Consider the following 117734-nt stretch of genomic DNA (forward strand, 5'->3'; position numbering starts at 1 on the left):
GTATCAGTGTAACTATAGATCGTGACGTCTACAGTCTTGATTTAGCACTACAGTAAATCCTACTGTTCATTCATATAAGGCAAAATGATGATTGTGATGATTTTATTCAAGACAGCAAACCTTACATATTTACATCACTGTATCGTTGTCCTGTAGTTGCCACTTCTGGCCTCAGTGACCACTGTTCTGCAAAAGTTAAATTGGCCACGTTCACACGTTTACGCGCCTTAATGCACAATTCAGATTTTTTTAGTCAGACCTGATGTTTTTGTGTCGGTGGGTCACATTCATGTTAGTAAGTGACATGTAGGTGCTAAACTCCCAGGCATGCACAGATTTAACTGAAATGTGAGCCGCATGCGTACAAGAAACACAACAGCATTTTTGTGATAGTCAACTCATAAACATGGATGACACGACTGCGCTAGCATCCAGTTACGAGATGTTCCTTCCAATTTGGATTTAATAGCAGGATATCTATAAATGTCTTGTTGATCTTGTTGCTCTCCACCATGTTTATTATTGCCCATATTCATGTCATATGTGCATGCATATTTAACCCTTCCATGCATGAATTATGATAACCTCAGTCAGTGTTTTTATTCTCCTTTAGGCATGAAAATAAATATTTGAACTTCATTTTTTTTAAAGAAGCATTTTTGAAGGAGTTTTTCACATGTCCGCTCAGGTGGACAGCATGCGTTTGAGTTTTCAATTGAAGGAATATGTATTTAACAAACCAATGAATAAAAAGATATATTATTTGAAAACTATAAAATAATCTATATTTTCAAAGCTGTTAAACTAATGTTTAATATATTAATATATATTTTAATACTGTTCAATGCAAAAACACTGAACCTTGTTCCTGACTCCTCAGCCTCTTCCCTCTGTCTTACTGCATTTATTAGCACATGAGCTACACATGACTTGAAATGCAGAAGATCCTTCTTTTCTAATCCAGACATTCTTTTGAGGTGCCAGGCGTTCCCTCAGCATCCTCAGCCCCCCCCCCCCCCCCCCCCCCCCAACCTCAGCATCCTCAGGATCCTCAAAACTGCAAGTTACATTCTAATAACATAAATCAATTGATATAGTCAGCGATGCATGATGTCCAACTTAGTGGACAGATGATTCATCGTCATTTTCTCCAGCATATAATCAATACTTGGAAATTTTAACAGTTGTATTACTCCTTAGTTGTTACTTGATGTTACAGTTTTTTATTTACCTGTAAGGGTCTACTACCATAGAAGGACTGACGAGATATTCCTGAGCTGCTGAGTGTTTCCGGCCGGCCGGCGGCCATCTTGGTTTTGAGTAATTTGTGTTGCACTTACAAAGGCCGGCCAATGGATGGCAGCGTATGGGACGACACACTAGCGTCCACTGTGGTGGCTGATGTGCAACTATACCATCAAAACCCCATGCATATATAAGAAAATGGCTTTTGAATAGCTGTCCACTGTAGTGACCGCTATGCATGAAAGGGTTAATGGGTTCTGATAGCGGTCGCATAGCCAGAGATCTGATATGAACCAGATCTAGGTCCACACATGCAAGTGGCCCAGATCTGATATGAAAAAAACAGATTTGGTTTGTTCACATTTCCATGAAAGAATCAGATCTGGGTCACTTGGAGGCAAAAAAATCGGATTTAGGCCCCTTCAGTGTGTAATGTTACTGTAGCTATAGTCTCGCTTCAAACCAAGATGTACACTACTGTTACAGTAAATATATCACAACACTTCCTTCTTTTTCCTTCTTTTTCTTTTTTGCAATATATGGAAGTAATGAAGTAATTTCACAATTTAAGTTGCAGTGCAGCTTATCTGGATAATGAAATGCAAACACATGACTGATTCAGTGATATTTACACTTGATAATAAGCATCGAAACTGGTGTTAATAAGAGGTGACTATATTCTGAGGGTGAACATGATTTAGTGTATGTAAGGACAGCATTTTATACGTAAAGGTTAGAATTAATTGAGTCAGTTTGGCACTTTGCTTTAAGAGAAAGCAGAACTCAGAGTCAGAGAGTCGTAGAGCTGATTGGAAGGATGTGGTTTGATTTGACATGACTTGATTTGTTCCCGAGCAATCACATGCTGACCTGTGATTACGGCCACCTGATGAAGGGCTTAGGAAGAACTGGGTCAGGTTGACGAGGTGTAGCAGAGCACTATCACTGTTGATAGCAGATTGGATGATACTTTTTGCAGCGTGTAGCTTTGTCACTAAGACTAGATGTAGGGCATCATATGACTCACTGACATGACTTATTTTCTATAGAGACCCAGACTGAGGCAAATATCTCCTCAGCAGTTGTCGGGAGAAAGTCTGAAGTTTGAGGAGATGAACAGTCCAAACTCACAGATCCACACATTGACTGCAGCAGCTGGCCAGAGCTGCCACACTGTTTATGCAGAAAATACTGATTTAATCTTTGTTAGTGGCCTTTTTTTTTTGCAAATGATTCTTTATCTCTTAGCACTCTTCCTCCTCCTCTCCTCAGAGCTTGTGTGTCATCCATTTTTAACGTAAAACAAAGCGGGTCACACAGGTAAGTAGGTCATTGCACAGCTGAAGCTGTGAATCCCTCTGGTTTCAGCACATGGTTATGTACTGTACATGTTGCCACTCTGTTCTCCTTAGACATCGGGCATGTGGAGACAAGGCACGTTTCCCTGCAGGAAACTCAATCAATGTGCCAAGTGACCTGTTCCTCCAACACAATGAGGAGCTGTTATAATGGAATTGTCACTTGAAAGAAAAAAGATATATATATATTTCTCTATATTTTCCTTTGCATCCCTTAATCATTGGTAATTAACTGTTATTGTATTACTTATATTAGTCTGGTCTAAGACTCTTCACAGGTAGCCTGTAACAATGTGCAAGAATATTACATTTTTCTTTCTTTTTTTTCTTTCTTAGAGTTTTAATGACAGAATATTCACATATAAAGTGCCTCAGTTTGTATTTCTGAAGGAGCATGAATGTTTCCCCTCTGAATTAAAGGTACCCTGCGGAGGTTTCCTGCAAACAAACATAAAAGTTTACATGTTTAGAAGTGCTGTGTGTATCCTTTACTTCTCTAACAAAAATGTTGAATGCATGTTTTTTAAAGTATTTTAAACCCTGCATGGTTTGCATGTTTACTAGCTTGGAGTCTTCTTATCTGTGCACGTGCACAAGATAAACAAGTTTGTCCCCCAGTTGCAAATAGTGCAACTGGGGGACAAAAACTCCAACTTCTTCTCAGCGTGCACTGTATGTGATAAGATGGACCGCATGACAAGTTGTTTTTCATGTTCCAATCACATTTCAAACATTCCTAAATTGAAGTTACACGACAGTTGACTCTCACTATTAAAACACTACGACAACAGCATAAAGAATAATGAATGCACACTGTCTTACTTTGTTTTGGACTCTGTTTTGACTTTGGTTTTGAAATTGGACCCCACTGTCATGTTTTTATCGTCCCTCCTTTGCTCTCTATGCTCACTTGAGGCCACACAGCTCATTATAAATTGCTTTTCTACATTGGAGCTTTGCAAGGAAGGAAGTCTGAATTCATCCTCCACAGATGAGTCATGAGTTACTTAAAAATATATATACTGCACATGGCAAATACAGATTGTCAAACTAGTATATCAGTGCAAACACAATACCCCATCAAAGAGCATATGCAGTGATGTTTCTGCCTGAAATTGTATTCATTTTAGTTGATTTTTCTGCATTCTGTCCATACTCTGGCATCTTTTCAGTCTGTCCAGCAGGATGTCAGCTACACACATATCTCCAGTGACAAATGTGATAAACGTTGATTGTGTATGTCATATGAAATGCCTCATCTAATCAGGACTGCAGAGATAAGACAGGTTGTCACTGACTCAGCATGCGGCACTTAGATCTTTGACAAGTCACACTCTGCAGAATTTCTCACTTAGACACTCGTGTTTCTGTCTCCACTGACTAATAAGACTGTATGTTGTACATCACAGTCAAATAAGTTCAAATCAATCTTTATAGTTTGATAATGCAATTATATTGGTACATGTTACTGGTAAATAGTCAGACTGAGTCATGTTGCTGTCATTAGTCTGTTGTTATATGTTACATCTAGTTCAGTCGCAGATATAAGTACATTTTAAGTGTTTATTAATGCACATTATTTGTTAACAAGTACAACTTCTCCTGTGAAGACATATTTTATATTATTACAACTGTGTTTTACTATATTGTCATTCATTATCTGTTTAAATACAGGCAGCTTATCATGACCGCCCACATTAGGAGTACTAGTGCAGTGCCCGTTCAGAACAGGCCCGTTCAAAACAGGCCTGTTCAGAACAGGCCAGTTTCTCAGTACCTAGAGAGGCAGTGCCTGTCCCCTAACTGTCTGTCATGGAGACTATCGGTAGACACGACAATTTACCAATATTCCCTAAACGTCTCACACAAAGGCTATCAGTAGACGCTATAATTGACCCATGTTCTCTAAACACCTCACATGCAGGCTATCAGTAGACGCTACAATTTAGCAATGCTCCCTAAACTCCCTAAATGGCAGAGTAGTGCTGTCCGTATTTCCACTCGTTGAATCTACGTGCAGAACAAGAAGCAGAAGCAACATTGCGTTTATGAGGTTTTTATATATTTCTGAATGTGCCTGAGACATTGAGCACTAAGTCCAAGTTTCATTCACAGTAACGTTACACAGAGCTTAAATTGCTTTTTCAAGTCATTAACACTATGGATGTAATACCACCTCCGACCACAGTGTGGGTTGCAATGGCAGAGTGGTGCTGTTCGTATTTCCATTCGTTGACTCCACTGGCAGAGGAAGAATCAAATCAATGTTATTTATGAGGTATTTTTTTTATATATTTCTCGAGAACTGCCCATCGAAACAACTTCACACATTGACATTGCACTTCCTCGTTTCCCCAGCAACCCACCTGCCAGGTATGAAGTAGATTGGATGAACAGTTTTTGAGATATGCGAAGGACAAACATACATGCAGACAGACAGACAGACGGACAGACAGAGATTCCTTGCCTTATATAGAGAGATTATTACATTTATAAGCTCTTATATCTGCTAACAACTACATTATGATGTTTTATAAACCATTTAATACATGTTTATATACTGCTCATAAATGCTAAATGAAATAGTAAAGTGTTACTGGTATAACTGTGGTCCCACTCAATGGCTGATAAAACATTGCCTAGCAAAACATTTTACAGAGAGCAATGAAGTTAAGTGGTTGGAGCCACTACAATAAATATGAAGACAAATACACACAGAGAATGACATTAATAGCATGTAATGTAGAACCCACAATGTTTACTAAAAATAACATAAAGATGCTGCTGGTTTGAAAAAGCTCACTCACAAGCTGATACAAGAAATATACAGCAAACTATTTAACAGATGGCTGAGAGTAACTGAATGATTGGAGCAGCCACTATAAATATATAGTACATACTGTATGTATCGGTTACCTGAAGTAGTCTCAGTTAGAAAGGTAAGCATGACATGCATGCACCTGGCGCGGGGCTTCTTGTCTCTAGACATTTCAGGGCCTGTAATTAAACCCTGCTGAATGAGATAAAGCACACAGTGGTTACACATGTCTGTGACATCAGATGGCTTGTCGGATCAGAGTGAAAGTGAGAAGCCAAAATGAGTTTCCTTTATGGAGACCATGATGAGCGTTCATAAACACGAGGGCTGAATGGGGCTGCTGGACAGACACACTCTTAACCTGTGACCAGTACAGAGGATTATCTATGCTGACAATGGTTAGGCTGGTGTACCAGGCCAATACTGGCCTTGAATTATATCATACAATTGCTTAATTTGGCCGTTTTGATTCCTCTCCCCCTCCATACAAAAGTGTGCCATGATTATGAGTCTATCTAAGAGAGGACTGAATGTTCAGAATTGATGTGCTGGAAAAATGTATAAGTTAATGCTCAGTAAAACAGTTTGCTAAAACCACAAATCAGTGTATTAAGTCACTCTTTACAGTCATTCTAGCAGCTCTGTGAGGCTGTATTTAGACACCATTCTTTGAGCCTGAACATGCTCACAATACAGTACTGCTAACATGTTTTGTAGCCATGTATACTGTTTGCCATGTTCTAACTTTTGCTAATTAGCACAAAAGTACAACTGAGGCTAATGTGTATACCATTAGTTTTGCAGTTTAATTAAACCAAAGACACACAAAACATGCTCAAAGAGGTGAAAGGCAGAAAGGACAATGTGGACCAAGGAATGGATCCTCTCATTGACACAAACTACATTTTTGACCTGATGATGGCACTAGTTGAAATATTTTAACGTCATTCTTGACATCTCAGATTTTATTTTCTAGCAGTGGCCTTCGTACAAACAAACAAACAAACAAACAAACAAACAAACAAAAAAACAAGATATTTTTATTAGGACTTGAAGGCACTGTCTTAAAGATTGTAGGTTCACATTTTTTCAGTTCACTCACATGCCCATTCGGTCATTAGCTTATCATAAATACTGAAAGCATGGCTGTTTCCAAAGCAAATAGGCGTATTTCATATGTCAAGCTATCCCTTTAAGATCAAATCCGTGTGTATAAATCTTTTGTAAACAAGGCCCATAACTGAAAATATCCATTTTCATCAGCTCAAATGATGACAAATTAGAATTGGCTTGAAAACCAAAGGCTTATTTATAACCCTGTACAACTCAGGCTGATAGTAGCAACAGAACAGTACAATATTCCTATGTGGATCCATTGGAGAGAACATTGAGAGCTCTGTCTTGATGCTACAACACCACAGACATACAGTGCTTCTTGAAAGTTTGTGAACCCTTTCGAATTTGCTCTATTTCTGCATAAATATGAGCTAAAACACAAACAGATTTCCATGCAAGTCCTAAAACTAGATAAAGAGACACCAAATAAAGAAATGAGACAATAACCTTACACTTGTTCATTTATTGTGTGTGGCAAAAGTATGTTAACCTCTAGGATTATCAATTCATTTGAAGGGGAAATTAGAGTTAGGTGTTTCAATCAATGGGATGACAATCAAGTGTGAGTCTGGGATGCCCTGCCTTAAATAAAGAGGAGGAATCTGGGTCTTCATTATCAAAGTCTGAGCTTCACAACAGGTTTGTGGAAGAGTTGTCAGTGCTCATCAGTTTGGAAAGGGTTACAAAACCATTTCTAGAGAGTTTGGACTCCACCAGTCGACTGTCAAGCAGATCATGTACAAACTGAAGACATCCAACACCATTGTTACCCTCCCCAGGAGTGGCCAAACAACAAAGATCACACCAAGAGCAGGTGTGAATTAGTTCAGGAGGCCACAAGGGACCCCAGGGTAACATCTAGGAAACTAAAGGCCTCTCTTGCAGTGGCTACAGTCGATGTTCATGAGTCCACCTTCAGAGGAACATTGAACATCAATGGTGTGCATGGCAGAGTTACAAGGAGAAAGCCACTACTCTTTAAAAAGAACACTGCTGCAGTCTACAGTTTGCTCAGAGCCATGTGGATAAGCCAGAAGGCAATTAGAAAAATGGATGGATGAGACCAAAATCAAACTTTTCAGCTTGAATGAGAGGCAATGAGCAAACTCCGTATTCCAGCATAAGAACCTTAACCCATCTATGAAACATGATAGCGGCAGTATGGTAAAATGTGAAGGTATCTGTCTATGAACTCAACAGAAAGTGGGTCTTGCAGTGAGACAACAACCCTAAACACACAAGTCGTTCTACCAAAGAACGGTTAGAGCAGAGGAAAGATAACGTTTTGGTCCAGACCTTAATCCTATAGAAATGCTGTTGGATGACCTGAAGCAGGCAGTTCATGCAGGAAGCCCGCTAATATCCCTGAGTTGAGACTGTTCTGTAAGGAGGAACGGGCTAAAATTCCTCCAAACTGATGTGCAGGGATGATAAACAGTTACCACAAAGGTTGGGTTGAAGTTATTGCTGCAAAAGGGGGTCACACCAGTTACTGAAGGCAAGGGTTCACATATTTTTACCTCCCACAAATATGAAAGACTGGATCATTTTCCTCAATAAATAAATGAAAAAGTTTAATGTTTTTGTCTCATTTGTTTAATTGGGTTCACTTTACTAGTTTTAGGGCTTGTGTAGAAATCGGATCACGTTATTCATGCAGGGAAAAATAGAGAAAATTTTAAAGGGTTCACAAACTTTCAAGCAGAGAGATAATATATTGCAAAGGCAGCAGTGGGATATTAAGGTCTGTTATTGGTTGCAGGTTCCAACTGGACAGTACTGATGGGAGTATATGGTAATTTGGATGGATTTACATAGTAATGGGCCAACTCACTCTCTAGACCCAGCGACACTTTAGCCAAGTTCTCACTTGATTGACAGATGGATACAAAACAGCACAAAGTAAACAGTTCAAAAGTTTTCCTGTTAGCGCTTCTTGCCCTTGATGAACTTTGTTGTGGATCTAAATCAGATCAAGCATCTGTCTTTGAAACCTGACAATATTTGGGACACTGCTCAAACTCTATCTAGGGCAAATGATGATGTGGGAAATTCAAGTTTTAACATGAATAATCCCTCTGCTAATTACCAATAAATTATGCATAATTAATGTGCAGCCTTCACGTGGCAGATTCACATTCTGTTTGAAGTTTTGACCCAAACGGTAGAAAAGACAGAAAGCCTGACCTACAACTAAACGAAGGTACATGTAGTTTTCAAAACGTAGCTGATTGGATTTAATGGAACAGAATCACGCATGTTGCATTATCCATTATACACATTTCTATCTGATCCCATATACACTATGCATGTATCATCTTGTGTTTCATTTTATCCATGTTGGTATAATTCTGCATTTCTTTATTTGATATGGCATTAATTTACCACTTCAGTTATGTCATGGCTGGGTCCATGACCTCCAATTCATTATGTTTTAACAGTTGTTCACAGAATAGTGTGTATTCAAACATAAAGAAAAAAAAGACAGTGGGAAATGTGTGTCTTTGAAGAAGATAAGAAGATAAATGTGTAGCAACAGACTAATTTGGGTTGTAGGTGGAAGTAAACAAGCTGCCATTACCACAGGGGATTCGACTTTTTATGGGCTTTTGCTAAGAAATGTAACTGAGAGATGCTGTAGCATCTGTTATATGTTAAAATTACAGATTGAGCTGTCTGCCCATTGTTTCTTTTTTAAATTAAAAGATGTATTTCTTATAATTACAATGCAAAAAATCATGGATGGGCAATCTTATGGAACTTAAGCTAGCAGGTCAGGTCAGTCAGCATCAGTCAAACATCTGTGCTTCCACTGGCTTTAAAATAGTCAATAATACTTTAGATTTTACATGTTTGTAAATTTCTCCATGTTTTTAACTTGCTCCACTAGTTCTTTGCATTTGTCCTTACCTGAATTTTGATCCATCATTTCAGGAGGCATCACACCTAAAAGATAAATAAAAGAAACCCATAGAAATACAACAATAGAATCTGAACATTTCATATCACTGATCACTTTGCATTTAACTGGAAAGTTCATTTTGTGTCCACTGATGGTCTAAATCATATTTCAGTTACATTTCCACCAAGAAAAGGATAAACTCCTGTGCAGTGAAATACTGCTATAGTTCAGCTGTATCTGAGAACATACTGTGTCTACAATCACAGCCATGGCCAGAACAGGTTGGTCCTCTGTTGTCTCCTTTCTGCTAATGCTGTCAAGGAAATAAAAGATCTGAACTAAATCAAAGTTATTGGCAGAAATCGCAGCATCTTCACAGATCTGACTCTGCCTATTTTAGTTTAGTGATGCTTGCAGGGTGAGTTGAGGACTTTGGTGGGTTAGGGAGGAGGGGGTGTCTCTTCATGTGCGTCACCCACTCGTCAGACATCTAAAAACAGCAACATGAACACGTGAATGACCCTCATGACCACCGTCACCAAAGACTCCCGGTTTTCACACCTAGTCTATAAACCATGTGGAAAATCTTAATCCTGCAGCAGTCCAGATAATTATGATGGAACACCTTGACTCGCATGTTCAATATTATTGCCAAATCTCACAGAGAAAGCCTTCAGGAGGAAGACAGATAGCTTGTTGCGAGGAATTCTGTCTTGATTCAAGATGATCTGTGTTCCTTCCAACAAGCTTTTGCTGCTTAATGACGGGGATGTTGGACACTTTCATTAATACCATGGTCTGGGTAAATATCCGATTGTGATTGGCTGCAGGGTGTCCATTAATTCCTGATAATGGACATCCTCTAAGTAGTTCCAGTGAAACTGTCTATTGTTCTAAATTAATGTGCTGGCTAAAATGAGTAACCATAGCAACAGGGACACAGTCAAAGCCTCCGTTTACAATTTATTGCAACACATTAACAAGCTAACATCTAATTACCACAATGAGTGACTTCAACATTTTTTTATTCTTTGGAGAATATGACAACTTTGGTGACTGAGATGCAGCTGAAGAAAGAGAAACTGAAAAGAAAAGGGAGAAACAGCACAGGGAGTTAACATGCTGACACCTCCACATCAGAAATAAAGTAAAAGAAAAACATTATCTGATCTTATTTACAACACTGAGCGTAGTCTTTCAGTGCCTCATCCTCTGAACACCACAGAATGACAACTGTAACACACAAGCTGCCCCTCTGAACTTACTGATACTTTAAAGTGATCATCTTATATCCTTATTCGTTGCTCAACTTGCTTACGTTACTTCAGGCTGCAACCGACAGGACACACAGCCTATCATTTGATATTGATTTGAGGACAATGACGTGGCTGGATAGCTCATCTTGTTAAACATACAGTCAAACCAATGAGCTGATTGGACTGGAAATATCTCCGGTTGCCAAGTTGTATCTAAGATTTGTCCTATTTACTAGAGTAGTGAACAACATTTCCATTGCATTAGAACCTTATAGGATGGTAATGATTGTTCTAGGTATTAGTCAAACCCTCAGGTGTTACCAGGGAAACTGAGTTATGGCTTGTGAAAATGCTCCATTATATCCAGCTCGAAAGTATTAAACTGACTCATAGAGGCTCATAGAGTTATTGTAGTTTTGTCCAGTATGGGCTCATGTGCATTAAAGAACATTTATTTTTATGTTAACACTGACTAAAATTCTGTGTAATATAAAAGGGGCTGCTTGAGAATCATCAGCCAACACTACCGCTCTATGGAGCTTATTTGGCAATAATTTAATTTAAAGCTAATTTAGTATTATATTTGTTCAAGTGAAAGGAAGAATTAGTAATATTTAAAAAAAGTTAATATGTTTAGTTAAAGGTAAAATACAGCAGACAGGATGCACAGATAAACAAACTACATTACTCATAAATCTAAAGACTAGGAACGGCAAGTCTGTTGATGTTTAGCATGTGTTCAGGCAGGCGCTGGAGGCCGTGGTGTTAACTTAGCCAGTTCATACTTCATACTTCAAAGCTTTAAAGAGTAACTACACACTATATGAAATAGACCTCGGAGTCTTACCTATTATATCATGATTAGGGATAGAAATAAGCTAATTTTGATGCACAAAAACTTTGTGTTTTTACACACAATATGTGTATTGTTGGAAAAATTACCTGTATCATATGCCAACATAGACCCATGTGATTATGTGTACAGCGTAAAACAAACAATTAAGTGTGTAGTTAAGACAAAGTTACTCAAATTATATTCTTAAGGAGTTGGTAAAGACTAACAGAGCTGGAGTGAATACTGGACTTACCATTATCAGTTGGCCAGAAACTGTTGTGTGTCTGCAGTGTGAAATGTAGCAGCTATTTATTAACACATTAACCATATTATAGCTTAACTTGTTTCCGCTGCCCCAAAATGGTCAAAAACTTCTGCTACTGCAGTTTGCTATCAGATTTGCCAAATTGTGTTCTGTATCTGTCAGCTTGTTGTGATCAAGCAGCAACCTCCGGGGCTGAAAAATGAAGCCAACGTGGAAGTGCCAAAAACTGAAGTTCCTTGAATGGCCCATTGAGGCTCCAAAAGCAAGTCAATCCCCATAGACCCCCATGTTAAAATGCCCAACTTTACAGCAGAAATAAACATATTAACAGCCTGGTACAAAAAACAGTTTTGGTCTCTAATAGATGGCTAATTTCCCCTTTCATGACAACTGTATGGGGGGTGAATTTTTTGTAACTCACCTGTTTAAATTTTATCAAGCCGTAAAGTTACGCATAATTAAGGTTGTGGCCATTTTGAGTGACAGGTTGCTAGCCACTAGGTGACTTGTTTCAGCAACCAGGCTTCATTCAGCCCACCTCAGCTCCACCTCTTTGCCCATTTTGGATTAGCAGGGAGTTAGGCGGAGTCACCCACTTTGAGCTTCAAAACCACTCTTCAGAAACCAACAGGTGACGTCACGGTGGCTATGTCCATATTTTTTAATCTTGTTTTCATATGTTTCCTGCCTCCTGGTGGACAAAAATTGATAGTGCATTCTAAATTTGGGATTTCTGAGACAGAACATCTTACAAACAGTGACATAGACCAGCTGCAAGTCATACCTAAAAATTAACTGTAAGCTGCGTTCAAATTCAATTCCATACCACATTTTAAGCAGATTTGTGTTAGAATGTTGTGTGTTCACACTGGGAAATGGAGGTTCTACACACAGCTGCAAAAATTAAATTACATGTTTCAACCATTCACCCCTGAAATCTCAATCCAGGATCAGAATCAGATCAGAATCTGTTTATTAGCCAAGTATGCAAGCATAAAAGAATGTGTCTTGGCATTTGCTCCCATAAATCCTATGAACAATACACTGCAACTTACAAAAAAAACGCGCAAAAAGACAGAACACAAGCAAATGAAGGAAACATCACAAACCAAATACACAAACACACAGCAAATACAGAAAACACAACAAATTGCACAAGCACACAAATTATATAGGAAACCAAAACCAACTTGGTTTGTGTTTGTGAAACTTGATTGAAAGTGAGACTCTAAAGCCACATTTTGATTGATATCCAGTGGTGCACATATTGTATACTTTCTCTCTGCAAAAACAAGGCACTGCAAAGATCAGTATATTGTATTCACTGTATATATTTGTGTGTAGTATGGAATTGGATCACACTGCAGACACTGAAGGAGTAGCTGAGTGTATGATATTTGTATATAATCTAAAAATTGTGGGTATAAGATCAGTGTAAACAGACTTTCCTACTGTCAGTCAGCTGAGCTCAGTCTGATCTACTGACCTGAAAGTGTTGACAGCTGGAGCTTGCTATATTCTGAGCTGTGCAGTGTTAGCTGTTTGAAAGCAATACTCTTTTTTAAAAACTTTAGAAAACTTTGTAGCAAATTGAGTCCAATAACTGAATTTGCGCTTATATCAAAAGTTTGTGATGAGCCTGCTGTTGAACTTGGTGATTCTTCGTTGGGGTTGGTTGTGTATGGAGTCTCCCAGGAATCATATTCTACTAAAGACGCACAAGTAGGCTCTTATTCAGTGTTTAAATCTGAGTTTTAGCATTTTGTGTAGAGGTAACACTACAGGATGCACCTGCAGGCTATAACATGAAGGGAAATCAGAGACAGCTATTCAGCAGAATAACTTATGAACAGATAACAGATACATCGAGTTCTCAAGAGGTTGTTTAAAATAATTGTGAGAAACTTAGGAAACTGTAGGAGCCAGCTCAAGGACAACACGCACATCATAAACATAAATTGCAGCACAAAATCATTCCTGATTGATGATAAATACACACATTAGTACAAGAGGATCCAAGGTTGGAATTCCCCTTTTAAATCAATGAAGGCCAAACAGATTTCAGTAGCTAAATCATGACCAATAACATTATCGAAAGGCTGAACGTCAAATAATAATGCTAAATAACAACTCTGGTACTTCAATCTCTGACACTTTCAAATGTGACTCTTCATATCCTCTGCAGTTCTCTGGTGATGCACAGAAACAATCTGCGTTTGTTCTTTAAGTGCGATCCAACACTACATACATCAAAAGATTCGTATAGACTCAAATCAGAGTGTTTAGAGGCAGGACTGGAAGGCTAATACATGATTATTCATGTGACATCAGTCCTTCCATAATGGATTCATCCATGTTTCAGGAAACCTTGTTCCTACATTTATAATCAGTTTTTAGTAGTGTTTTTAGTCCAGATAAAGATTTTCAACCAACAAACATGAGGAATCCCAGATTGTATCTGCATTTTCTTGTATATTAAGGGTACCTGAAACTTGATTTAAAATTGCATTTGTTCCATATATATATATGTTGATATATATGTTATCTACTGTGCATTTGAAATGACAAGAAACATCAGATAAACAGTAGGGTAGGTGCTGTTTAATTTAATACTTTGTGAAATTTATATTTACATTCACTGTTTCTCATCTTCCTCTTTTATATTTACATTACATTTGTAGCTGTATATCAGTGGAAGCAGGCAGGAAATTATATTGCTTCACAGCATCCTCATACATGGCCCCAACATCCTGACGAGACATTGCTCTACAACGCTACTTGTGGCCAAAACTCCAAAACGTAGCATTAATATCACACGTATGCCCATGACTGTCCTCTCAAGAAAACAACAGGTCGTAATGTCAGTCAATCAGTCGACCATAGACATAGTTATGGTTGAGTGACCAGTGCCATCTAGCAGCCGTAGTAAACACGACCCGGAGCAGTGGTGCAGTTGAGAGGATGTCTATATATGTCAACAAATTTCCTCATTCAGAGGAGAAGGGATGGATAGAGAAGATAACCCAACGGTGGACCTTGCCACAGGATCAGAACAGTTCATCCCCTAACCTTAACCTCATGGTTATTATTGTAGCCATGACGATGAAGGTTGCCTAACTTTAATGGTGTGTGCAGACCAAATGCAAAACGAGTTTTTCCCATGGCACAATTACATACAAAGTCCATGCAAAGACGCAAATAGATGCAAACATGCATCCATACAAGAAGAAGAAGGACAGAGACTAACACACAGACACACCCCCTCAGGCACAGTCTGTTACTAGCTAGCTTGACAAACATGACAAGGTAACAAATATACATATATATTGCTGTCCTTTAGCAATTAATTTGGGAACGATAGTAAGACTCTACAGCCATGCTACCAGGTCTGTGAGGCACAGCAGGTTTATGTGCTAAATGCTTACATTAGCATGCTAACATGCTCACAACAACAATGCCAACATGCTGATGTTAAATGGGTATAATGTTTACCCTGTTCACCATCTTAATTTAGCATGTAAGTAAGCTAACATTTACTAATTAGCACTAAATCCAAGGTACAGCTGAGGCTGATGGGAATGTCAATCATTTCGTAAGTATTTGGTCATAAATCAAAGTATTGGACAAATAGAAATTTTGATATGGTGATGGGATTAGGTGAAAAGTTAATGGTTCAACCTGAGGGTGCCCTGAATATGTGGACCAAATTCCATGATAATCCATTTGTGGAGACATTTCACTCAAAACCAAAAATTGGGAACATTATGGTGCACCATAATGTCTGGGCACTAGAGGAAAAGTCAAGGGATCACCAGAACCAGCAGGCTTCATCCTCTGGAGACCATGAATGTACAAAATTTCATGGCAATCCACTAGTAGTTGAGGTATTGAGGTATGAGCTCCACAAAATCTCAACAACAGTCTCTGCTGCTCTCTCTGATGGCATATCTAAGAGCTGATAGCAAGACTACAACCATCATTAAATCCCATTTAACCACAAATTCACAACTTTGAGTTTCCTTTACTTTAAAGCTCTCCACTTCTTTTTTGTGATTCACATTTCCCGTCTAAACTAGCATAACAACACACATCAACTCACTCACATCAACCCATTTGATAGAATGTAACTTGCTGATATCAATTTTGATTAAACTAAACAGAAAATGAGGAGAAAGAACTCGAGGAGGTCTGGCAGAGAAAGTCTAGAGTGCTGTGGGAAATACTAGAGGATTGTCTGGCAAGCTTTCATCAGCTGCACTGAAGGTGAGCACAGTGTCTGACTGAGATAGCTGGAGGGCTTGAAATCAATTCTGGTTCTGATCTGTTTTTTTTTTTGTTGTTTTTTTTTTAACTGTGTCTTTCAGTCCAGGTTCTGACACATTCTCTACAAGAACCTGTGGAGTGATTCTTCTATTTTAGGAAGGTTTACAGATAATGACCACAGTAGTTTCATACTGGCCCACCATACAACCTTACACCCATACATGCGACTGTTGAACTTTAGGACACATATAAAACCAGGTCACCCGCCCCCGATCATCAAGAGCTTTGATATCCAGAACAGCAGGTCTATAAAGCCGGTAACTTCTGCTTTCTTTTACATTATTGTGGAACTAAAAAGACTCAAACTGCTTCTTAGACAAAACAATCATGAAAGGGTACAAATATGGATTCAGAGATTTTACTGAGCAATGAGCAACTGTAAAGTCTCAAACGGTGGTTGGTCGAGACCTTTACTTCTCTCAAGCGAAGAGAAAATCAGGCCTTTATGTGATAAAGACTGAGAGTGTCCCTGCTTTTATCATATTTTAGTAAGAAGTCTTCTTGTTTTTATTTACTTCTCATCAGCTCTACTTTGCTCGTCTTTTGACCGGTGTTAAGCCGTTGTCATTGAAACTCTACACTTCCTGCACAGATGTTTCACATTAAAAACGTTGAAGCAGCTCAAAGGGTATAATCGTTCCCTTTACTAGCAGGTATTTAATGTGAACCATCGAGAGGAAATGTTCAGTTTAATTTAATTTGCTGGACACCAGTCAAAAGCACAACGACGTAGAAGTAATTGGAATCAATTAGTGAACAAGAACACAATAAGGGAAGCAGAGTGGTGAGTATGACATAGACTCTGAGTTAGCACTGTGAAAATGTACATTATGGTGAATGTATCATGGGATTTGCTAGTGTTTATTTGTTTGTGCTGGCCACATTTTCAATAATTGTTTCTTGGAAAAAGAAATCTATACATTCTTCATTGTCTTTGTGAGAAAATCAGAAGACAGTATTATGGAATATATGTTGGATATGTAGAATGCCATATTAGCCGGAATATAATATATAAAATACAACACACTTTCACACTCGTCCCACTAGCAATGTTTCCCTGAGTTACTATTTATCTGAGAAGAAAGTTCTCATCCTCAAAGCCTTTTCTCTTAAAAGTGAAATACTTCCTGAACATGAATCCCACATTCGTGTAGCTTCTCTCAGTCGTTGGCTGCTTGATGTGTCTCTGTAGTTCAGACGTTTACAGACGATTTGGACTCATTTTCACTTATCATGAATTTATGTCATCTGTGGCAGGACACACGTTACATGAGCCTTCAGAAATGGAAACTCACTAGTCTAGTAACTTTAGGGTTACCAACAACCCATAATGCAACTCTCAAAAAGAATATCTAATGTTGTGAACATGTAAATGTCCTCAAATATAAGACAAGCACCAGTTTTCAAACTTAATTTTCCAATTTTCCAAAATATGAATTAAAATTACTTCAAAGTGATTACACAGCGAAGCAAAGCTGCTCATTTTGAGGGTCTTGTGCAGCACATACAAGCATGAGACAGAGAATCATTTTGCCATCACTATTTCCAACAAACTTCTTTAAACTTGCATATTTTCTCTGACTGATTATTGATGATATTCAGTGCCCTTCACTTCACCCTCTAGCCATTTTTTCCACCAAGAGTGATCAGATCTGAATGTGATAGTGCATTAAATCCAAGGATAAATAAAATGTCATCTTATCTTTCTTGATACAACTCGTTCAGCCAGTTCCTCTGCCTCTGTTTGCTGGCAGCTATGTTATGGTGGGGGTATTTAGGTCAAGATGATCTAGTGTGTGTCTCTGGAGACAAGCAGAACACTTGCAAATGGGAGTTCTGCCTAATTCTCTTGGCAAACATCAGTCAAAAGGGGGAGACTGACGGAGGAGTGTAGGCACATTGCAAGAAATAACTATAACACGCCAGAAAGTTCAGTTCTTTCTGAGATTTCTCGACCGTTAGATATCATATGTGTGTGTTTGTGTAGAGTCTTGGGTTAACATGCATAGAAGTATGGTAGAAAACAAGTGTTGCCAAGCTGTTGCTGTGCTTAAACTGAAAATACCCAATTTTACCAGTCACAACCCAGATTCAGCCTGGAGCACGAGAGGGAAAGTGAGGAGCTGCGTATGTGAGAAATGCTGCGTGTGTGTGTGAGTGAGTGAGTGTAAGCATAAAAGACAGAGTGTGGAGGAGAGAGGAAAAGCCAATGGGATAAAGAGACAGTGGGATAAAGTGTGTGTGAGAGAGAGAGAGGGAAAAAGAAAGGATGAGTGAAAGCCATACTCAGAACTAATATGCAAGAGAGAGAGAGAGAGAGAGAGAGAGAGAGGTGGATTTGATCGGTGCATTGACATTGATGGCTCACTGACTTCCATGCCTGCCAGAAGGCTTATCCAATTAAACACTTGCACCAATGCAATTATCTAGACTACACTAAACATGATCACTGGTGGGGTGGTGTCCTGCATCTCTGCTGTATCCGCCTGTGCACGTGTCGTTTTCCACGCTCACAACTCCTCTTCTACCATCCCCCAATCGTCCTCCTCGTTTCCTGTCCTCCCCGATCCAATCGCTCGCTGCGGCCGTTAAATGGCGACAAGTGTTGGGAGTGTTGAGGAAGTCAATGGGGCCCAATCCATCACCAAGAGGTGTTGGCTTGGCTGGTGAGGGAGGGAGTTGCATTTAAATGGTTGCTCATAATGTTCACCTCCAAGCAGCTGACTTATGGAGATTGGAATGGACAGCGTATCCTTGAGCAAGGTCAGGATCGTAATGAGCCCGAATATAAAAGCCCCTTTAATGTTCAGATCAAAAGACAGCAGGGCAGTGGTAACGTATCCTTCAGCATGATCTTCTCTCTCACAAGATAAATGGTGTGGCTCGCAGAAAGTACTGGGAGTGGGATCTAATGGCAAGAGTTGATTTGTGACTGGAACGTCTTTCATTCCTACCATTGGATAGAAAAATGTAGTACACGATAATGCACTTTGCATTCCAGGGTAATGGAGTGTGTAGAGAGCCTCTTAAATGATTATAAAGCATGTCTTAAATTGATATTTTATTTGACCGTAAAAAGAGACATTGATAAAATGATAAAATACTGCAGAAATGAAATGAATAAATTAAAAATGAATTAGATCGAATTAACTTTAGTTTAATGATTGGTAGAATAACAAGTGATAACAAAATAAAACAACCATTAACAAGATTAATAAAGAAAAAGATTAATTTGTATTTCAATGCCATTTAAAAAGTCAAAAATCATGAAACTGAGACTTAGGTCTCTATTTTTGTTGCAGCACTACAGGTAGTGAAAGGGGAGCACAGGTGGGAGTTTTATACAAATGAGGCAGCACAAAGCTAGCGGTTGATATTTTGGTTTGAATTTATGTGTGTCTTTCTGGTGCAGCGTCACCAGTGTTGCAAATTAGGTGATTTTTTTCAACAAGGGCAGGATAAATATGTAAAATATGCAGCAATTATGTCATAATGCTGAAAAATGTAAAATATATATAAACTCTCCAATGAGATGCATTAAAATGGCGTTATAAAAATAACATTGAATGTGATTATAGCAGAAACGTTGCTGATTCTACTGTTGTCCTCTGCTTCTTTATACTGCATGACCCCATTTACAGTTATTCACTTCACATCTTCTGGACATATTTGAATAGCTACGGGGTATCCAAAAAGCCAAGTATAAATGCAACCGAGAAGCATTCACGTCAAACTGAAATTCAATACTAGCTACATGTTGAAAAGATGTATGAGATATACATATGATGTATGAAGTCTGGGGGCATCTGGTGGACCGGTAGACAATAGCAAAACCAAGGGAAGAAAGTGTGGTGCTGAAGGATCCCTGATCATTCAACCATTGAATGATCTGTATAGTGAAGATGACAAAACCTTTTTCTTGCGCATAGTTCATAAATACAGTTCATCCATGTGTTTGGGTTTGTTTATGAGCAGTTGTTAGCTACACTGTTACTGTCGTAACTAAACTGCTTAAGTTTACAAGTTATTCCTCTTCTGACATTCTTTGGATGTAACCAAACAACTTAAGCTGCATTACCTCCTACCACTTTCTTTGGGTGGGAGTGGGACTTATACTGATTTACATGGGAATCCCTTACATTACTCATTGCTGAAAAAAGTAATCACATTACTGCAACAAGGTACAAAGTAATAGATTACATCAGTTTTTGTGGGTGACATTTCATGTTTAATTCTTGAAATGCATCACAGTCACAGTACAGTGCCGACTAAGACTGAAATTGCATCTGATTGATGTTGTGTGAGCCTGAGATTTACAACTATAGGTGCTTGCTTCATTACAACAGGGCACATTGTGTCCAAAGCTTTAATTTTAACTCTGGGATTGTTGCCCCTCCTACACCCTAAATCCCCTGTTGGCCAGAGAGATATCAGTATGACAGACAGTTCTACAACTGTCAGTTCTCTTGGGGCTCTCTGTATCCTCACCTCTGTATGACAAGCCCACAGGGATAACATCACCAAATGCAAAATGACAGGGACTTGACTACATGTTAGCAGACAGTGTTACAACAGGACAAAAGGTAACTCAGCCCAGTTTATTAAAATGGAAGTAGATAACCAAGACACAGACTGCTGTTTGCTCAAAGTGTATCAAACAGGTAGCAGGCAAACATCAAACCAATTAAAAGACAGAGATATTGAGGTTGAGGTATTTGTTGTGCAGCTTCAGCTTCACAAATGAACACTTGGTGTCTGTTGTAACTACTCCTCCTACCTACAAGTAAAACACAGCAGGATGCAACAATTATATACCTGAAGCAGGTTGCATCAACACTGCTTACGCCTGTTCTTAAGCTAAGTCAGTCATAACTTGGCGTTCTAAGTCCGATCTAATAGCTCTGCCGGTTGCACCAGCTAGGCTTAAGCCTTCTTCTCACTAAGACTGGGTGTAAATCTTACGCCTAGTCAGAAACAGGCGTAAAGTCAAAATCTAGGCTGTTTCTATGGTAACGCCTTTAAACAACACAACTTGTGACACGATCAACATTGTAATGACAATGTTAAGTATATCAACTTTACAGTGAGCAGGCTTTTAGACGAGAGAGAGTTATTAGGGATAGAAGCAATCCATTGGACATATACGACGATGAGGAGCTGATGGAGAGGTTTATTGAAGAGTTGTCACCGGAATTGCAGTTTGTGTTGGACCACAATGCAACATAGCAGCTGCTAATAGCACTTTGTTTTTATGCAAACATTGCGTTTCAAAACACAGCTGGAGACATGATCAGCGTCCTGTTGGGCCATCTGCAGGGTGTCACTGGTACTGAGCCGCTGCCTCGCGTGGTATGCTTACCTCCCCACTGAAGTGGAGTCGGCAGTGATGAAACAACGATTCTGCCAGGCCTCCAGCTTTCCTGTCATTGTGGGCTGCATCAATGGGACTACTGTCTGGATCCAGGCACCATATGAACTCGAGTATCTTTATGTCAATCGCAAGGGTTACCATTCAATCGATGTTCAGATTGCTTGTGAACGGGCTGCTCCTCAGTGACAGTGGCTACCCATTGAAACGCTGGCTGATGACACAGATAATTGATCCGAGGACTGAGCAAAAACAGTGGTATAACATCATCCATGCCACCACTTGGTCACTTGTTGAGCGATGCATCAGAGTCTTCAAGTGTAGGTAAGCTACATAGTGTGCATATCTTACAAAAAACTTCCCTTGTACAGAAACTATAATTAGCCTATATAATATTCCAATACTCCCACTTAAACTTCAATAATTGCCTTTATTCTGTCTTTATTGTGAATTATTCATTTCATGCCTAAAATTGTCTGCAAAGTTATGCTGAATAACTGAACAAATGTGTAAACATTGAGATACAACTGCTTGTTGTAAACCAAATATAAAGGACCAATAAAGAAAACAAATATAAAGAATGGACAGCAATGTTTATACATAAATATTTTATTGTTTATCTCCAAAGGCTGTCACAAGGTATTCTGGGAAATATGTAAGTGTAGTATATGTAGAAGGTGAGGGAATATGGATCCAAATAAATTGACGTTACACTACTAAATGAAAAAACGTATATCAGAGAGTGAATTTAACTCTCAGTGGAGCTGTGCAAATTAGCAAATATAGTACTGCAAATATATAATATAGAAAGTTTCCTTTCTTGAATAAATACATGTAATAAGGACAAATGTGAGGTGAATAGCCATCTTGTCTTAAATCTGGTTGATCTGCATTTAATAGAGGTGGGTTTATTTTAAGATATAAGCTTTTCAGGCACAATATGTGGTTAAATGACCAGGATGGGAAGCTTCCCTGGTCTTATTTTAGTATGTTCTGCCCTAATTCCCCATATACATTCACAAGCACTTTTCATTACTGTCCCCTGTCCTGTGAGCATTGCATTTTACAGCCCTGTGTACTATCAGCATGGTATATCACAGCTATAAACTATGTTTTATCTTGGCCAGAGAGCATAAGCATGTCATTGCTTACTCCCTCACGCTACACACACTCATAGGCATGTATATTATTATTTTACCCAGGTTGATCCATGGTGTGTTATGGCCTGTGTGGGGGATTTGGGATAGAGCCATTCCCAGTGCTGATGTTATCATGCATTCATGCAATGTCGGCAGAATGGGAAGAACAGGCCAACATCCAACTTTGGAGTATGTATGCATTACACCCTCTGCTAGTCATTTAAATAGCCTTTAGCTACTTTTGTAGTGTTACATATTTTGAGTGGTATCATTACTTTACTGAAGCTCCTTTTAAATAAATTGAGTTGATTGTATTAGTATTAATATTAGATTTTATATCAATGTAACTGCCAGTAATGGAGGCTCTGCATCTATTATGCCAATAGCTTGTTGACACTTCCGTTGTCTTTTCACCAAATGGGAGATATCTTTGGAATCATAAATCCTGATATTGCTGACTTGGAATTACAACTACAAGGCTGATGAACTTGTGAATGTTTTTTTTTTTAAATTATGGACTAAATAACATGGCATAACATGAGACTTTTTGAAAGATTTGAACTATGCAAGTTTTTGACAGTGTGGTAGTGTTACCGATACCATATCCACTTAGCTATAATAGCCAATATTTTGTATCAATGCTCCATATATTTTAAGTGAATCTGTGGCAAGCCAAAATAGATAATGATGACTGATAATATGTAGTGTAACAGAGCCCCACAAAGTAGAGTCATATATTCAGCAAGTGTGAAAGTTTTACAGCAATATCTATCTAAAATTTGCTAGCATTAGCTAGTCATACCAGACGAAACAAGGCTAGCAGCAAAATGCCTGCGTATATTCAACAGAGTAACAGGATGTTTAACCATAAATACAGAAACATAGATACCTCATTGGCCTCTGCTATATGTCGCTGCTATGCATCTGCATGTCCGCCATGTTGGGATGATCAAGATCTACTGGTAAACAAATCTCAATGTGTACTGAGAGATGCAGACTTCACCACAAAATCGACTGTAACTCTCAATTGATTTTCATGAAATCTTGTTTGTTATAAACGTGAGAAACTGAACATGATACTGGTTACTTGTGTTGAATTAAATTCAGTTACTGGTGGTGATTTAATCAGCTCTATGGAATAAGACCAAGCACATCATGCAACACTTTCCCCGGTCTGATAATGATTGTTTCTATTTTAGGGTTACCGTCTCTTAGTAGGTAGCTAGTTTACTTACCCTTTACCCTACTACAACAGTAATGTTCATACACACCCTCATCCATATATATATTTTCTAAGCTGCTGAATCACATTCACCTATAATGAGAATAACAACACCAAAATCTTGAGACTCCTACCTACTCGGGGGCCTGTCAATTGTTCACAGCAGATGATATAACTAGAAAATTTCAGAGAAATTTTGAGTGTACCGCTGCTTGGTGTGGATGTGGTCCTCACAAAGACAGAAATCCTCACACACACAGATCTAAAACTCATATTGGTCCTTTGTGTATGTGTGTATGTGACAGAGTACACACACATACATAAGATTTCCCCTATCAATAGGTTTATAGGCCACACACAGGGAGAGATAACAAATAATTAAGAATTCTAGCTCTCTACCACTATTCACGTTACTCTTTGCCTGAACTAGTGCGCTTCCACATTGCATCTTTTGGTAATCTTACTTGCATTGTACAGTGAAAATATGATTACTTTGTTTAGTGTTGTCAGCTTTGTCACCTTTTACTTGCCAAAATGTTAATAATGGGTAGTACAGCTTGCTCTGTGAAGGGATGCCATAACAACTGGAGGAAGAGAAAAGACTCTTTAAATCAAGAGTTTTTTGAACATCGTTCAAAAAACTCCTTTTGAACAATGTCAGCTTTCAAAAATACCATTCCACTTTCATCTTGTTGGTGTAGGATGATTTAAAGTCAAATAAAGTCTTCAACTGTTTCCTACTGTTGGAGGAAAACCTCCGTTAACATATTGTTAAATTTAATGGAGCCGAGCAGGTAAACATCTACTCCTTCTAAAAGATAATTTAGCATTTCTTACAGCTCATAAACAGACACTAACCCGTTCAGCAACCATTTCACATAATTCTGTATTAATTTTACCCTCATGTAATGTAATGTATTATGATGTGACAATGCTGTGGTTAAGGTCTGGTCAGGTTTAGGCACAAAAACCACTTGGTTAGGATCAGGGAAAGATCACAGTTTGGGTTAAAATGATCACTTACACATCTAGGGAGAGTGTGTATTTTCAGAGCAACGGGTCTCCGGAGCAGTGGGCTTTTGTTTTTGGGAGAATGGACCAATGGCATGGCACCATAGTACTGTAAAACCATTGGATCTCTGCAGTGTAGCTGCTGAATGTTCCCAAATTTCATTCATTGAGGACAATGCCATTAGCTAGCAAACTATGCTAGCGCTAAACTGGAGAAAAGAATACAATTGCATTCGAACCAGAGGAGGAAGAATGGGCGTCGCACCCCTCTTCTGGGTAGCTTCTGTTACACTAACTAACACTTGCTAGCTTACACTTAGTAAACATTATTTCTGAAAAGGTTTTCTGCCCATATATCAACCTAAAAGTGGAGCCTATCTTCTCCTCAGTATAAATGAAGTTCTTTTATATTCTACAGGTTGGCAGTGAGGAGTGGCTCAAACTCTACTTGAGATGCAGTGGAGAGAACAGTCAGCAGGATCCTGCTGATTGTTGGACAGCTGTTGATGTGTACAGTGGACTAGGCATGCAAAACAACTTCAGCAGATTTGTAATGGAGAGTCTTATCAGGTATACACACACACACCACTGTGCAGGACATAAAAGTCCCCCACTGCTTGGGGCTGATAAGGGAAGGCTGTAGGAGAAATTTGGGATATTTTTATTTTGAAAATAAAAAAGCCTCTTACAAGTTGCACTTACTGAGGTTACTGACAAGTTATACCAGTTCAAAAAAATGCAACTTTAAAGCTGCACTGATCAATATTTTTATATTAACAATGGATCAAATTACTATTTTTAATGTGAAAAGTGAAAACCACAGAATTATCACCCGACTCTACAGCTCTAAGAATCTTTTTGGCATCTTTCAATTTCATTATTTTGGTTTTAAGTCTTGAAACCCTACCATCCCAAGTGGATAGCTCCCGGTCCAGTGCACACTGGGATAGATTTTATCCAATTCTATACATGAATAAATTATACTTTGCATTTATACATGTTGGTTAATATATTAATGGTTAATATTGAACTTTAGAGGTTGCTGAAGCATATTTCATAAATGGAACTGTTTGTAAACATTAACTTTGTGAAAAAGAGCTTCTCTTGAAACCAAGTAGGACCAAACACAAATGCACTCCTATAACTATTTGTGAAATGTTTAATTTATAACTAAAAGCTGTGGAGAACTGGGACTTACATTTCAAGGCAAATAGACTGATGGTTTCAAATGAAGAAGCACCTCATAATTTATTGCCACACAGTCTTCTTGGAAGAAACAAGCTCAACAGGGAGTGAATATGTAAGCAATATTACACGAGAGGGTGTCACTGAAGTATCACTGAAGTGCTAACAATAAGGTAAAGCACACCCTTGAGTGTAATATTGCGGTTATACAACATATACCAACAAAATAAAAGATATAAACAAAATTTAGTCATATTGTGAGGCAGTTCCCTCAAAAAATAAAAAAACTTTTTGCTTGTGTTATCTCCGTTTCCATGGAAATACATGGGGTATGACTAATACCTAGAAAACAATCACTCACGTCAGCAGAATCCCATGTAATGAAACCTAGTTTACTACTCCAGCAAGTAGGTCGACCCTTAGTAACAACCTAGCAACAGAGACGATTTCTAGTCCCTGCTGACTCAGCTAGCTAACTTTAGCTAACACTTTCTGGAGATAGCAGCATTTCCTGAACTGAATAAATACCTCACATATAAACACAAAACTGCTTTGCTAGCTCAATCTCGTTGTAACTAAGATATCTGCTGAAAAAAAGAATTTTTCCATGGACAGATTTAGCTACTTTGTCCTCAAACTTCACAGACATTTTTAAGCTAACTAGCAAAAAATGTGAAGTTTGCGCTCCGGGTTTCCCCACAAAACAAAACAAACAAACGACACTAGCAAAGCAACACAGTACATAAAATTAAGCCAACAGAAATGTCAGATAGGTCGGACCACCGTGTTTAACTAAATATCTTTAAATGTTACAGTTACGGCTGAAAATGACAACAGAGAAAAACATGTTTGCCAAGTTCACATATCTCCGCAATTCAAATCAACCACCAGTCGTCTACCCAGAAACGACTTGTTGTTAACGCAACTTCACAGTCTGTAGTTCTAATATTTTTAGTGATGAGGCTTTTTTGATTTGAGCACGGCTAGGTGCGCTGTCATGGTGATTTGAGCACGTTCTAAATGTCTGGTTGACCAATCAGATTGCTTGGTCGGAACTACGTGTTGTATAATTAACTGTACATTGAAATGATAGATTTATTCTAATGTATGTTGATTAATTTCTTATTTATTTTAGTATTTATCTACATTATCTGACTGATTTCACCATAAGGCATGAATATGATTCATATAACAGTGATTTTATTTTTAGGTTTGTGGTTATTTTAGTGTGAGAAACTTCAGACGTGGCAGGCAGAGGCCACTTGAAGACACTGAGGAAACCTGGCTTCAGGCTACACTGGCTTTTTTTCTCTGAACTGAACCTCCCAGGCACAGTTTCCTCTGGGCTGTTTACTGCAACCTCTTATTGAGGTTGAAAGTTTACAGCCTTCCTGGGAGGTTCATCCTCAGGCAAAGCAGCCTCTGGTGCCACATTCTCTCCTCTCCATCCCTGGATATGTTGCATTGCTCTACATAAAGTGTTTGTTGTGCCTGTCTGCCTGCTTCAGTTGCTTCTCCTCATTACTCTTGTCTATCTGCACGTGGGTGGTATGGACTACATCGGTAACAGTTGATTGGCAGTATTACGCTACCATTTATCAACCTTTGCAGAGGTTTTCTCTCACTCACTACACTCATCAGCATTCTCACAAAAAGCATCCCACTTAGATAAGTCTGTCAAGGAAACTGGCACAGCGATGCTTAGATTTCAAAGGTTCACGTTTTGTGCAATCACATGCCTCAGATTAGAGATAGTCCCTGCCTGCTGGTACACCTAACATGCTGGATGGAGTGCAAATGTTTCTGCAGAGTGTGTAGGATTTCAGCTGTAGCTACAACCACACAAGCTAAAACCTTCACTGTCTCTGCATGAGGCACACTCCTATAGCAGCATCGTATGGTATGTGTGTGTGTGTAAGCACGCATACAAACACCTATGTGTGTTTGCGTGTGATTTTGTGCGCCTGGGTAGTGAAGAACTGTCACTGTGGATGGGCGTGAGAGCCACACACTAGCCGCAAAAAAAAAGAAAAAACAGATGGCTGCTTAAATATTCATAGAGACGATTTGTTCACATATTCTGCTCACCATTGCTTGACTGGCCTCACGTGCTGGAAGAGGAGGAGGAGGAGAGAAGAAGAGGGGAGGCGGCGCAAGGAGAGAGCAAAGAGGAGGAAGGAGGCGAGATAATAAAGGGGGAGGGCAGGCGAGTGTGATGGATGGGCATTGTGGGTTGTGGTCTCTTGTATGCATACATCCATGCAAGTGGGGCGTCGTGGTTACCCTGCTCCATGGAGGTCAGGTTGTCTGCTTTGGTGAATTCCTCCTCCTGGGCCGGTTCTGTGCGCCACTCTGGGCTGATTAGGACAGAAATCGTTGATATTTCAGTCATACTTAAGTCTTCAGACTCCACACCAAAGCAAGCCAGCACAGCCAACAGCATGTAGCAGGGCAACTTTGAGGTCCAGTCACAAATAGGTACTTGTGTGTTCTCATCAGTCACCATTTGCATTATTTATATGGGCGCAGAACCTCTCTCCCCAACTGACCTTTGGAGTTTTGGGTCTGAATCTGTATCTTATTTGCTATCCAGTGAATGAGATATGCTGACTCCTGTCTAACCTTTTCAGCTGTGACTGGAAATCTGATGAAGAAAGCTCAGATTTGTGGCGCTGCACTTTAGTGATTTATTGCTCAAACAAAAGTTGGCAGTTTTATGTGCAGCAGCCTGTCAAGGTGGACCAAACCCCTGACACAAAGAAAAGGAAGTGTTCTCAGAATATGAGTATAGCCTTAATTGAACATTCATTTGTTCTACTTTTTAATATAAACATGCCCATGGCTGATTTGTGGAGACCATCATGAAAAGAATGACAGCATTGGTTACATTTATATGATAATCTCTTGTTGTCATGTAAACTGTGACTTTTGTGTCTCAGAAGAAAAGGCAGAAAGTATTGTGTCTTTGTTACAGCCCTGCAAAAATTCTTAACTGTGAAGAAAAGTTGGACATTTTCTACAAAGATTAAATGAATTACCTCTCAAAGAATAATTATGGGATAGATGGTGACACTGACGAGCAACGTGAAAACAGGAAGGAACTGAATGTCGAACAATTTTAACTTTATACAAATGATAGCTCAATATACCTGGAGGCTCCATACAGATTTGCCAAAAAAAAGAAAGAAAGAAAGAAACAAACAAAAAAAACCCAGAAGGTAAAAGTGATGCAGTCGTGGAAAAGGAGGTTTAGCTGAGTTTTGCTAGTTTTGCTAATGAGCAAAATAGTTGCTGAGTATAAAATTTTTTAACTTGAGCAAAAAAATGTGCTTAGCCCAGGGCTGTAAGAACCTACTTTGCTAGCTAGCTATAGCTAACGCCTGTATATTATAAACATTAGCTTCTCTGCAGAAATAAACACAGACTTAATAAACAGTCCAGTGGTGAAATTCATGCAAGGAGGTCAAGGAATACGGTTGAGCCAATAAATTAGACAGTCAACATCAGTTTCTTGTAAGCATGAGCTCAAAGGTACTTTAACCAAGTAACATTTTACCCAAACCATGATGTTTGCCTAACCTGAACCACACCAAACCAAACCTCAACAACACAGGTGGCACAGCATAAAACAGTCATAAGAATTGTTTTTTTTCTGCCACTACAGGCACCAGTCAGAAAACACTTGTATGGTTCTTTTTGAAAGGTAACAACACACAACCTATTTAGTTTGGAGGACTTGTCGGATATGTGTATGTGAGTTTATATGTGAGTCTCTGTGGAAATATTTGAACTGAATCCAGTGTTCACCATTGACTGCAGTGTGGCAGTCTATATAATAGAACGAGAACATACAGTATGTAATGCAAATCATCCGACTGAACTCTTACTCACCATCCACCCCCATCTCCTGTATGTCTGCGATAATGAAGCAGGTATGAAGTCTCTGAAGTCTAATCCAGGGAGACAGATCTTATTTCCATGGCTGTGATGACAGATAGCATGGTACCCTCCATTGTTCTATTCTTATCATACAGTCACTATAGCTTTCTGCTGCTAAAATCAATGGTGGTTTGAGGCAGTTAGTGACTGACGATCTAAAATCCCTGCTAATTATTTTCTTTGTGGTAAGACTGTGACCCCGCCTCACCTCACCCTGGTTTTCTTGCCTTGGTATATATGCTTTTTGGGTTAATTTTTCATGCCAGTTAGTTGTGTTTGTGTGCTGAATTAGTAAGTCATCAAGCAAGAAAATCTTATCATAGACAGAATTTTTCAGTCTTGTCCAGGTCTGCTTTGCCCACACACCTGATTAGCAGAAATATTCTGGGCTTTTTCTCCAGATTAGAGTTCGGGGTTCACAGTCTTGGGCTGGGGTGATTATGGTAGGCGAAGTGTCAGACTGGAGCTGCTTGGCTGTCTTTCTGCACTGATAAGTAGACAGATTCTGTGGGAGTTTTTGAAATATGAAACGTGATGAGCTTTGTGTATACACTGTAGCCTGTACTATGTATGTTACACATGCTTTCATAATAATAATGAGGTTTCCTTATATTGTGACTAAAAGGAAGAATTGCTTTTTTCCTCTTTGATTGAATATTGACGTGGAATTGATTTTGTTTCCCCAGAGAGCAGGAGATATTCTGTATTATTCTCAGGTCAATACTCATCTTGATGGGATTGGAAATGAAAGTCAAATGATCCTCTCCCCGTTTACTGTGCTCTGCTTTTGTTAATCTTCAGTGTGGTCCCTGTGCAATCTGTACTTCCTTTATTGTAATGAGCTACACAGTTCCACAGTTCGCTAAATCTCAAGCAAAATCCTCGCTGCTGGTGCCGTCTGTCATTAGGAGGTGCAAAAAGTAGAATGGATTTAATCATTTTATGGTTACTGGCAAACCAAACAAGCGTGATTGTCTGACATTTGATAATAACTTTTCCTCTGTTTCTAATGAGATCATATTCCACTTGTGAGGGATTACACGTCTATTGCAGAGAGTGATTTTACGTAACAAGGACCTCTCAGTCAAAACAAACCATGTTCATTCAAAGATGGCGCAGACTAGAGTGCTTCTCCAAAAAAAAGATCTTGTTTCAGCAAGTTCCCCAAAACGATATGTTTACATTCAACTTACAGAAGTTATTATCATACATTATCATGTAAGTAGGAGGTGGCGGTAGATGGATGGGTCAACAAAACATCAGAGAGTGAACACTGGGCTTACATTTGGCAGCTGGCCTGAAACACAACTACAAATGAAAAATGTTGCTCCTTAACTGCTTGATGTGTAAATAAGATAGTGTTTGCTAACAAATAACTTAAACATATATATATTCAATGTTACGTTCACAACTGCAGGTTTAACAAAGTACTTATGAGTATTTTAACCCAAACCACTAATCTAACCGAGTGTTTTTATGTGCCTAATTCTAACCAAACCTTAACCATACTGTTGTCGCATCATAAAACCGATTTATTTTTCAACAGCAATTTGTAACAGTTTGTGGAAAGCACAGAATAAAAGACAAAAGCATATTTTGCTGTTGAATTTGGAGGACCTGGACAGGAAGATATGAAAAATGAAAACAAAACAAAAGTAACTTAAAACCAAACTTTTGATTTATGTTCCAGGAGTACATAAGCCTCATTCAAAATCATACTGACACTTAATGTAATAATGTACATTGCAAAAAGTGTAACCGACTTACCACATTCATGCTTCCCAGAGGATGAACCCTTTGCACTTTGGACATTCCTCCAGCACCACCCTCTGGCAAAATGTCAACTGTGCACAAAAGATATAGGAAGGTAATTAAGTTGCTGAGCACGATCATGGTCTCTAACCCCTCAGATCATGACCCACTCACACTCTCATATTGTGTGGTGGAATGAGTAGCAAGCAGGGTTTTCAACTTTTACCAATAGTCTTATATTTCATTGGGCTAGAGCTTAAAAATCGCATTCTGATTTAAACTATTATTATGCACTGACAGTGTGCTGCTTGCCACGTGCCTGATTAACCTCCAGTGTCTCATGACTACCAGTTCATGTCAACAGCTTTAAGAAAAGTTCTGTCTTTAATGTGCTGTGTCACCTGGAAATGTATTTATTAGGCAACACCGATGAATGTCACAGCATCGTCTTGCTTGATAATAAACTGCAAGATTACTTCACACCTCCTCACATCCAGCACACACCCAAATAACGAACATGCGTATTCATCTTCTTCTCCCGTCTTTGCCCACCCCGCACCTGTCCAGGCCGTGCAGGAGACAGGCGGCTGGCTTCCTTTTATGGTCTCAGTTTCCTTCCTGGAAGCTTCAGTTGGATGAGGAGAGGAGAGCAGAGCGCAGCGCAGCAGCGTACTCACTGTATCCTCCAGGAGTGCCGCTGCGCTCCACGCTGAGCCCACAGACCTCTGAACATTCAGCCTTTATATCCAAAGATATTATAATGATAAATATGAATTTATTATAGCGTGACTCGTTGGATACGGATGAGTTTCATTTCTCCGATTAGTGTTTTTCTTTCTTGTTTCTTTCCCTCGCCGATCAGTCAGTGGAATGGTCTGCGTTTTCTCTCCTGGGTCGTCTCCACTTCAGCATGGGAACTGCGGTGTCCAAAAGGAAGAATCTGAGGAGTGATGCGATATCGTCTGTGGCAGCAAAAGTTCGGTGAGTGTGTCCCGGGGGAGGGAGGGGGTTCTGTTGCCGGGGTCTCTGCGCTCTGAAGCCGCACGGAGAGACCCGGCGGAACGCAGATGAGATGCGCCTGTCGGGTTCAAACTACCACAAGGAGATACTTTAAGAGGTTCACACCTTTAGACAAATTACAGCTGGGTGCCAACTTTCAAGAGAAGATTCCACTTACCTTCTATTTGACAGTAAAATAATACATTCTGCAGTCATAACTGCTCCTCTGGTGCTTTTACATTGTTCGTGACTCCATCATCTTTAGGTTCTCTATAGAGAGTGCAGGTAGCTCCTTTTAAAGTTTTACTTTGGCTTATAGCTTGTTAGAGGATATGTCAGTAGATACTTTTAAGTAAACTATGAATAAAAATCACGAATCTTCCCTGATTCGAAAACATATCTTCCTCACATTGCAGACCCCTTTTTTCACATTTCAACAAAGTTTATTGTGATTTATATGTACACAGTGTGGGATAATATCATGTACTTACTTACATGTATTAACTTAACAGGTCAAGTCAATTTCATTTATATGGCCCAAAATCATAAATCACACATTTGCCTCAAAGGGCTTTACAATCTATACAACAAAGACTCCCTCTATTAATGGGCCCTTAACTCAGATCAGGAAAAACCTCTTTGAGGAGGAGAAAAGGGAAGAAATCTCTATTTGTTTTAGACTCATAATTTAAAAAAAAAAAAAAAGGCTATTATTTTCTCAGCACAATGACCTGAAGACAGTGATAACACATTTGAAATACTCTGCACAGTACTCTACACAATCAAGTCAAGACTTATGTTGTTTGTCCTTTGGTTTGCATGCTCTAGAGCCTGGATGTGTGCATTTATTTTATTTTACTGACATGGTCATCTATAAATGTCTAACGTCCAACTGGACTCACTGGACTTGTGACTAATTCTAATCACACTTTAAATGTGTGAGTCACGCCATTAAAGGTCTTTGTGTCAGATCCGTGTGTTCTTGGTCTGAATAAGGCTGTGGGATGACTAATGTTGTATGGTAGAAGATGCGGTCTGTCGCCCACTTACTGACCTCAGGAGCCAGTCTCTTAAAGCCGGCATGCAGTCAGATGAAGCTCTGCTGCTCCTAGTCATGTGTGCATACACCTACTTTCCTTCTGAAATGCATGATCCTGCTGGTCTGCAGTAACACACATGCACATAAACAAACAACCCATGACCTCTCCATCTTCACAGCCACCGCCACACTCCCTGATGCACACGTTTTCCTGTTCTATTTGTCTTCCTTGTGCTGTTTATCTGTTTGTCGCTTCCCTCTCCACTTGGCTCGCTTTTTTTACACCTCACACTTAACTCTTCCATAAATCACTTTCCAATCACAGCCAGCATCCCGGACACACATGTGCACCATGGCCAAGGCGAATGTGCTCGCACATACTTTCAGCCATATCTGCGATCGTGAGATGCACTCTAGTTGACAAGGAGTTTAATGGCTCTTAGCGAACAATAGTGCTTCCCCCGAATCCCAGACGCTTCTCAGTCTGAGCCGAGCCAGGATTAGCGGTGCCTCGATGAATTAGTGGGGGTGAAGCTGTGTCACTTCTCTCTGACAAATCCAATCCCATGTCTTTGTCTTTCAGTGAGTTTGAGTAGCAATACAGTGGAGAGATTATGCTGGAAATCAGCGTGTTTAATCCCCCGGCGCTCTGCTTTTGACCCTATACTTAACACATCTGTCCCTTCAAGTGTCACTTCATTCACTATTTCACTTGAAAATGATGAATAGATCTCTTCCTAAGTAACTGGAAACATACAGTAGATTTAGGTTGACTATGGGTGCTTTGGTCAGGTTTTGGGGGGGTTGGGGTTAATGCCAGTATTTTTAATAATGTCATCAGCAAGTAATGTTCTCAGGTGACCAATTTCAAATTTTTGTTGGCTAGGATTATGATTAATCACCGATTGATAGTCAGAATGTGTCTGAAACAGAAAAGATGGTTTAAAGGTTCATATAAAGTGCCGTTGAACCACATCTGAGGGCAAAAGTGTTCATGGCTGCTTTGAACAGTGAGTGGGGTGAGATAGTCTTTCTTGGAAGGCATTCACTGTGTTGCAATCATATGTGTACATGAAAAGTAATGGAAGTAGTGTGTAAGATGAGAAAATTAAAACCCTGCTAATTGTCTCACATCTGCTTACCTGGCCAACCGCTGCGGAAAGTTGCTGTGATTGTTGGTTTTGGAAAGTTATAGAAATTGTCAGACACAGCCCTATCCAGACATTTAAAAGGTGCTGTGGGGGGGGGGGGGGGGCTGTAGATTTCACAAACTCTACCAAGCATCAAACCTGTGAGCTAACTGGTGAACCGGCGATGTGACAATGCTCAAACAGTTTGGGCTCCTGATGTAAACGGCGCAGATCGTTTGCCCTGCTTGAGATCCTTGTCGCTAGAGGTCATTAACTCCAGCAGATTGGAGATGCGGTATGAGGCGTTTACCTGTTAGCCTCCTGCTAGCAGACTTCACTCTGTCAAGGAGCTGAACTGATACAATGTGCACTGTAGCACAGTACTAACGATCTCTCTGTAAAGGCAGATTGTGGAGACATTTTAATCGTTCACAATCTTATATTGTCATATTGCCCTCCCCTAATATCTACTTTTCAAAGTGTAATTTCCATGAAAGCTGAAATAAAAATTCAGACCTAAAATCAACATACACACTGCTTTTTAACATTATTTGCCCAGATGAAAACTTGTTAGTGTGGTGACTGGAAAATAATTTGTCCCCATAAGAAGTCACGGGTCAGATTTGTCAGAGGGGACGCTCTCTGTCCAGAGAAATCTGGGCTTAAGCCTTGTTAGATTGTTCTCCTCTCTCATCCCTTTGTTGTTCTTTGGTAATCACACACCATGAGCATGCTGTGAAGAGTTTACTGATGACACCTTGCAGGGTTTCTGGGTAATCACCAAGGTAGTTAGGTTCAGAATTTTCAAATATACCTCGGGTTGTTGACAGCATGAGGTGTTGTGTTTAGAAAGGAGCTCATCTGGAATCAGCCATGAATCAGGCAAAATGTTGTCATTAACCTGAAATGAATTAAACATGAAATTAAGTATTCTGAGCACATTCAGGCCATCCAGCTATTTCCCATCCTGTATTTGTTTTGGCTGCATGTGTGGCATCTTGTTGGCAGAGCTGGGTTCATCAGGAGAATGAGGGGAAACATCTTATGTGCATAGAAATGGGATGAGATAGATTGCCAAAATGAATGTGCATTTGAAACTCGGCTGATTTGAAATAGATTGTCTCTTTTGAATTTTGAGTCATTCTAATGCTAATGTATGTACAGTCTTGACTGGCTCTATTTTAATACAAGAAAGAAGAAAGAAGGAAAAGGTCGATGAAAGTCTTGTATGCTTGCAGAGTCTCTGTCTTTTACTGTGCACTTAATCATGTGTTTAACGTCTCTTCAAGGGAATTTGGGGGAAGATGCACTGTGCCTGAAACACTTATAGGCCTTTTCCATACACATGTGCCGGCTTGACTCAGTTTGACTTGGTCATCAGCCCGGCATGGCAGGGACTCGCCTGAAGGTGTGTCTTTAACTGATGACGCTTATCTTGAATAAAAAAGCAGCAGGTTTTTTGTGGCTGTGACTAGTGGTCAAAGTCACGGCTATAAAACAGTGGATAAACACATTTAATTTCCTATAAGTTCTTCATAATAAAAGCCTTCCATTAGTTTATCAGTGAAAGCTTTTAATATGAATCAGCAACAGTGGCAGGAAATGTTTTCATCGGCAGTAACTTAACACGGCTCTGATATGGCTGAAAGCGATCAGGACTCTGAAAGTTCAAACTAAACTTAAAACCTCTTAGGCTTTTAAAAATGTTTTTCTCTCTGGTCTCCAGCTCAGACATGAATTTAGTCTTGCAACACGTGCTTGTTTGAGGAGGAGAAGGGAATCATCACAAGCTTGCTGCGGTCGGGGAGACTTTACTGCAGGCCGCTTGGAGGCGGTTCAGGCACACTTTGGCCCGAGTCCGGAGATGGTCCATCTCAGGCACAACTTGGCACAATTTGGCACGACTTGGCATGTTTAAACTGGTAATGGAAATGCAAATAAACGCGGCATGGTTTGACTTGGCGCAGCCAAAAGTGCCAGTGGAAAAAACCTATAAGGGATGGCTCAACTGCCTCCCTATCCTGTTTATTTGTAGAGCAGCACACAAAAACCAGGCCGTCAGCTTTCATCAACCACCGGATGGGAAAGATCACCAGCACTTTGGAGTGAACATCGCCTTTAATATTTCAAGAATGTTTGAGTCACTTCTGAAAGGAATTGCACAGCACAACAGTTTTCAGACCTTAATAGTCTCCACTTTGGTAAAAATGTGATTTCATGGCCTCCTTCTCACAAGACTGTGTGACTGGCAGCAACCCGGTCTTCATCACTGCACAGATTAGCTGCAGCCACGGTCCAGTGTTGCTATTAGCTATAAAACATCTGGGTCCCCTCTCTAAAATATAGACCTGTCAGAATCACTGGTGCAAAACCATATGAAGTTTGAATTCTCTTCATGACTTTTAAAGGGACACTGCTGATAGATGATATTCAGTATCCTTAATTATGTATCGGCATATAGGCTTCATTATTTTAACACAGTAAAGAGAGGTCAAAGGTCTCATTCTGAACCCATGAATGCAGCAGGCATGGTTAAGTTGAATAAGTGAGGAGGCCAAACCAGCCCAGTATCCCTAGGAATTATGTGCGTCTTGGATGATTCTATATCTAATGATTTATGTCCAGTGCCAACCTTTAGTCCAAATGCAGGAAGTAGTGCGTTCTTCATGTAGATTAACAGAAAGTAAAGAGGAATCCACATTAGGAACGCTTTTGAATGTTTTTTTTACATCTTTCACTCACTAAAATGTAACAATCACATTATAATGGTAAAGTATTTACATCAGCAGCCATTTGAAACACAAATCTCCTGCTGTCTATATGTTGTGAACTATATCTATAATAACTGATCAATGAGCTTGTGTGCAGGGGAAATTACATAGAAACCATAAATAAAAAGAATGCAGTTTTTCCTGTATATTTCCCATGAAGCCTACTTGAAGAATTTTCAGTAAAACAGTTGACTTGGTGAAGACAAGCTGTCAGGTGTCCTCTTCGGTCAGGAGCTTTGCTGCTGACAGGACAGCTGATTCAGAGGGTAGTGATGCTGGAGTCAGTGTGGTTGGAACAGTTAGATGTATCACTGGCACTTCTGCATCGCTGTGTGAATTCCCAGTAAGGGTGTGGAAGTGATGGACAGGTGTGTAGGATGTCACTAGAGTTTGCATCCCATCACACATTTACTCATATTTTTCAGTTTTAATTTTAAAAACATGGCAGTGAAAATTTAACAGGTTTTGCAGAATCGATTAGTCAATCAACAGTAAATTAATCGGCAACCATTGCCAAATATGTGATTATTTCAGGTTTCCTTGTCTAACATTAAAGAAAATTGAATCTCTTTGGGTTTTGGGCCATTAAACAGCCAAAACAAGACATTGTGATTGTGGCAGTTTTATTGACCAAATGAATTAACAAAAAAAGTTATCAGAAGATGAATTGATAATGAAAATCATCTTTAGTCACAGCCCTGTAATCGACCATTATCAACATTCTTATCTGGCAATAAAAGTGGGCCAAATATTCAATATCAGTAAATAGACTCAGGTATTGAATTTTTCCACAGGATTTATGTTTTTGTCAAGGAGAACAGACCCCTATGGCATACTAAAAGTCCCCACTGAAAGAAGACTAACAAAGCTGTTTTATTAGCTATTTTGGTGTGCTGAAACCTAAGGCAACTAGGTTACATTTCAGACTAATGATTAAAATCCTGCTGGTCAAACATTTGATAACAAATAATATGAAAAGCTGGACATTTTACAGAAGAACATCAGAGATGGTGGGCAGTAGTTTGCTCTGGGTCACTAAATCATCTGTGACCTCAGCTGACCTTCAGTATTGACCAGAATGAATTGCAAAAACAATGAAGTTCCTCGACTGTCCCCTTGAGCTGATGGGACCTGGCCTGTAATTGACGTAGTGATTATAGGCACATTTTCACAAGAAATTAGTATTCTGGTCAGTAGAGTAGAGGTCAAACAGAAATGTTCAGTGAGCTGGTGATGCAGTTTCTTTCAGTTTCCTTCAACACTAAGAATTTGAAAATGCCCATAGTGCATGTGTGTGTGTGTGTGTGTGTGTGTGTGTGTGTGTGTGTGTGTGTGTGTGTGTGTGTGTGTGTGTGTGTGTGTGTGTGTGTGTGTGTGTGTGTTCTGTTTAGGGGTTTTGGGATCATCTTGAAACTCTAGTTGGTGACGAGGCTGGGAAGAATGGGATGGAAAGAGAGTTTCAAAAGCCACAAAACTCATAACCTGTCCAACCTCCAGAGAAATATATTATGGTCATTTAGTACTAAATGGCAATAAACCTCTTGCCTAGTTCCCCTTTAATAAAACCCAATATCAGCCCAATATGATAGTAGACCAATAGAGGACTCTCTCCCTCTCTCAACCTGAGGCTGCTCCTCCATCCTCGCTTCCCTTTAGATGAGATACTTTACTTTTTTTTTTTTTACTTTTTTCCCCCTCCAGCAGTCATAGATGAACCCACTTGCAGCCTCTTGGGAGATATGGGTAATTGCCTGACTCATGGCCTTTGTTGTCAGTGGAGTGTAGCGGAGCAAGTGTCTCTTAATGAAGTCATCAGCCTTTTACTAGCCAGCCCTCCCAGTGTGTGCTGAGCAGTGAGATAGGCAGTGATATTGTTGGACAGTGATACAGAGAGATAACAAAAGGGACACAAGTCAGACTAGTGCTGTATAAATCTACAGTATGTCTTTTCCCTTCCTTTTATTTAACCAGTTAATTAAACAACCAACCAAATTTTTTATTTTTGCGTCATTCATATAAGCTAGATTCAGAATGCATAGTGGAAGAGGCCATGGCACTGAAAGAAGTTGAAGTGTTATTCTAAGTGTACGTGCTGAGGAAAGTATCAGTTAATTTGAAATCGTCAAAGTGTAACAAAGTTAAACTGAAAGCAGATAAACTTGGTTAAACAATGAACGCAGCGGAAGTGTCACTTGAAGAGGAAGTGATGAAAGCAGTCAGTGTGTACTGTAAATAGTTAAAGTGTCAGATATAAGTTAGCAGCAAAAGCAGTTAAGATGTCAGTTGTCGTTCCTTCTTTTTCAGGCTTTTGAGACGAGATTAACAAACCTAAACGTATCAACCACCATCCCAGTGTTTGATCATCTGGTCACCTGAGTATTTTAGGGTTTTGTTGAGCCATTTCATGGAAGATGGACACTTTTGAGTCACCATAGTATGTATAATACAAATGAAAATGAGACTTTCTTTCCAACTCTCCCTAATCACACAGCTCAAACTATGGGATCAAATCTACGGTATGAACCCCCATAAAAAAATCATAACTGTATTCTGTATAGAGTCTTCATACATTACACTTTCTGTTATATTTCCTCTCTTCTCCTGCTGCTGTACACCGTTTTACTGATCTCTCCTTTCCTCTTTACAGTTTCTTTTGTTCATCCAGTTCATTGGGCAACATCAGTTGTCTTTAATAACAGATAACTATCTCGTCCTGTTAATGATAGAAGCAGGGAGAGCAGTAAGATGGCCGTCAGTCTCCTCATTGATCTGACTAATTATGATCGGTATCACTGATCACCTCCCAGCGAGCGGATGGAACACGGAGAGCACAGTGGGGTCAAAACTTAAACAAACCTCCTCTGTCAGCTGGAGCTGCACACACAGCCTCACTTTTAAGAAAAGTAGCTGCTGTGTCAGTAACTACAATATATGGTTTTGATGATAGATTTGGACTGATACTGTCTATTGAATATCAGTGCATCAGTGTCATCTACTCCTGGTATGAGTGATGCCTCTGCCTGGCTGTAGCTACAGAGAAGAAACCCTACAGTCAAATTCAGTATACTTTGCACATTTTGGTTACATATTGAACTTCTGAATAATGTTTTTGAAGTAATGCTTCCTTTAAAGGCAGCAGTGTGCCTCAGAGGTTGAACACAGAGCTGTTCCAGGGTGAGAGGCCCTGATCCAACCACAAAGTACATCACACATACAGTAGCAAGGTTAAGTTGCAACAAAAAGGGCACAATTTAATGCAAATGTAGTTTGAGATGCTATATACAAGATAACAAAACACCAAACACCACTACACACACCTTATGCAACATGATGCATGCCTGTAGCATGATCATGCCAACCCTATCACCAGTCAGAAGACTGATTCGCACAACTGACAGAATTGTCTCAGGTCATCACTTGCTGAAATTAAAGCCGAACTAATCAATACGGTTATATCAAGAAGGCGTCAAATGACCAGTTATGCATAATAGGGTTTACAGAAGTGAAATTGATTATTCATGTGCTGTACGCAGGATTTGTGAGGCCACTAGTTTTGTGACCTATCACACCATTTGCACAACCCTTGCAATGGCTCTGCCTGAAAACAGGGATAGATCACTGAAAGACCTGATTATCTATCTTTCACCCTTTCATTTGAACGTTTTCTGGCCTTAAAATGTCAAATTAAAAGGGGAAATAAGAACCTGATGGGTGGCTACGTAGCTCCTCAGTTAGACGTGTTGCTCTGCCTTCGGATTAGCGAATGAACATCCCCATGGTCTTAACGGCATCGCACATTTAATCATCTTAACTTGGCATTGTGTGAGTGAGGATCTTGCCCCACCAAATCCAATACTCTTTCATGTTATGACTCCCTGATGAGGCCACAGCAAGAAGACAGAGATGTTGATCTTCCCTCCTGCATTCCTTCTGTTCTTCCTTCCTTTCCTTCTTTCCTTTCTTCACCACACGGATGTCCAATCAGTGCACCCAACCCCCAAACAAACTCTGGCTCGATGAATATGGCTGAATATCAGAGTAAGCCAAAACACAGTAAAATGTTTCCTCATCCACTGAAAATCCTCTGCATTCATATTTTGGGATGCCATTTTTGCTGTTGGAAACATAGCTAGTTTGCAATACAAGCAAAGAGGACAATGTGACAGGTATCTAGAGCATGCCCCCTGGCTACCCAGAGGCGGATACTAGAAATCCAAGCTGAAACATCCTGTAGCCCCCAACTGCGTCCCTATACACATCAAATGACGCCCCAGAAACACAGAGAACATCAGCAACAACTACAGGCATTTTTCACACTATATCACTTATTCGGATAGCCAGAGATAAGGTTGAAAATTGGCAAAATGGTCCTTTAAGTCACAAGAGAGTCTTCACTGCAAGACCACAGGGACATCCTGTACAGATCCTGAGTGATGCACAACCATTTTTATACTCGTGTTCCAATGGTCAGAAGTGCACACAAAGATATACACTTGAGGCAACAATGTTTCCATGCACTTAAGAAAGCCCATACACACTTACACTCCAACACACACACACACACAAAAGCAAAACCACTCGGATCAGCACAGGACCTTTCCTCCTCTTTGTCATGCTACTAAGGCTCGTCTGTTTGCTCCTCCCGCACTGTGGCTTTCACTACTGTGCCATTAGACGTGAATGTGTCCCTAGGCATCTATACGCTTCACTATACATATGTGCCTCATATATGCAGTCATCCCACTCCCTCACACATAGAGAGGAGGAAGGAGAAGCCTCACATATGACCAGCTCATAAGACCGTAATATCATCCAGTCCAGTGGTTCATCTGTCACCTCTTTGTCCTCCCTCCTCTCGTTATTTAATACTCTTTCTTTACTTATCATGCCTCCCCTCTTCATCCCACTTCCCACTCCCTCCTTACTTTCTATTTTGGTCTTATAAACACATCTCTCTCTTGTCACCATGTTTCTTCTTCTCCCCCCTCCCCCTCCTCATGTCACATGGCTGAAAACATGCAGTAGGGAAAAAAAAAAACTCCAAAAGCGCAGTGTAAAGCTGCCGGCGCAGCGGCTGCATGGGGCCACAGTAAGACGAAGCACAGCCGGACGGTGCTCAGCGGAGTCCGACTCTGATGTATAATTAATGTGTTAAAACTCTGCAACATAGACGTGTTACATGTTTTCTGTTTCAGAGTCCTCTGGAGTAAAAAATAAATGAATACGTTTAAAAAACGGAGGTGACTGCCGTGATAAACATTATCAGATAACTGCTTTTGCCCCGAGGAGCACGTCAAGCCTTCGCTGTGGCTGTGAAGAAACTCCTCGAGAGCCGCAGGGAGAATGAATATGTTTTTGTGTGTATTACTCTGCTCTTACCCTTGTGAGGACTGAATGTCATCACATACTAGATACTGTAGATGTGAAATTCTTATTAACATATCAAACTACATTTCAATTAGGTGCTCCAGTTCCAGGCCCTGGTATAGACCTTTTTTACAGAAGACATTTTGACCCCTCAGTACAGGAAAAGGAGGTGCTATTAATAACATTAATGATGGCTGAATCCAATTTTTTTTTTTTTTCAAATTCATGACTCTGGCATAGTGCATGAAGGTTCACCAGTATAGCTTCCATGGACACTTACATGGGACCGAGCCATTGCTAATGTTATTAGTTCCACCTGTGCTTTTACTGCTACGACAATTGAAAATGTCTGCTATGAAAAAGGGTTATTGTGCTTGCCGGCTCACTGGCACGACTTACCGGGACACTAAAATAGAGTGGAGAAATGATCGACTGTAAAAACTTGTACCTGTGCTATTTATGCTATAACAAGTCAAAATGTGTGGGCTGTGAAAAAGACCTACAGCGATCCTTAAATCTCCAATTTTCCACCCAGTTCACAGCTGAAGCTGAATAACCAGATTGTGAACAGTTCAATTTGGGGAAATCTGGGGATTTGAGTGCTTTGAGTGAGATAATAAAGGGCAAGTTTAAGGTCCTCATGTGAATAGTAATACAAGTGTTCAACTGTTTAAAACCTGCATTCATTAATTGATTGTAACAAGCTGCAAAGACAAAATGATGCCTGAACAAAGTGGGTATGGCGATCATATTAGCAATATGCTTTTTTAACACATCCAACAGACATGTAGCAACATTAGCATTTATTTGGATTTGTGTTTCTGTCCACTTTGTGAATGTAAGACTGATATTCAGTTTCCTTTTAGCTGTTTTGACTTTGTCCATCTGCTGTTGGGTGACTAAGAAACTACGTTTTTTGATCTTATTTGTGAACGGAAACGGTATAGTTGCAGAGCAGAGTATAAAAATATTGATTAGAGCAACTTTAAAGTGAGTTTAGGATCTAAGAACTGTTTTAGGGCGCTGTTTTTAAAATTTATATTTTATCATTTCACGCATACAGTGTTTCTAGGACTTTATGTTTGGGAGGAAAGGGAGGAAAAAGTGCTCTCACACATGCAGCCTTTACTGTTGGTTGAACAGGACGATGTTATTAAGGAGTCAAATGTTAATAAGGAGCTGTTGGTGATGTTGATCTATTATAGGGATGGGTATCGTTAGGATTTTATTGATACTGATATTAGTACTGATACTGCTTATCGATACCGATACTTATTGATACTCTTATTGATACTATTCTCCATAATTTGGTGCAAAAAATAAAGACATGACATGAAAAGACGTGAAAAGATTCAACAGTTATTTATGTATGAATATAATAGTTAAATTAGAAGATAGGGAGAGAGAAAATACAGTCTTATTATCATAACAATTAAGGCTGTAGTCAACCAAAGATGGGTGAAGAAAAGCGACGTTCACATAAGTTAGCCCTCCAAGCTAAAAAATAACGGACGTAGCCACTGCGACATCAACCACTGGTTTGTGGACTCCCGTTTTGACTTTTTGACCATCACCATCTTGGATTCTTGGAGACAGAAGTGATGAGAAGTGACCATATCTGGACGACAGGGTGAAGGTGACCCTAAAGCTAGCTGCTAGTTTGGTTAGCACGGTGCATTTACAGTCTATTGTTAACTGTGATAATGCTAATGCTAATTTTTGTTAGTGAAAAGCAGGCTTAAAACCATCAAAACAAATTGTACTTACCAGAAAAACTGAACATCTGACTCCTTAGAGGGTCTTTTAGTACAACCAAACACTGAACAAGACTCTTTTAGGCGACCACAATATTAAAATTAACTGAAAACACACTGAAATAGAGATGGCTAAGGTAAATTAATCTGGAGTCATGCCATGGGTTTGTCACTGTGATAGCGACTTGTCAGTCACAACGTAACCATGCCCTAAAGCATGCCCTGCTTTATCATCACATTTAAATTAAATGGGATCATAATTTACAAAATGAACATCATGCTGTATTGAAAAAGACTTTAAGCTAGCGATTGAGACCATAAACTCATTAGGAAACTGTTTACTGAGGTAATAAATCAAGTGAGAAGTAGCGTCATTTTCTCATAGACTTCCATACAATCGGACTTCTTTTTGCAGCCAGTGGAGTCGCCCCCTGCTGGTCATTAGAGAGAACGCAGGTGTAAGGCACTTCTGCATTGGTTCACTTTTCAGACCCAGAACTATCCGGTGGGCTATGTCATTAAACAAAAGCCAGAGACTATATCATATTAAGTTAGCGTAAATTCACCACTTCTAAGCAGAAGGCAGAAGATGAAATTATCTCGGAGCATGACGGGCAAGGCCTCTCTTCCTCTGGGAAGCTCTATTGCTCCCGCCTTCGTCTCAGACTCACCCTGGTCGGCGGCTCAGCCTGCCGCTGGCTGTGCAGCATTATGGCGGGTGGCAACCAACGTTAAGGTGCTTTACTGCCACCTACGCCAGATATGTTAGAGTGAATTAACGTTGCATACATACCAATAGCAGCACAGCTTGTCCAGGAGCTTATCAGTATTTCGGTACTGCCCAGTCAGGGACCGGTACCAATTCAGTACCGGTTCTCGATACCCATCCCCAATCTATTTTGAGCTTAAGATGCAGTAACAGTGTTAAAGTTTCCTTGTCAGAATGCTGTGTTTCTTTTGATAAATAATCAACAACACCACAAAATAAAAGGGTTTGTTGGTATGCGGACACAGAATATGACATCTTATAGCCCACCAGGCCATGGGAAAATACCGGCATATAATGCATTATGTTATTTTGTACATTTTTGACATATTATTACTGCATATCAACACCGGAAAATATCCTTTTTCATAGTTTGGTAATGGTTTCAACAACTCAGCCCTACTTTACATAGTATAACATGAGAATGAAGTGGATTATTTTGGCAGCAGCACAGTGAAATTGCATTCTAGACAAGATTTTTTCCATAAATTCTGCCTCTATGAGTCCAGTCCGTGTTTGCTTTCGACACTGCAGCGCTTTGTCCTCTGCAAACCGCTGCATGTCTTTACACTGCTTTACTCTCAGCATAGCATATGGGATTTTTCATAGGAAGGAGTGCACAAAGTCAAGCAGATAGATCAGAGATGATTGCATTTTCTTCCTCGTGTCCTCCCTCCTCCTCCTCCTCTCCCATCATCCGGACTGGGAGGGGAATTTTCACGGGTGGCACTGCTAGTGCACGTGCTGCCTCATATTTAATTACTTAGAGTGTCGTAGCAGGAAGGCATATAGGCTACAGCAACAACACAGCAATTCCATTTCAACGCAGCCCCCCTGAGATTCAGCCGTGTGTGCATGTAGCAAGCGTATTGTGCATGTATGTACGTGTGTGTGTGTGTGTGTGTGTGTGTAGCCTATTTATTTTTCTGCATGCTGCTCCACATGCAGTCTCTGAGTGAGGATGTGGGAGTCTGTCTGTGTGTCTGTGCGTGCAGATGGCAGGAATGCCAGGTCGGAGTGAGTGGGAAGAGAGTGATTACAGGCTTTACTGTTTCTCTATGTGTCTGTGTGTATGTGTGTGTGTGTGTGTGTGTGTATGTGTGTGTGTGTGTGTGTGTGTGTGGCCTATATCTTTTAGATGACGTGTATTTTAAGTATGTGGGTGTTTCAACAGGAGGAATGTGTATCTGAGTATAAAACAAACTATTTCACACTGTAGTACAGCTGCTGATTTTTCTTACTGTATCTTGTGCCAGTTGCTGAACAATGAAGAGTCTGTTTCAGCTACTTGTAGCAGAATATTATTATTCAAGAATAAATTAAAGTCAAACTGAAATTAGAAATATAAACTACAGTAGAGTGATACTGCAGCTATTTTTCAAAAGAGGATAAAACCATTGTAGCTGTTGGCATGTCATAGCCCTGTATTGACAACAAAAAGGATGTGCTCCAGCTATGTTAGTTTATCTTTTAGCTTTATGTCTACACCGGAAGTGGAAATATAACATGTTGTTTTGGTTGACATCGGCTGCTTGAAACCACCTTGTGGCTACAGTTTTACTAAATGACATTGAGTGTAAAAAGTCACCATAGCTGGAAGATCATGAGAGACTTTTTTCTACAGCAGTTTGACAAACACTGATAATATGCGGCTGCACTGATTAGATCATTCTCACACCATGCTGGGATCATCTCCTCATGGTCTTGGTCTAATGGTCTTAGGGAATTGTCAGAATGTGTTGGTATTTGTGTTTTTATTATGTGTATATAACAATATGATATCATAGAGAGGCCATTCCAAATATGTGCTAATACAACATAGAGTCACATGAATCACAGTCAAAATTATACTATTAATACAATATATATTATATTACATAGTTAGGTGAAAATTTGCATTTTAATTCCTATTTTTAAGCTAAGAATACAAATAATGCTAATAATAACCTGCATCATCATACTGATGAGTTAAAGGATAAGGCTGGCAATTTTCCATATTTTTCTTATTGTCAACAAATCTCATATTTGGCCAAACCAACAATGAATTGATCCATTAACAAGTATTTTGTATGTGTCCAAAGTCTGATATATCACATTCCTCTGTGCCAAAGACTTCTGTTGTCGTGTTCAGTCTTCAGAAAGTAGATCCGTGTAAGGCAGACATGTTTACGGTGCTTTGCTAGCTTGTTGTGCTACATATCACAACTTCTTGACATTGCCCCACATGGTTAATTTCTCAAAGACGTTAAGTTAATGAAAAAAAAAAAGAAATAAAGGGGCAGGCTGCATAAGGTCAACAGACGACAAATGTAACAAGACAGTTTTTTCTCACCCCCTTTTCCAGCAAGCACACATAGCGTTGGTTATGTACCGTTAGGCATATCATATGTCCGTCTCTTTAGAACATTCTTGTTAAATTTGTATTTCCTCAGGGAAGCTAGCCAAGATCAGATGTAGTAATCCTGTAACCTCAGTACTCCCTAAGTTACTCTGCTATTCAAATTATGACACAGTTCTGTTCTATGATGTGCAGAGTCACAAAGGCCAACTCATGCTTTCCTCATTCCACGTACCGACCGTCACTGTCGTCTGATCCAAGAAGTCACACCTCATGGAGAACAATCCTATTGCAGGATGTTATCACTGCAGAAATAAAACTGTACTACTAAAAAGTACAAAAATCAAAACAAACACCAACAATATATACTGATTTGATTTCACTTTGCATGGGATATGTTATATAACCATAGTCTTGAATACCCCAACCTGTTTAAAAACCTAGTGTACAATAGGTCCTAGAGATATGGCTATATATGCGTGTGATACAGTGTAAAGGTTACAATAGTGCTGATAGGCCCATTATGTGCTGAAGCAGATGTTTTTTAAATAGAGTGAGGTCTGAAGGCCTTGCAGCTTCAGAAGCACAGAGCTTGAATGATTGTTAATGAGCTAATCACAGTTATTCATGGCTGTTCCCCCTTTCAGAGTTTGTACGTTCACCTGCTGTTGCCTTTATTATGCAATACTCATGGATGGCTTCAGCATTGTACAGTTACAAATGTCATGTAGCAGTGCAGAGGACAGCGCGTGGCATTTTGTTTCTACCAATGCAATGCATAAAGCACTCATTGTTTTGTATGATGCTTTGGATATAAAATCCATTAAATATCTTGTGTTTTAATTCAGAAAGCATCACTTTTGTTTCAGAAATGCGTTGATACCTGTCTAAAGAGAATTACATGTAAGAGAGGACGTTGTGTTTTAGTGACAGTCTGCAGCATAGATACTCTGCACACTGCCAGTTCTCCACTGTTCCTACCAATATGCGTGCTTTCATAACATGTGTATGTGCCTACATTTCTTTCCTGGATTTCTGGCTGGCACATGCAATGTCACAGTCCCCTATGGGGCCTATCAACCATGCAGGGGAGACAAGCTGTAGCTTCCAAGCTGTTTCCCAGTCCTCCAGTCACTGTAAAAGAACAGGCTGTTATCCTTGTGAGAGACGGCTGTTACAGGGTATGGATTCAGGACACTAGCAATAAAATAGCCTCTTACAGACTTCTGTGGCAGTGTAATCTACTTGACTGGTAGCATGCCACGGACAGTCTTCACATGAAGAGGCCTCAAAGATAAAAAGCTCAGACAAGATGTTTATATTGAAAGAATCCCATGAAAAACCTTGATTCTGAGTCACTTCTGTGTTTATTTGACAATAGCAGTTGTGCAGTTGTCTCAGGGTTAACTGCTGTACTTGTTGTATCTCCACAGAGCAGCCAGAGCATTCGGAGAATACCTGTCCAATACTAATCCAGAAAACCGTAACGGAGCAGGTAGGTGACACATGCACACTCTGGAAATAAAATGATTGTCTACTGACTAACAATGAACATTAGCAAGGAACACCAAAACCAGGAGTCTAACATAGTATCTAAAAACAGGCTAACCTCACATCTGGAAGAATGGAAATGGAAATCTTTATAGTGCTGACCTTTGAGGGAACGAAAAAAAGAAAATTGTAATACATTAGCATGCATTAGCTGTCCACTTTTATATAATCATGTAGGAATATAAGCGGCTCCACATGAGAAGTTTACAGTTCTGAGACAGAGGTCATTTGTACAAATGTGTATCTTGAATAAACTGTCTAAACTTGTTTCTTTAGTGACTAATCTAGCTAGCTAACTGACATTTAGCATCCACTTAGCTTGGAGAACTGTTGTGACTGACTAGCGCTAGCATGTTCTCAGCTGTTAGCTCACCAAGCAGCCCTGTGAGTAGTCACTGTGTTATCATTCTAACACCACTTATCTTACGAGAAATGTGAGGACAAACATGGCTGTGACCAGGTTTTACCCATAAAAAAACATCCAAAAACCCCCCGCAATGAACCAAAATAAAATGTCACAGAAATATTTCTAAAAGTAGAAAGTTTTGGAAAGTACAAAATCTGAAATGATCTTTGTCAGGTGAATTGAACAGAGGACAAATTTAGTTCAGAACTAAATTTGATCATTCAGAATGATACCTGTAATATATATATTATATACAGTATGTGTCCTGTCCTGTACTTGTTTATCCACAGCCCAGATAGCATGAAAAAACCCACCGATTCCCATGAGCTAACACTTATTATCAAGCCTGCAGCATTGCAGCTGCTTAGCCTATTCAGTGAGAAGGAACATCCATCCTCCGTGACCCCGCAGGACGACAGAGCTTTTGTTTCTGCCAAAGCCCTGTATGTACCGTACCAGCTTATCCATTTCCAAATCTTTCATCATTCCTCTCCTTGCTCTTTTTTATCACTCGGCCACCTCTCTGCTTTTCCTTCTCATCCTCCTGAAAGCTCGTTGGCTTGCAAATGTTTACCATTCTGCTGCCAAAGCTACGAATCCCAAAGAGCAACAAACAACAAACAATCCTCTTTTCCTCCTGTCTCTCTGTCCATTTGTTCATGTATATTTTATATTTTAGGCATTTATCTGGTGCCCATTTACAAAAGGTGTATAAATGACAAACAACATGATTTATCTGTCACTTTCTTTGTTTTCTTGCTATTCTTCTCCATCTTCTCTCCTTTTCTTTCTCTCTATCACCAGATCATCTATTGTCTGACACCTTCCCCGGCCAGGACTGTGACTCTCCAGACGTCAGCCGCTTGCATAACAACAACCTGCCACCACAGAGCCGCTGTTTGCCCATAGCTAAGCCCAACCATTCCACCCAGTCCAACCCCAGTGCTAACCTACAATCCCAACCTCAGGCTAACACCCTCCAGACTCAAGCACCTTTAGGCCCCTCTAAACGTCGACTCTCTGTGGAGCGCAGTCTCTCCACAGAGAACCCACCGGGTGCCAGAGGCCCAGAGGGGGGTGCGGCAGTGAAGCCGGCGAGAGTGTACACGATCACCCAGGAGGGAGGGATGACCCTCGGGGGGCGCAGCAGTGAGGAGAGCCTGGAGCTGGAGGTGCTTAAAGGCTCCAGGGAGCAGCCTCTGTCCCAGGGTCCGGACCACAACCCATCATGCACCAGCCAACCGTCTGCTGCAGCCGCTCGTGGTAGCAGCCATCACCGTAGCAGCCATCACCGCAGCAACCATCACCATGCCCACCAGCATCACGGAGGCTCGCTGTCATCATCTCAGCCACTGCAGAGCTCAGGGAGCGCCAACAACATCCGGGACTGGGGGATGAGGAGAGGGGGGTCACGGGACGACTGCACCCCGGACTGCGTGGCCTGCATTCGTGCTCCGTGTCAAAGCCAGCGCTCCCTGGACCTGGATACCTCACCGCGGGATGGGGGGAAGCACCGCAAGAAACTGGAGAGGATGTACAGCGAGGATAGAGCGTCTACTGATGACAGGGGTATAGAATGATTGATGGGAAGATGGGTGGGGACTTAAATTGATATGGAAGATGGAAAGGAATTATAGAACAGCTATGTGGTTTTGTGTGGTTCACTACATCTTAAACATACTGTATATGGAGTATTTCACTTCACACTCTTTTGTCAACATGCATTCACAAGCCTCCTCCGCTAATTGTAAGGCCCGTGTGTGAATGTTCCGCTCTGCTGATACCACGCCTGTCTTTTCTTTCCTTGTGTTTGCAGAGGACAATCCTAATAGCTGGTTCCCCAAAGAGAATATGTTCAGCTTTCAGACAGCCACCACCACCATGCAGGCGTGAGTATGGCACGGAAATCCGCCTTCACTCCCACTCTGTCATCTCTGTCTTACTGAACCACCACCGTGTTTTGGCAGGATACGGCCCAGCCTTTTCCTTCCAAGACTTCCAGCTCAAAATGTAGCGTTCTACTACGAAATCTTAATGAGCATTCACACATTTCTCACTTGTTGGTCTCACTAAAATATGAAGCCAGTACGAGCTTGTTCCAAATAAAGTAAGGCCGGTCGTAGTTATCCACTTTTGTTATTCAACCTTTAGCTTCCTCCCTGACTGTATGGAAGTCAGGGGATGCCAATATTGAAATCAAATGGTTTAATCGAGTTGAAATTTGATTTTATATTCATAATTTTGTGTTTGAAAAATGCATTATTTCTGAGGAACTGCAACTCAATCATAACACTGCCTCAATGATAATGACATTTAATGTTAAGATGGACTTTATTGTTGTTTATTGTTTTATTCTCAAAGCTGGTTGCACATCAGTTTCTCACATTTCTTTTTATTATGGCAGTGTTATGCCTTGGAGTACACTAATCTTTTGCTGACCACATTGTACTGCATATTTTTAATTAAATATGAAGTTCATTATTATTATTATTGTTATTTAAATGAAAATTGGATTATGAAATTTAAGTTTGGTCACAAATGTTGTGCACACAAATAGAAAAAAAAGTTTATTAGCGTAATTTTTTTTTTTATATTGGCAGCTGCAGACTTCTATTCTGATCACCTTATTCAAATTAAAAATATGTAGCAGAAGTATTGACACTAAAATGTTTTCCATGCATGTCCTTCACCAGAATCCTGCCTTATTCCAACAGGATATGGAAACAACCAACACACATTGGCTAAAGAATTACTGTAGACATGAGACAGGACAAAAAGATGATAACAAACTTCCAGGAAATGTCCAAGAAGTTAGAATAATTCTTTAACTATCTGCCAAACCACTTTTTATATACACTTCTCTGACATTGAAATGAGATAAAGATAGAAATGAAACATCATCTTCAGTCAAAAATCTTGGAATAAAGCAGGATTGGAAAGTACAGAATGTGTGCTGGTCTAGACAGTTCACATGCACACACACACACACACACACACACACACACACACAGGCCCCCCTCCACTCATCTTGACTGCTTAATTATCACCCGTCACCCAGATCCTATAATTATGACCCTTAAAACAGACAAAGCTCACCCGTCGTGATCTTTCCCCTTGTCTCTCCCACGTTCTCTCTTCTCTCTCCATATGTCAGTGTCTCTCCTCCCTTTTCCCATCTGTTTCCATCTGCTCATGTCCCTATTAGGGTCAGACTGATATATGGGTCCGACAAAGGCCTTTGATTTAAATGATGTGTGTATGTGTATGTCCTAATTAGACTTTGACTTACTGTGCAAAGATTCTGTCATTTCTCACTGATATTTTAAGTTGGTTGGTAGAATTATTCCACTTTCCATTCCATGTTTTTTGAATTTATGTCCTAACCTGAGAGTGAGAACTGCAACATGAAGCAGTCTCTGGTGTGTGTGTGTGTGTGTGTGTGTGTGTGTGTGTGTGTGTGTGTGTGTGTGTGTGTGTGTGTGTGTGGAGTATTTGGCTATCCTGGTTGCTAACTTTTCTTTCATTTTTGTCTTTTATTCTCCCTCTCCTCTTCTGTGGCTGCTTTCCAAACCACGACTGTAGAATATCGTGAGTAACTCTTTCAACCGCCCCCTGCTGTTCTTCCTCGTTGCTCTTCCTTTTTCTTACTCTGTCAGTTAGGTAACATGTCTTCAACCCTTCTCCTCATGTGGCTTTGTGCTACTCTTTCTGCTGTGTCCTTAACCCCCCGTCGACCTCAGTGTCTGCTGGACTGAGTATTTGTGCAGGGAAGGTACTGTACAGCAGGGATGAAATGAATGCAGTCATCATGAAAAGCATATTGGTCAGAGCAAAGACATTTTCATTGTGGTGAAATCTGCACACTTATGTTTTTGTTAGCATGTAGCTTGATCTGCATTTAAAGCAAACGTTACAACAACAGTAGCATCATTAGGTAAGGGTCATTAGTCAGATATCAAAACTTTCACATTGTGAGAAAATATTTAATAGCAGTTTGTAATTATAACCATAACTGGACCACCACTACCAACCGTTTAGCAGTATTAATAAATATAGCACCAGTTTTGAATGTCTTGTAATGTAACATACCACTAATATAATATCTCAATATCTTACTTATTTTTTATTTAGAAAACTGGCTCATTTTAATGGTTTGAAAAGGAAATAGAAGTGTGGGAGAACCTCAACATCAACATTATCTTATCTGATTCCTTTCATGTTTTGGACAACTTATCATCTTAAATACAATGTAGACCACCACATAGGCCTGGAGTTTAATTTACAGAAAATACTGTAATTGTAATTTACATTTTAATTGGTCAGAAAAATCACTATTATATCCAAATTGTTCAGCCCAAGCTGTTGTTAAGCTGTTACATCAACCTGCTGTCATCAGGCTCTCTACTTTTGTTGAATTTCACAGTTGAACTTGAAGTAATAACATGGTTTTGTATATAAAACAATGCAGCATGAAGTATTATATATTAATATCACTAAAGAGTTTCCATCTGAAATCTAAGACATACTGCATAATTAGCATGAACAATCAGGGTTATTACCAGACGGTTTGCCAGCCTACTGTAATGTAATATTTCTCCTCTAAACACTTTGAATTTGGCGGGAATCTGCTGGATTGCTTAATGGCACAAAAGAGGAAAAGGGCCTTCATAGTTTCTGGTGATGGCAGATGGTGGAAGGAGTGACGGGCTGAAGGAAGAGTCACTTCCAACATGTTCATCTTTTTTCAGGGAGAGGGAACAGAAAGTGACGAAGTTCACGAGGGAGAAAATGTATAGTAGTGAAGCACAGGAAGGGCTATGAAGGCTCCTGGATAATAAGCACTGTACAGACTCCAGTGACTTCAGCCCGTTGTTTGCAGAGCTCATCAGCCGTCTGTCAGTCAAAACCAGACTGCAGGACATGATTTGATTTCTGACATACACTGTCACAGATGATTCTCATTATGTCTGACATCCTGTCAGAGCCATTACTGTCCCCTCTGGGAAAGGCACACCCACACTGACCACATTACACACTGCTAGAATGACAAATAATACACATCAAGACAGGTACACACATTTAAATTAAATCATATTAAAGACTCATACAGTAGATGACAGTCAATCATTAATACGAGGAATTGGTTGAAGTCAGATTGGATAGGCAGGATGGGCAGTTTCTCTTCTTGTAGATCCCTATCTTACATTGTGGTCCAAGTGTGTGTGTGTGTGTGTGTACTTTGTAAGAATGTGCACAACGTCTTCTGCCTCTGGTGGATAAATCGTCCCTGTGCTGCTAACTCTAACCACTCCGCAACTCCAACCAAACCCTTCACTAACTTTTATGGATCTAAAACCCCTCACCTTCAACCCCTTTTTTTGTTGCCCCACCCCGCCCTGACTAGAACTTTATATTTATGCCCGAACCCAACTAAACCCAAAGGGCTTAAGTCTGGTCAATTTCTATAAACTCTCTGGCATTTCAGGCAGGCCTAGTTCACAAAAACTCTCACTCAAAGCCAAAACTATGAGACTATTAGTACAGTATAGACGATTTCTGAGTTAAATCAGATAAGTTCTGCAAAGGTTATTCACCCCTTGGGTCAGTTTGGGTTCAGACAGAAATTCTTTGGTGTTAGGTCAGGCGTAGCTAAAACGTAAAAATTTTTATTTCCCCACAAAACCACTTAACACTTTGACGTCCTGGCAGGGCTTTCCGAGGCATTGCTGAGAGAAAGAGGAGGAAAAGAGAGCAGGAGGCAGCTACCATGATGGAGAGGTACCATGTCCTGGCTGTCCTGTCCTGTCCTGTGTGGTGCTAGACCCTGTTATAGTTCCCCTGTCACACTGCAAAGAAATACCCTCATCATCAGTCTCATATCAGATCTGATTTTCAACCTTATCTCTACGTATACTGTACATTTCCAGTACAGATGTTTCACACAACAACTTTTCCAGTGGATTATAAACCCTCCTGTTGCTGGTAGGCTTTTAATTTGAAACAGACACAGAAAACAGTGAGTTTCAGAGGCTGTAATTTAACATCACTCAAAATCTGCAAACAGGTACAAGTGATTGGAGTTAATTATGAATACAGACAGTATTTCTGTTAAAAAGAGACAGCAGCAGAGCGCTGACTCTGTAATGAACATTATGTTTACCATGTGTGTTAATTGAGTAAGTTACAGTATGTTGTAACAGTCCTATACTGTATGTACACTGTTATACTGAACCTTGGGTACGGAAAATACTCTCTTCTGACTGGCAGGTGGACATGTGTCTTTCTGACTGTTCTTACATTATCATATGTAGAATTTTGCGGTGGTGAATCGAGCCTGTGAGACACAGTGAAAGGTTGTGAAATGGTGAACGTAGGCGAGTCAGCACAGTACATGGAGATAAGGTTGTGAACACTCGTGATTCCAAGTAAAAGTTTTCCAGCCCGTTTTACAAAGTTCTGGATGCTGTGACTCACCTCACATGGGGATAGCAAAACATAAAAAATAACACTACTGCTGCTAATAATAGTCACCATCATCATTATAATCATAATAATCCTTCATCATATCTAGGGAGCTGACTGTTGCTAATGAATTAAAACAACATCAATGCTATTGAGTTAGCTACTTTGACACAATACTTGTAATAAGTCTGCTTACTTGCTTTGTTTCAAAAGTCTTTATCATTGGATGGATCGCTCAGTTACAAAGTCACATGATGACAGCTGAGCAAACTCTATCTACTGATGAAGACAGTGAGATGTTTTTGAAATCTCAAGTGGCCCTTGAGTTAAAGTTATTTGACAAAATAATTGTCAGAATCATTTGAGAATGATCTTTTTTACATTCTGTCACTAACTTCTAGTTATCAGCTCACCACGTTGTACATTTAGCTACAAGAGACAAGATGAACAACATAAACATTTCAAAGACTACAAATAATATTGAGCATATAAACAAACCGCTAAAATGTTTAATCGAGCTCGTTATCATTCGTCTTGATCATGTAGTGACACATTTAACAATATTCTTAATTTAATTATCATCACAAGTAAGTGAAATGATGTCATGCTACAATAAAAGCATGATTTCCTTTCTTCATGCAAACCCTGCAGACTTCTTGATCCACTGCTACATCATACTGGTGAACATTTATCGTGCTTTCACACAGTAAATAAAATATTTCTTGCACTCTTGTCCTCAGCTGCTGTTAAAGGGCCATCACAAATCTCTTAATGGTATCCTGTGGTGTGTGTGTGTGTGTGTGTGTGTGTGTGTGTGTGTGTGTGTGTGTGTGTGAGGTTCTGCGTGGCAGGTTTAATCAGTGTTTCTCACTGAACACTGAAGTGTAAAAGTGAAGTCTATCAATACAAGGCCGTAGCTCACTGCTCTGTGGCTGGCACTCGCACAGTGAACGAATTGATCAATATTTGGCAATAGACCTCACATCCACTGAGGTTGAAACATGCCATTCGTTGTTTGAGCCTGTGTGCTTGAGTATGTGTGTATGTGTGTGTTTACAAGTTCTTCAGGACCGTGTACATACACACAGACTATCAGAATACGATGCTTTTAATAGAAAGGTACATCTCAGTTAGTTTCACAAATCTAATTATGCATGTTTGAATAAGCAAGACTTTTGCGTTTTGGAAAGGTCACAGCCAGATTGAGAGGGTTGGGTGAGATAGCTGCACACACACACACACATATTCATGCACACACACTGACATGAATTGCACTCTTGGCGTGTGGGTGTGAGTGATTTTAAAAGCTGTTGTCACTCAGTAAAAAAAATACAACGCTGGCTGACAGATGGATCCCCCTCTCGTCTGAGTCATCCCTCTATTTTAGGCTCTGCCTTCACTACTCCTGCATCAACACTCATATTGTTCTTTGGAATGCCTTGAAACTGCAACCTGGATACAAAACAGCTTTGGATAAAAAAGAAAATCACATGGGAGGGTCTGTGCTTTGCGTTTTATGTCGGCACTTTGATGAACCTCCCTGCTGTTTGGTTAGGCTTACACTAATATATCAGGTTGGTGTTGTTTTTAATTAATGAGACCGAGGCTTCCAGTTTAACGGTGGTGTTGGGTGTTATGGAGTGGCACGAACAACAGCGGGGTGAAGCCGGCGATAAGTAACCACGGTGGTGGGTCTTATTAAAAATAATGAACTGTGGGGTTGTGGACTAGTCATATCTGTTGTCACCAATCTTGTCACAGTTTCACATCAGTAAATTTTAATTTAGTTCACCTTAGAGCGCCATCAGCCTGTAGACACAAAAAACGTGTGTTTAATTGAAATGGACAGAAATCTGAGTGGACACACTGGGTCCAATATAATCATAATAAGGAAAAATGTCTCCTACATCATCTAAATAGCTCTTTAAATGCTTATTTTTATTTGGTGGATGACTTAAATGGTTTGGGGATTAGCAAAATAGATATTGACTCATTGTCTGTCCTTCCACTAATCCATTGAAGGAGGGGTTGGGCAATATTGCCAAAACAATAAAATATCTATTTTTGAGCAGATAGCTAGCAAGCTAACATTAGCGATGTGACTCTCCTCACCAGAGATGATGCTCATCAACAAACCCAAACCGAGGGAGCAGATCTGCATGCAGTGTTTTTTTAGTCTGTTCCTCTTGCAGATGTGAGATTAGCCAGAGTCAACCAGCCACATGGAGCCCCGACATTCATGCAGATATAATGTGACTATTCACATGCAGTTTACAGGACTGCAGTGACTCAGAACCAGTTCATGTACCCAGCTATCACTGACATTAGCTTTTGACTGAAAGTGACCTTTTTGTGCACATTGTAATAACTCAGTTTTCATGATGTCGACATTTTCACATTGTTCAAAAGTACACTAAATTATTTGAATGAATTTGATGTATGGAAGGTGTACTCCAATAATTCAGTAAAGTTGGGGGACTAGCAAGAGAAATTTTAAAAAGAACAGTTAAATTTGAAGCTCTAGAGGCTGAGATGCCCTGAGTTTTAGTCCCATAATGCCTGAATCCTACATTTTCCATAATGCAACTCAACAGTGTCTCTTTGTTGGACCCTCTCTGCCTTTCAAAAATGCTCCCAGTTTCAAACAGGATCCCAGTTTCCATTAGAAATGTGCACGCTTTAAGCCCAAACTGAGATAACCTCCAGTGACATTACTTGGATTATCTTCTCTGACTTTAAGCTTCTTCCAGTGATATAAAAAATTCTGCTCCCATTACAAGTAAACTGATCTTGATATGTAAAATCTGTGGAGTGTCCTTTAATCAACTATTCATTTTACCACCAGTCATTTTGAAATACTCGATCTGAGGCTTTCTGATATAAGATGCTAACCCCATGGCTTCACTTCAAGAGTAACAGAATCAAGCACAAGCGATAAAAATGTAAGTGAGTGCAGGGCATGCTAGCACTACACTGAACCATCACATTCAGACAAGCCTTGATGAATAATAAAAAGCTGTTTTAGGACCAACATTGTTCCATTTGGTACCACTTAAGGCAGTTTCTCCATTCTGTTTCCCCTTATTTCATTTTGTTTCGCTTGTTCTCACTTTGTCCCACTCCTTTTCTCCAGTGGTAAGAATCATGAATCATGAATAATGCATCACCTGATATGAAAAAAAAAACAAAAAACTCCAGCCATTTGTTTGTGATCAGTAGTAATGTGCAGGAGTAATGCCATGCAGGCACCCAGCTGAGCAGGGAAAGAAAGGGAGGACGAAGAGGGAAGAGAGTCGACTAAAAGACGAGAATTCAGTCTGAGATTTGAAATGCTGATTATGGAACAACAGTCGAGCCTTTTAAATGAGTCCAACAGTTCTCTCTTGAGAAAAAGTTACGACACATCTGAGTAACTTCAAACACTCATCATTTAAAACACAACAATGGCTTTAAAGCACTACAGAGCACTAAATAGGGAGTTTGGCCTGATGTATAATAAAAGGAATGGTACCAAACCTCAGTATCACAGCTGTCTACACAAGCCACATAACAGCTCACATTTCATTCACTCCACAAACAAATCTATTTCTTTCTTGTTTATGCAGAATAACTACAGTGATTTTGTAGTGCAGACACAGGTGTAGGACTGGAACTGCTGCTGTGCTGACGTGCTGCTTTCACTGCACAGCCTGTGGAGACAGTGGATTACATGTTAGCACACAGTTTATGTAGTAATTATCAGGCGTTGCTTAAAAACTAAAAAGATGAAAAAACAACAATTAGTTGTGTAAATTTTTTCAAATTCTAAACTTTTAAGACCCAGTCACACTAGCAGGTGACACAGCAAAGTTCATCCTCGTGTCCTTGTGAAATAGGACATGCTAGAAGCTTGGCGAGCTAATGGCTAGCGCTAGCACTAGTCAGTCACCTTCACAGTTACAGTAGATCTCATAGCTAGCTAGTTTGCTAAAAGTTAGTTAACAAGTTCATTAACTTGATCATTAATGAGACAATAAATTCATAAGTGTCTAAAAACCACGTGTTTACCCGACATCAAAGATAGGTGAGGTCACTGTAGCAACGCTTCAGTCAAGTTTTAGCGTTACGCTAGCTCCAGTTTGTGCATTATACTGTATGTATGAACATATTCACAGAGCTAAGCATCTGATTACCTCTGTTCTGAAAGTATCTCCAGTATCCTAAAGGACTCTTTTAACCAGTTGGATGAAAAAATATTCTGCCCGCTGCTTAAAAAGTTGCAAGCCTTTTTTTATTTTTTTATCCAGATAGTCATAAATGATCTCCTTGCCGGATAAAATATGGATATAATGGATAATATTATTTTATATGTTTAAATTTCCATTGTTATGAAAAGATAATAGAAAACATCCATATAGACAAATATAGCTGAAAAAAACAAAAACATTTAAATTTCAGTCACATTATACAAATGGAGCAAGAACATAAGTCATTTCCAGCCACCATCTTTGTTAAGGAAACAGAGTTACAACTTGGGAAAGTGTAAAAATCTTTAATATTGTCCAGCAGATTATATATATCAGCAAGCTGGTCGGGGTATTGCTGGGTATTTATTTTTCAGAAAAATTGACGCTCAGTATTTATACATGAGAGGCACAATGAGTTATTCTCTAGCATCATGTATGCTAACGCATTAGCATGTGCACAGGACAGAGCTTCTACTGGAGACTCACAGGTGATTTTGTTACCAATATTCTTGTCACATGTTTAGTACAAAAATCCCAAAAGGATGAAGTGATGGTTTTTTAAAGTAGCACACTGCCTGAGAGCTCTGGTTAGGATTCAGAATCATGTTCTGTCTGTGTTTTCTATTCATCTGTGTTTGTTAGTTTGATATGTTCTTTTACTGCTCTGCTCCTCATTCTTGACGTCTCTGTCTCCTTCTCTTTCCTAAAATGGTAGAAATTTCCGCAAACACCTTAGGATGGTCGGCAGCCGCAGGATGAAGGTCCAGAGTAAGTCTTTCAGTGTATCCGTGTGCTAATGTCAGTGCATTTCCATGCATTCATGCGCTACACTGTGTACCATCATAACCATTGGAATTGAGATTTATCAGAATTTATTTGTGCTTTATGCATGAAGCATCAGCACTGTGCATGTTTATGGGGATATTGTATTACAGTATGCTTGTGAAACCGCATTCCTTAAAATCATTGTTGATGGTCAGTCTACATTTAAGTGTCTAGACTGATGTGTGTTAGTGTGTCTGTTACTGTGACTGTGTAATTGCATTTGCTTTACAAAAAGAATTGTGTCATTTTTCATCATTGATTCTGTAATGGAAAGTTAAAGGGCAATCTGTATCTAACAAGATAAAGTCATTCCCAAATCATGTGCTGTTTCTTCATAAAGATCAGCGCTTCTGTGCATTTGTTTATTTAAAATTTGTGGAGTCACTCTGCTCATTATATTCACAAATCGAGTTTAGCTGACAGTCCTATTCAATTGAAGATTTTTGTCTCATTTGGTTAAAGGGTGGGATCATCATATCTCGACAAACACAAACTGTGTGAGGCAGTTCAGAAGCCAAGACAAAGATTCAGCAAGAAAATGTGCTTATTGTGGTTGGTTCAACTCATCTTGTAGGAAAACTACAAAACACAGTTAGCCTAACAAGTTACAGTCAATGGAAACCCCTTTGACTCTAAGCTGGGAGACAGAGGAATTAGCTGAAAATTGCACCAGTTTTAACTGGGATTGTCACAGTTTTTCTACAAACTAAGATTTATGCCATCAATATAATTTGAAACATAATCATATAATATTTCTACATATTAGTGTGACAAGTGAGACAACCATAGACACCAAAATGAACAATAAAGTAGGACTGGGTGATATGAATGGAACTAACACCTCAATGTCAATATAATCTTATCTCCATATCTCAATAATATACTGTGTATTGAGATATCAATCAAAAATGCCAAACGTTTGCTGGTTCCAAATTTGTACTTGTGAAGATTTTCTGCTTTTCTTTGTCTTATGTGATAGTTAATAAAAAAAAACTTGTTTTGGACTTTTGGTTGGACAAAACAAGCAATTTCAAGACATCACCTGACACATTTAATTGAATATTTGAGAAAATAATCGTTAGTTGCAGTTCTAATCAGAAGTATGCTCTGCTGCACCTGTAACCACGTCTAACAGTGATGTCATGATGTACCGGAGTACACGTCTACATCACTGCAGTAAGATGAGAAGTTAAACCACTAGAGGTCAGCCAAAGTCAGATTTGTATCTGGTGTTGAGTTGCTCTTTTAGAACATTTGTTACTTTTCAATTAAACATTGCTTGGAATCACCAATTTGGACAACATAATGTTAAAAAAAAGAAAACACAACATCATAATTTTACCATAGTAAAATTTCAATGACCTACCTCTATGTTATAAAGCACTGAAGCCATTGATAGGGACACTTGAATCACTTTAGTGTCTATGTTCTTCACAAACACACGAGGTAAACTGATCAACAAGACACAACAACTCTTGATTTCTGGGGTTGATTATTCTTTGGACAGCGTGAATGTGTGTGAGTGACTCTCTTCCTCCCCCTAAATCCATCAGCCTTCGCCGATCGCCGTGCCAAGAGTTTCAGCCGTTCATGGAGTGACCCCACCCCTGTCAAGCCTGACTCACTGCATGACTCCAGAGACAGTGAGTCAATGTTCTCTCAATCGCTCACAAACACGCACAAAAACACAGACAGTTACTCTGCAGTACACACACAGATATGTACATTTACACACGCTTACACATACAAAGCACAGCAGCTCATGTTCAAAAAACGCACATGGAAACACAAGCATACTCTTTAGTATGTAGGAGAATATCGACTACATGCTGCGTACACACACACATGAAAGCACACATTATGTATGAGTGCACCTACAGGCACATGAAAGCTACAGACAGACAAAACAAACACATGTGCAGATACATTAACACAGTTTTTGGCTTTGTGTCTACAGTTAATCTGTTTCAGTTTCTGTTTATGTGCTGCCTGTATCTACGCTGCGTGCGTACTCTCTGTGTACCTGGCTGTTGCCATCCATCCACATAGCCGTCCTCATCTTTCAACCTGTTGCCCATCTGCCTGTTGCTTTGTGTTGTAGCTGTCTGTATCTGGCTGGGGCGCATAAGGAGAGCGTTATTATGTCGTCTGCTGTCTGATATTAACTCGTCCGTTCCTCCCCTCTGTGCTGGAAAAATAAAATAACAGGTGCAACGCTTTTAAACAGTGTACCCTCATCTCAAATCTTGTTTGTGTGTTATCCTTTCATCTCGCCCTTTGTTCCTGTGTGTGTGTGTGTGTGTGTGTGTGCGAGCCAGGTGGTGAGCTTCAGACCTCCTCAGGGACACTAGATGAAGGGCTGGATGAGGATGCCGACTGGGAGGAGGAGAGGGAGATGGAGAGAGCGGCCTGTGAAGGAGAGGACTTCATCCCTCCTAAAATCATGGTGACAACATCAACTTTGAAATTGACTTTGAAGTTGTCAAGTTTTTCATGCATATGCAGCCAATGGTATTGATGCGTCTGTGCACGTTTTCCAATTTTCCACAGCTGATATCCTCCAAGGTCCCGAAGGCCGAATACGTTCCCAACATCATTCGTAGGGATGACCCCTCCATCATCCCGATTCTTTATGTGAGTAGCCATCGACAGCCTTACAGTACCATTGTATTTAGATTGAAGACATTGTGTGCTGTCTTTATTTATGCAGTCCTTCACTGAAATAAAACAAAAAGCAATAGTCTTAGGTGGATTATGAGTTAAGATCAAACATTGCTGTACTTACGTCCTTACCATGAACTACTGTACCAGCCGTGGTAGTGCCAGAGAAAATGCCAAGTCATCTAAATCAAAACTGTTTATCCACTCCCAGCCTGCCAGGATTAGCTTTATAATGGACTTTCATCAGTCTAAGCTGCACTTAGTCAACTTCAGCTTGGAAGCTCAGCTGATAATGAGAATATGATTAGTTTTATAGGTATTCTGTCTTGAACTGTGTTGAACAAGTAGAAATTCTGATCCATTGGTAACGCTATATGAAGTCAGGGGATCACCAACATCAGGAGGCTTCCTCCTCTGTGGGCCATGAATGTCTTCATCAAACCCATCTAACATCTGTGGAGATATTTAAATCTGGACCAACACAGATGGTGTATTGCATGCATTAAATCCAATGTAAGCCCACACACACTGGCAGCATCTTGACATGCATCATTGTGGGTTGACTTGCATCAATGCTTCAGGATATGCCACTCTCTCATTTCTCAGCGCTCAGTAACTCTCCAGAAATGCAGCTATTGTACTCTATTTTCTATACCAAGCATTGACTATTTTTCATCACAAATGAATACAGCTATCATATTATCTAGTCTGACAATCAGAAGCAAAGGCCAGTAAGTGGTGGTTTCGTTCAGTCAGGTATGGCGGGGTTCATTTTCACTGTCACCACTTGAAATCTCTTCTAAGCAGTATACAGATTCATCGCAGTCTGGCTTTGAGATTTTGTTAAGTGGCACCTTGTTCTTTGTCTCCTCAGATGAAAATATAAAGGCAATCATTTCCTGTGTACCAGCTGGTATTTTTCTCCAAGAAGGAGAACAAAACACTAGAAGATTGTAGTGAGATGCAACAGTCTTTCAAGCATTGCCAAAAATCCATCTCCCAATTTTATGTAGACTTAAATGAGCTCATATTTATGCATCCAATTAAATAAATGTTATTATATAAATGAATGATCATTCTAGGGTAGTGGTTCCCAACCTTTCTAGACATGTTAAAGACAGTAATGTCAGGTATGTCGCTCTGTTGGTTGGTTGGTCAGTTGTTCGGTCCACCGCTTTGGTCCATACTGAAACATCTCAACAACTGTTTGCCATGAAATCTGGTCCAGATATTGATGGTGCCCAGAGGATGAATCTTACTGACTCTCCTGACTTTTCATCTAATCAAAGTTTGTACATGTCCTGTGAAATATCTCAACACTTACTTGATTGATTTGCACATAATTTTGTACAGACATTAATGAATCTTGGACAATGAATCCTAATGGCTTTGGTGTTCTCCTGACTTCTCCACTAGTGAAACCATGAGGTTCACATTTATGGTTTGCCATAAATGAATTGTAATAACTAACTTATCTATTTACTCTCCATATAATGGCATCATCACAATTTTATTTTGTCCAATACATTGGTTTATGACTAAATACATGCAAAAAGAATTACATTCCCATCAGCCTCAGCTGTACTCTGTATTTAGAGCTAATGTTAGCATGCTAACATGTTAAAATATGACCATCAACATGGTAAATGTTATACCTGCTCAACATAAGCATGCTAGGGTGACTCTTGTTGTCTTGTGACCCCAAAGCGAAGCGATGTCTACCTCGGCTGTGATTGAATATGTTTATGGATTCACCAAAGAGGGTTTTTTCCTTGTTTTATCAGAATAATTTTGAAAACCCTGAACATGTACAGTTATTCAATAATTTACAAGTAAAATAACAAAGATTAGAGGAGCATCTGAAGAAATACATACACTAGTGTAGAATAGATATATTTCACCTTATGACCCCTTGGAGGGTTCCCAACCCTAAAGTTGGCGACCGCTGTTCTAGCGAACGGAAATGTAATGTTGTTACTTTTCAAAAGTCTAATGGGCTGTGAAAGAGTAGAATCAGCATTCTTAGCATAATGACTAAATGAAATCTAATTCCATTAATGGCTGCAAATGAACTAATGTTCTGCATAGAAAATCAATGGGTTCTTCCTTTTAAATCAATTTTTGCTCAGTTGGGTTTAATGAAATAATAATTCTTCCTTAATCTTCCATTTAAAGGACCATGAACACGCCACGTTTGATGACATCCTCGGTGAGTATGACGTGTTTTTTTTGGTTTTAAACGGTAGCTCTCAAGTGAAAATTACTCTTGCAATGTAAATATGGAAAAAGATGAGAGTGGGATAAGTTGAAGCTTGCTGGAGCGCAGAGATGACTCATTGTTTTTCTGCTCGTGTGTGCCCGTGTGTGTCTCTCTCTCTTAAGGGACAGCCAATTTATGGGTCTCACCATTATGGCTGAGTGGGAAAAGTAACAACTCTCTTTCTTTCTCTCTTTCCCTCTTGATTGTCTCTCACCCAGAGGAGATCGAGAAGAAGCTGACTGCCTACAGAAAAGGCTGCAAAATCTGGAACATGCTCATTTTCTGCCAGGTGAGTGACGGGAGAGACGGCGTTGAGAAATATTTTGACGTTCTTGGGTTACTTTTTCCTTAAAGTTAGGATTGGATTCATTAAGGTAACTAGTATTTATGAATTGCAGACAACTGATTATCTATTTAAATTACAGCTTTTTAAAGCTTTGTATGATATTTTGAGATTTTGTCATCCAAAATTGCAGTTTCCACCTCCAACTATGACTAAACTACGACAAGTCAAACACAGACGTTGGCTTCTCGTTTGGGCTGGTATTGAAAGGGTGGATCTAATTAAAAATAATGAGCTGCGTGGGTTGTCCCTCTACCAGCCATCAGCTGCTGATGTCATGAACCTCATCTCAATTTATCAGAACTTTTATCTGTAAAAATTCACACTGAGATCCATCAACCCCCAGACAGACTCATATTTAGCTGCAGCTGCTGAGGAAATGTGTCCACTATGACATCCTAGTGTCTCATGTTTCAAGTGTAATTAACCAATTACAATTCTTGCTCATAATAATAATATTCCTAAATATGAGATATGTACTGACACATAAAATTAAAAAAAAACTTGTGGGAGCGTCTGACGGCTTACTTTATCATTTCTTGTCCTTTATAATATTCCTATGATATGATCATGATGTGATGATGTTCTAAGTCTCTATAGTAGACATCTGGGAGAACAAATTCAACACCAGAGTGTAGGTGGAATATTCATAACACACCCGCATCAGGATCACCACACCCCAGCCTCGGGGACATACACCACCACATCACCACCAGTTTACTACAGTGAAACTAGAACGTCACATCGTGCTAGCCTCTGTTCCACTAGCCTTTGTAACTCTATGCAATCTCTCATTCAGCATTTCTTTCATCTGTCTTTCTGAAAGAATATAAATAAATTGAAACTACAGCTCCCATGAACATTTACTAGTGCGGCTGCACAGGTACTCGTGTCATCATAACTTTATCCATAGAATTTAACAACACAATCACAATCTAACTGTGACACATCGACTTGTCCGTGGTTGGAATCTGGTTTACACACAGTTACATACTGTTGCATATAAAGAAATAAGCTGACATTAATAATGAGAAGAATCTTTATAATAAAAAGAACACCTTTCCTCAGGGAGGACCAGGACATCTGTACCTGCTGAAGAATAAAGTCGCCACCTTTGCCAAAGTGGAGAAGGAGGACGACATGATCCAGTAAGACTTACTTCATTTTATGGGTGTAACCAAAATCTGTGAATTTATTTATTCATGCTTTGATCATTATAGTACAGAGAAATGTTGGTTTAAGACATAGAGTCCTAAAATCTGCTCCACTTGCATGGATGGCTCAGAAATTCAGCTTCTCCTTTTACCTTTTATAGACATATCAGTGAATTACAATAAAGTAAGTGAATTTGGCATAAAAGCGTTTATATCTCCAACCATAAAGTACATCTAGCTTGTGTTTAGTATAGTTTCTGTCATACAGTTACTCATCAAACCACTGGTCCATTTTGACCTTAAACCTTTTCTCACACACACAGTTGTTGTTGATTTTTTTAACCTCTTGTGTGTGTCCAGGTTCTGGCGGCGGCTCAGCAGGCTGATGAGTAAGCTGAACCCGGAGCCCAACCTCATCCACATCATGGGTTGCTATGTGCTGGGGAGTGCTAATGGAGAAAAGGTAATTCTTAGTCATGACAAGCCTCAAAAACAAATGAGACTCCCACACTCCACTAGTTAGAAGTTTACTCAAAGTGTCTGCATGCATATCCAGCATGCTTACTCATAATCACAAATATGGACACACACACACACTCAAAGCCATATGCCGTCTATAGTGCTGTGCAGATAAATCATGTAGACAATATGTTGGCATTGTCTTGCAGGGTCTAATGAGGTGAACACAAGAGCAGTTCTTGCATATGCATGGTAAAATAATGAAAGAGGGAATAATTTTTGTGCATGCGGAAGATAAAATAATGCATGTGAAAGTGTTTGTTTTGTTGTTGTTTTTTTTTTATGTTAGATGCGACAGTATGAATTATGACCTTAGCAGCACCTGCTGCTGCCTGGCTCCAGCTCTGATCCCGCTGTCAGGCTGACACACAGCACGGGCACAGGGGAGGACACACACACACACACCTACACACACACACACACACACACACAAACACTCACACACACTCACACTCACACACACAACACTTTGGAGCGACAGGAAAACAGACTCCTTGACACCCATTCAATTAAGCTAACGTCGCACACACATACGTCGTGTGCATACTCACCCTTGCTGCAATTAGACACTCACACATTTACTCACATACTCGTACCTCCTCCAGTAGCCCTGCCACAACTCTTCCACCCCCACAGAGACTGATACACACTTGCTACTTACTGTATATACAGACTCACTCACACACAGCATATGCACATGAACATGCCCACACACTAAAATATTCATACTTTCTCATGCGGACACATTTACAATGACTGTACAAGTCCTCTGTCTGCATTTTGATGGTAAAAACTCATGTAGAGCTTCTCCTGACAGCTTTACAAAATGAATAATACTCGGGTATCAGAGATGGTTGCAGGGTAAAAGCCTCTGACCTGAAGAAACACAGGGCTTGAATACAGTGTGAAGCTGTGAGGACAGTCAAGATGGTGGCAGAGAAAAGCTAAGAAACAGTTCGTTGTGATGGTGTCACATGTAGCATTTTAAGATTTAACTTTAATATACCTATAATCACCATAATAGCCATCATTTAAAAGACTTTTACTATTACAGTACATGACACAAAACAATCTGTTGGATTGCTCTACAGCACAAACAGGAATCAGAGGGAAGTTTTTGTTCAAATATAGCATAATCCTCAGCAGCTCCACAAATGGCCAAATGAAAAATCACTTCCAGCATGATTCAGTCAAGCTAAAGATACTTGTTTTTCACTGTAGGGTAACTGCTATGTATGCTAAGCTAACAAATCTCTTAGCAAACATTTTACGACCCCTTGCTTTTTTTAATTAGCAAAGAGTAATGTTCACCTCATTTTCAGGTTGTTGCTACAAGTTGTGAATATTAATTAAGCTGCCAATCAAAACTGAATTTCCGCCTCCTCAGCCAGCAAAACTTGATTACAGATCTCAAACTGCTAAACTGAATCTTTAAATAGTAGTTTGTTAAACTTTACTTGCTTAGAAATGTTGATTAGCAATTAGAAAAGATTCTTATTCTATTACCACATTCAAGACCGGGTTCAGATTTAATAAAGTGCTATTATACTACTAATTAATAACATTAATGATGGCTCTGTTCCATTTAACGGTCTCAATAAATCATGTCAGTGAGCCTGCATACACTTAACCAGGAACCTAGACCTGCAACATCCTGATGATATGTAGCCATCGTTAATGTTATTAATTATACCTTTGCTTTTCCCAGGATGATATGTGAAGATAAAATTACATTCATGGCAGATAAAAGGCTTGTAGGCCTTTTTCACAGCCATAGCAGGAAAAACACAGGTTGATAACATTAATGATGGCTCAAAGGAAGGCATCATGCACTATACCAAAAAAAAACAAACTAAAGGGGATTCAGCCAGCATCAACTTCCTTCCTTCAAAATTGGATAAATCACTTATGTTAGTCTTGATTTGGGATGTTATGTAGATGCGGGATGGGATGGAGGCTCTGCAGGCTTTGCAGTTGCCAACGGTTTGTTCACCCCTCTGCAATTCTTGTATCATATCAAAATTATAGCTGTTCCCAGAAATTCCCAGAAAGTAATGGGCTTTATGGGAAAGGTAGTTCATGAGCTACCCTGAAATTAATTACCATGGTCTTATTGTTTATGGTAATTAGAATAATGTTTTAGAACATTTACAACAGTCAGTGTTTGTGCTTCTAGGTATAAAGACGTGCGAGCAGCACACTGTCAGTCACTGTGACATTTGGCATCTTCTCCACAGTGATTCAGTACAAGTCACACAAGGAGGGGGAAGAACAGGGAAGGGCTTATTCACTGCATTTAACAATTTTCCCCCTGCTGCTGCCTGTGTGCGCTCCTGCAAGCTCAGCTGGGTTGCCACTATTAATAGACTGACTAACTGAGCTACCTTCAGATGATGCTACACTTCACCCAGCATCACTCCTTCTGGCTGTGCCATCAGCCCTCTTACACTGCTCAGATCATAGATAAGAAAAGTGGAAGTTTTCTTAAAAAAAGAATTTAGTTTTGAGATCAAAACTAGGGATGCACTGTTTTCCCTGTCTCTATCTGCAGATACAGAGTACTGATTTGATAGCAGGGCTCTCTTTTCCCCAAATTTAGAATGTGGAACTGATTGAATCATTTTTATGTGAGGTAACATCAGGCCAGGCGTTGCCGTGGCACCAAAAACTCAGTTTGCGCCTAAAATGACTGAATGAAAGAATCAAAGAATTGAATGCTTCCAGACATGAAGCACGTTCTAATTAGCATATTTATTTTGAAACAGGAAGTACTATCAAGTGCATAAAAAATGTCTCACCTTGACGAACACCATTCAAAGTTGGCATAGATGAACAAACTAATGTATTTAGTCTTACTAAGACTATGACAAAAACAACATGCGTCCACAGCAGGAGTTTCAGCTTGTTTGTCCACATTAAAACGCCAAAATGGTTTAATTCTCCTTCTACTGGGTGTGCATGGAGGACAGACAAGCTAGTCAGCCACAGAAAAAAACAGTGAAGAAGAAACTGTATACTATTGCCGTTTCTGCTGTGGCTTCCTGACGTTATATTCAGTGAGAGGGCCAGAGCAGACAATAAAGACAACAACACTTGCAGGAAGTTAATGTCATTTTAGTCAACATCAATATTATTAGTTTTTGTTTCATATATGATTTTGCATTGTTAATGCATCATCTTCATCATGGAAAAAAGGTTGTTACTGATAACAATGTGTTAATTCCATGCAAGGACAATTTTAACCAAATTACCAACTTCGAAGTGCAAAAGTGTGATGTAGGTACATGATGACATTCCTGTTTTCCTCTAACACCTAAATCTGGTTTCTCTGTAGGCACTTAGTTTAGCAGTAGCACAAGGGTTAATTAAATCAGATTCATTGCTCTAATAAAACATTATTACTTGCTAATAGCATTAGCATTTGCTGTGCTGACCCTGGCCTTGAAAAGTCTTGCTCTATTGATGGCCTGCCACTGTAAAGCCTCAGGGAAATGTCAGGGCTAAGCACCAGAGAAGGTTGCATTAGCAGCACACATAGTTCCTGACAGGTTGTGTGACCTTTCACCTTCAACTCATTACCTCTCTGCATCCATCCACCACCATTGTTATCAATAGACCTTATGTCTGCCTACTGTGCTCCTGGTCCACGTTCACTGCTGTAATGTTATCAACAAAGAGGATTAAGAGTTTATTTAATTAGAGATTGGACATATTTCATGTGTCAAGAGATGCAACACAAAGAAGGCTTCATAAATCCAGCCAATATTTCCATTAAATTCCTTGAAATTGACCAGCAGGGGGCGACTCCACTGGCTCCAAAAAGAAGTCTGATTGTATGGAAGTCTATGAGAAAATGACTTCTCACTCAGTATTTCCTAACGAGTTTCAAGTCTTCTTCAAAACATCATGATATTCATTTTGTAACTTATGGTCCCATTTAGAGTGAAACAGACGTTGGCTAAAGCAGGGTATGCTTTAGGGCGTGGCTACATTGTGATTGACAAGTCGATTCCACGGCAACATCGTTGGTTAGGTAACCATGGCATAACCCCGGATCCACAGAGTAGGCGGAGCCCTAGCCGTCGCTTTAAGTGTGTTTTGAGTTCATGAAAGTTAATTGTAACATTTTGGTTGCCTAAAAAAGTCTTGTACAGCATTTGGTTGGGATGAAAGACCCTCTAAAGACTCAGATGTTCAGTTTTTACACAGCTTGTTTGATGCTAACGAAAATTAGCGTTAGCATTAGTATTATCACAGTTACACCATAGACTCTAAATGCACCGTGCTAACCAAGCTATCAATTAGCTTTAGGGTTAGCTCCACCCTCTTGGTCACAAATCCAAGATGGCGACGGTCAAAATGCAAAGTTGGTGGCTACATGCATTATTTATTTACAGTCTAAGGTCCAGCGTAGTGTGAATGTTGCACAGGCGGAGTGAGAGCAACAAACGTGGAAGGTTCATTGAAATAAGGGAGTACAAAGTGAGTTGTTGGTATTTTGGTGGAAATTGGGTTTTACACGTTGTGCCTAGAATATACATCTCAGAAGCACATCTATTTCTGACATAAAATCACTCAGCAGACATTTTTATAATTTAACAAAAGCAAACTAAATTTAATAAAATAGAACTGTTAAAAGATTGTTGCATGAAGAGTGAAAACCCATTCAGCATCCCGTGCGCTTTTGAATACATCTTCATGCCCTCAATATCAAAGAAAAGGGGCCCAAAAACCTTTCAAAGAATACTCCAAAATCTACAGAAATCTAAATAGTGCACTCTCTAACCCTCTCCTCTTTGAACTAACGGATGCACAGCATAGCTTTCTGGAGATAAAACCTGCAAATGCCATTTGGCTGCGAGGCTCCATGTGTGATGGCACACCAGCTGGCACTGGATCAGACCCTGGGGAGTGAGAGGAGGGACAGGGAGGATGAGCTGGGACGAGAGGGTGGAGGAGGGGTACCAAACACATGAGCATCATCACGTGTAAAGCGCTGCAAAAGCTTTTGAGCTGAAATTCTCAAAAGGTAATCGGAGGGGCCAGTAGATTGCTCCTGTGTTTTTCCACTGTGAATGTCAGGGGCTGCCTTCAGTCTACATTTCAAGACCGAACATGTCACAGCGGGTTGACGGGGCATTTCAAAGGCTCCTCAAATGCAGCCAAGAGAAGCTCCTTCACTATTCCAATTTTCGTTCTTTGAGGTCAGTGATGGGAGCTTGTCAGGTTGGATCCACTTTAGAGTGCCTCATTTATGGTGGTTGCACAGGTTCAGCAGGACTCTCTTGGCTGCTATTAGGGATAAAGCACATTTATTTATATAGTACAACTATATCATTTTTTTAAAAGATTTCAAAAATTCATACGTCAGTTTAAAATAAATGTGCATAGTAGTTTTAGATTGTATATTGTCTCCATAAGTCAACAGTGAAAAGCTGGCCGTCAGGGGCATGTGTATGTGTGTAATATTGTTTAAATATGGGGATAACAGTGCACATTCTCAGACAGTCTCCTGGTGACGTTCACGGTGTTGTTCACACGAAAAGTGACAGAAATAGTTACCCTGGCTTCTTTCTCACCACCGCACAGCTGGCCTATCACGGCGTGAAGTGGGTGTGAAAGTCGGATTGTTGGTCTCGGAAAGTTACAGAAATTGTCGGACACAGCCCCCCCAAACTGCAACGGTGAAACATTTGGGGAAAGCTCCTTCAGACATGTAGCTTGTTACATAAATGTGATGGCAATTTGTCATGAATAAGCGCCTGAATCACTTTTACACAAACATCATCTCACTAGGTTGAACCTAACATTTCCAACACAAGTCTGAAGTGAATACAGACAGCTAAGCAGTACAAAGTTAAATAAGCAGACAGACTGAACACAGTTTTTGTTCTACCTTCTTAAGAGCACTGTGACAATTTTATTACTCACTAAACATCTGTTATGCAAAAACAAAGAAGCAAAAATCAGCACTCCCTCCCCATGTTTTCAATTTTGCAATTACAAATATCCAGCAAAACACTTCACATACACAACTGGAGAAAATTAAAGTTACAACTTAACATCATTCTATGCTTGTGCACTGTTGGCATTATAAAACAGTCAGCACTTACAGTATGTAGCCTGTGAGAGAACACTCTTCTTCCTTCATATCATTAGTTTTGAACTCATCGCTGTTCCCCAGCAGTGCCATCGCTCCTCGTCATGCACCAGGTGCCACCAGGTCTAAATAAACCATTACAGAACATTTATGCAACAGACACCTATGTCTGAATGACAGAAAACCATCACTTTAACAGATAGATGAAGCCAGAGAAGCTTACAAAGACAACTCCTGAAAATACAGATTCCCACATAAACTGTTTTAACAGCGGGTACAGTGGCTTCAAGTGACCCTGCTGTGCCAGGCCTTTAGCTTACTATAGATCCACTCTGACACGTGTGCCTATATGGACAGAAAACATTACCATAAGTGCCTCTCACTTATACACAGCTATTGCACTGTAAGTGACATACTGACCTTTTCAGCTGCACTGCTGCATGAAGAAAATCAAAGTGCTGCAGGCCTCCTGCTGCTCTCTGTGTACAGCTCTATCTCTGCATCATCACCGCTTTCTTTGTTTTCATTTCAAAGTAAGTATTCTCTCTCTCTCTAATGCATAGTCTCTCTCTCTCTCTCTCTCCCTTTTCTCCCCCCTGCAGCTGATTCAGACTCTGAAGAGACTGATGAGACCCACCTCGGTGGAATTCAAGTCCCCACTAGAGCTTTCTGCACAGGGTGAGGCACTTACACACATTTGCAAAGAACTGCAAACCAACTCTCCCTCTATATTATTGGTTTTCTGCTGTCTGTCTGTCTTTTTTTTTTACAGATAACACATGCTTATTCCATCTGTGCTACATAAACAGAAGCGTGTGCCACAGCACATACACACAAAATGTACATACACTATTGATTTTGCACTATCTGCCTCACCGGCAAACCCGCCGAATGTTAATAGTTGGCATTAATCAATGCCAGTAAGCCGCTCAACAATGAAGAAAGAACATTAGGGAGTGTGAGCAAACATACAGGTGTGAACTCTGCTGAGCTCCGAGCGCATCCCTCATCAGTCATTTTCCTGACGTCTATTGATGCCACGCTAATTATTTTCCTATTAAAATGTCGTTATCTCCTCTCCTCTATGTGTTAACTCATGCCTCGGTTGACCCACAACTCTCTTCTCTTCTCCATACATGCAACCGTAATATTTAGTGCTGGGACAATGGCGGGCACATTACATGGTTTATTGTATTTTATTCTTATGACTGGTGATAGCTCAGCACATAAACCTGTGTGTCTGATGAAAGCCAGAAGCTGAGATGTTTTTTCAGGCATTAAAGTTTTTTTTTTAAATGTGTTTTTTCATGAGGTTATTTATTGCGGTGCAGTTTGCGTTTTGCATATTGAATAGTTGGGTCATATTGCCTCGAGCACAGTGAAAGCATTTGTTTTTTCTAGGTCATAGATCAGCAAGCATTAGATTAGAATTTATCAACAGGAGTCTTAATGCTAAAAATCACTCAGATGTCATACTGGTCATACTGGAGTGTCGAGAGTGCGAGAGGTGAGTGATTCTATGATTTTTTATATCACTTTTCAAGGAAGTTGTAGCTCAATATATGGATGTATTCACTCGGACTCCACACCGTTCTTCAGTTCAATTTAGTCCAATTATTTTTGTCCCTGAAGGAGAATTAGCTCTACAGCCAGATAATCAAAGCTGTCAACCACACAGCAACAGACCTCCCAGCAGTCCCAGTACATTTAACTATTCAGCTGCTGAGACTTACCTCCATGTGCTTCATTTCTTTTTTTTTATATATATATATATATGTCTATCTCAATGAATCAGGGACAAGATGTCAGTGCCACACACACACACACACACACACACACACATACACACACACACACCAGACGCATCATACAGACAGATGAAGTAGTCAAGGGTCAGTAAACCACAAAGATTAGTGGAAGTAACTGCACACTCAGGCTCTGACCACATGTACACAGATATTTTCCCACATGACCTTTGTTTTACAAAATATCTTCGTACACACAAGAACGCAAAAGCTACTACGATCGCTCCAGTGAACACGCCAGGCCAGTAGGTGGCGATAAAGTCTACATCAACCAGAGAAGAGCAGTCTGAGAGTTTTTTAGAAATCTGCACTTCAGAAGGTGTTATAAGAAATGAGCAAAACATCGAGGAAAATGTTCGTTTTGCAAAATATCGGAATTAGTGCGGAAAAGGCTTCAGCCTGTAAAATACATGATCAAGACCAACAAAAGGTTATTAGTCATCTTTTAGTTGTAGTTATTTCACCCTTTTTACTTGCAAATTCAATTGAATTCAATGCTCTATTGATGTAAGGTAAAACTAGTAAGATTTGATAAGGAATTTGAAAGGATTAAGATTTAAATAAATATATATTGGACTTCATCCCTACAGAGGAATGAAGTTACTGACATGCTGCTTTCACTGTGTAGCCTGTGTAGTCACTGAGTCAGCCTTCTTAGAAAACTGTTTGTTAGACAGATGTTAAAGCTGTGTGTGGCTCACAACAGCTGATTTTAAATTAACACAACATCTGCTGTTAGTAACGGTGTAGTACCGGTTGCAAAACATTTGGTTTTGGACAAACAGATGACCTCCTAAAATCAGCAAATATGTCCTTTATTCTGATCCTACTGAGGCAGTGACTGATGACAGCATGACACAAAGTCTATGACCCAGATCCTGCTCCCGCCACAGTTATAGTATCGCCAGCAAGTTTTGATGATGTGTCCATTTTCATCAATACGCTGACAGACAGGAAGCGTATTTCCATCAACCTTTTTAATGCACATAACAAAACCTGAAGAGAAATGTCATACATCAGAACAAAGGTGAAATATTACAACAAAGTACCAAGTAAAATAATGTCACTACAGTAAAAGTAGACAGTAAACTTCTCTAATAAAACCATACAGGCAGGCTAGAGCACATTCCTGATGACATCAGTTTCAAAGAGATGTGAGGGGTCTTTAAAGGTTCTATAGGCAACTGTGAAGCAATTTACATATATTATGTTTTTTTATTGCCAATGAGTGAACAGGTGGTGATGAAACGTAACTTTCTCAGTTGTCTGTATCAGCCTGTGGACTGATTTCTATGTGAAGGACACGAAAATCCAACGGACCTGACATTTTACCTTAGTACCTTACTTCTCTCCCACTAACATCAATAAACGACACAACACAGATGGTGCTATCTGACTAGAAACACCCTGCAGATATTAGCTCCCCAGCTAATGAAACAGCTAGCTGCCTCCGTCAACCGCTACACATTTCAACAAAGCAGTCGCCTGCTCCCGAGCACACGCAGCTAAAACAACATTATTTCCTCAACAAAGGAGCAGAAAAAAAGCTCCAGAGTGATAGCAGAACATAGTTTACCCCTTCTGCTTTTCCTGCTGGTAGTCCAAAAAACATAATAATCACACATTTCACAACAAAACCGCAGCGTGTTTCTCCCCAACTACAACTGGCGGTTTGCGGGTCGGGTCAGGTTCAGGTGGTTGGGCAGTGGCGCTCACTGGTCAGCAGCCACAGTGCAGCAGGAGTAAAGACACTGACATGATATAATAGATGGACTTTTCTGGCAGTGTACAATTTTGTGATCTCGATTTTCTTTGTTTCCCTCTCGGTGCAGGCAAAGAGATGATCGAGATGTACTTTGACTTCCGTCTGTTCCGCCTGTGGAAAAGCCGTCAGCACTCAAAGCTGCTGGACTACGACGACCTCTTGTGATGTTGATCCACCTTCTGTTGGCTTGTCGGCCGGTTATCTCACGTCTGAGCCTACTTCCTGGTGACAGGGCGTTGGTTTGAAGGGCCCCCGGAGAGGCTCCTAGACCGGGTCTGTGGTAGAGCTGGAGCAGCAGCATCGCAGCAGCTGGGTCTTTCCCCCCCCCCCCTTCTGAAGCGACAGGGTGGCCCTGTAGATTCAGCCAGTGGTGTACCTTTTCTCCCTTATCCATTTTCAGTTTCTGCCTATCTCTCATGGGTGTTCTTGAAAAGAGAAGAGATGGACAAGAAAAGGGTGGAGCGGCGCGGGACTCATCATTCTAGCCTAAATGTGTCAGAAGACGCTAACTAGAGTCAGATTTCTGAGTTCAGAGAGGACGGTAGATAAAAGAGAGACAGCGGAGAACAGAGAGAACTCCTCTCTGACTTTAGAAGGTGACTGATTTTACTTTTTTCACCTTTAGCCAACCTGTCTGCTCTTTCAAGATGGAGGCTTCTAAGGATGGAAGTGTTTCCTTTTGTCAGGTGTGGAAATTAGAGCTTATATGTAAATAAACAAGTGCTTACTGGAGCATTAGAGAATAGACTAGCATCTCTCTCTCCATGCTATCATGTGAAAATCTAGACATTTAATTAGTCTTATTAAAAAGTTGAGGTGTCCATTTAACACAGCTTTTTTTTAAACTTCAAATCAATGTATTAGTATTTCGTACTGACTGTTGTATTAACTCAGGTTAAATCCATCGTTTGATACTAAGAATTGTACTCGCCGTTCGTAACGCAACATACTGTAGATCAGAATCTAAAGCCTTCATACTCCACACAGAGTCATCCTCAGTGGAACCGTCACATATCTTTACGTGTGTGAATGGAGGAGGTTTCTACGTTTTCATGGTCTATGAAGTCGACTGTAGCCAACACACAGATGTATCCGTGCATGTTTCATTACAGCGTTACACTTTAACCCTGCTGAGCCGACACAAGCTGTTCTTTCTTGAGCTTGTCGGCGGCTTGCGGGTGCTGATCCTGTTTTAACCTTTGTGTGTTTGTACAGTATTGCATGTGTGTGTCCATAGTTTACATATGACACCTGATTAATACTCTTACTCTTAACAAAAATACACTCTGTATATTTCATTTATTTCTTCACTTGATTTACTCCTGTTTCTGGAGTCAATTACAGTTTGTTATTTAGGATTTTTTTCTACAAGTAGCAGCAGAGTGCTGGTGGTGGTGGTGGTGGTGGGGAAGGGGGGGTTATTTTATCTCTCCTCATCAACACCAGTGCTCCAACAGTCATTTCAGCGAATATCGCAATATGACGGTCTGTGTCTCAAAGTACAGTCAATGCCGTACCCATTTCTGGCATTAATATCCATTTTAAAACATGAGGACATTTGTGTATTTTGTGTTAACATTGAAACACTCCAAGTGTTGCACTTCCATTAAATTTGGGGACTTGTGAGAGACGGATTTTTAAAAAGATAAGATGGTCAAAATACAAACAGCAGAGGCTGAGATATCCTGACTTACTGAAATCCTTTCAAGACCCCAAACTCCATGACTCAATTAAAAATGTGAGGTCCCAAACCCTGATGACATCATCAGGGTTATTTTCTGCTACTTTGAAAAGTAAAACTATGTAAAACTGATGGAGGTCCCTTTAAAATATTAACATTTACAAAGAGGGAAATTATTCAGCAGGATGAGTAAAGTTTCATTAAATTCTTTTTGTCTTTTTTCATATTACACCAGGGCTATTCTGAGCGCTTTTAAAACAAAGACTAGTATTAGCCTGATGCTGCATAGTGGCCTAACTTGTATTTATTCCTCAAAAAAATTAAGTTATTCTATTTTTTTTTAAAAGGGCTTACCCCATTGTATATCTAAAATACTCACACTCATGAAAAGTAAGCAACTGCTTGATAAAACAACTGTAACATTGTGACATTTACATGGCTCCATCTCAAGCTTGTGCTGAGGTGGTCTGAAAGAACATGATTCCTCATCTTCTATTATATCCCCCCCCCTTCCCTCCCTCCCACAAATATGCAGCTTCATCATTTGATTAATCTCATCGTGCGTGGGTGTTGAACTTATATCCTTTTTGGATTCAGATAAAGGTTAAGGGGAATATGTCATCCTACATATAAACTGTGTGTGTTGTATCAGTGGTCACGCATCCACATACTGTATGCTTCCTACATTTATATCCAAGCTTCCATGCACATGTAAGTGAGTGTGTTGTGACCACGGCTGACTGAGCCCTCTCACTGCTTATCTGTACATTCATGTCTTGTGTTGTTGCTCCCTGATCCGTGCAAGTCAACTGGGCTGGAAGAAGACAGCGTTGGTTGTGTGAGAGTGAGTGTTTTAGTAGCTCTTAGCTGGCAGGATCGGGACATGATTCATCTTAATGCATCCATGAGGACATGTGCGCTCTATAAGGAGAGCTTTGGCTCAAAACGGCACATTTCAAATCTCTTTATTGCTAGTGAGAATTTAAAACATGCTTTAAATATTAGTGGACGTTAGTAAGTGTCTTAAGAGCACTGTTTTATAGTATAAATGCTTATTACAGAGGGCAATAATCACTGCTGTGGAACTGTGAGTTAAATGGACTGAAGCCCTTTAATGAAGGAAGAATGAGCTATTTTTGATTTTCCTTTGCATCATCTGGTGGACTGATGCTATCCTCTGTATAACTGTAAATTATGTTTTATGTCTTAATAAGTCACACTGATGTCAACTTATCGTTACGCCACAAAGTAGCATCACTAGATCAATGTCAAATTAATTGCTATAATATGGTATAATGTAAACAACCACAGCCATATTGGTAAACAATATGTCAACAATATTTTCTGTTCATACAGCTGGTATGGTTCCATACAGTAACACTGATAATAGACCCTAAAGAAGCCGGAGCCTTTACTTAAGTTTTTCATATTTTAGTAAAAAGCATCCCTTAAACAATTTCAAATTGCTGTTGATGCTTAGACATGTTTTCAACCTATTGTTGTGATAAATTACGCATAATTTACATTTCCACAGCACTAATTTCATCACTACAACGGTGATGTCATACTCACCACTCTCTGAGTCTGTCTCTCTAACAGACAATAATAATTATCATCAGTGGTTTTCATTTTGCCATTTTTTTGGATTGTGGTTAATTCACCATCAATGAAACAATCAATGAACAGAAGTTTGATGTTAAAATCCTTCCAGTAGCTCTTGAGGAGTAATCTCTCATGTTCTTGGCGTTTAATTTGTAATATCTGCAAGAAGGGCTTAGTTTAACTGATGGTAACTCAACAGTGCTCAAAAAAATGGCAAAGTAGAATTTTATTTTTACTTTTATTAGTGCTGTGGAAATCAGTTCATGTCCATTTTTATTTGTTTGTGCAGTTGGTCATTATTTGAATTCTGGCTTTTATTCAAAAATAATTGGTATTTTATATTTATTTCATAGAGTTTTGTAGCCAGTAGGTGCTGCCAGTCTTGTCGATGATACCAAACTCAAAATTAATGTAATATTCATTCACATTCACAATCACAGAACGATGGTTCATTTTTCTGTTTGGAGAGGCTTTTTAAACATTATATCCTGACTATTTTAGATTTATCATGTGAGTGGACCTCATGGCGTTTGCTAGGTCTTGTGTATTGCTTGGATCTGACCTTTATAATTGTTGTATATTCATGATTTTGCTTCATTTTGATATGTATTTGTTTAAACATCACCTACTCTCCAAATCTCTCTTCTGTAGCAATATACTGTGTAAGAATATTTCTGTATGGTAATTTAAATTTGTATAATGTGCAAGATATGGAACATTGTTCAAGGTATGGTACTAGTCTGTTATATCTTTATTGACTTGAGTTCTGCAGGTGATGGACAGAAACAAAGTGAGAGATATGTGGGAGACTGACAGCAGAGTGCAAGCTGTAACCCTGCTCATAGAGGACTCCTCTGCTTCCTCCTCTGCTTCCTCCTCTGCCACGAGTTTAAATAAAGGCCAAACCCCGGAACCTAATTACATGCCTGCCCAATTGTTGTAACTAAATCTCAAGTCAATATTTAATCCTGCTGCTGTACTGGCTTTAATTGCAAGTTGAGTTACACCCAAAATGGACATGAGCTTGATGGATTTCTAATGAGTTTTCTGATCACAAAGAAAACTGAGACCTTGTTTACAATACCAGAGATCAATTATCTACCGCACAGCTAAGCAAATCCTCCCTTAGGCTGTGGTCAAATAAAACCCTTAAATCACATTCTGAAATACAACGAATCACTGGTAACAGTACAGGAAAAAATGTTTTACATCAACTCATGAGCTGCACTTCTTTTTAGCAGTATTTAAGCAGATAACATGAGAAACCCTCTCTGACGTGCTGGATGGTGTTTTATGGCGTCCTTTTACCACCTTAACCAATAGTTTGTATGGGTCTATTTCCACATTGATGTTATGTGATCAATAACTTAACCAAACCCAATTATCTGCCCTCTGAGTCTGTTACTACAAAGTATGCATTCTTGATTTGTTACTGCAGATTGCCATATTCATGCGTGCGTACCACTCTGGTGATATTTCTCCTTTATCAGATGCAAAAACTGAGCTGCAGGCTAACTCTGGCTAAACAGGGACAATGTTGTTTAAAGCTGCATTCATTCATTTTTTTGTCTCTTTGGGGCAGCAGAACAAGCTGAAAACACACATATCAGCTTATAGAGTTGTTAGCATGTGTGTGTTAGCATGTTGCCTATTTATATAGTTATACAGCTACGTTTTGGTCTGTAACAACTTCTGTTAGTAAATTTAGTCTGTCTGCTGTTTCGTGCTGGGCAGGTACTGTACAGTCAGATTATCATTTTGAGGGGCTAAAAATTAAGGAGAGTAAAATTTGCAGGCCATAAGACCAAAACAATGAGCTAAAAGAAGTTAAAAAGAAAAATTTGTAAAACTGAAATTTAACTGCAGGTTCGTCACTAACTAACCCCCTCCATATAACACATGGCCATGTGAACCATTAACAATATAAAAAATATTGTTTATTGCAGCTTTAAGCTCAAGAATGATCACTACTGTACTTGTGGGCATTGGAGGAAGCAGAAGTCCTCAGCTAACAACGTTAGGCTAACATAACTTAACATTAAAGGGGTCAAACAGAGGTCACCTCAGAGTCATGCAAGGACAGCCTGGGTCATATTTTAGATAGCAGACAAACTTTTGGTATGACAACCTAAATCTAAGATGTCGAGACCCTCTTTAATGAGGACTTGTATTCATATTACCTCACATCCATTATACTGGAGTTCACCACGCGAGTGATGCACAGTTTGACTTGTTGTGCTGACTCACTGAAGCAGCCATTAACATTTCCTGAGAACATAATTACACAAATCAAGAAGCTGATCTTTGGACGCTTCCCCTGTCCTGTTATTTCCAAATGAAACTGGGTGTCACCAGTGAAAAAAGAAGACATTTCCCCTCGAGGACAGATTATTAATAAGCATTGTTGTGGCCTCTCTGCTGCTCTCGCCTGTTTCTGTGAAGATTGCCGAGCCTCAGTTGATGGATTGATGCTGCTTTGATTGCTCTGACACCTCCAGTCAGGCTGTAATTGTATTTTGAGAGGAGAATAATGTATTTATGTAATGTCTGTTTTACTTTGCATCAACTTCTAAGTCATTTAACTAAGCGTTACATTATGGAATAGCTTTCTTAGATTAACACCAGTAGACTGTAGGAGTGATAGATGTTACAACGAGGCTCCAAACAGGTTTAACACAATAACGTATGTCTTGATGAAGAAAATGTTTATTATGAAAGGTATAATAGCAATTAACATTATTGTATATCTGGTGATTTTGATACTTGTAAAAGTTAGGACTATGTCTGGGTAGCTTTCCTGAGCTTTTGGGTTCTTCCTTAGCGTAGACATTCTAGATGGACCTTTAATCCATTGTATCTGAACTAATAGCAAAGAAATGTTGTTGCATTGCACAATGTTGGTAATAATGTGAGAAAAATGATTGTTTTTAAAGCATTTTTTCCAGTAAACTTTAGTTCTACACAGCTTGTCTCACTGTCTTGTTACTGATTGAGTGATGGTCTGTGATACAGCGGGAAGGGTTCGCTCCACTCATTGGCTCACAATGCTGCAGTGTGCTCGGGATGAAAACCTCATTTAAATGACCCACGTTATCAGGGCTGCCCTCCACCAAAGATTTTCCTAGTTCAAGCCATTACTCCACTATGATGTTGCGTGTTTATGATATTAATCTAATTATTTATATGTATACATATAAATGTGTTTTAAATGTAAATGGTTTGAGTTACAGTTACATTACAGAGAAATACAAAACTGTAATAATGAGCCTTTAAAATATAAATTTTACAAGCACATACATGAAGCCTGTTAATGACGATCAAGGGCAAAAGAGCAAATGATTCTGAATGTGACTGAACAACCAGCAGGGAGACTGAGTGACTGTCTGTCATTTTACATGCTTTCCTTGCAGGAAAGATGCCAAAGATGCTAAAGATAGTACAAACTCCATCATTTCACACATTTAGAGCTAATATGGAAAATGCATGTATAGCTTTCTAAAGCAACACTATGTGGCTTTTGAAAGATACTCTTCTTACAAATTAAAAGCCTTAAATAACACTAGTGGTCTGTCCACTACTTATTGAATTATCTCTAAAAGAATCATCGGATGGATTGTCATGAAATTTGTTTTTTGTTTTGTTTTTTTCCAAATTAAAACCTTTTTTGTCCCAGTTCTCAAGAATCATTGGTGGACAGAAATGTCATAAGATAAAGCTATATGCCATGCATAATATAAATGTGTTAATATAAATGTAGCTCCACCGTGAGTAAAAATATAATTATCAGCGAAACAGATGGAGGTGACATATGTGCAGAGAATGCAGATGTGCATTGTCAGCTTTCAGATGGAAAACGTCCAGATGGAGAATGAATTAATATCACGCTGAAATGTGAATGACTGGCTTCAACACATTAAACACAGACCAAACAAAAACACTTGACTGTATAAGCTGATTATGAACTCACTGCACAATGTTATACAGTACAGTACCACACACACACACTCTGACACACACACACACACACTCTGACATACAAGGACACGGCGGCCACAGAAGTGGGCAGTCTTACAGTAACCAGCGTGTGATGAATAATTGAACAGAGGATGGAGCAAACCAGACCACACCAGCAGAAGAACAAAGTTGGTGCTCATCACTCCAGGGACCATCTGCAGCCAGAGACCGACTGAGGGCTGAACGAGGGCCAATCTTCTGTGTAAAAGAGCCAGAGAGGAGGGAGAGAAAAGCAGCAAGGATAGAGGAATGTTTCTGACCTAACGTGACCTAAAATGCATTTAGTCAAGTACTGTATTTAAGTACAATTTTGAAGTTTACTTGAGTATTTCCATGTGATGCTACTTTCTACATTTCAGAGGGAAATATTGTACTTTCTACTCCACTACATTTATTTGACAGCTTTAGTTACTTTTCAGATGAAGATTTGACACAATGGATAATATAACAAGCTTTTAAAATACAACACATTGTTAAAGATGAAACCAGTGGTTTCCAACCTTTTTGGCTTTTGACGTCTTACAAAAAGCAGTGTGTAGTCGGGGTCACATTTCACATGTCTATGAGTTGTTAACAGCTCCACCAAATAGTGATTTTTCCCTCTAAACTTCTCACATGCTTTCATTTCAATAAATGTTCAAATGATCCAATATTTCAGCAAAAATCAAAGATTAGAGAAAAAGTCCAAAAACTGAAAACAGATTTGTGTATCAGAACCACCCCTCAGATTTATCTGCTGACCCTTTGGAGGGGCCCCGACCCCTAGGTTGGGAACCACTGGACTAAACTAGCTAACTGTATATAAAGTAGTGTAAACTAGCTCCACCTCCAGCAGCTACAACAGTAACATGCTGCTCTAACACTGATGCTTCACTATTAATAATCTAATGATGTCATATATAATAATATATCAGTCAGAGGGACCAAACCACTACTTTTACTGCAATACTTTAACTACATCAAGCTCATAATACTTATGTACTTTTACTGCAATACTTTAACTACATCAAGCTCATAATACTTATGTACTTTTACTTAAGTAGGACTTTTCATGCAGGATTTGAAATTTTAAGTATTTTTACATTGCTCTATTGGTACTTTTACTTAAGCAAATGATCTGAATACTTCTTCCACCACTGGTCATTGATATATTTATAAAACAAGAGTTTTATAAATGCTTTGTGTCATCTTAGATGTGTGCTGATACAGGATCTTTGAATATGAATTAAACTAAAACTAAAAGCTACATTTACACCAGAGAACTAGCGGTAGCAGCACGCTGCCCCAGATGGCTGAAACACACTGGATCTATTGATTATTATGATTCACATTTCTACGCCACGTCAGTCACCTGTAATGAAGATGGATAGTCATCTATTCTTTGTCCTTCTCTCAGATCAATTCTTTGCTCCTGGACAAAATATTCATGATGGAGTTCTTTCAATCTATTGATTTTTTTACCCACACAAATATATATTCAGAACAGTTTGCAGACTTGATTACGAATCAACTTGTAACTCAATTTGAGTGAAATTATGTTGAGATACTGATGATACAGATTCATAAGTCATTGCTCATTAGAAGACAAAAATGAGGATTTGTTTTTAGCATTAAAGTCTATTACAGCATACGATATTTTTCACAGACACAAACAATATTATTATACTGCAACTAGTCAAAAGAAGATTGCATTCAACAGAATTGGTGATGCCTCACTGCCTCACCCAGACAGTGCTGAGGGGCAAACAGCAGCATGATACTGCATGAAAAATAAATTAATTCACTCATATCTTGTGTCAATGAGATTGTTGGACTGTAAACAGGAAATGTTTCAACCATCAGCGGATCGGTTAGAAATAACGCCGGGAGGAAGAGAACAGGCAGAAACAGCCACAGTGATGATGATGTTTGATGAAGAGCTGTAGACAACCAGCACACCTCCAACTGGTAATCCACTTATTTTACTTTGCCCTGCTGTGTGATGGAGTCACGGCTCAGTGTAATACCCCCAAAACAATGGAAAAACACCACAGTGTTAGCGGAGTGGAATAGTAAATGTGTGTGGAGCAGACGACCATAGAAAGAAATCCATCACAGGCAGCTCAGACTGGAAACCGAGTGTTCAGACCAGTCTGAAGCCGCTGCTTTACTACTACATACGTTACCTCATTATTTAACATGTCAGCCACGTCTAACACGAACGTCTGACATTATGACATTATATATATATGACTGAAAATAAGGAAAAGCATAATAGGTCCCCTTTAAATTCATTTATCATTCCAACTTTAAAAACTGTAGTTGAAATGAAATGTTTCACTAACCATCAGACCCCCACAAATGACACCAATAGGCTCTTTTCTTTAAACCATTATCCAGGTAAAAGAAAATCATATTTACTAATACATTAAATCATTACTTATGAAGGACCAGAAGCTAACCGTGTAGTGACCCACAACACTCTTGAATGCAGGCTACTGAGCAAATGATTTTCATCTCCTGGAAAGTTATTGGCCACCTTTTGAACTCTTTACACATTGAGTGAGAAAATAGTTCTCATACAGGATGACCTCTGCTTTTTTACATTACACAGTTATTATTACCAGGTTAGCTTAACAACCATAACAGTTCAAAGCTCAATCTCGTGACAGCTAGAAGTCTGCAGAAAGACAGAGAACATGCCTCATGTTAAAGTCTTAAAAGGGAGTTTTGTGTCAAATACATAAAACTGGCTGATCCTTGCTTGGAGCTTCAGTGAGCAACAGCATAGATCATTCAAATTCAGATAATTGAAAAATTGCAATTGAAATGAAATGCTTCACTAACCATCAGGACACCATAAATAAATAACTTTGGCAAAGTTAGAATAGTTAAACTAACAGGCTCTTTTTGCCATAAAACATTTGACTGCAGGTTGCTGAGCGGAAGGACTTGTAGGATTTAAAGCGTGCGTTAGTGTGAAGGCCTTTTATAGAAACCATAAAATACTGCTTCCAGGAATGAGAGCTGTCAGTGAAGAGGAAGAGGAAGAGGAGGAGAGGGAGAGGGAGGGGGGGTTGAATGTCAGGGCTGCAGTAAAGCGTGTTGTACTTTACTGCCCGTCTGCAGCAGGGTGTCAACTGCACCAATCAGGAAGATCCAGGTTTAAATCAGCAGATCTGGAGATCCTCTAATCAAGTGCAGGATAAAGACATCTCACTGAGGAGAGGGTGCTACTGGTTGGTCATCAAAAATCCTTACTGGTGTACCTGTGGTGTACTGGAACCCAGTGTTTATTTCTTTATCTTTCCTTCCCTGCTGCTGACTGCATCAGCTGGCTGAGAGCATTTTCTTTGAGTCTGTCACTTTTTTGATTTCAAGCTTTAAAAACTGTTCCTGTTACAAATGACGTCCACTCAGATCTTCAGATCACTCTTTCACCACCACCAGTGTCCAGACTCAGAGGGTCTATCATGTAGTTATAAGCGGATATAAGAACATTCATTGTTTACTTATGTACAGTATTGGTTAACAGTTATAACTCCTCCTGTGAAGACATATTTTATATAATTATAACTGTGTTTTACTGTATTCTCAGGAGGAGTAATAAACATATATCTGCTAACAGCTACATTATAGTGTGTTGTAAACAATGTAGTAACTGTTTATATACTGCCTATAAATGCTAAATATGGGATTTATGACTTATTTATTACCATGACCCTTTAAGCCTTTATTTTCTTCTTCTTCTATCCATAAACGTCCTCTTTGGCCATCCTCTCCATCCTCAGCATCCTTCTCCCAGTATAACCAGCATCTCTCCTCCACACATGTCCAAACCGTGTCAATCTCACCTCTGTTGCTTTGTCTCCAAACTGTCCAGCTGTCCCTCTGATATACTCATTCCTAATGATGTACATCCTTGTTCAACTCTGTCTTTTTGTCAGCGCCACCACTTCCAAACCAGACGACATAGCTGGTCTTGTTACCTTCTTGTAATCCTTCTGTCGCAGATCACTCCTGACACTCTTCTCCACCCTGCCTGCACTCTCTTCTTCACCTCTCTTTTGCACTCCCCGTTAATTTGAACCGTTGACCCCAAGTATTTAAACTCATCTACCTTCGCCATCTCTACTCCTCACATCCTCACCATTCTGCTGTCCTCCTTCACGTTCACACACATGACTTTCATTCTGCTTCTCTCCAGTGCATACCTCCACCTCCCCAGGCTCTCCTCAACCTGCTCCCTACTCTCACTACAGATTATGATGTCATCTGCAAATATCCTGCCTGATCTGTCAACCTGTCCATCACCATAGCAAACAAGAAAGGGCTCAGAGCCGATCCTTGATGTGATCCCACCTCCACCTTGAACCCATCCATTACTCCAACTGCACACTTCACCCCTGTCACACTGCCCGCTCTTACACACCTCTCTGCCACTCAACTTCCTCATACTATACCTCACCGGTCGCATGCTTTCTCTAGATCCACAAAGACACAATGCAACTCCTTCTGACCTTCTCTATACTTCTCCATCAAAATTCTCAAAGCAAACATCACATCTGTAGTGCTCTTTCCTGTCATGAAACCATAACGGTGCTCACAGAACAGCTAGATCCTCTTCATAGCTGCCCTCACTTCCTCCTTGCTAATTCACTGCACTTCCTGATTCACTAACCCCACGTTATCCTCAGCCCCTCAAAGAACTCCTTCCACCTTCTCAACATGCTCTCTTTGCTAGATTCAATTCATTTTGGGACCTCAAGGTCAGGAACCATTTGTCAAAGTAAATACTTAATCCTGATTTGGAAATTTTTAATGATACAAAGTTCATATTAACTTTAGAGAAAACCAGAGCCAGATAGACGTAGTAATACATGAAATCTAACTGATCCTCTTCTTCTGTAAAAGAGGAGAAGAATTATGAAGGCTGTCGGTGTGATTAACCTTTGCCTTGTTTGTTATCCTCACCGTGCTCCTGCTGTCCAATCCCAGTCATGTCAGTCATTTATCTTTCTGTTGTGGCTCTCCTTTAACTCTCCTCACTGTCTTTGTCCCTCTCTCTCTCTCTCTCTCCCTCACACACACACACACACACACACACACACACACACACACACACACACACACACACACACACACACACACACACACACACACACACAGGTTAATTGGGGTGAACTCCAGGTATAGATCATAGAGTTAAGATCAATCAGGGGGCTTTTACATCACCAGATCTCTGTGTGTGTGTGTGTGTGTGTGTGTGTGTGTGTGTGTGTGTGTGTGTGTGTGTGTGTGTGACAGAGACAGAGACAGAAAAGAAGGGTTTCAGGGGTGAAGAGTGGATTTGTGAGAGGTTGACTCTGTTGGCAGTATCATCATTCTCGCTCTCTGCTCACTGTTGTGCTTGTCTGCAACATCATCATCATCATCAACATCATTATCGGCTTCAGCGCAACCTTCATCATCTAACTCATCACCGGCTTCATGACATCATTACATCATAAGTGTGAACCTCATCAGCAGCTTCATCATTGGCCTCTGCATCACCTCTTCAGGACCATTAGCAGTCTCACTGGTCACTGCCCTGCAAAGTCTCAACTAATGCTGTCATTAACAACAAGACGTGGCTCCCCAAATGAGTTTCAGGGTTTTTCTTTTTTCTAATCAATGAAAACTTGTTTGACTAAGATTCTTCTCATTGACTAACAGTTTGGTTGACTATTAGGAGGAAGCCCTTCAAACCACTGCACACACAAAAGCAGCTGCTTCTGTTGTTCAACAGTTTTTAATCTTGTAAATTTCCACCGGAGGCAGGATGGGAAATAATCTCAAAAGGAATTAGTTGTAGACCCTGAAGGATCCCCAGTCTTTGCAACATCTAGTCTGTGACTAAAAGCTCAGTGACTTATGACTTGTCTTTAGACTTTAGTCTCTGAAGTCTTTTCAAAGTCTTCTACTATGTTTAATGTCCTGCACATCCATGACACACCCACACAGGTGATTTCAGTTGACCTCTTCTAACGCCTCTATGGGTGTGACATCTGTCTGACTCTCTTGTTAGGCAGGACAAATAACATGTTTATCATTCCTATTGGTTCATGGAGTCCAGTGACCTCACGTAGTTCCCAGCGTATTTCTGCACTCCTTTAATCAAAGGTCTAATTAGCCAGAATAACTGGAAACACCTGTGTGGGTGTGGAGGGTGTTTAAGAGATGTGTGTGGCAGTGTTACAGTTTGTTTTTGTGTGAGGATGGTGCAAACAGAAACATCAATAAACTAAGCCATTTGAGAGATTTGATGATACCATTTGCAGTGTTGGTGAACAAAGGTGTGAACAATGCACTGCAGGGAAATGTCATCCTCAAACAATTGAGTCTGTGTTTCTGTGAACATAAGACCACAAAGGATATTTGTAAAAGCAGCGTATTTGAATCAACAGTGTTTTGTGGTGGTATATTAAGTGTTATGGACCTGCTGTATTTGTGGCTACTACTACATTTGAATAGGTTAAAGGGTTTTTAGGAACTAGCTACAGTAAGCATGGTACCTGTCTCCTAGAAATTACATTTATATATAACTAAATTGTTTTCCCAGTTGCATTGCATTAGCAAACATAATCGCTGCCTGGATTATATTCTCAGATAACGTTTTTTTGAATGAATGAAGCTACATTTATAATAATCGCTCTGAAGCTGTGTGGAGGAGGTCGGGGTGGATGGGGGTTTAGGCGACAAAAGAACTTTGGTTCAGGTTGGTGAAAGATCATTGTTTTATTAAATGTTAATGAACACGTTGTTCTATATTAAGCCAAAACCACAATCTCTCTCTAACCTTCACCAAGTGCTGCATGAGTCTAAATATAACCATAAAAAGTTTAATGATGCTGTAGTTTTATTTAGCAGATATTGTACTACGAGACTGGATATTTTGGTGGGAAAAAAAGAATTAGGAACATTGTCTGTTGTTTAGTGCAGCGGCGCTGGAATGAGCTTTGAAGCGGGGGGGCATCCAGCTTTGGATGACGTGATAGGCTAGTGAACATTTTCACATCAACTTCCTTTTAATCTCAGCCTAGCCTACAGTTTTTTTACAACTAAAATATTGTAAGAATATCATTCCCTCCTCTCATCAGGGTTCTTCCAGTTCAAAATAGTTGCACCTTTTTTTTTTTTTAGCACTCTGGCTCCTGTTGACACAGACCCTCACGTTACCACTTTATTACCACAACACCTGAAAGTGTTGCTGTCTTTTTCTGGTGCCACTGGTTCAGTATCAACATTTTTGCAACTTGCTAAATACGTTAATTAACATTTTCTCATTATGTTGAGAGAAAACATAATTCAGCCAGCGTTACCTCTCAAGCAACCTTGCTGTTGCAATTTAGTCGTACATGAAAGTAATTTCTAGGAGACAGGTTGATTTACAATGTTCATAGTAGCGTGTTAGCATGATACATTTAGCTAATGAGCACCATGAAAATAGTAATAACTTAATACTTTGCCCTGGTCATTGCAATGAAAGTAACTCACGGGGCACAAACTGTATGCCAAAAAAGCTTTCCAGGCTTCCTGCTGGCTCCCTGCACACATGAAAAGAATTATCATTAGAGCCAATTAGACCTTAATCTCAATGTGATTTACCTGATTGAATTAAGGTTATATATGGTTATATAATGGCTCAAATTCTGACAACACAAAGAGTCAGAGTGTTTGTATGTATTCATCATTGTACAGCTGTTTCTTTTGCAATGATTGTGTATGTGAGAAAGTATGCTGGGTCACAATGCACAAACCTGGGGGCTTGATTAGCATTAAATATGAAGTAAAGCTGAGGCATAATACTTTGATTGGCTTATGGAGCTAGAAAAGTTAAGGGATCTCCGACCTTACAGGGATCCAGTGTCTGGAAACCATTCAATCAACCAGAGATGTGACCAACAGTCCCGACCATGTTGCTCGGGTGGAAACTTTCTAAACAGTTCCACAGATGTAATTTAAGTTCTCCTGCATCTTGATAAAATGACATTATTTCACACTCACACATGGATGGTTATACACATTTGGACAGCTCTGAGCACGCCCACACATGCACAGTATTGACCTGTTCTGGCGCTTTTTTTCTTTCTATTTTGTGGGACTTATCTCACGGTGTGTTGGCGAGCACGACACTCAATGGGCATCTATCTTGATTAGACAGGATAGGACAGGGTGGTGATGGGGGCATGCAGCTCAATCCCCCACCATTAGGATGTTATTAAGGCCATCATGCCACATGAGGTCTGTTAAATGGAGTAGAAGGCGTATGAGAACACCTGGTGTACATGCTAGAGATGAGGTAGACTCAGTACAAGCTGCCTGAGCTGGATGCTGATTAATGCTGGTGAACAACACAAACACAGCTGCTTATTTGATTGTAGAAGGGATGAATATTGCATTCCTTTAAGCTTTTCACTGTGCTACTGCTTATCTTAACAGTATTTTTATGAGTGGTCTACAAGGATGCCATAAAAGCTCTATAAACGTGAGTTTACATGAAATGAGTTACATTTCTTATAAAACTGTCAAATATTAAATGACATTTGCAATCCTGTGGGCCTGCACCTTAAAACATGCTAGTACTTCAGTTTCAGGTTGATTGTTTTTGGTTGGTTTAATAGTGAGAACTGAGGCCTCACCTGTATCTCTATCCAGAGAAAATATTGCATCTTTATGTGAGTTTATGGGTCCCATAGCTTCCTAACGATTTCAGAGAAAGGAGGCAAAAACTGTAACTATAATTATGTAAGAAAGGCTCCTGGAGGACTGTGTAATTTGGAACTAATTTTATGGAAACTGAAAACAGTATTGGTATGATGAAACACTTTCAGCTATTTCAGCAACCACAGAAACCATCATACAGTCAGTGTACAGGGAGCGGAACATTAAAAAAATGTAAAATAAAGTTTCTAGCAAAAACATGAATATTTATGTGGGTTAAATGGATCTTCGTTAACTTACAGTCATTTTGGGAATTTGACAAAAAAATATTGACTCAAGATCCATCTACGCCATCTAGCCTGGGGACTTTGTTGCACATCCTTCTCTACTGTTGATATTCCCAAAAGATCATTTCAGAAAAATATCCACTCATCAGCCTTTTCCAGAAACACTTTTTACGAGTTTGTCAAGCAGGTAACATTTACTACAAACTTCTTTCCCACCAGAAACTCTTCTAACGTTTCGATGCATAGACGAGCGACACAAATGATGCGAAACACACCATTACAGACAGATGATGTGGTGCAAAAAAATCAAATCAACTCACTTTATTTCCAGAAACCTCTGGTCATCTGGTAAAATGAATGAATGTGAATAAAGTGAGTGCAAGTGGTCTTTCACAGTCGGAGGAGAAGGAGTAAAGAAACTTTACCCAACAATGTAAATACTATATAATTCCCTGCTTTTTTAATTAAAACTCAAACAAATGAGTGGTTACTTTAAGCTGCATTAATCAACATTTTAAAGGAACAATGGGTTCAAGTGATGAAGTGTAATATGAAAGGGGTTGTATGTAGTGATCCCCTCAGCATAACAGTCTTTTAGCTTCTTGTAGCTCACTGTTTTGCTCACAACTTCACTGTTTTGGTTCACGTGTCATTAACCAGCAGCAGCAAGCAGGTGGTTTCAGTCTCTGATAAACCCGCTGTACTTCCAGCCCCAAAGTTAGAGACGAGCAGGTGATCATAGTTTAGCATTTAAGAGAACACTCCCACTAATTAGCACCAAATTACATACTTCTTTCACAGAAACTTCTTAATAAATTACATGACTTTTTTCCGAGGCTAATAAAACAAAAGCTGCCGTTCTTGGTATATGAAAAGATAACATGTTAATAATACCAGCACTGTCAGCCCTCTCTCTCCACCTGTCTGTGCAGTGAAACCTGCATCAGTTGCACATTACCTCACTCGACCCTGGGGAGCACAGAAGGAAAATAGAGAGACGGTGGGATGGTGGGAAGTGAAAATCAGCTGAACTCGTTACACCTCTGCTGAGTGTGAGGTTTTTTTTTTGCTCGCTTCTTTTTTTTTCAGTTTGGTTTTCTTGTGACAGACGAAGTGGTTTCGATCCCTGACTCATCTCTGATGCATGTGATAATGTACATGTGTAGCTGACACACTGGACGGTGGTTTCAGATCAATAACATAAGGACTTTAACAGTTTTGTCCATCTCCCAATTATGATTTAAGCCTCACATTAAACTAAACATGAGCGGTCATGATGGGGCCAGATACTATTTAAGGATATTTGTCTCAAACCCCATGACCATCTAAGAGTATTAAAAATCAGGCTGGGCCTGGAGAGAGCCCCCTGTTGGGTAATTAAACAGCACCAAAACATTATTGTGCACCACCTGCTGGGTCCAACAAGTACAAGGTTGTGTCATTGGATATAGACTGAAAAGAGATGAATATAATTCACATTATTACTGATGTATACACAGGAAGGCTGAGACAACCACTTTAACCTGAGATTGACATTGTTAGAGACATACAGTATACATGAGAACGGTTTTACAGTGTACACTTTTAAGATTATACAATTGAAGAGCCAGGTCAATGAAAATATCTGTGACATAAAAGCATGTAGAGTCTTATAAACTGGAGCCTGTTCCAGATGTTAAACAGGGCTGACACTGGATGGATTTAGCCTGATTTTTAACCCTGAATCAGTCACCCCAAATTAATACAGACAGACTTTTCACTGGATCAACTGATGTTCAGTTTGAAGAGGGTCACAACACCTGTTTATGACCTGACCTTTCCTGTTGTTGAGTACATGGCTGCATCTTTGTTTTCTATGTCTTTGTTGTATTATTTGATACTCATTTTACATGAGGCGGCTAAATGTAGTCTATGCTGTGATATAAATAAGAGCTAATTTTGCAGTAAAATCAGACAGACCATTATCTTCACATCTTTCCAGCCATCTGCTGCTGCATATTCTTAGCATCACTAGCAGGGTGGCTCAAGGGATGGCGATGTCAGATGGTCAGTGGGCTGGTTCACTGCGTTAGTCCACACCGAAATATGTCAACATCTACTGGACGGAAACTCTGTAGACATTCATGGTTCCCAGAAGATGAATGAAATGACTCCCTGACTTTTCCTCGTGCAACATCAGCTTCATATTTGTGCTTTTGAGTGTAATAATAACAACAACAACAACAACAATAATAATAATAATAATACTTTTTTTTTTATTTGTGTCGCATTTTTCAAACCAGGAGCACAAAGTGGTTGTCATAGACAGCACAATACAATCACAAATATGAAAAGAAAAACACAAGAACAGCAAGCACACAATTAAAAGACATAAAAGAAATCTACACATAAATCATCCAAAAGGTAAACAAGTGAAAGTATTAAAATAAACTTAAAATCATCACAGCAGAGCTCTATTATGTAAACAAATAAGACTAGTTGTCGGGTGAAAAGGCAAGTCTGTAAAAGCTAGTAACCGGTGCAAAGAGGCTGAAACTGGGGCGATGTGTCTGCAGAGTTCTGCACAGTCTGAAGCTGCAGCTCAGCACTGAGGCAGGTAAACAAGGTGTGAAGAGATAAAAGCATGAGAGATTTTCAGATAACATTGCTCTGATCTTGGAAATATTGTTAGTGGTGGAATATTAATATTCGAGTTGGTAAAAACATAACCAACAGGCTCTTAATATCTGGGACGAGGGGATTGATTACAGAGGTGCTCAGGGTCGATGATTATGGAGGGTTTTAAGGGCCCAAACTAAATATATAAATACATAAATAGTTATATATTAAATGCTTAAATAAATGAATAATTATGTAATTTAATGCTTAATTGTCACCATAAATAAATAAATAAATAAATCACAAATTAAATGAGACATTAAATATCTAAATGTTGTTTATTTGTGTATTTATTTATGTATTTATTCATTATATATTTATATAAATATCAAGGCCAGGTCCTTTTAGCAGTGGATGAATACAGGCTATTTAAAAAAAGATCTGGGACACATCCAGAGCAAAGGGAGCTGTTTAAAATGTGAATCATACTCGGAGCCTAATTCCTCCGTCACCTCTGAACAAACTGGCTGGAACGACGATGTCCAGATGACTGGATGAAGGTTTCATGAGGGAAACAGTTTCCACATCAAATTCACATCACATTCCTGCCCCCTCATTATTGTAATGTCATCTTTTAACTTTTCAGTCAGCACCATCATTGGATCATTTTTTTTTTATTAGTACTTTGGTTTATGACCAAATAGCTACAAAAATAATGACACTCACATCGTGTTCAGGGCTAATTATCAAATGTTAGCATGCTACGCTAAACTACGATGGTGAAAATGGCATACATTGTCGCATTAACATTGTGAGCTAAATGTTAACATGCTGTTAATATTTAGCTCAGCCTCACACACCTGCAAGTTTGGATCAGACTCTTCTTTCTTCTTGCTTTCATCTAAAGTAGAATTTAGGACGTGTGTCCAAGATGCGTGTCTGCTCAGCTTTAAACAATCCCAGTCTTAATAAATCAATGTGCATTTCACAAACTGAAGCTCCTGTAATGTCAATAAGTCATCAATCACCCTAAACTATATGCAGCCTAGATTTCCAGGCTGTGTACAGAGACTGCATAAAATCCTTCTCAGTGCCTCTTCCAGCTGAGTCCAGTCGCTAATTTGCGCCCTCGATTGCACTGCTCATTTGCTCATTTTTAAATGTGGCAGTGCAGGCAAGAGGGAGGTGGGGTGGGAGGGGGGGGGGGGGGTAAGGGCCAGCAGGGCAGAGAAAGGGAGCACAGTGTGGGGGACAGGAAGGCCTCCTGGGAGCGGCCCGGTTCAGACCTGCAGCAGAGGGATCAGGCTGCAGCAGGACTCTGGGCCCAAACTGGCTCTCTATCAGTGTCAGAAAATCATAGCAGACAAAGATGCAAATCAGCCATTTTTCACTCTACTCCTCTACACAGTATGTACAGTAAACTAGAGATCAGTTTAGTGCTAATTTAATTGTGTGTACAATGGATTTACATCATGGCATGAATAAAAGATATTACCTTAGATGGTAAAAAAGTGTATTTTTAAAGTAAAAATGAATTGAAGTAGATATGATTTATTGGGGGTGGTCCATACATGTAGTCAGTTTGAAGCTTCATTTGTGACACTGATGTTGTGTTTAAAATGTATTGCCTCTTTGTAATGAAACCATGATAGTCTTTTGGCAAAAACATGAACATTTATGTTCTTGGTACCACTTTCATCCTTTATAACGGGTTTAAACTGGTTTTATTAATGGTTAATAAATGATTAACTGATGCTGTATAGAACAGGTACAAGCCTTTAGTTACAACTGACACTTAATGCATTTCTTAACTATTAACACTGCAACTGCAGACTTTATGTATTATTGTACAAACCCATCAGTGACTTATTAACATTCATAATTTTGGATTAATTACCTTTATTAGAAATTGAGAGACCTGTAACCTTTCTTTAACAGATTATTATTGACATAGTTAATGGTGTATTAGCATAATTAACATCCTTTCCATAATGTTGTCAGACACTTATAATAACAATCTGAGCCTTTTAGTTGATGTACATGGAGATACTTTTAGAAACAGATGGTGGTTTACTGGTTACTGTTATTGTCACTTGCATTGATCGCTCTTTTTTTATTGTTTCTGCACTTTGTGATGTGTTTGGGTCAGATATGTGACCTTTTTTTTACTACATTCATTTGTGTTTGTTTAAAATGTGTTATTACCAAAAGCTAAAATCTGGTCCAAATGCATTTGTAATTGAGTAGCCCTGTTCTAAAAAAGTTGTGCCCCTCCCCTAAACACCTCTCATGCAGACTTTTGTTAGACGCTACAATTTACCAATGCTCCCTAAACACTTCAGATGCAGGCTATGAGTAGACTCTACAATTTATCGATGTTCCCTAAATGCCTCACACGCAGGTTATCGTAGAAGCTATAATTTACCCATGTTCCCTAAATGCCTCACATGAAGGCTATCAGTAGATACTACAATTTACCAACGCTCCCCAAACAACGCTCGTTGACTCCACGGGCAGAAGAAGAAGAAGCAAATCAACATTATCAATGAACATATCAAGAACTACTCATCCAAACATCTTCACACATCGACATTGCACTTCCTCGTTTCTCCAGTGATCCATCAATCTGTCAGGTATGAAGTAGATCAGATGAACGGTTCTCGAGATACACAAAGGACAAACCCACATACATACATACATACATACATACATACAGTCAGACAGAGATTCCTTGCTGGAGAGATTAGGTGTTGTTTTCCTGATGACCACCACTATCATGGGTGGACAACCTTAACATTTATCCTTACTGTACATTATTTGGTACATTAAATTATAGTCCAACTGTGTCCTGAGCCAGACTTCTCCTAGTTTCAAATCATCAAGTGCGAGCAGATCTGTCAAAGAATTTAGTCTCTTGTAACTTAACAGAAAGGTTACAGTGCATTTTATTATATAACAGACTATTGGGGTGATTTTGACAGGCGGATGTTATTTCTTGCTGTGAGTTCACCTGGTAGACCTCAACACCACAGGCTGGTACCACAGGTGGTTTATATGAAGGCTTTAGTAGAGTCATTACATGTATTAGCTGGGCATGCCACATATTATCTTCAGAATAAGTTGGACTATTCAGAAGTGCATACGAGAGTGTTCTAGGAAGGTTTTATTAAAAAAGAAAATGTTTTTGCCACTTTTGTCTTTACAGTATACAGTGTATGCATGTTATTGTATGTCCACAGGTTTTTAACACAGGGCAAATATCTGTAGGTCTACATGTTTATGACTGAATATACTGTCATATATGATATACTGTAAAAAAAACTATGATGATCGGACATTATGGAATTAGTAATGTCAAAAAAATGTACTGATAGTCCAAACCCATAAAAGCTGATATTAGTAGATTTTGTCACTCCCTTAAGGTGCTCTCAGACAGTCAGCGGGTGCTGTAAACATAATGTTGCTGGTTAACACATAAAGCTATTTGCTGCTGCCATCTGAGCTCATGATGGTTCAATGTTTGGGCATTTTATGCTTTAATTGGATAGTGCCAGTAGAGAGACGACAGGAAACAAGGGAGAGAGAGATGCAACAAAGGACCCCAGCGGGACGCGTTACTGGATTATTTTGATACTGAAGAAAACTTAAAATGTGATGATTATAAGGCAAAATCTGAAGTGCCATCTTTTTTTTTTTTAGGAATTTTAAGCTAATTTCTGAAAATGTATATGTGCATTCTTGATGTAAGAATGTCAGAGTAAGTGTAGATTTAACTGGGTTATGACTGAGAAGAAGAGTGTGCTAAAGGTTCATTTGTCTATACATTTTTTACAGTACCTTTTCCCGTTCTCTTCCCTTCTTTTCTCATGGTTTCCAGCTCTTCTTCTTCTTATCAATCTTTCTCCATCTCCCAAATAAAATGACCTCTATCTGTGACAGTGGGGGTTTGGGCCATGAGACAGTCGTGACTGTGAGGACAGTAGTGATGGGAGGGGACAGACGCTCTGGTCTTTATTATCACTGTCTGCCTTGCAGGTGCTTCACAGAGGTGCTGCTGTGCATCACAGATACAGCAATACAGTTCTTGTAAACTCAGTTTTGACTAATGTATCAGTGGGTTCCTCTTAAGAAACATCAGACACTGATTGAAGGCAGAGAATCAGTTTGTAACAGCTTCTCATTTTTTACTGGGGATCACTGTACGCAGATAAAAAGCAGAGCAAGTTGTAATGTATATGATAATGTAATGTAATCTAGTACGTTTATCTATATATCAGTTTAATGTGTTGAATGGTTTCAGATCCAGCCTGCTGGGGCCTTTCTGTGTGGAATTTGCATGTTCTCACCATTTCTGTGGATTATCCGGCTTGTAGACTCTAAACTGCCTCTAGGTGTGAATGGTCGTCTGTCACTATGTGACAGGTCTATGATTTACTGGCAATGTGGCGATGGTGTACCAGCTCCAGCCCCCCCGTGACCCTCTGGAGGATAAGTGGTATAGCTACAGTAATGGATGGATGGAAGGATTAACGCCTTCATACCTGAATTTGTTCCACTGATAGTTGTTTTTCCATTTTAATAGAAACTAATGTCCCTGTTATACTTTGTGTAAGTCCACTACAAGTCTAAAACATTTTAATGGATTTTCCCATCAACAATTTGTGATAACTATAGCCATGAATAGGCACTACAGTGTGTTTTTAAAACAACAAGAAGCTATTTTATTTTTATTTTTTTTTTATTTTATTTATATTTTATTTATATTATTTTTCTCACTATATGATATATCACTGTAGACCTCATGTCCATTGTGGACATTCAAAGAAAAAAGTTTTTTACTCTACTCTCTGTTTTGTCTGCCATGCCGATCTCGTGTCTAAGTGGTTACAAATGGTAAATGGTAATCTAGTCTTCCAACCACTCAAAGCGCTTTTTACACTACAAATCACATTCACACACATTCATACGCTGAATGGGTACAGGGGCTACCATGCAAGGTCCCAACCTGCCATCAGAGGAAACATTCACACACTGATGGCACAGCTGGAGGAGCCGGGAATCGAACCGCCGATCTACTGATTAATGGACGACCCGCTCTACCTCCTGAGCCACAGCCGCCAAAGTCAAATTTTAAAACAGTTCATTTTCATTGGCTGAGACCAATAAATATTTGATGCTGGGTCTGAGGAGGTTGTTTAAGATGGTTCAGTTCAGTACTGGGACGAACTGCTTGAATCTCCTGTAGTCTGACTGCAGATTTATCAGCCTGATACCACTCACACAAACTTACTTTATTCTGTTAGGTCTGCTTGAACAACATTTTCAGGCTCCAAAACTTTATAGCGTTTTATGATCTAAACTTTATAGTGTTTAGATGACCAGCTCTTTCAAAATTCTATAAAGCCTGATGCTACATAAAGATGAAGGTCAGAAAAGGATGCCGAAATAAATTCAAATCCACTTAGGAAAGTGAACACTTGTAAGGTCACTTTATTGAAAGATATTTATCTGCATCCTATTCACCATGGCCAAAAGAAGCCTCAGCTTGGTCAAGGACCCAATTAATATTTCAGAAGCAGATTACATAACATAATTCCATGTGTAGAGCATTTGACCTTTTAACTACACCAGCAATCAATCCACCATGGAGACTGCTGCACTGTGTGAAGTGCAGAGGTGATTATAAATGGGTCCTTACATGAAGGTGAATGTGGACCTACTCATACTGAGCATCCTGTTTATTAAATGATTATAATTAAATATATTTTTACTGTGAAATAAAAGTAATTTAATATCAGTTGTTGATTAGAACTTCAGAAATCAGGATAACTAACCAGGCAAGGCAGCAAACTGTCATAATAATAATAATATTAATAATAATTTTATTTGTATAGCACTTTCCTTAAAACAATGTTTTCAAAGTGTTTTACATACAATAAAATGCCAGGAAACAGTGATGTAAAATTACCACAATTAAATAAATAAGAGCTGGACAATAGAAAAATAGAAAATAAAAATAATAAAACAATAATAGTATTAATAAGAATAGGAATAAAAGGTCATAAAAGAGATAAGCAGATGCAAAAACAGACAAACAATTAAAAACAGATGGAACCTTACATAAAAACACAAAGACCCCTCAGAGCCCCCAAACTCCTGAACAACAGCATAGGTCAGCAATAACGACCTGTAGTTATGTTTACGCCATCTAGTGGCCGTTGTAATTATGACCAAGGGAAATGACGCTGTTCAAATGACGTTAATATCAGATGACTTCCTTACCAGGAGGAGGCGGGTAGCGGGGATGGCTAGATATTTAGCCTTTACTGCAACAGTCCACTATTCTCACAGAAGGAGTTTATTTCACTGGGGCTTTTCACTGCAAGTTGCCATGGCTGGGCTCAGCTTTCCCTAACAGTGGTTTTAAACCAAACCAGACATTAACCATAGTGTTGTCACACCATAAAACATCCAACACATCCTCCACCAAAACGAGAGTTAGGGTTCTGGGGTTCTTCAACTACAGCAGAGGGACTTAAGGTTTGTTTTTCCCCTTGTCACCCTGTGGCAAGTAATTTTTTATGAGATAGATATGAAATTGGTTCATGTAAACTATTTCCACTGTATATTTTCTATATTAATTATGCTAAAAGAAAGATAACCATCAATAAATTTACTCCAATGCATACAGTGGATGCTGAGTGACTGTCAACTTTTTTTTTAAAGAAAAAAAAACATTCTAACTAATATATTTTATGAACTAATTACTTTCATTTGCATATAGTACAAAAGTTTCTTTAGTATATTGACAAAAAACAGGCAGCATAACATTTCTTTCAAAATGTTTTTGCTCTTGCAAATTATAAGTATTGAAGTATTAAAGGACCAGTGTCTAGGATTTAGATTGCAGATTGCAACTAAATGAATACACCTCCCCTCCTCCTCCTCCCTTTCCAACCATGTAGGAGAACCTACGGTAGCCATGAAAGGCCCTTTCAGTGTTTGGTTTGTCCATTCTGGGCTACTGTAGAAACATGGCAGCGCAACATGGTGGAAGAGGACCCGCTCCCTTTGTAAGCTAACGAAAACACAACAGTTCCTATTTTCATGTGATGAAACATACTTATGAATATTATATCGATGGCCGAAGAGCAAAACCTCCTATCTGAAAAATGCACTTTTTTGAGAAAACTTGTTTAACCCTCCTGTTGTCGTCGGGTCAATTTTGAACCGTTTTCAAATGTTTTTATATCAGAAATATGGATTTCTTTCATCTAATTGCCTGAAAATCACATGGATGGTTCCATAACACACTTTGCAAATAAAAGTAATGATCACTACTTTCATAGAATTTTGGGTGTTTTATTAAAGTTTATAGCATCTGAGTCAAAACAGACCCGGAAGGACAGAAGTTGCATGATTGACGGGAAGACAACAGGAGGGTTAAAAAAAACTTGTTGTTTTCTTGCAGAATGCTATTTGTTAAGGATATGTGGTATTGTTTACTGTATGTTTGTATGTTTTTTACGGTATTGCTAACACATAATATAGTAATATAGTCCAAAAACAGTATTATTATGTATTATTATATAGTATTATGTGTTGGTTATCCTTAACAAATAACATTCTGCCAAAAAAACAACACTTTTTTTTTAGTTTTCTCAAAAAAGTGCATTTTTCAGATAGGAGGTTTTGCTCTTCAGCCATCAATATTCAGTTTCTGCCCAGTCTGTTCCACTAGATGCCACTAAATCTTACACACTGGACCTTTAAGTATTCATTTTTTCAGGAAACAGAGTTAGTTGCCTGTATGTAGGTTTTTGTGTCTGTGTATGTTCATGTCTGTGAGTGTGTGTGTGTGTGTGTGTGTGTGTGTGTGTGTGTGTGTGTGTGTGTGTTAAGTGCACCCAGTGGACTGATCTACTTCCATGTCCTCTCAATGACATTCCTTTGAGGCGACCTGACACATTTTCTCTAAGCTGTAGAAGTAATTAATCCCATTTTCCTTCTCTTCCTGCTGCTGATACCGAGATCAGCTTTGTCCTCCACAAATTACAATTTAACACTTTGATAACAGGTAACTATAGCGATGTAAACAGCAATGCAGTTGTGCTTGACAACTACATTCAAGAGACAGACCACCAGTGTTAAAGATTTTAACTGTAATCTGCAGTTGAAGGAGATTCTGTGACATTGTTAAAACCACAGCCACCACTTCAGTGGTCAATACAGAGATGAGAGAAAACACAGATGTCAATGTCATGTCAATTGTCATTAGGATACACTGATACATTGACCAACCAACCAATCGACATTGCCATCCATCCAGCCATGCCACTAGTGGCTACAAAACTAAAATTGTATGTCATCAAATGTTGCGTTTAAGTTTTAAACTATTAACTAGTCAGCAATGCTCTTGCAGCAACAACATGGAGTGAATTACATTTTGCATTAACTGTTTTAGTTTCTTACTTTCTTCATAAAAAAAAATCTCCTGTTACATCGTCAAAAGCAGCCCTGACAGAGAGATCAGCAGTGGTGTAAAGATCAGGGTTATGGGAAGATTTCTCTCCTTCCTGAAGGTTGCAATATGGAACAGAAACACATGTGCTGCCACAGTCCTTAAAGCCCTCTCTGGAAACAGCTTCATGCCAAAAGGTAGCTTAAGTGGGCCTTGAGGAGTCCAAAAGTCACCTCTATCTTGACCCTGGTTTTACTAAGGCTACTGTTCCCACTCATAAGTAATGTTTTATAGCCAAAAAGTCCGTCTCCAGCTAGAATGGCAAGAGAGACTCCTGTCTGTGAAGCTGGAACTGTGATGCAAACCATTCAGTGCTCGCTGTAGTATCATCAACATACCCTCCACTGACTCATGCACTGACCCACGCCATCTGGCACCCACGCTTGCCCACATGCACTGAAGGTCACAAGTCATCTGCAGAAATGATTTTGCGGCAGTTTCACAAGATGCTGTATGTATTCAAGTATGGAGTGAAAGTGGTGAAAGTGATCGTTTATTGTTTGCAGGGTTTGTGAGCAACACTCACACTCAAACATTAACATAATGATTTTTGCAATAAAATTGTTGTGGCTCATCTGCTGCTACAGTGCTGTTGCCTCCCACTGTCTCAACAGAAAATATCAGTTTGATTCATAAAGAAAAATGAGTTTTGCTTAATGTGTTATGACATCATAATGAAAGTGGCTAAATATACTGTAATACACATGAAAGGTATTTTTGTGATTTTATATTGATCTGTGAATGTGTTATCCCACCAAATCCTTCTAAATTAATTTATGTTGCATTCATGATAAGAGCATTCAACTGTATTTTCATGGCAAAATGAGTACTAACATTTTGTCTGCACTTTTATCAACCTTAATGCATCCAAAATAACCTTTCCCCATGTCTAACAGTTGGTGCACCTATTTCCATCCTCTATGTTTCTGTTTTGGAGAACTGTTGTCCTGGGGAGGGCTGTAACCTAGAGCTCAGCAACCTGATCTAAACCCAACAGGTCCCAACAACCTGTGTGATAGGTAGGTAGGTACGCAATGCCTGCTGGGAAGTGGGAAGAGAGACAGAGCATAACCAAAGCGTTAGCATTAGCCTGTCAAGCTAGTGGTCAGTAATAGATTAAATCAGGAAGCTTCTTAAAATCCTCACTGATTCAGGAAAGGCCATTGAATTGTAGTTGTGACAACAGATAAAAATCTCCAACCTTCCTCCACAACTCTTAAAGAGCATCACATTGCCTGTACAAAGGTCTGTTCTGGATTATAACTGTTTGGACTGTTGACAAGTTCAGCTGGGAAAGATGTTTTGAGTTTACCAGCCACATTCATCTGGCTGATAATGGGAAAGTGCAAAGTTGATCTACTAACCAGTAAGGCGGATAATTTATCATTTTGATTTGCTACAGTGTGGTAGTCTGGCAGTTGACTGAAATGTGTGTGTTGCCACTCAACCTATGGCTATTTGCAAGTAGAAGTAGAAGAATTCTGTGTTGGTTCATTGCTGTTGTCAGATTATTTCTTATGTGTGAGAAAGCCTGTCTAGAGCAACATATTAATTTGTCTTAAGAAATAACAAAAGGTCAGGTTTAGGCCTCATATTCTGCACCAAGCCAGTTCAGTGGGGTTGGGTCTGAAAGGTACAATTATAGCCTGCGTTCAGGTCTCGGATTTAGGCCAATGCAGTCCTACATGACACATAATATCAACAGCAACTTCCTCACACCTGCCAGAGCTGAGCTTCAGTGGTAGGGTTTACCAGCAGGAGTCATGAGTGTAGCGCAGACGTTAGCCTTCACTGGCTTCCCCCCTGTGAACACAGCCAGTAGTGTTGAAAGACACAAGTGCTGCTACTGGGAATCAAATCAATAAAACTCCCATCATAGACAAGAACTTTCCACACAGCCAGTGCCAATGCAGGAAATGTGCCCTTTATGTAACGAGGTGAGTAATAGTGTGGAGGTCAGGGTGGTGGATGTGCGTCCTGTCCAACTTTTATACAGGAGACCAGAGTTTGTGTCCTGAAATTAATGTTTTTAAATGTTTAAATTTTGTTCATCACAATTTACAAAGCAATACATTTGCATTGGACATAAAGAATATAATCACTGAATGTAAGGTTTACAGAATTGTCCCATAGTAATGTTCTGTCAAAAAGTTTTCCGGCCATTATGTGATGTGGTCCTTTTAAAGGGAAACTCCACCCTAAAACTGAATTTACATCGTGCTATTACAGTGACAATGACCGTGTGGTAAATCAGAGCATTAAGACCTGAATTTATGTTATCATCGTGCAGCACCTTTTCAAGTTTGTTTATTGCCCTGAATTACACTCTGAATCAGATCTGTGTCCCCATAAGATCACCACAGCCTCTGTCACTGTGTCTCTGGAGTCACTCTGTTATTCACTCTCTATGGATCAGGTCCAGGAATCGTCTCCGGATGACATCATCACTACGGTCTGTCTTTGCTGTCCGGTTAAAGGAGAGCCTTGTTCAAAATCTTACTTGTGATTTTGACCGTGCATGTGCATGAATTCTTCGTCAGAATCAATTTCCCTTTACTAACTTTAAGACAGTGACATTGTGGATTATTGTGTGTGTGTGTGTGTGTGTTTGTATGTGGAATGTAAGGGCATCCACTAGATGCCACCATAACTGATGAACAACCAGCAAACTGCCTTTATCACTCTCACTCCCCCTCCATCTCCTTCCTGCTGCAGCCACTTTAAAATCCCTTCTTGCCTGCAGTTCATCACTGTTCGCTCACATTTCTTTCGGAGCACTCGTGCCAGCATCGAGCCGGCTCTGGCTAGTGGTCAGCAGATAACAAACAGCTCTGTCACCAAGGCCCAAAAACAATCTGCTGCCGCTCTGCCAGCCCTGATCTATCTTGATCTGATCTGCCCTGATCTGCCAGCATCAAGCCAACTTTGGCTAGTGGTCAGCGGATAACAAACAGCTCTGTCACTGAGACCCAACAACAATCTGCTGCCGCTCTGCCAGCCCTGATCTATCTTCAATCATCTGCTATTGGCACACCAGTAAATCCTCCGCCAGTGACCGCACTCCAATTACAGAAAACACCAGTAATGTACAGCCCTGTTTACACCTACTGAAAGCAGAAGGAGAGCTTTCCCAGAATACTGATGAAGCTCTTGTGGCGGGGGAGACCAGGGGGCGGGGTGTCATCTGTACTGTATGACCTCCAGGATTGACCAGATTCCCTCTTTCCCTTCCCCTCCCTCCCTTACGCCATTGTGTGCTTTACAGATATCTCCTTCCAGCTATCCATTAACAGCACACCTCCACAGTCAAGCACGTTCACTCTGTCTTCCAGCTCTCTCAGCACTTTAAGGGTCAGTCATTTGCTAGAAGACAAATGAATAGCCTGGGCCCTCATGGGGCCCCTGAGCTTTTAATTGAATGGCTGGTCTGCTGAGGGGCTCAACACCAATGACTCTTCCCCAGCATGTTGGCTAGTTCCTGGAAAAACCTCACTTTAAGGAGTTCATCCACAATTAACTCTGATTTAATGGACAGGTGCTTAACACTTAAAACTGCAATGAGCGATTTGGTCACAAATTACACAGACATGTGCTGAGAAAAGGTTGAAATCAACACACTGTATGGCCACAATTAGTTTGTTGGAATTACTATTTAATGTGTTTATTTAATGTGACCTTGAATCTCTAGATGATGCTCACGCATCCAGTGTGTCCAAGGTGTAACATCTTTTGGTGGAGGCAGTATGATGGTGTGGGGCGGCATCTCCCTCACTGGAAAAATGAGGCTTGTCATCATCGGAGGCAATCTCAATGCAGAGAGATATCGAGATGAGATTCTGCAACCAGTGGCAATCCCATATCTCCAGAGTCTGGGACCAAACTCTATCCTCCAAGATGACAACGCTCGCCCCCACAGGGCGGGTTTTATCAGAGACCACCTCCAGAATTTGGGAGTGGAGAGGATGGAACGGCCTGCCAGCAGTCCTGACCTCAACCCCATTGAACACTTGTGGGATCAGCTTGGGCGTGCTGTTTGTGCCAGAGTGACCAACACAACCACGTTGGCTGACTTGACAGATGCTGGTTGAAGAATGAGATGCCATCCCACAGCAGTGTGTGACCAGGCTGGTGACCAGCATGAGGAGGAGGTGCCAGGCTGTTGTGGCTGTGTATGGTTCTTCCACACGCTACTGAGGCTCCTGTTTGTTAAATGAATAAATTGTTAAATTGCCAATATGTCTTGTTTCTTCAAACTTCAGTCATCCAATCCACCAAACACCAAACAAGAGTCAATGGCAGAATAAACTGTTTGGGATTGGCAGAGAAGATTTGGCAAATTTTTCATGGGTGCAACCCACATACTCAGCTCTGCTGCTCATCCCACAAATGCAGGTTCCTTACAAATGTGGCTCCATTTAAAAGGGAAATAAAAAGGCTTTCCAATGGTAGAAGATTTACTGTTACAACAAAGAAATTATCTACCAAACAAAAAATTTCCTTACTTTTTGTGCTAAGTTTATATAGAGGTAATTACTGAATGTAAATGCATAGGATGGCTATTGTTGAAGAATAGTAAAAATTGAAGTTTTTAGTGTTTATACTCACTATATTTTCACTTCCATCTGGCAAAGGGAGTGCATGTTATAATCAGGCTCACAGGAACAGCTCTGGACAGTGAGTAAACTTAGTTTGGTATTGTGGCCACAGTTGGTACTGCAGGATGGTGTAATGCACACTGGCCCTACTTTTTCCAACACATAATTATTAAAAAAGGAACACCTCAAAATGAAAACTTGGAAAGTCTGGAAAAGTTGCATCATTAGATCATTTCATGCCATTCATGTGTGCTGGGAGTCAACAGGCTGTAACACACATGGTCTCTCAGCCAATGAAGAAGTCTAGTGTGCATTCTCTATAGGCCCAAAAAGCCTATAGAGAAGCCTGCAGAGATGTTTTCAGCATATGCACTCAGTGAGCAAATTTCATAATAATGAATGGGGTGCCATTTTGAAACTGAGTGCAGCATCTAGTTCTCTTGATAAAGCACATCCATTGCTGTGATTGCATCACATGACGCTTCTGCTCTTCAGACAGGACGGATTGATGGACAAACACAACTAACATCTCCTGTCTTTGTTTTCTTGTGTATAAAATAATACAGTGTGTGTTGTCCCGTCAACTTACTCTTAAGGACGTGTAAAGCTTGTCTGATTTCATTTTGTGACTTTTTGTGACATTTTGAAGTTTTTTGTTTGGTATCAGGTATAAAAGTTGGTGTAAAAATAAATAAAATGGCGGCCTGAATATCTTTATTTCCAGAGGCATCTGTCTTATTACAACTGTTAAGCAAAGAATGGTATTAAAGGCAATGAGGGAGAGCATGTGTGAATTTTGTGGTAAATGTTGCGTTATATAAGATATTTCACCACAGTAAACTGGAAAACAAGTTGTAACAACATGTTTTTTCCTGTCAACAACAAGACACATCTCCTGTTCACAGGTAATTCATGCGTGAGGCCTGCTACATTTCTGACAGCCGATCGTGTTGTATTGGGGAATCTGTATTTGGTAGTTTGGAGAGATTCCAATCAGATTTCACATTCATGTGCAAAAAAATTGCTTGGGAGGTTTGGGACCGCATGCCTCAGTGCTTGGCACTTGCACATTTTAGGCGGGTAGGGAGTTGGCCCCCCATGGTGGACTGGCTTCCTGTCCAGCGGGGTTTAGGGTTACACAAAAAAAGCACACACTGCTGGTATGACACAAATGTCCTTCCAAAAATCCATCCTCCAAAATCGATTTGCACTTCATTCTTTGATATTAGGTCACCTTTACCAGTCCCCTCTCTGCAGACCAGAGAGTCTCCTCCTGGCCTACTTTAGTCACACACACACACACACACACACACACACACACACACACACACAGACAATAGCAAATTGTGACTCTTGACTTTGACCTGAAAATGAAAACTACTCAAAAACCTTCCGTCATGAAAGAAACTCTGCCATCTGGGCTTCAAACAGAAAATAGTGTGTGACATGTTCCTGTCACATATTATCATACTTATGAAACAAACAAAATAACCATCGCAAGACATTCAGTTATTGGTCACACTGCGCACATCACTGACATAACCCTCTGCTTTACCTCCAACTATTGATCTAAGGAGCCATCTCCCACAACACACCTTCATGCACTATTTCACTGACACCCTGTCTGACTGAATGATGCAGGTTATTCATTGTGAATCTGCAGGGAACTGATATGATGCCATGCCGAATCCCGCTGCATTCCTCTGGCCTGCTTTTTCCATGCCTGGGGTCTGACATTTCCAGGCTGTTCATCGATCAAAGGCTCCATGTGTTGGCTGATGTGTTGGAGGAGCCAAGCACATACTGGTGGAGTTGGACAGACTGCTAAAATATGTAAATGGAGGTATTCAGGTTGTACAATCTGTCATTTTGAAGTCAGATTGACATCTGCAAATTGTGTGCAAGGAATTCCGGAATATGTTGGTCAATATACATGCTAAAGCCAGATTTTGTCAATTTTGGCAGTGCTTGTTGGCAAGACTGGAAACTGGCTGAAGATGCCCATGGATATCTACAGATATTGTGCCAACGATGACCTATAGAGGCTCCAGTGTATGATCATAGAAACAAAGGAGGGGGACCTTAAAGAGACAGGAGCTAAAACCTTTTTGAACTGTAAATCATGCAAAGAAATTGCAGTAGAGCCCCAGATAAAAACTACAGACCTGGAAATGTGTAGAATATGTCCCTTTTATGACCCAGCCAGTCACGGTTTGAACCCAAAGGTTTCAAAAGAAGCCAGTATGTCAGATAGAATAGGGAAGTATGTATGAAATAATGCACAAGATACAGTATCAAGAATATTTCCTCTTCGATATTTGACATTTGCTTATCTCAGATACATCGGTTCCTCTCAGCTCTACGAAGCGTTTTACTGTCTTTCAGCTTGTTGTTGTGATTTTTTTGGTTCCGTTTCACTGCTCTCATCAGCCTGGTATGGTGGAATCTGATTACTGACCAGCAGTGTGTGAACAGGTTATTGCAGTACATGTTAACTCATTCATGCATCATTTAGCTTTCCAGAACCTCATCAGCAGAAAAGTCTTTCTCAGAGGTTAGTTGTCCCGCAAAATACCTGCATAATTCCTGAAGGACATATTCCTGAGGGACTTTTTTGTAAGTGTCCTCCAGGAACGATATCATCTGCCCACCCCGCCAAACCCCCCATCCAGACTCCCATTATCACCTCCATTCTACACACAACATTAAACTGGAATACGTTCTGTCTGGCCTGCAGTGATTACTGCACTGATAATGTCCCAGAGCAGGAAGACTCATAAAAAACCTGAACAGTGCCTTTTATATGGCAATCTAACTTCAATTCCAGGCTGTTATGACACACATTGACACACATTAATACACACACACACACACACACACACTCACAAAGTCAATCTATCGGGTGTGGAAAAGCATGCACTTATGCATATGAATATATATCACACACATACACTCTCATACAGTCATGCATGCACAAATAGCCCACACACAAGTTCAGGTCCGCTCAGGTTTCCTCACAAACAAACACACACACAAACCCCTCATATAGTATGTGCACATCATTGAATGGCTTTCTGTGGCTTTTTGCGTTGAGCTCAGTGAGACAGAAGAGTGATTAATCTTTATAGTCTCATCCAGAAGTCCAGAAACTTATTACCTCGCCAGGTGTGGGCTCATCACATTTAAATCCATGTGTCATGGAGGCAGTGCACATGCATCTTTACCTTCACGTGCACACACACAAGGCAAGGCAAGTTTATTTATATAGCACATTTCAACAACAAGGCAATTCAAGGTGCTTTACATAAAACGCAAAATCAAGACAGAATGTAAAAGCAACAAAAGGCAATAAAAAAAGATATTTAAATACAATTAAAAAGTGTTAAATTGGAAATTAAAAAAAGCTAAAATAGAATAAGACAGTTAAAACAGGAGAGTAAAAGTTACAGTGCAGTGTAAGATATTAATCAAAAGCCTCAAATTTGATTTTAATAAAAGCCAGCGGTAATAAGAAAAGTCTTTAAAAGAACCGAGAGTGGCAGCAGACCTGCAGTTTTCTGGGTGTTTGTTCCTGATATGTGGAGCATAAAAACTGAAAGCTGCTTCTCCATGTTTAGTTTTGACTCTGGGAACAGAGAGCAGACCTGATCCAAACGACCTGAGCGGTCTGGATGGTTCATAACGTAACAGCAGATCAGAAATGTATTTTAGTCCTAAACCATCCAGTGCTTCATAAACCAACAGCAGTATTTTAAAATCAATTCTTTGATGATAGGAAGCCAGTGTAAAGATCTGAGAACTGGAGTGATATGATCCACTTTCTTGGTCTTAGTGAGTCGAGCAGCGTCTGGATCAGCTACAGATGTCTGATCAGTTTTTAGGGAGACCTGTGAAGACACCGTTACAGTAGTCGAGTCTACTGGATATAAATGCATGAAAAGTTTTTCCAAATCCTTCTGAGACATAATTCCTTTAATCCTTGATATATTTTTACAGTGACAGTAGGCTGACTGCGTAATTGTCTTAATGTGGCTGTTGAAATTCAGGTCTGAGTCCACGACTACACCAAGATTCCTGGCTTGGTTTGTGGTTTTTAACATTACCGATTGAAGCTGAGTGCTGACTTTTAATCGTTCTTCCCTGGCTCCAAAAACAATTACATCAGTTTTGTCTTTGTTTAATTGAAGACTGGACCATAGTCTCCTGGGGATACAGTTGTGTAAATTTGTGTGTTGTCTGCATAATTATGGTAACATATTTTGTTGCTTTCCATAATCTGAGCCAGTGACAGCTTGTAGATGTTGAACAGAAGAGGCCCCAGAATGGAGCCTTGGGGAACTCCAAAGGTCATTTTTGATCACTCAGATGTGTAACTACCTATAGACACAAAGTAGTCCCTGTCCTTTAAGTAGGATTCAAACCAGTTTAGTACTGTGCCAGAGAGTCCAGTCAAATGCAGCACTGAGATCCAGTAATACTAAGACTAAAATTCTGCCACTTTCTGTCTTTAAGTGGACGTCATTGAAGACCTTAACAAGAGCAGTCTCAGTGCTGCGGTGTGGTTGAAATCCTGACTGGAAGACATCAAAACAGTTGTTGAGTGCCAGGAAGTTGTTCAGCAGTTGAAAAACAGCTTTTTCAATGATTTTACTCAAAAACAAGAGGTTTAATATGGGCCTATTATTGTTCATTAGTGAAGTGTCTAGATTGTTCTTTTGTTTGTTTGTTCCCACACAGACAAACACACACACAAAGATATTTGTTTTACAAACTTTAATTTCCTCAAACACCCAACTGGGACAAACACCAGACCCACTTGTAGGTAATAACTAGGACAGACTTCATAAAGGCTAAATGTAAGCAGTGCTCGTGTCTTACAATCAGAGTGGACACACACACACACGAACACACACTAAACTAAACTAAACTAAACTACACATAGACATTTATTCCCCCTGTGAGAGGTTGGCATTCAGTATCAGCAAATGAGAAACGAAGGCAACTGAAGGCTGTGATATCAAAGAAAAAGGTTTTAATGTTTCAACTTTTTGTAAAAAGTCATTGATATGGCCTCTTTTACAGATAAACTAAGAAAAATGTTTTATTTTAAACTATACTGTTTATTGTATAAACTACAATCTATGAGAAGTTGGGCTCAGATGAAAACTAGTGCACACTACGTTGACATAAAAATGCTGTTTAAGGTTAAAGATGATATTGCAAATATATATTCACTGTCATTTTAGGTCTTTGTTTGTCTCCATCAACTTCTCAGGAAAACATCTAGATCTTTTGCTGCTAAATGCTCCAGTATGTTGCTGGGGAAAGCAGTGTAGTGAACAGAAACAGTAAGGGTGCAGGCTGGGAAGAGATTGATTAGTGCAGCTTTAATACGTTCTTCTGTAGAGAGTCTGTCTACATGTAGTCCAGCATGTTACCGATACATTTGTTTCCTCACCATAAACAAGTGCACTCTTCATTAATGGCCATCAGTGGGAAGCCTGCTGTTTTAGAGCATTAAATAAATTTTGCTGCTTGGAGCTTGTTGAAATTCAAAGTGTTCTCACAAAGTGGGTTTCTCCTCATTAAAAACAAAGACAAAAATTGGCCAGAAATATGAAGATGAAGCAACAGGAGGCAGGATTTGTGTCTTTAACACAGTGCTACAACACAATGTGGCTTCTCTTCAATTCCCTCTAATATCTTGACTTTGCAGGTACCACAGATTAACAATGATTTAAAAATCCTACACAAAGCACTGCTAAAAACACACGTAAAGGCCTGGATGGTAACAGAATGATAAAGCAGTTGGTTTAATGATGGAATAAGTCATTTACTGTGTGTTTTCATAAAGCAGCAGCCTCCATCCAGAGCAAGTCTTGGTTGAGTAAATACCTCCACTCTGTGGACAGTCAGTGTAACGTCACCCCTAAACATAGAGTTTCCCTTTTCTCCACTTAATTAGCTTTAAAGAGCAAGTTGCGGGTTGAATTTCTTACTGGATTTACAGTCTATATATCATGAAAACTATCATGTGAAAGGTTAATGTATGATCTTATTAATTTAACGAGACATAAAGGCAGGATGTTAGAATCATCTTATTCCACCCTGTCTGCCCCAATCATATTTCTTGAAGCTATATAATGTACATCGAGTTCGTTTATGACTTCACCACTCAATCAAATAATATTTGATATGTCCTGTGCATTATTTTATACACATTTTCTGGAAATTCAGACATACAGCATTTGATATATTTGGAAACTTTGGGATCTCCACATGAATTTAGAATAAGTTTAAGTTCTGTAGGTTCTACCACATTTCTGCTGCACAGCGTGAGTTTCTTATGACAGTCAGTGCACACTTTTATTTAAGAGGTTAATATCCCAAAGAGCAGTTTGGTGCACAGCACAAATTATAACCTAAAATAAAGCTTATTTTACTTTGTCGTTATGTAAAGAATGCTATAAGACAGACTACACTTTTTGTGTAGCTCAAACTTCCCACATAATAAAATATAATTCAGACAGACACCAGTGAGCTCGTGGCACATTTTATACTTTTCCCCAGCTCAACCTGAGTTCACTATCATCTCAAATATAAGCACTGTTAACATTTACTCTTACAAATAGAATCCCTAACATAAGACCTTTTTATTCAGATGAGTTCAGTTCCTCACTGGACAGTTTTGGACAACAACGTCCACTGACTCACCGCTGTCTGAAGGAGAGTCAGCAAAGTGGAAAATAAAGGGACCGTCTTACCTCCTCCACACTTCCTGTAAGCTTTTTTACAGGTCACAGATTCAAAGCCTTGTAGGCTAAAAGGAACTGTTTTTAGAAAATATTTAAACTGATCGCAAAGAGCTCAGCTCAGTGCTACCGAGGGACACATAAAATGATGCACAGCAGGACCTTTCTCTTCCGGCAATGTCTTATTACATTTTAAACCTGATTTTAAAGGCTCTTCATTCATTGTTTCTTATTATACCTCTACACCCTTTTAATTGAAGTGAATAAAGTTTATTTCAAACATAAAAAATATATTAGTAGAAATTTAAAAAATGAAAATGAACAATGAATATATACAACAGACCCTCAATAAGAAACATAAATAACATTTCATGTCCGAAAAGGAGTAGTACCCTTGTTCTATATCAATCAACTTCAAGATTCACATAGTCCACTATCTGCCCCAGTGTTCATCATACACAACTAAACCTCTATGTTCATCTCTTCATACATAATCAAACACTAGCAAATCAAGAAAAAAACAAAACTAATAACAACGTCACCATCAGCGAGTGTTACATCCCCTTCCTCATTTCTATACTTAACAAATGGGGTTTTTTTATACATCTTTTTAAACTGTGTGATATTTTTACTCTCATTTCTTCATCCAGACCATCCCACAAAGTCACCCCACAAATGAGTGGAGCATAATGATGGACCATAAATGAATTGCAGTGATGATCTCGCAACATTTTTGTAATTTCAAATTATTTTGGGAAGCAAACTGAGCCCATGATCCAGTGGCTTTATATTTGAAACCATCTCTTCTTCGCTGTCTGAACTTCCGCAGCCAGAGAGCCACTCAGCCTCCTCATCCTCCTCATCAGACAAAACACAGCACACAAAAAACAAATCAACGTTTGCATAATTCATCCTCATCAAGCCTATTCTCTATATTCTGATGTTGTGGAGGGCAGAAGAAGCATGTTGTGAAAACCCTAAATGGAGCCACTGAATCTTTCATGACCTTTTGATGTGTCTGTGCTGT

General features: G+C 39.6%; 1 protein-coding gene across 4 annotated transcripts; it reads left to right on the forward strand.

Moving 5' to 3' along the window:
• Positions 1-32301: 32301 nt before the first annotated feature.
• Positions 32302-81068, forward strand: LOC122989350 (NMDA receptor synaptonuclear signaling and neuronal migration factor-like). 4 transcript variants are annotated; one of them, XM_044362163.1, is made up of 16 exons: positions 32302-32715; positions 49332-49393; positions 50660-51424; positions 51672-51744; positions 53438-53443; positions 55565-55633; positions 61259-61311; positions 62922-63011; positions 63687-63814; positions 63919-64002; positions 66205-66238; positions 66508-66578; positions 67701-67780; positions 68147-68249; positions 75008-75083; positions 78043-81068. In XM_044362163.1, the coding sequence occupies exons 1-16, from the start codon at positions 32645-32647 to the stop codon at positions 78138-78140; spliced, it is 1863 nt and encodes a 620-aa protein (XP_044218098.1). In that variant the 5' UTR covers positions 32302-32644; the 3' UTR covers positions 78141-81068. The 4 variants fall into 4 exon arrangements, with proteins under 4 accessions (XP_044218098.1, XP_044218116.1, XP_044218106.1 ...); XM_044362181.1 differs by lacking the exon at positions 55565-55633; XM_044362171.1 differs by lacking the exon at positions 53438-53443.
• Positions 81069-117734: the final 36666 nt, after the last annotated feature.

This window comes from Thunnus albacares, chromosome 2, assembly GCF_914725855.1.
Source record: "Thunnus albacares chromosome 2, fThuAlb1.1, whole genome shotgun sequence".
Classification (NCBI taxonomy): Eukaryota; Metazoa; Chordata; class Actinopteri; order Scombriformes; family Scombridae; genus Thunnus; species Thunnus albacares.

Coding starts and splice junctions, on each gene's coding strand:
- LOC122989350 (XM_044362163.1), top strand. CDS start 32,645: ATGGGAACTGCGGTGTCCAAAAGGAAGAATCTGAGGAGTGATGCGATA. Junction 49,394..50,659: donor AGAAAACCGTAACGGAGCAG/GTAGGTGACACA, acceptor CTCTATCACCAG/ATCATCTATTGTCTGACACC. Junction 66,579..67,700: donor ACATGCTCATTTTCTGCCAG/GTGAGTGACGGG, acceptor ACCTTTCCTCAG/GGAGGACCAGGACATCTGTA.